General features: G+C 47.1%; 1 protein-coding gene across 1 annotated transcript; it reads right to left on the bottom strand.

Moving 5' to 3' along the window:
- Nucleotides 1–3,825: 3,825 nt before the first annotated feature.
- LOC110295000 (cilia- and flagella-associated protein 337-like) lies at nt 3,826–121,870 on the bottom strand. Its single transcript, XM_085836353.1, has 28 exons — nt 121,821–121,870; nt 121,381–121,464; nt 117,986–118,051; nt 115,693–115,923; nt 114,628–114,710; nt 111,771–111,863; nt 94,914–94,959; nt 85,004–85,050; nt 74,247–74,364; nt 66,477–66,546; nt 54,277–54,520; nt 52,152–52,257; nt 44,816–44,967; nt 40,601–40,703; nt 38,811–38,917; nt 38,649–38,728; nt 37,721–37,775; nt 36,483–36,528; nt 35,095–35,154; nt 31,508–31,673; nt 24,721–24,816; nt 22,783–22,841; nt 21,773–21,914; nt 20,797–20,836; nt 19,566–19,654; nt 17,704–17,897; nt 10,407–10,504; nt 3,826–4,350 (listed from the first exon to the last, which is right to left on the bottom strand). Exons 2-28 carry the CDS (start codon nt 121,429–121,431, stop codon nt 4,113–4,115), a joined length of 2,880 nt encoding a protein of 959 aa, XP_085692479.1. The 5' UTR covers nt 121,432–121,464; nt 121,821–121,870; the 3' UTR covers nt 3,826–4,112.
- Between the last annotated feature and the right edge of the window lie 1,557 nt (nt 121,871–123,427).

Genomic DNA, 123,427 nt, shown 5'->3' with positions numbered 1-123,427 from the left:
TCTGGGGGCCACATACTTCTCTCTGTTCTAAGATGTAAAGAGATTCTGTGTGGGCAAATGCATTCATAGACGTGTGCTTGTCCATAGAAGGAAGTAAAGGACATTAAATACCCAGGACTTGGGGCTGAGACATGGCGGTGCTGGCAACCACTACACTCTGATCCTCTGCAAGAGCAGCAAGTGATCTTAGTCACTGAGCCGTCTCCCTGGCCCATAGGTCCTATCTAGTTCTAGAAGGACTTGGCATGTCTAAGAGTCTTGTCGAAGCAATGCCATTTCCAGTGTGCTTGTCTTCATGACCAGTAAAATACAGGTGTACTGGCTATTTTTTGTGTCAACTTGACACAGCTGGAGTTATCACAGAGAAAGGAGCTTCAGTTGAGGAAATGCCTCCATGAGATCCAACTGTAAGACATTTTCTCAATTAGTGATCAAGGGGGAAAGGCCCCTTGTGGGTGGGACCATCCCTGGGCTGGTAGTCTTGGGTTCTATAAGAGAGTAGGCTGAGCAAGCCAGGGGAGGCAAGCCAGTAAAGAACATCCCTCCATGGCCTCTATATCAGCTTCTGCTCCCTGACCTGTCTGAGTTCCAGTCCTGACTTCCTTTGGTGATGAACAGCAGCATGGAAGTGTAAGCCGAATAAACCCTTTCCTCCCCAACTTGTTTCTTGGTCATGATGTTTGTGCAGGAATAGAAACCCTGACTAGGACAACAGGAAAGTACAGAAAGGGGCTCAGCTGAGTAAGGACGGAGGAAGATCAGATAAGATCACCAAATGCTTGCTCGATAACTCATATGCCTTCATTGAGATCCTGGTGGTTTTCCATGGTCCACATGACCTACCCTCAGCCAGTTCCCTCTATAAAATCAGCACCTGCCTCCACGTAATTGCTGGGGCTTACTAAAGTGACTAGTGTAGTGTATATGAGCTTGCACAGTGAGCACCCAGTGGGGTCTGATAACAGCTTGTCCCTCCCTAGTGTCTCCAGTACGCCAGCATCGCCAACACTGTCAAGAATCGATTTGCAGCCTGGAAGCACCAGGCTGTTCTTTCTGGTCCCAAAGATGTGCTGAGAGTTGAGGGTCTCCTAAGCTGTGCATTTCCCTGACTTGGTTGGGAGTAGTGGTGACAAGCAAGGGCACACTCAAACGAAGAGAGATTTCAAAGGCAAAGTAAGAGCTACACAATGCACTTGGAAACTCATGCTTGGGCTCAGGGGTGACAATTACAGGACAGGCATCTAGAGCCAGACAAGAGTGAAGCCAGGCCAGGCTTGATAGAGTCAAGAGTTGGGTGACCTGGGCAAGTCTGAGCCAAGGGTGCAGGGCCTACACTTGGGGTCATGGTGATGATGGTGATCCCTGTGGTTTTAGCGAAGCCTGTGAGGCTACTTTACTGTGACCTCTGGGTTTTCCTGTTTGTTGTTTGTGGCTTGACATAAAACTCTAAATATCCTATCAATGAGTAACCTGTGATGCTCTACCTCTTGTTTTGTTTATATAGGCAGAAAGCAATGCAGTGAACTTGTGGCCACTTCCTCTCTGGCTCAACACACATCTCCCCAAACACTTGTCACAGGGCCTTCTCATCCTGACCCAGCTCCCACCATGCCCAGGAAAATGCTCTGACACAATCTTTTCCTCGGGTTCCATTCTCACAAAATGTCATTTACAACTATTCCACAAATGAAGATCACAGACTGACTGCGGTTACCCTCATCAGCCCATTTTGTGATCCAAGTTTTGTTTGAGAAATTTTGGACGATCCCCACAGATGTGTTTAATCCCGAGAGTAGCTTTAAAAGAGACCATTCACTTTAGATCCACTGAAGAATTAAATGTAGCCCACTGAAGAAGGCAGACATTGTGTAGACAGAAAGCATTTGGCTACCTGACCATTAAAGCTACTGGGGCAACCTAAAGACTAAAGTCCTATTTGTCCTTAGATGGTCCATATCTAAGATCACATGATTTCTGGGGGGGGGGGCACAAGAATAAAACATGTGGTACCTCTCTTAGATGCACAGTGATCTGTGTGTAGACAGCAAAACATGTCTGCTCTGCACTCCTGAGCTGATCAGTACTCTGAATAGCAGCGACTGTGTGCTGGTCAAGCTTCCCACAATTCCTAGCTGCCTGGGATTTCTCTGTATAGGTTTGAGCCCTGGTCCTCAGGGAGGAGGTGCTGCTTACTCTGTCCTGGAAAACCCAGCTACCACCCTTGCTCCCGAAGGGTGGACTGTAGGAGGAACGGTGGCCATATAATTCAAGGTGACAGGGCTCTGGGTGTGGAGCTCAGAAGGCCAAGCTGCAGCAGAACCAAGCAGGCAGCAGGCGTGAATACTCAGGTGTGTTCCACACGAACCCAAGTGGAACTTGGGTTACACCTGCCTCTGCTCACCATCCAGCTTCCTTATCCCAAGGAGAGGAACGTGCCACGACCTTCTTCATTTTGATAGACGGTGTTTGTTGAATGACTAGTAGAGAAGCCCCATGCAGACACCTTCAGAAGGCTAGTACTGAGGGTAGTAAAAGAAAGCAAAGGATTGACCAGGAAACTAGAAGGGAGACAGGGCCTATCGGGAAGCACAGGACAGAAGGATGCAAGCAAGGCCCTGATTTAACCAAGGCTTCTCATTCTCTACTTTCAGAGTCCTCTTCGGCCAGCCCAGGGTTTTCCAGACCAACTGTAGGACAATAGGACCTAGCCTCTTCTCTTAAAAGAAACCAGGGCAGCAGAGGAGGTGGGGTAGTTCCACACAGACATGACCCAGAAGTGATCAGGATTATGGTAGGGCAACTTTTACCTGCCCATCACTCCCCCTCAGGATCTCCTTCCCCAGGGACATCCACCACATACACAAACCTCCTTGCCCCCTCTTGGTTATCACACTACATCACAGAGACGTGCATCTCTATGCCACCAGGCTGCATGCTCTTTGAAAACATGAGCATAGTCCTAGTTCCGTTTGAGTCCCTGGAGTTTACCAGGAGCCTGACATACGCATGAAATATGAACAGCATAAGGGAGCGAAACAGCGATTCAGCACTGCCAGAGCTCCGTATGCCCCGGGGAGATCTGCGTTCCTCTGGAAAACATGGTGCCTGACTGCATTAGTTTTCTGGGCCTGCAGCTGGTGCACAGAGGCTGCCTTCAAACACACATTTATTCTCTCATAGCTCTGGAGAGCAGAAGTGTGGAAGCAAGATGAGGGCAGAACTGTGCTCCTGTGCTGTCTAGGGGCATCCTGCTGCCTCTTCCACCCTCTGGGAGCTACCTGGCTTACTTCCTCCTCCCCCTTCTTCCCCCCACTCTCCCTCCTCTTCTTCCACCCTCTTCTCCCTCCTCCCCCGCCCTTATCCCCATATGTCTCTTATAAGGACACCAGAAAAATACACAGTAAGCTATCTCAAGATTAGGAACATACTTTCACTGGCAGCCCAGGAAGGAGGCAGGGGGAGGGGTTGAGGACAACATAGTCACCATCAGGGTTTAGGGGACAACGAAGTCACCATTCCCTTTGATCTGCCTACTGAACTGATCACAGAGGCACTGACCTAGTAGCCACACTTAGCCTCTCCTGAGTCCAGGGGTTGAGAAAAGGCCACTCCCCTCTTGATCTCTAGCTTCTACAACCCGTGGATGAATATCTGGAAGCCCCAGTTTCCTTGTGGGTAAGATGGCTGCGGACAGTGTCTATTCCCAGGGGATTGTTAGGAATTGATAAGAAACTCCATCTGTCTGAAAGCAGGCCTCCCTGTTTCCAGCAGCCTCCCTGATTCCCCCTGCCCCCCCCCAACCGTCCTCAGCCTACCCCAGGCGGATGCCCTAAGTGGTGGGTGGCCTGTTGGAGGAGCTGTTTGGGGGCCACTCGCCGCGGCCACCTGCTCTGGGTTCTCTCCATCCAGTGAGACATTGACATTCCAGAAAGAACACAGAGAATCTGATTTGTTCTCTGAAATTTCAGCTCTAATTGCTTCAGGATGAGCCCACGTGGGCTGAGATCATCTCTCATCTTGCTCTTTTCTACGCCTCAGGGGTCAAGCCTTAAGCTCAGCCAGACCTTTCCATGACACAGGAAAGAACTGGCCAAGCAAGAAGGTCAAGGTCCTTAGCACTCGGGCAAGAAACCGCTCCAGGGTGAGAGTTTCTTCCTTTCTGGTAGTGCTGCTTCTGTCTCCTGGCTGCAGAAACCAACCGGGAACAAGTCAGAGCCAGGAACAGACAGATCTGGCTTCTCCCCGAGAGCAGACACAAAGGCGAGCTCGTGGCACCGGAGGGCCTGGTAAATGCTGGGCCATCTGAGCTCAGGCATCTTCCAGCGAGGCTTTCTTCGAGCTGACAGTAGTCTGTGAGGGGTGGAGGGCGGGGAGGGGCGGGGGAGGGACACAAGTGTAAGGATTCTTCTGGTATCTGAAGGCTGGTAGCTACAAGATCTCCCCCCACCCCCATGCTGAGCACCCCAGCATGCCTTCTGAATTCATATGTCTGTGTTATCCCTATCCCTGAACTCTCTCTCACCAATTCTGGTCATTTCTAGGTACCTTGGAAAGCCAACTGCTCCACCTGTTAACAATTCATTTCATCTCCCAATTTCTCCCGCAACCCAACACCACTTCAGTCACACTGAACCACTCAAAGCCAGGGGAGGCAAGCCAGTAAAGAACATCCCTCCATGGCCTCTGTATCAGCTCCTGCTCCCTGACCTGTCTGAGTTCCAGTCCTGACTTCCTTTGGTGATGAACAGCAGCATGGAAGTGTAAGCTGAATAAACCCTTTCCTCCCCAACTTGCTTCTTGGTCATGATGTTTGTGCAGGAATAGAAACCCTGACTAAGACAAATTGGTACCAGGAGTGGGGTATTCCTGTGACAACCTGACCATGTTTTTGGGAGGACTGTGGAAGGACTTTGGAACTTTGGGCTTGAAGAGCCATTCGTTGTCAGATGTTGTGTAGGAGCTTGGAAGATAATGCTGAGAACAGTGCAGAAGATGGAGGCCTGGTTTGTGAAATTTCAGAGGGAAAATTAAAGACTCTCTTCAGGGGCATTGCTGTTTTTATTGTGAAGATTTTGTAGTTCTGGTTAGCTGGGGCTGAAGAATCAACTGTGATTAACAAGATACCAGAACTACTAAAGCAAAAACTTTGCATTACTGGGACTATTGATGCTGGTTAGCTGGAGCTAAGAAATTAGCGGTGATTAAGAAGAGACCAGCATCGGGCTGGTGAGATGGCTCAGTGGGTAAGAGCACCCGACTGCTCTTCCGAAGGTCCAGAGTTCAAATCCCAGCAACCACATGGTGGCTCACAACCATCCGTAACGAGATCTGGCGCCCTCTTCTGGAGTGTCTGAAGACAGCTACAGTGAACTTACATAAAATAAATAAAAAATAAATAAATAAATAAATAAATAAAAAAAAAAAAAAGAAGAGACCAGCATCATTGAGGTGACATCTTCTGGGAAGTGTTTTCCGAAAGCACAACGAGGCTGTGTTCCAAAGATAGCCAAGGTTGTACTCCTGCTGCAGCGGGACTTGGTAATGTGTAAGGGTCACCCAGGTGGTACTGGTTTTGAAGGCATGAGGGGGTCACACAGAGCAGCTGAGACTTGGCACTGTGAGAGGCCATGGAAGGCCATTGGTGAAGGTTTAGCCTCAGTTGCAATTGACTGCCCAGGACTGTAGGGGTCATGCAGTGTTTTGGAGATGCCAGTACCATGAGATGACCACCAAGAGCAGCAGCAGCAGTGGAGTACAGGCATCTGGAGCCTAGAGGATGACGTGTGTGCTACAAAGGGCCTGGCTGGATAAGTGACCCAAGCCCTTGGAGGAGCCCAGAAGATCGTGAGTTGGATCCCAGACATTGGATGGTTGGAGATTGATTTTTGCTTTTGATTGTGACTGTACCCTGATATTTTCCCTCTTGAAGGAAGAAACTAGTTTAGTGGAGCCCACAGTTAAACTTTTAATTGTAAAAAGACTTTGGATTTTAAAAGAGATTTATATTTTAAAGAGACTGAAATTTTAAGAATATGTAAAGATTGTGGGACTTTTAAAGTTATTTAGACCTTGGGGATGAATAAGAATGTAAGGGTTGAGGTTTACTAGTGATGTGTTTGTGTGTCAAGTTGACAAGGGGTCAATTGTACTGGTTAATTTTGTGTCAACTTGACACAGCTGGCGTTATCACAGAGAAAGGAGCTTCAGTTGAGGAAATGCCTCCATGAGCTCCAACTGTAAGACATTTTCTCAATTAGTGATCAAGGGGGAAAGGCCCCTTGTGGGTGGGACCATCTCTGGGCTGGTAGTCTTGGGTTCTATAAGAGAGCAGGCTGAGCAAGCCAGGGGAGGCAAGCCAGTAAAGAACATCCCTCCATGGCCTCTGTATCAGCTCCTGCTCCCTGACCTGTCTGAGTTCCAGTCCTGACTTCCTTTGGTGATGAACAGCAGCATGGAAGTGTAAGCCGAATAAACCCTTTCCTCCCCAACTTGCTTCTTGGTCATGATGTTTGTGCAGGAATAGAAACCCTGACTAAGACAGCTGGCCTCTGACCCTTTCAACTCCCTATAGAGCTGAGGGTGACCTTGAACTCCTGATTTTCATGCCTTCATCTACCGAGTGCCAGAACTACATCTACATTCCCCCATAGTCAGCTTCTAAACTCTTCCACCTCACAAAACTGAAAACAAAACCATTGAGCAGCATCTCTTCAGCATCTCTTCGTCCCCTTCTCCTCCGCCCCTAACGGTAGCCATTTCACTTTGACTCTGAGTTTGATTGCTCTGGGTACCTCGTCCCTTGCTACTAGGTAATATTTGTCATTTTGCAACTGGTTTGTTTTACTTAGCACAACATCTTCGGCCTCATACACGTGGTACCACTTCTGTCTCCTAAAAACCCCTTACAGGTGGCAACACCCTAATATTCCCACTCATGTTTCTCAGGCATCAGCATGAATTCCCTCTCTCCAAATACTATCCCATCGTCCCCTGCACCAATGTTCCCATGATGCTTCATGCTCCACCCATCATGCAAGAGCCGCACGATGAAGCACAGGACAGACTTTTTCAGGACAGACTTCTCTCTGTGGGCGTGTCCCCTGTGTTCTATTACAGTGTAGGCACAGAGCAGCCCTCAACACATTATTGTGAAGCGGGGTGATTTTCAACAAAACCGGGGATGCTCAGGGCAATGAGGGGTCCTTAACCCTGCTTCCTACCACGTGGTTTGTCTCTGGAGCTCTGCTGCCATCTTGTTCTTTGTTCTCTGGCCTGGTCCGCATTCTTCGCTATTCCTGTCCCCCCTTTACTCTGTGAGCATCCTTTCGGGCTGTCTGCTCACCTCCCTGGTACCATTCCTCAGGAAATGGTTCCGGTGCCTCACCTCACCCTGCTGAGCCAGGGAAGCAACATCTCCCAGACATCTTCCCACCGTTCTGTTTAAACTTTAAAGGGACCCCGGGCAACAAGCTCCTCAATGAGCTGCCCTAGCGCCAACCCTGGGGCAGCATCCTGCAGGCCGGTGAATGCCTGCTTCGCAATCATCTGCCACTTGCCCAAGGCATGCCCGTGTTTAGAGCAGGTAGAGTCTGTGTTTTCTTTTTATGTTCACAGAAAAGCCCAAGGCTTGGTGTCAGAGGAGAGATGCAGGAAAGCTAACGAATAGCGAGGCCCTCTTATTGCCTGACCACCGCTACTAGTGATTTAACTTCAGGTACGCAGCATGGCCTCCCAGAGCCTCAGTTTCCTTTTCTGTAGAGATCCCCATTGTCTCCAGAATGAGAGAAGAGCGGCTTGTCCTACCGGCTGCAGATGCATGCGGTCTTCCCCTTCCCCACCTGTGAGCTTTCTTGCTTTCTACGCATAGTCAAGCTACACACAGAAAACATGATTTGACTTTCAGAGAATCTGTTACATAAAGAATCTCTGCAGTAGATGCTTTCTAAAAGGACCCGGTGGTCTGAGCGACTCCATCAATACCCTCCCTGCAAATGCTCAACAGCCCTGTGAATGCTCCGCTTTCTCCCCAACTGGGACAGGTGCACGCTTAGCCAGAACCAGCTGTGATTGTTTTCCCACCCGCCCATGCCTCTTGGACACTTGATTGCGATTATAAATTTATCTCAACAAAGCAAAAATTACATTAATGTGAGAATAATGAGAGAAACAAAGAAGCCTTTGCTAGGGCTGAAGGCGCTCAGCTGGCAGATGATGGAGGACTGAGGATAAACGATGGTTTGGGGGAAATTCTAGAAATTGGGAAGAACACTGCTCTAACATGCTTTGCAGAGGTCTGCTTCACCTTCGTAAAAGCAGAAATCAAAGCTCATTTATGGTGCATTGGATGCCCAAAGACCAGTGAATGAATGTGCTGTGTTCATGTTGCAAATAGAAATGGCATGTTGATAGAATGTGTGTATTGTTTCTAATGCTTCCTGCCTTAAAAGGCATACTTGTTTGTTTGTTTGTTTTGGTTTTGGTTTTTTGGGTTTTTTTTTTTGTTTTTTTTTTTTGGTTTTTCAAGACAGGGTTTCTCAGCCAGGATAGCCCTCGCTGTCCTGGAACTCACTTTGTAGACCAGGCTGGCCTCGAACTCAGAAATCCGCCTGCCTCTGCCTCCCGAGTGATGGCATTAAGTGATGCCCGGCTGGCATACATTTTAAAATTTACTCAACAACCACTAGGGTTGATCCACTGCCCCCTCTGTCCTTCCCTGCATGCCTCTCCCTCTGCTCATTTCATCCATGCCCGGCAGTGGTGCACACCTTTAATCCCAGGACTTGGGAGGCAGAGGCAGGAGGATATCTGTGAGTTTGAGCCCAGCCTGATCTACAGAGTGAGATCCAGGACAGCCAACTCTACCTGTCTTGAAAACAAACAAACAAACAGGGCTCAAAGTTTGCAGCTGCTGGCCACCTTGCTAACTCAATAGTCCAGGGTGGAGATGCTAAAGGTGTCGGTGAATAGGGAAAGAACCTCCCCTTTCCAGACTCCAACTCACATCACACTCCAGTATGCCATCACATCTGCCATCTTACTGTATCCTGTACCTTCATGGAAGACCTCCAAGTATATAGAAAGGAAGTTGAAATGATTCATAGTCACGGTTGCTAAATTCCAGGTCTGTGTTGTTTTCCCATAAATTAGCTATTTGCCCTGGACAAACTTTGGACTTGTGGCTTCCAGACATCTTCTGGCCTGATACATCATAGTGAGTGGAGTTTCTGGGTTACAGACCCTTGAATTCTACAAGTACCACAGCATTTTATATTCACACCCCCCCCCCCCCAGACAGGGTTTCTCTGTATAGCCCTGGCTGTCCTGGAACTCACTTTGTAGACCAGGCTGGCCTCGAACTCAGAAATCCGCCTGCCTCTGCCTCCCAAGTGCTGGGACTAAAGGCGTGCGCCACTACTGCTCGGCCTGCATTTTATATTCTTAGCTTCTGGGACAGAGCTTGCTACATGTCTACCAGAAACCCTTTCCTACCCTCCTCTCCTTACACAGGGCCTTGGCTGTGGTCACGTGACTAGGTGCTGCCCCCTTAAGATGCAAGCAGGAGTAGGCAGACACTCCTAGAATATTCCAGAAAGCATGCTGAGCCATCTGGAAAGTACACACCCTGGATCCCCAACTCCCCATGCCCCTGTTTGTACTTTCAGGGGTGTAGATGGAAGGCAAGGGTTAGGTAGCTGTAGCTGTCTTTCCCGTTAGATAACTGTGCAGACGGAAATACAGGGACAGAAATACAGGGAAGGAACTTGGGCTCTTGGTGAACATGGTGAAGATGGAGCTGCCACTCATCCAGGCATTTATTTAACCTAAATTCTCTGGTGAGAGGAGCATTAGAGGACGTGGAAAGGGCTGTTTCTTTGGGTCTCTTGGTGGCCGAGACCTAGAGAAGAACATTCCGGGGAACTGGAGGAACTGGAACACTGCATCTCTAGAACCTCCCATGTCCCAGTGCATAGGGCCTGGAGTGCATATGGGGCTTTGAGGTAGTCTGGGATTTGTAGCTTTGGAGGCCTTGGGGCCTTCATCCTTACCCCAGATCCTCAGGAAGCCAGAAGGGCTATACAGGGTACCTGTGTGAGAGATGGTGAGGCAACAGTGCCTCGAGTGTTCCCAAGGCCAGCAACACCAGCCACAGAGCTGTCGGTACAGACAAACGGATGGGGCTTGGTCATAGGTGGTAGCCTGATAAAATGGGGGAGGGGTGTTAAATCGCATAGGTAAGATGCTCTTGTGTAGTGACCCAGTTACACTCACAGGCTGGGGGAAACAGATAACAGGTAGTAAATAGAGAGCTAGCAGACCTCAGCCAAGGACCACTGCATGCTTTGGGGGTGAGGGTGGGGGTGAGGGTGGGGGTGACCCCTTTGACCCGCCTGATTGTCCAGACTGACCTGCCATGGCAAAATGCAGCCCATTGGCTCTTATCTGCTTTCGCTTCTGCTTCAACAGTGAGACCTTCTGGGGAGGGAGGGTTAGGGGTCTTTTCAGCCTGGAGGAAGAACACAAAGATGTGAGACCAGAAGCCATGGTCACTCTGATAATAGGGACCAATAGCCAACAGTGGGGCATTTGGATTTTCCCTGTTAGAACAAGACTCAGGCTGGCTGAACTGGCCAGAAGACAAAACTTCCCATGGAGCCTTTGTGCCTTGCCCCAGTTCCAGGTGGTATGTGGCATTTTCCTGTGAGCTCTTCTTAGCATCTAGTCAACTCACTTGGACTATGGTTGTATGAAATCTCTTGGCATCTTGGAAGAGGCGCTATCAACATCCAGAGACAATGAACACATTAAGTTTTTCTCAAACAGAAAATAAAGACAAGCACATAGTTTTTAAGGCTGGAAAGGAACTTCTAGATTGCCTAAGACACCCTCTATTTCATAGCTCAGCGGGAGGGACTGTGGGAGATCACATGACAGTGAGTGAATTGGAGCTCTGGGTCCTCTCACAAACAGCCAGGAAACACCTTATTCTGCAACTTTACAATTTGGATTCCCGGTCCTAACACACCACGTAAGGGCTTGGAGTTTTGTTTTCTGTCCCTTTTATCTTAGAAGTAACGTTGTTGCGTTTTGAATGAGATGTCTCCCATAGTCTCGTTTCTATTACGGTTTCTGTAGCTGCAGCGAAACACTGAGACCAACACAAACTGGGGATGGATGAAAGGGTTTATTTGGCTTAGGATTCCATATCATATCAAAGGAAGTCAGGACAGGAACCCAAGCAGGGCAGGAACCTGGAGGCAGGGCCTGACATGTCAGAGGACATGGAGGGGTGCTGCTTCCAGGCTTGCTCCACATGGTTTGTCCAGCCTGCTTTCTTATAGACCCAGGACTACTAACCCGGGGGTGGCATCAGTCCTCAATCAATCACTAACTAAGAAAATGCCCTACAGGCAGATCTTATGAGGACAATTTGTGAATTGAAGCTCCCTCCTTTCAGATGCCTCTAGCTTGTGTCAATAAAACTAGCCAGGATGAGCTTGCCAGCCGTTCATTGAAAGCTCCTACTCTCTGTGCATAAATATTAAGTCTCCAAAAAAGGGGAAATGCTAATCATTCTTAATTTTTTTGAACTCCTCATTAAATTGAATATGATATCATTAGCTCTGCTCCAAGGGCAAATTCTTCAAATCCAATCTGGGTGAACCATGTGCTGCTAGTTTACAGAAAGAATTGCTGTCATAAACTCAAGCTGGCTCTTCCGTTTTTTGTGTGAAGACTGCCACACGTTTCCCCAAGGTCACAGTTTTGAGAGAACCATTGTTTGAGAACGTTCCTGTGGTCTACACCCTGTGTGGTCTGGAGCTCCTTAGGTGTGGTCGCTCATCATGACCTGTACAGTTTTGAATGTGTGCCACTACATACTGAGATGACGTGGTATAGTTTTCCCACAGTAGCAGTTTCTGTATGCAGTAGGCTGAAATATTTTGATGGACTGCTTAATTTTTGGATTTTTAAAAAGTTGTAGCCAGGCGGTGGTGGCGCACGCCTTTAATCCCAGCACTTGGAAGGCAGAGGCAGGGGGATTTCTGAGTTCGAGGCCAGCCTGGTCTACAAAGTGAGTTCCAGGACAGTCAGGGCTACACAGAGAAACCCTGTCTCGAAAAACCAAAAAAAAAAAAAAAAAAGTTGTATAATTTATTTTCTTGCAAAAAAAAGTGTAATATATAACATTAAAAAAAAAAAAACTAGCGGACAATTTACCCCTTGTCAACTTGACACAAAAACATACACAGGCCGGGCAGTGGTGGCGCACGCCTTTAATCCCAGCACTCGGGAGGCAGAGGCAGGCGGATTTCTGAGTTCAAGGCCAGCCTGGTCTACAAAGTGAGTTCCAGGACAGCCAGGGCTATACAGAGAAACCCTGTCTCAAAAAAAAAAAAAAAAAAAAAAACATACACAGCCATAACATAAAGGCATATGCCACCACTGCCCGGCAACCTTTCCATTCTTGTTCATTCCTGTGATCACACATTAACATCAGCATCACAACATAAAACATTTTTACAATCTTTAGAAGTCTCATAGTCTTCCCCAGCCACAAAACCTTCAACCTACAATTTGTGCTGCCTGCAAAGTGTATTGGGGTAAAGGTGACACAGAATTTGTAGGAATGGCCAACCAACGACTGGTCCAACTTGAGACACATGCCACGAGAGAGAGCCCATACCTGACACAGCCTGGAGGGCCAAGAGCCAGAGGCTGGATAGCCTATGGTAAGATAGAATCAAGCAAGGCTGGTAATTTAAAGAGAAGTCAATAAAATGATTTCTAATGATACTCTGCTATACTCATAGACTGGAGCCTAGCATAATCATCATCAAAGAGTCTTCATCCAGCAACTGATGGGAGCAGATGCAGAGACTCACAGCCAAACATTAGGCAGAGCTGGGGTGGGGGTGGGGATCCCTGCAGAAGAGGGGGAGGAAGGATTGTAGGAGCCAGAGGGGTCAAGAACACCACAAGAAAACCAGCTAACCAGGTTCACAGACTGACCAACAGTCAAGGAGCATGTATGGATCTGACATAGGTTCTCTGCATATCTGTTATGTAACATGATGTTCTTGTGGTACTCCCAACAGTGGGAAGGGGGATACCTGTGACTCTTGCCTGCTTTGAGAAACTTTTTTACTCTTACTGGATTGTCCTGTCCAGCCTTAATATGAAGGTGTGGGCAAACTCTGTTAATTAAGGTCAAAGTTCACGGTGACTGGATAACCTCTGAGCTCAGTGCAGTGTGGAAGACTCCCTTACCCTCCTCTGACCTTGTCTGGGTAATTCAAAGCCCCATATACCTGTCTCTACTTGAGGAATGTCACACAGCCTCAGCTAGGATAGAGGATCAACTTCCTTTCTCCTGATAAGAGAACCTGTTCAGCTAGCACCCGAGATTCCTGAAATGCTTCCCCAGGCTAATGAGGCATTTCAGGACCCTAAGCCCTCAGCTAATGACCTTTGCCCATCCTGGATACCCACCACCCAAGGGACTTTATAAGTCTTTCAACTGTGGGCTCCTGTAAAATCAAAAATAAATGAATTACTTTCTTACTTCAAGACGGAAGAGCCAGTCACTATCAAATAAAAGCAAAACCAATCTCCAACAGTATAAATAACTCAATATCCAATGTCTGGAGCTCACTCACAATCCTCTGGCCTCCTCCAAACGGGCTTGGGTCATTTCTCTGGCTCAACCCTCTGCAGCACACTCATGAAATGGGAATTTCTGGTTTTGTTGGAGACTCAATGGTGTCGTGTGATGTTCTTTAGGAAGCTATTTTATGAGAGGATGTTTTGCTGAGAGCAAAAAACATGTGGTGTTTTTCTGGAAGATGTCTGGTGTAAGAGCATGTGGTATTTTGCTGGTTTGTGTGAGAGGATGCGTGATATTTGGAAAGACAGTGGACAACATTCTGGCTTTGTTTGACTTGCTGGTCTTTGCTGACAACGCTGTGGCATTGGTTTGCCTTGCTCTCTTCACTGATCTTTCTTTGTGACTTTGTGGAGAGAAGCACACCGAAGAACTTCTAGTGGTGCTCTGGCTGCTGCTTGTTGCTTTGGTGGACTCATGCCGATCAGTGGGGGCCTTGTGGTTTCTTCTAGATTGAGCTACTGCTCTTGGGGCCACTGCTAGAAATTTGGCAGGAATTTGACATTGGGCCAGGACACGGAAGTAGGCTCAGGCAGAAATTTGACACTGGGCTAGGACAAGCAAGTAGGCTCAAGATCTTGACCATCTTGATAAGTCCCTGAATACCAGGGGACTTTGTTTATTGCCTTGTTTGTTTCTTGACCTAGAGCTGACCTTATTTTTTGCATGTACTTATTTTTTTTTAAAGATTTATTTATTTATTATATGTAAGTACACTGTAGCTGACTTCAGACACTCCAGAAGACAGAGTCAAATCTCGTTACGGATGGTTGTGAGCCACCATGTGGTTGCTGGGATTTGAACTCCTGACCTTCAGAAGAGCAATCGGGTGCTCTTACCCACTGAGCCATCTCACCAGCCCTTGCATGTACTTAGAATGATATAAAAGCAGACTGGAGAAAAGTAAAGCCCAACCAATTCAGCCTCAAATAAAAAGTAAAACCAATCCAAAACTGGCTGGAGTCATGTTATAAAGTTGTCTAATTGTCTTTTTCTTTTAAATCCTCACTCCCAGCCGGGTGTGGTGGCACAAGCCTTTAATCCCAGCACTCGGGAGGCAGAGGCAGGCGGATTTCTGAGTTCGAGGCCAGCCTGGTCTACAAAGTGAGTTCCAGGACAGTCAGGGCTATACAGAGAAACCCTGTCTCAAAAAACAAACAAACAAACAACAAACAAAAAATCCTCCCTCCCTCCCTCGAGACCCTGTTGACTGACTAAGCTGGCTTGGTTACCACAAGGAACCACTTCTGAACAGGTCCAGATTGCACTTGCCCAATTAACCATCTTCCTCCCCTACCTTTGGTCAATTGGGCTTTAAGAGTGGTTGAAGTGTTTAAGAACTGTTATTAAAGTAGGTTTTGAAAAACATAAGCCTACACACACAGCTTGTCTTCTAGGCTCAGGCCAGTTCCACTCCACATCTCCTGCTATTAGTTGTGGTCATCTCATGGTACTGGCATCTCCAAAACTGCTACAGACCCTTGCTGGAACTGGGCTGCACTTTCAAACAATAGCCTCTCCTGGGCTCTCTTCCCAGACTCTAGTCCTGCCACACATTGCCAAGGCTAGGCTGCTTTCCTTCATGCTTTCAAAATCAGCACCGCCTAAGTGATTTTTTTTTTTTTTTTTTTTTTTTTTTTTTTTTTTTTTTTTTGAGACAGGGTTTCTCTGTATAGCCCTGGCTGTCCTGGAACTCATTTTGAAGACCAGGCTGGCCTCAAATTCAGAAATCCACCTGCCTCTGCCTCCCGAGTGCTGGGATTAAAGGCGTGCACCACCACGCCCGGCTCGCCTAAGTGATTCTTATGCTACCAAGTTTGGCTGCCAGAATGAGGTGTACGAACTTTGCTCCTTCTGAGCACAGCTTCTGTGTGCTGACCCTGAGGAAACACGTTCCAGACGATTTCCCCTCAAGAATGCTGGTCTCTTCCTCTTCACTGCTCTCAACATTCTTAGCTTCCAATACTCAATAGCTTTGGAGTCAAAATTTCCAAAGTCCTATCACAATCTTCAAAACACAGTCAGGTCTGTCACAGCAATACCCTACTCCTGGTACCAACTTGTCTTAGTTAGGGTTTCTATTGCTGTGCTGAAACACAATGACCAAAAGGTAAGTTGGGGAGGAAAGGGTTTGTTTGACTTACAGTTCCACATCACTGTTCATCACCAAAGAAAGTCAGGACAGGAACTCAAACAGTGTAGGATCCTGGAGGCAGGAACTGATATAGAGGCCATGGAGGGATACTGCTTACTGGCTTGCTCTTCATGACTTGTTAAGTCTGCCTTCTTATAGAACCCAGGACCACCAGCCCAGGGATGGCACCATCTTCTAAAGGCTGGGCCCTCCCCTATGAATCACTAATTAAGAAAATGTCCTACAGTCTTGCCTTATAGCCACATCTCAAGGAGACATTTTCCATTTTCTCAATTGAGGCTCCTTCCTTTCAGATAATGCTCGCTTGTGTCAAGTTGACATAAAACTAGCCATGCAGCAGTCCCCCATTGGTGGTGCTGTTTGGAGTCTTAGGAGCTGTTGCCTTCTTGAAAGAAGGGTGTCACTGGAGGTGGGCTTTGAATGTTTAAAGACTGGTGACAGTTCTAGTGCACTCTCTTGGCTTGGGGCTTGCAGAGTGTCACCCCATTTTCATTGCTCACTCTCAGTCTTTAGGGTGTGAGTGAGTCAGTCTTTAGGGTGTGAGCTCTCAGCTTCTGCTCCAGGTGTCACATCATTTGCTGCCATATTTCCCTAGCATGAAGGACCCTTACCTTATAGAAGATCAAAATCACTCAGGAAGACTTAGTTCACCCTTGGAGAGCAAGCAGCACACAATAAATTATAGTACCATGATTTTTTTTTTTTTTTTTTTTTTTTTTTTTTTTTTTTCTCTGAGCATCCTGCCTCCTTCATCCTTCTTCCTGTCTTACTGTTTTCCTTTCTTTGTCTCCTCTTCCTCCTGCTGGGCCCCACCAGAACTCTCCCCACCCCCTCCCCTTGAACCTGAATTTCGATTTCTCCCTAGAGCTGTCTCTGAACCAAGAACTGACTGGGGCTTTGTCATTTTTTTCCCCCTCTTTCTCCTTTTTCTCTTCCCACCTCCGTCTGAGCTTTTGTTTGCTAAATTGCGGGCCTATCAGAATTAATGAACACATTAGAGCTTCCCATATTGAATGCTAGCTGAAAAGACTGTGTTTCTAAATCAGCCAACAGTGCGAGCCACATTCTGAGTCTCCCCAGACTGCCGCTGTGGTTTATCTATCATTTGATAACCTTGAGAACAAGACTACAGAGGAGCTTCAGGTGAGGCAGAAGCTGTTCCTGGCACGTGCTTGCCTGGATCCTTTGTTTCTATTTTGAACACCTCTGGGGCTCTAAGCTAGAGTCGGTAGCTGGGTTATACTGGGAGATCTGTGTTCTGTGAGGCTGCCAAGAAAGAAACTGAAGACATGATGATTCTGCTGACAGAGCAGGTGTCCTGCTTTGAGTTGTGACATCGCTGGCAAACAATAGCTCATGAAATGACCTTCTTTTCAATCTATTAAAGGGCATGCATTTCTTGGAAATGCATATATTTCATGGGAGCTCTAAATCAAGGTTGCATCTCCCAGGGCCCTCTCCAAATCTCTTGCTCTGACGTTGATTCTCATGGAGTTGGGCATTAAGCCGATCATAGCTTCCTCTCAGTTGTTAGATGTTTTAAAATGCACCTCAGAATAGGAAGTACGGGCTGAGTGTGCAGGGTCTGTCCTCAGATTCGACACTAGGGTTGAGCATGTTGCTGTGTTCCAAGGCCAGGGAGAGCTGCCTTTCTGTAGGCAAAAGGAGAGAAGGGCCCAGAGATCCTGTCCTTTATCTCACAGATGGATCGCATGCCCTCCTGGTCCAGATCAGTGCCAATGCCAGGATGGAGGAGACACACTCTCCTTGTCCTGCTGCCTTGGCTTGACAGATCATGCTTTGACTTTCTTAACCTATGTGCACATTCTGCTGATCAGCAGAGAACCCACAAAGGAAACACAAGTGGTTAGGTTCAGACACCAACCTCACACGGGTCCTTCTCCTCGGTCCCGTGGTCCTGCTCCTGCTGACCTCCCAAGCATCCAGCAGGAACATCTGTTTCCAGTATCCGGTGGGTAGGCATGCTCTGAGGGTCTGTCAGAATCTCAAAGGGGACTCTTGGGTGACCCCACGAGTCAGGAGTGAAAACATCCCAAGGGCGATTCTGCCCAAAGGTCCCTGGAGGAATAAAGATAGATGAAGAGGTATCATGCAGATCACAATGGGGAATGGTAACCTGTCTTCTAGCCAGAGTGAAGCTTACTGCTAACATGGGTGGAGCTCCTTAAGACTGGCATGGCCACCTCAGTCCAGCTAAGCTATTCCCTGGTAGCTTTCTAGGAAGCAATTATAGGACAACTAACCCTTGAAAGAGAATCCTAGAAAGCCTCCTACATTGTAGGTGCAGGCTACTCAATAATGTACTAAGAACTTGAAAGATGAATTCAGCCAGACCCAGATCTATTTCGAGAAACACAAGCTACGGGTCAAGACACCATGCACAGACAGGCCATACAGTCTTTCTGTTGTAATAAATATTAAATAATCCTGGCACGGGGTTTCTTCCTGCCTTAGACCAGTTATGATGAAACACACGCTCACAGCCTTTATATTTTAATATGCTTTAAGCAGGACAGTGGCTGGACAGCTGCCTACCCTCCATGTTGTTAGAATCTACCTTCTATCCATAAGTTATTACTTACTATGTTTCATCTGGGCTGCTCTTAGCTCTAGTTGGCCAGCCCACATGGCCACATTGTTATAGCTCAGCTCACCCATGGTGGCTCTCCCTTCTCCTCCCCTACATGTTCTATCCCATGGCAGCTTCTTCTTCCCTATTTGTCTAATTTCTTATAACATTACTCTATCTCTCTTTTTTTCTTTACAACCCCCTTCCCTTTACCTAGGAAAGAAAGGATAGAGAAGAGGAATGGAAAGACAGAAATCCCCAAGTCTAAGCTCTCTAGTCTCTTCCTTGTTCAAAATTACATTTGCAAATTATCCTTTAAAATGACAGCATATCTATAATTCGTAAAATAATCAAAGCCAGACACCCCAACTTCAGGGACTGGGATGACGATTTTCTATGACTGCTTCCTGCTGGATTGGGGTGAAGAATTTCTTTTCTAATTTTTTTAAATTACATGTAGAAACCCCACACCGGGATTGTTTAATGTTTATTACAACATATTGCACCCAATGTGGGGCACTGTCTTTCTAAGTAGTGGATTAGGCTATTCTTGTCCCTATGGTCCATACATGTCAGGTCTTTGCCCACCGCATAGCTGAATGTCTCTACCTGAATATGATCCTCATGATAAAACACTTCCTTCCCAAAGTGACAGCCCTCCACCCACTGAATTCAATGAGTTCAAATGTCTTTGATTTTATTTTATTTTTCCAGTTTTGGATACAAGAAGCTGATGTTGTGTTATAGACCAAATCACAGCTCCCCAAAATGTTTATGGTTCTAGCCTAAACCCCCTCCCCCAAAGATTACATTTGGAGACAGGGACCCTGGTGAGGGAATTGGCTTTAAATAATGTCATAAGACCTAATATTATTAGTGTTCTTGTTATAAGAGACAGCGAAGAGCTATCTCCATCATGTGTGGATCAAGAGGCCAGTGCCCTGAAAGCCAAGCAAGCTCCTTATCGGGCCACGTGGGGACTCACTCCATCCTGGAGTTAGAGTCTGGAACTCCGAAGAAGTAACTTTTCATTAAGTCACCCTGTCTACGTCACTCTGTCTATGGCGGCCTGGACACACGAACACACGTGACCACGGATGTGCGACTCCGTGGAGCCATGGCTTCTTGGCCCTGAACTGAGCAGAGGCGGGTCTTACCTATGTATGCCCCATCCTGGCTCCACAGGCGCACAGTGCAGTCAAGGGAGGAAGACAGCACGATGCTGCCCCCCTGGATCAGCTCCAGGCTAGCAAGGTAAAGTGGGAAAGGAGATACGTCAGAGCTGCTCTGCCAGAAAGGGACATCGGATCCGAATGAAAGGAAGAGCGAAGCTGGATTGATTCCTAAACAACACCGGTCTTCCCTTCACCTCCCTCTCACACTGTGCTCTTTCCAGATTCCCAGCCCCTCCCCCAGCAGTCAGAAAATGAACTAGTGAAAATTCTCTCTCTCTCTCTCTCTCTCTCTCTCTCTCTCTTTCCTCTCTCCCTACTCACTCAAGCCTCATGTGAATCCAGACCAACTGAGCTCCATAAATGTGCAGAAGAACACCAGGTCAATGTGTGTTTGTAATTGTTATTAATAACTCCATTAGTTCTTATTATGACCTGGTCAGTCCCATTCCCCCCCCCCCCAACATTTCCTAATAGTCAAGACAGAGTCCTGGCTGAGCAGTGGTGGCGCATGCCTTTAATCCAAGCACTTGGGAGGCAGAGGCAGGCGGATTTCTGAGTTCGAGGTCAGCCTGGTCTACAGAGTGAGTTCCAGGACAATCAGGGATACACAGAGAAACCCTGTCTCAAAAAACAAAAAAAAACAAAACAAAACAAAACAAAAAGACAGTCCTATCAATGTATTTAATTAACTTTAACACAATTACTGGATAACTACCCCTGAACTATTTTTCTATGCTGGACTGGGTATTTCTCAGCGATGTTCCTGGTCCATCCCATCTAAAGAGATCTCTTGATCTCTCCATCTTCTCCCCTCTCATTCTCCTGGCAAGGTTCCTACCTGTGAACAAGCCCCAACCCCCCAAGCCTGGGCTCTGTCTACCTCTATTGTCCCCAGTAACTGCCTGTAGGTCATTTTTATTTAACCAGTCAGAGAATAAGATGAGCAAGGTTTACAGAGTCATTTGGTGCTACCTTTGATCTGGTGATTTGCATTTGAATACATGGCAGCAGCAGCCCAGCCCCCAACACCTCTCCCTTTCCACTCCAAGTGGAGGACCATGTTCCTCTCCTGTCCTCCGGAGCAGAAGGGCAATGCTGTTTTCCTCCTTTGGTCCTCTGACAGGGATTTAGAAAGGACTGATGTGACCAAGACTCAAACACTTGCTTTCCTTCTTTTATAGATTACTGAACCCTTCAAAAGGATGGTACTCACGAGGTCACCATGCTGACATGAGCTCTCCAGGATGTCACGGCTAAGTGAAAAAGAGAGAAAGGAGTCTGGTAAGGATGTGTGCCCGGTTGGAAGTGGCACTGATGCGGGGATGGTGGTCTTTCTGCTTTAATCCCCTAAGTGAGCACAAAGCACCTACTGTGTGCAATACCCTCCTTGCCCCATGCCAGCTCTGAAAGAGTATGAAATAGGACCAATGGAACATGCTTACACAATGACGTTCCTCAGTGATTCTTATCTTGTGTGTGTGTGTGTACATGGTATGCTGGCATGTTTGCCAGCATGTGGGCACAGATATACAGATGTAAAGAGCAGAGGTTGATGTTGGGTGTCTCTTTCATTTCTCTTCACTTCATTTACAGAGGCATGATGAGTCTAATGTAGCTAGCCAGCTTGCCCTGGGAGGTTCTCAGTCTCTGACTCAAGAGTGCTGGGATTACAGGTGGGCCATTATGGCTGCCAATATTCTCTTCGGAGACAGAGGACATGTGTGTGTGTGTGTGTGTGTGTGTGTGTGTGTGTTGCACCTGGCTTTTATATGAATGCTGGAAGTACAAATTCCAGTCCTCATGTAGTCAGTCTCTCTCTCTCTCTCTCTCTCTCTCTGAACAATACCTGTTCTTGTACAATCTTGCAAGTAAATCTCTGTGGACACTTGTCACTTCCTTCGCCAAATCTCTACAAGTGGAATTGCCATTTGTAGCATTAGACACAGCTTGTCAATGTGCCCCTCAATTGCCAGCAAGCAATCACCCCCTGTTTGGTGCTAACAGATGCCCTTTCCTGCATCTTTGCTGACACCAAATGTTTTCAGGAAACCATGTTTCTGCGATTCTACTTTCTAAGAGCTTTAAGAGTAATCCCTTGCACTGGGACAATTTAATTTTCCCATAAGAGCATCTCACAGGAACCAAAGCAATCTTATCTAGGATTTAACAGGAAGAAATTCACTGCGTACTGTTGGGAGCCTGCAGCTCTGTTCCCTGGAGGCCATACTCCTGGATGTCATAGACATGTATGAAGCCGTGCTGGTCAGCCAGGTAGGCGAGAGTGTCTCCTGATGTCACCACCATGCCGCTCACCTGGGCTTTCTCTCTGGACTGAGAAATATCAGAGACAAAAATAATAAGAAGGTAACTCTTCTACTGGTGTATGATGCCTTCAGTCCCGGTACTCCAGAGGCAGGTGGATCTCTATGAGTTCAAGGCTAGCCTAGTCTGTAGTAGAGTGAGTTCCAGGACAGCAGTAGAAGAGTTACCTTCTCAAAAAACAAAACAAAGCAAAACAAACAAAAAACAGTAACTCAACTTCAGCCACTTAGACATGTCAGGGTAAGACTCTGACAAGCCAGCCGGGCATGGTGGCACATGCCTTTAATCCCAGCACTCAGGAAGCAGAGGCAGGCGGATTTCTGAGTTCGAGGCCAGCCTGGGCTACAGAGTGAGTTCCAGGACAGCCAAGACTACACAGAGAAACCCTGTCTCGAAAAACCAAAAAAAAAAAAAAAAAAAAAAAAAAAACGACTGACAAGCCTTAGCTATCAGGGACCCTCTGAGTGAACCACATGGAGCCAGGGATTGATGCAAAAGCAAGAGAAATTTATTGTTCCAGCACGCTGGGGTCATCCTGCACCCAAAGGAGAGGTGGTGACCCTGGGTGGCCCGTTCAGCAAGTTTTTATACAGTTTTCAGGGGTAGAATAGAGCAACAGCCACTTGGCACAATGTGACTGGCAGAACACTGTGACTTTTAAACTGATTGGTTCTTAGGGAATGAGGTCTGTGTGTGGCCAACGGTTGGTCCACTCTGAGGAATATGTCTGGGCTTCCCTTATCAGGAAGATATCAAAGCAAAGAATTGGAACCTAGCAGGCCATCCGGATGCCTAGGCTAGTATCAGGGAGCAAACAAGCAACAACAATAATAAAGCAAATCCATAGCCAGGTTACCCAGTTGTTCCCCCAACTTACCGGAGTGAAGTTTGCAACGAGGCCAGACCCACTAAAGAGCTTCCAGAAACAGACAGAACCTGGGTAAGAGGGAGGTGGTAAGGAGTGGGCAGAGCTCAGCCACCCAAGAACTCTGAATATGTGCTGGGCCAACCCTGTGGTCTCACACCAGGGGCAAACATCTCTTCCTTATTTGGTTCATTTTCTTCAGTCAGAACTGTAAGATCATATTGGGGAGTGGTTTTAACCTTGATGACTTGCTGGGTTCTCCTCCACTAATCAGGGTGACCTTAGCAGAGGAGGGTGCCCACTGTACAACATGTGCTATGCTGAGAATTAATGTCTTCCAGTTTTGTGTGTGTGTGTGTGTGTGTGTGTGTGTGTGTACCTGGCCCAGTGGCCTCAATTTTTGCCTGTGGTTTACATGTAGGTTCACCAGTAATGTGGGAAGCCACATGTGCCGTTGCAGAGTGGCACAGGCTTCTGCTGGCCACCACGCATACATAGGCAGGAAAGTTTTTTGCCAAGATGAGGTTTCGAGAATTAACCAAAATTGACCAATCAGAAGAGAGAAATTAACCAATCAGATGAGAGAGAAATTGACCAATCAGAAGAGAGAGAAGTTAACCAAACAGATGAGAGAGAAAGTAACCAATCAGATGTAGGAATGCAAATGAGGTGGTAAGCATCAACCAAGCACAACACAATCCGGGTGTGAGACACGCCTCTCCTAGGCCGATATAAAGCAGCACCAGGGCTGGGCTCAGGGTCTTTTCGCCTCTACAGTCAAGCTCTCCCAATAAACGTGTGCAGAAGGATCCTGTTGCAGCGTTCTTGCTGGTTGAGTTGGACGCACGCAAGACAGCAAGTGAAGTGGGGAACCCCAAGCAGATCTTGGGAGAGCCACAGAATCCTCCTCTTCTTTGGGGGGAGGGGGTGTATGCCCCCTCAGGAAAAGCAGACAGAATAAGAGTGGGTATCAAAGGAGTCAGAGACAGCTGAGATCCCCCCAGCCCCAACAGCACCTGATGTCAAAAGACCTTCAGTGTCAGGCCCGGACAAGTAGAAGGCAGCCCCCCCCCCACCCCCAGGTGACAACCAACCAAACACCCTGGTTACGGCCCCCCAATATTCAATATAAGAGTATTAGGAAGTGGGTCTTTGAGAGGTCATAAAGGTGACCTCTCTGGTTTTCTGCTTGTGTTTATCCCAGGGATGGCTACAGAGGCACAAAGTAGACAAGTAGAAGGCAGCCCCCTCCCCCCACCCCCAGGTGACAACCAACCAAACACCCTGGGACCAAATATATACAGCTTAGCCCTGCCCCCTACCAGGACAACATCGCCACTGCCTTTGTGATTTTACTAAAAATCCTAGACCTTTGGGGGCTGGATTTGGGCCCACTTGTTACAGTCAAAGCTTGGAGGTCATGTTCCTGGTTAATGTCAGCCAGCTTGTTAATGGCCCCTGCTGAGCCCTCACTTCCTTCTCCAAAGGATTTGCCAGCTCCACGCTGACCTTAGTACCCTGCTAGCTCTTCACTACATGACCCTCTGGCCTTTCTCCTTTGGTTCCTCTGCGAGGCTACCTGTGGCTACCTTAAGTCAGTTTCTCTTTTCTATTTGGCCAAATTGAACGGTGTCAGTGTCACTGTGGGCCTCACGGTCTGTTTGGGATAGACAGCTGAGGTCAATCTCCCCTGATGGTGGCCTGGGGCCCAGCAGGCTGTAGGAACAGCAGGGCAGAGAGACTTGATTTGGAGGACGAATGGGCTGGCATCCTAGCTATATGGCTGCCCTCCTGTAGGGTAGGCTCCGGTTGGAGCAGATTGGGATGTTAGCCTGGGATCTCTAAGGCTGGCGATTAAATAGCAGAGGTAGATTGTGCCACTTGGGGTGGGGTGGGGATTTCCTCACCCAACCTGGACCCGGGATGACCTCATCTCAGAAGAGACCTCACCTCTGGGCCCATTGCTGATGAGGGAAGCAGATGCTGAATCCAACTTTGTCAGCCGTGTCTTTAGAAAGACGAGCTGGGAAACACTTCTATCTGGGCCTGGAAATGAAAGGCAGGTGTGTTAGCTTATTTTCACAATCTCCCTGCCTGGACCCATCCCATCACTGCACCCTATCTCTGTCTGTCTGTCTCCCTGCCTCTTTCGGTCTCTTTCTCGATCCCCCTACCTCTGCATGTGCTCAAGTGTACCTCTCTCTCTCTCTCTCTCTCTCTCTCACTCTTCCCCCCTCGCCTCCCAGCTGCAGATGCACACATGTGCTTCTCTGTCTCTCTTTTTCTCACCTGCTCACTCTTCCTTTCTCCAACACACATTCAGCTCTCTCTCACACATGTAGCTGCCCCCAGCAGCATTTGAAAAGCCAACAGGGATACGTGATCTCCTTGAGTAAGAACCCATCCAGGGATAGAAGGATGTGAAAGAACCTAGTGGGGAAACCCCCACTCAATTCCCAATTCGGTATGCACCCAAGAATCACAAACAGACTGTCTTGATGTAAATACACGAGGTAGTTTAATGGCGGAGCTCCAGGTCGAAACGTATCTCACACAGGAGGCAGTGGATTCGACCACGAGGCTTGAAAGCTAGGGGTTTTTATAGAAAAAGAGTCTGGGGCTGGGGAAGGAATTGGTGCGGTTTCACATGATTGGTTCATTTAAACATCAGCAGACTGTACATGCAGATGGAGGTAACAGCAGAGCATCTGGTTAACATTTAACTTAGGTCAGAAGGGCGAGAGATAGGGAGGCGCAGGGCCATTCCGGACTTGTCATTCTCTTTATCTTTATGGCCAAGCAGCCTCAGGACGACGGGCCTACCTGGGCATGTCCTGGCCTGTTCTGCTATGTTCTCAGCCCCAGGTTTCAAAGCTCACAAACAACTCTTTGGGCTATTTGACATAAATTACATGAATCACAGGTCTAAAGTTTTATTTTCTTTCAGATGATGGCTCCAGCAGCCTATGGGCACTCCGAACCCCTGCCCCCCAACACTAGGACTTGGAGAGACAAGGAATGGGAATGTGGCATGAGCTACAGAGAGAGGCTGAGAGGTCTGAGAAACCTAGGCAGCATAGACAGCCAAGCCCGTGGGGTCAGGGTGGGCATTACAGCCCAGGATGCACAGATGCTTCTCCCAAAGTGTTCCTGGTTGAGCAACTTTTATTTAACCTTTGATTAAGCTCATACCTTCACCCATACAGTGGTGATACTGGTTGCTGCCAGAAGGGAAGATTCATAGTTAAGCAAATGGGAAGCTTTGTTGAAGACCTAAAGATCACCATTCTTTTTGTTTGTTTGTTTGTTTACTTTTCATTTACATCTAAGCATGTCTGTGACCCTCCCTGCCCCCTGTGGATTGGTAGCTGATATTGGCCAATGAGAGTGTGTGTGTGTGTGTGTGCGTGCAAATGAAGCAGAGAGGATGGATGGGGGTCGGGTGTGGTAGGGTGTCAGGGATAGGGTGTTCAGGAGCCCTGTGAGTATGTATTGTAATGACAGCATACCGGGACCAGCTTCAGGGAGACAGATCAACTTTACTTGGGGTGATTCAAGGGTTATATAGTTTTGGGGGAGGGGGTAGGAACATCCAGGGTGGGCATAGGTCATTGACTGAAGGCTAAGACACTATGGGAAGACGTTCTGGGGATCTCAGGTTCTAGGTTATCTGGAGAAAGTTGAATCTGTAATCTTAACCAAGGCTATGTGACATTCTGAAGGTATGTATGTATGTATGTACATATGTATGTGGAAGGTGGGGTGGGCCAGGGTGGGGAGGGGTTGTTTGAGTTCTCCAGACTAAGTCAGAGAAAGAGAAACCCTATTGGTAAAGCAAGTCTGCCATTTTGCATGGAGAGGAGAAGGCAATTTTGACAATGGTAAGACTTTGACCTTAATTAGCAGGGCAACATATGTCTTATGGATAAGGCCACATTTCAAGTTTAAGACAAGCAGCAGCAGAGACCCAAAAGTAAGCTAAGGAAAACTCCCAAGCAATGGACAGAATGCTGATGGTGTGTTCAGGAAGGGACAGAGCCAGGGAAGGTATCTCACATGGACTATGTTGGCGCTGGCTCTTGGAAGATGGACTAGGCAGAGAAGACACTGTAGAGGAGATGGCCATTAAACCAGGACTCAATGGACACGGCCAATTCCCAAATAAACTAGCCTAGCTCTACATCTCTAAGTTCCCACATCTGCCAGTGTTTGGGACTCTTTATCCCTACTCCCTCGGTGCCTCTTAGTAAATGAAACTCAAGAGACATAAAGAATATTATGAGAAAAGCACAGTCCTTCCATGACCCTTCCAAGCCAGGCCGGGGTGGGGGCCTCAGAGAGGGAATGAGCAGCTACATATAAAGGAATGCTTACAGCTCCCCAATATTCAATATAAGAGTATTAGGAAGTGGGTCTTTGAGAGGTCATAAAGGTGACCTCTCTGGTTTTCTGCTTGTGTTTATCCCAGGGATGGCTACAGAGGCACAAAGGTGTGCCAGCCTCTTCCTTACCCATGTCTGGTTCAGAAGTGCATCCCTGCACAACACCTCAGCTATGCCCATCTATCACGTGGAGATGACCTTCTCCCTCACAGCAGAGACCACATGAGTCTCCTACATAAACCTTGATGTGAAGGCTGAAGGTATTAATGACCCCAAAGCACCTCTCTCAAAGTTCCTCAGCCTATGGCAGCTGTTAATGATGAGTCCTGTTTAATTCTCAAGTGTCAGCCTCCTGTTGATGCAAGCAGGCAGACACTGCCTGTCTCTCCGGGTCAGTGTGAGCAGTAGATAAAATCAGCTTATGGGAAAATGGCTGATGGCAGAGCCAACCAGTGGGTGTCAACTGCTTTCCTATATAAACCTCCTCTGTCTCAGATGGGCTGACTTTATTGAACTTTGGCCTGGTTGGGATCCCCTGGTTTCTCTCACAGTCAAATTCTTTTTGGTGTGGAAGAGGAATTAGCAATCCCCTTTGGGCGGAAGAATGGAGCAGAAACCTTAGTGAGATGAGTCAGCAGAATAAAGACTTCACCCCCTCCAGCTTTGCAAAGCCTTTTCCCAGAGAGAACAGTGGTTCTGCATGCAAGATGGCATCCCCTTCATCAAGGCCATGTGAGAAAGGCCACTGAGCTTTGGTATGACTGTCAAGAAGCAGCCAGGTTACTCCTTCATGGAAGGGCATGCACACCGTGTGTGTATGTGCCTGCGTGTGCGCCTGTGTGCGTGTGCACAGGAGAGGGCAAGTGCATGTGTGTGTGCAGTGTGCATGTGTATGTGCCTCTGTGTGTGTATATGTGTGTGTGTGAAAATTCTACCTTGCGGAAGTGTTATTGTGGTGATGGCTGGGTTTGTGTTCCTGTAACAAAAGAGATTTTCAAAATGAGACTGCTTGCAGTCTACAGTAACCTAGAGCAGCGATCATTTCTGCAAACAGGGTTTTGCATCAGAATTGCTTCCTGAAGCGTCAGCCTCACATCCTAAGCCCGTGACTTTATTTTCATTTTAATGGCAAAGAAACTAAACTTCTGGAATGCCACGAATGCCCATCCCTTTCCTCCCTAAAGACTAAAAACGACAAACACACACAAAAGAAACAGTTCGGTGTTCTCAGAGAGAGCTTCGGAGAATAACTTTTTTTTTAACAAGTGGAGAAATGGGGATCAGGAGCTGACTTGGTGATGAGTCTGCAGGTCAGAGTTCCATTCTGATGCCAAGGTTGCCAGAGGCTCCACCGCCTATCCCCTCCAGGTGGCACTCAAGCCGACCACGTGACTTAACCATTATTATTATTTTTTTTTTAACTCGCTGGCTACCCACAGCTTGCCTCTGCATTAGGACCAGAAGCCCCTTAAGATCTTATACCTCTGACATCACTTCTCAGAGCCTAATGCATCTAGGAACAGCTCAGAAGTATTTTCTGGCTAAATGATTCCGAGTTTTTGTGTGTTTTGTTTTTAAATGCCTAAAGCAAGGGATTTAATCATCTCTCGTGGTTCGCTAAGGATTTGTAGCTTGGGCCTCAGGAAATGAAAGACCTTCCTCATTCTATGCCAAAACAACCAGCATTCTGTGTCATCTCCTTTCCTGTGGCTCCAAAGCAGACAGCTGCTGCTTGAGAAGGAAGGGCTTGGCCCGCTAAGCGGGCAGGGGAAGGGAGGAAGCCTGTTTAACAACAGGCTATAGCCAATGTCCCAGCCCTGCACACCCAGCAGTAAGACCAGAAGACATCTCAACTATGGCTGGGGCACCCCATTATTGTTTTGATGACCACGATCATTAGGAGATAGCAGACAGAGAAGACCCTGAAGAAACAGAGCCAGCCTCTCCCCAAAAAATTGGCAAGTGGTAGTAAAGTTTTGCAGTTGAATGCTTAAGTAGTGTACTGGCTATTTTTGTGTCAACTTGACACAGCTGGAGTTATCACAGAGAAAGGAGTTTCAGTTGAGGAAATGCCTCCATGAGATCCAACTGTAAGGCATTTTCTCAATTAGTGATCAAAGGGGAAAGGCCCCTTGTGGGTGGGACCATCCCTGGGCTGGTAGTCTTGGGTTCTATAAGAGAGCAGGCTGAGCAAGCCAGGGGAGGCAAGCCAGTAAAGAACATCCCTCCATGGCCTCTGCATCAGCTTCTGCTCCCTGACCTGTCTGAGTTCCAGTCCTGACTTCCTTTGGTGATGAACAGCAGCATGGAAGTGTAAGCCGAATAAACCCTTTCCTCCCCAACTTGCTTCTTGGTCATGATGTTTGTGCAGGAATAGAAACCCTGACTAAGACAAATTGGTACCAGCAGAGTGGGGTATTCCTGTGACAACCTGACCATGTTTTGGGGAGGACTGTGGAAGGACTTTGGAACTTTGGGCTTGAAGATCCATTCATTGTTAAGAGCTCTGTCAGATGTTGTGTAGGAGCTTGGAAGATAATGCTGAGAACAGTGCAGAAGATGGAGGCCTGGTTTGTGAAATTTCAGAGGGAAAATTAAAGACTCTCTTCAGGGCCATTGCTGTTTTTATTGTGAAGATTTTGTAGTTCTGGTTAGCTGGGGCTGAAGAATCAGCTGTGATTAACAAGATACCAGAACTACTAAAGCAAAAACTTTGCATTACTGGGACTATTGATGCTGGTTAGCTGGAGCTAAGAAATTAGCGGTGATTAAGAAGAGACCAGCATCGTTGAGGTGACATCTTCTGGGAAGTGTTTTCTGAAAGCACAAAGAGGCTGTGTTCCAGAGATAGGCAAGGTTGTACTCCTTCTGCAGTGGGACTTGGTAATGTGTAAGGGTCACCCAGGTGGTACTGGTTTTGAAGGCATGAAGGGGTCATGCAGAGGAGCTGAGGCTCGGCACTGTGAGAGGCCATGGAAGGCCATTGGTGAAGGTGCAGCCTCAGTTGCAATTGAAGGCCCAGGACTGAAGGGGTCATGCAGTGTTTTGGAGATGCCAGTACCATGAGATGACCACCAAGAGCAGCAGCAGCAGTGGAGTACAGGCATCTGGAGCCCAGAGGACGACGTGTGTGCTACAAAGGGCATGGCTGGAGAAGTGACCCAAGCCCTTGGAGGAGCCCAGAAGATCATGAGTTGGATCCCAGACGTTGGACGGTTAGAGATTGATTTTTGCTTTGATTGTGACTGTGCCCTGATATTTTCCCCCTTGAAGGAAGAAACTGTTTTAGTGGAACCCACAGTTAAGAGACTTTTAATTGTAAAAAGACTTTGGATTTTAAAAGAGATGTATATTTTAAAGAGATTGAAATTTTAAGAATATGTAAAGACTGTGGGACTTTTAAAGTTATTTAGATCTTGGGGATGAATAAGAATGTAAGGGTTGAGGCTTACTAGTGATGTGTTTGTGTGTCAAGTTGACAAGGGGTCAATTGTACTGGCTATTTTTGTGTCAACTTGACACAGCTGGAGTTATCACAGAGAAAGGAGTTTCAGTTGAGGAAATGCCTCCATGAGATCCAACTGTAAGGCATTTTCTCAATTAGTGATCAAAGGGGAAAGGCCCCTTGTGGGTGGGACCATCCCTGGGCTGGTAGTCTTGGGTTCTATAAGAGAGCAGGCTGAGCAAGCCAGGGGAGGCAAGCCAGTAAAGAACATCCCTCCATGGCCTCTGCATCAGCTTCTGCTCCCTGACCTGTCTGAGTTCCAGTCCTGACTTCCTTTGGTGATGAACAGCAGCATGGAAGTGTAAGCCGAATAAACCCTTTCCTCCCCAACTTGCTTCTTGGTCATGATGTTTGTGCAGGAATAGAAACCCTGACTAAGACAAGTAGTAAGGAAGGATTGAGGTTGGAGATCTGTGGGTCACAGGCCACCAGAGGAGGCAGGGGATGGGTAGAGCATGGAGATCTTCCAGTCGGATGAGACATTGAGGGGGTGCTGCATGGGCTGAGCTGGGGGAGAAGGTTTAGTAGCTAGGTGGAAGATGCATGTGGCCAGTGGATGGTGATAGAGAGAAAAAGTGGGAAAGGAAAGGGGTGCCAACATAGCCGCAGGGCTCAGTGGTCCAGCCTACAGGTTGGGAGCAGATAAAGACCTCAAAGATACCGAGATAGACTTCTGTGGGCTGGACTTTTGACAGGGAAGAGAACAGGGACAGACATGGCATGGACAGGAAGCAGGGGAGGGACGGACACGACACAAGGCCAGGCCCTCCCCAGCAGGTCATGGTCCAGAATGGAGACTCCTTTAAGGAGGGTCTGTGTACAGAGGCTATGGAACCTGCCCCTTACCTACCTTCTCTACGGTCCTGGCCATCCGTGGGGCTGGGGGTGTTCAGCTTGCAGTACATGTGACCTGAGATGACATTCCAAACTATTATCTCTCCATCGTAACTGGAGGTGGCCAGAAGAAAAGGCGGGCACTGAGCCACACAGAGAATGTCCTCCTTGTGCCCATGGTTCTAAGAAAGAAAGACAGAGCTGAGAAATCAGACCCCAAACCAGTGGGTCATGGGTCACCAGAGGAAGTGGGGGCTGGGGACGGCGTGGAAGTCTGAGAACTTTCAGTCGGATGAGACACTGAGGGGATGCTGACTGGGCTGAGCTGGGGGAGAAGGCTTGTGGGGAGCAGGGGGCGGGGGATGGAGATGCGTGTGGTAGGGGTACCACATTTAGGGATAATCCCAAATTAGGATAAATCCCAATTCAGGGATAATTTGATCTCTAAAGTCAGATGCAGAGGGATTCTCTGGGACTTCTACCTCTTCATATGAGAACCCCTCTGTATAGCAATCACTGTGTTGCAACATTTCCTGTTTGGCTATCGCCTGTCGAGGTCGAGCTCTCTAAGGGAACCAGTATGTCCTTATTCTGCCATTCTGCCATCAAGCAGGTTGTTGACAAGCCGCTCTAGCTCAGGCTGCAGTGGGTAAGGGATCTTAACTATGCTCTAAGGTTTGGGTTCCCGGAGAGAGAATGTTTATGTGTTGTATGGCTGTTTCACCTGTCAGTTAAGAAGCCTATGGCCTATGGCTTAGGCAGGAAATGGAAGGCGGGACATCTGGAAGTCAAAAGAATTCTGGGAGAGCCAGATGAGGGAAGATCTACCCAGGGGAGGAGATAGATGTGTGGTACCTGAGTACAGATAACCAGCCACATGGCAGAATGTAGGTTAAAATAATTGGGTTATTTTAGTTATGATCCAATCAGAGTAGAGCCACAGTATATATAAATGTATTTTGAGTCTGAGTCTTATTCCTAGAAGTGTGAGGCTGGGAGAAAGAACCCAGCCTAACTGCTACCGTTTCCCTCCAGCCAGAAACCCACATGCCAGAGTAGAGTGAACCCTGGGACTCCCACTCACCCCCCCCCCCACCTGAGACATAACTGTGAATGGAAAGTGAAGCTATGTGCTTCTCCCAAAAGGAGGTGCTTTGCCCAGGTGCCTCCGCTGGAGACAAGAACCTGAACCTGGTGTAATGGCGATTTCTCTCTCTCTCTCTCTCTCTCTCTCTCTGCCATATTAAATTATCCTAACCTTCTCCTCATGTACTGGCCACAGAAATCCCCTGAGGACTTGGCTTGAATTATCGGAGAGGCTCTGCCTGTTCTTGGATTATATTGTGAGACTACTGGGGAAGCGAAGACTGATGGATGGGTATCTCCTTCCCAAGATCCTCTACTGCCAGATGTCCTACCCCAACTGCAGAATAATGTTTTCTTTCCTATTTTTGGGCTGCATGTTTGAGTCCCCCAAACCCACATGTCAAAACCCCAACCCAGTGATTCTCATCCTGTGGGTCATGACCCCTTTGGGGTGTGTGTGTGTCAAATGACTCTTTCACAGGGGTTGCACATCAGATACTTAGATTATGATTCATAACTAACAAAATTACAGAGGGACTGCCTTAAAGGTCATACAGCTTTGGAAATGTTGAGAACCACTGAGCTAAAGCAAGGTAACGGTATATAGGGAGGTTACTGGTGTCACCTAGAGCATGAGAATGCAGTCCCTGTGCTGGGATTTGTGTCCACACAAGAACAGGAAGAGCCACACAGCTCATGCTTGCTCTTCTATGTGAAGAAGACACAGCAAAGAGATGCTGACAGTGGCTAGCTTTCTATCTGTTGGCCAGAAAGGGAGTCCTCACCAGAGCCTGGCCTTAGGACCTGGAACGGAGGGAAATAGATTTCTGTTGTTTAAGCTTTGTAGTGTGTGTCTTCTGTTACAACTCATTAGCATATCCTCCCGCCTACTTCTAATATGCTAGCCAATCAGACCCTCCACAGTCCTTTCAGACACACCCCAGTGCCTCCGCTCTGTGCTCAAGCATCCCCTCCTGTCTGGCATGAAGATTATCTTTCCCTTCCTAAAAATCACCTAGTGATCTTCTGATCTCCTGGATTCTGCAACAACAAAGCTATTGGGGCTCTCCCATCTCGGTCGATTATCATCATTTGTTAGATTCCACGCTTCCGATTTCCTCTGATGCTTATCTTCTCGCCTCTGTGTGAGCATCTCAAGAATTACATTTGTCTCTTCTATGCCTGTCTACTAAGTGCATGAGTATGCCAGCGCATATGTGTGCATGCCGGAATACTAAATGTATATGCACTTCACTGACCTACGTGTGATAGCCAAAGGCCATGACTCCCCTGGGAAACCTTGCATGTTATTTACCCTGATGCTTTACGAAACTGCGAACTCTGTGAAGAAGGCAAGGCTGTGTCCTAGTTTGCGTATTACTGTTGGAACTCCCATAAACAACACGTGTTTGGTCCACAAGAGGCACTAAGTAGGTGCTGAATGAATGAGAACACATTACTGGGTAATTATTATGAATTGGGCACTGGACAAGGTCTTCTAGACCACAGAGGAGGTATATGGATATACTGGTTAGTTTTACATTAACTTGACACAAGCTAGAGTTAGCAGAGGGGAGGAACCCTTAATTGATAAAATGCCTCTGTAAGATCAGGCTGTAGGTAAAACTGTAAGGCATTTTCTTAATCAATGATTGATGGGGGAGGGGCCCAGTCCATTGTGTATGGGGCTATTCCTGGGCTAATGATGATCCTGCCTTCTATGAGGAAGCAGGTGAGCACGCCATGAGGAGCAAGCCAGTAAGCAGCACCCCTCCATGGCCTTTGCATCAGCTCCTGCCTCCAGGTTCCTTCCTGCTTTGAGACAGAAGTCTTGTCATTCTTTGATGATGAACTGTGAATTGGAAGCATGAAGTGAATAAACCCTTTCCTCCCCAAGTTTCTTTGGTGGTGGTGCTTCAGGACAGCAATAGTAGCCCTAACTAAGACAATGGAGTTTGTATTCTAGCGATGCGTGCCCTGGGGAACATTTGTAGGGCACAAAATAGCTGGTGATATGGCAGGCAGCTGGGCGGAGTGGCCTTATTTTCTGTATTTTTGTCTTAATGCTTTGGCATGTAACCAGTGTGGAAGGAAGCCATTCATCCCCGGGAAACTGTAGGGAGCTGGGGACATTCTGATCCCTAACAAGCATTAGGCCTTTAACAAGCCACAGAGAGTCAGGGATGGTTAGGACATCACGAATACAATTTGGCTCACCAGCCACGCCCTCCCCACCTTGAGCTTCCTGCACTTGGGGACTCAACAGCTGGACTCAAGGAGCGCAGCTTGAACTCCGCCCCTCTGGCCTCACACCTCAACTCAAACACCATCACCTCTCCCAGAGAGAAGGCAACTACCTGGACCATGTTCTACTCAGGCAAGACTCTGGCTATCCATAGCAGAGGCTTCGGAGAAACTGAGCATGCGTGGCAGGCTCAGGAAGTGCAGCGGAGCATTTAGAGCGAGGGAGATCTTCAGTGTGTGCTACTGTGGGCCAGACAGTGGGCTGGGGCTCACCAGGTCATCCTGCCAGTGGGGCTGAGGCTTCCGGAAATGATGAAAATCTCGAGGTACGTCCTGTATACAAAGCCAAACAGGACCCATTGTGCAAACCATAAAATGAGCTGCCAACACATTTGCGACGTCAGAGTGAAGGTGTTGGCACATTTCCTAACCCTACCCCTCACCCCACCACTGATGCAGATTTTTGAAATGTCAAAGCAAATTCCCCAAGTGCCAGTGGGAATAAAAAGCAATCCTCTCCTGACGTCTGGGTGATTGCATTTCAGCAAATCATATGTCAACTGACAAGCTCTTCTTGGATCCACAGCATAGCTTTGCCTTCATAATAAGACCCAGAGCTGTTTCATGGGCTAAACCGACACCATCAGCCTGCGAAGCTGTAATACCGAAGGACAGATTCAATGCTGAAATTTCCCAGGTAGTCATCCCTCAAATCACTCTCAGGATGCAAGGCTTAGGCTATGAAATATAGTGAACTTTGAAACGAATAAGGAGAACGGACAGTATTTAAAGACGTTCGGAAATCCAGAACCACCCAGCAGAGCAAGCAGGGAAATAAAATGTCACAGGTAGATTTAAACTTAGTTTTTTGGGCGGTACTTCAAACTTCTGTCTCCTAATCCCCTCCATAAAGAGGGATTTCATGTCTGCAGAGACGTTTATGGGTGGCCTTTTTTTTCCTCTTTCTGATTGGAGACGCTCTAGGATGCTTTAAAGACAGGCCAGGAGAAAGGAAGACAGTAAAAGCCTTTCAGCCTCCGCCCTCCCGTGCCACCCCGCACCCCTGCGGTTCCCCCTGGTACTTGTGTCTTTACAAGTAGGTTGGGGTGGAGGGGCTTGGAAGGAACTGTGGGTGGGGAATCGGCAAGGTGTGAATCATGAAAAGAACTCAGGACCTGCACCGGAGCAGGCACCACCTCCGGCTCCCAGGAACCCACAGGTCCTGGCAGCTCACTTAGCGGTGCAACTTTTCAAGGGGAACTTTAGGAAGATATGGAGAGGAAAATCTTAACAAGAAAAGGAAAGAATGAGGAGAAATAAAGAAAGGGGATCCTGTGTGTGTCACTTGCCTTATACCAGGCAGCAAAACCAAGCTCCAGTCTCTTTCTAAAGGAGAAGCAGGGTGCTGGAGGGAGGGGGCTGGAGGGATGGCTCAGAGGTTAAGAGCACTGGCTGTTCTTCTTCCAGAGGTTCTGAGTTTTGTTCTCAGTGCTCTGGCGGCTGTGGATATCTGCACTCACAAGCATATCTGCCCACCCCCCACCCCACCCCCCAATTAAAAAACAATACAAATAGATCTAAACAGTGAGACAGACTGAGAGGAGGCCTTTGGAGAGAGAGGAGGATTTTTGAAATGCCTTTATTTGTTACATTGTACTTACAAAATACACATTTATTCTTCGGTCCCATCCAACAGCTATGACACACCTAAGATAACAACAAAGTGATACATTTTTAACACTTCAGCTTCCGTTTGTGGTTAACTTTGTGGTTTAACCCTGCCTTATCCACAGGATAAATGAAAACATAGGAGCCTTTCTAATGCTTATGGAGAGCAATGGGAAATGTCATTTGACAAATCAGGTTCAGTCTTTAACGAATCCAGACCCAGATACAGGCCACCCCCATCATTTCTGAGGTCTACAGATCCTCTGTGAGCAGCTGCCTTGGGGCAGGTGGGGGTGGGGTTCGGGGAGTGGAGTGGGGGATTTACTTGATCTTCAGAGCATGTCTGAACTACCCAGGCAAGGCTGCTCACAGAAATAGCCTAAGGATTGCTTCACTCTCTTAAAGAGTGAGGGGAGGAGATCCTGTATTTTTGCTCTTTGATTTATGGTAGTTGAATCTATTTGCTCTACTCTGTGATTTGTTACTTTGACATTTTAAAATTATTGTTGTTGTTATTGTTATTATGAATGTGGACTGTTTTGCCTGCATTTATGTATGTGCACCTGGTGCCTGTGAAGTCCAGAAGAGGGTGTCAGATCCCTGACTTTGGAATTATAGATTGTCATGAACACTATATGGTGCTGGGAATTGAATCTAAGTCCTCTGCAGGAGCAGTCAGGGCTCTTAACTGCCGAGTCATCTCTCCAGCCCTGCTGCTGATGCTGCTAAGAAGTGAGGTCCAGGGCCTCAGCAATTAAGAGCACTGACTGTTCTTGCAGAGGACCCAGTTTTAGTTCCCCAGCACCCTTATCAGCTGGACCCCACCTGTCACTCCAGTTCCAGGGCATCTTATTCCCTCTGACCTCCATGGACTCCTGCACACAGGTAAACTCATGTAGGCAGACATAATACACATAATCAACAAGTAAATCTTTAAAAGAGGGGGAAAGAGGTGAGCCTTGGTTGGAGGAAGTGGGCCACCAGGGATGTGTATGCCTTTGAAAGCTGTGTCCAGTCCTTGGCTTTTGGGTCTCTCTCACTTTTGCTCATGTCCTGAGCATCTCTCCTCTGCCATTGCCCCTCTACCACGATATCTCCCACCTTACCAGAGGCTGAAACCTCAGAAACCAAGAGCCAGAATACACCTCCCCTCCCTTGTTGATCGGAGGCATCCCCCCCCCCAAAGTGATGGAAAGCTAACCTGCACAACCCCAGGCTGAATGGAACTCACCGATTTCGGTTCACCTCCATGTAGGTACAGTCACAGACTTCACTTTGATTTTCATCTAGGAATACATGATCATATGCTGTTAAACAATTTCTTTACTAACTCTTGCTTGAATCAGCTCTCAGAGGTTTCCCTGATGTGTCAGAACAGACTTCTGTCATCTACTTTCTAGTAGCCTGGGCCATTAAAGCACCATTCCTTTGTGGCCACCTTTCCTGTCTGATTCTGCCCTTGATCAGCTACAGGAAGAGGCTCCGATTCTCCTGATAGGACCCAGTAGTAGCACAAGACAAAACAGGGAGAGAGTGAATGGGCAGAAGGTCAAAGCAGATGGGGGGATGAGGCTCATGAATTTAGCTTCATGTCTCTTCCACCTTGACTTTATTTATTCCCTTTTAAAAGGTGAAGAATATGTTTCTTATCTGCTTTGTTGGCATTGTACAGAATCAGGGATTTTTACCAAGAGTAGCTTTGGGGCAGGTTATAAACACACACACACACACATGTATGTATGTATGTATGTAAAATTTGTCTTTATTTTATGTGCATTGATGTTTTGCCTGCATGTATGTCTGTTTGAGGGGTCAGACCTTGGAGTTACAGAGAGTTGTAAGTTGCCATGTGGGTGCTGGGAATTGAACCCACATCCTCTGGAAGAGAAATTGGTGCTCTTAACTCCTGAGCCAACTCTCCAGCCCCAGGTAAGGAGATTTATAATAAGAGACTTGCATTTAATTTGTGTGGTTGTATCTGCATGAAATGTTAAGTCCATAAACATTAAACACCATGAAGTAGAGAGAAAGGGGGAAAGGGAGATGCTATATACCTTCGAGGCACGATTTTACTTGATTCATTTCCCATTTATGATAAATACACAGTTGTGCGTCCGCACTTTATGGGGGCCACTTGCTGGAGTCCCCGCCCCACTTGCCGTGCTGAAGGGTGTGCAGACAGTGTCCATTGTTGTAGCTCCATATTTTCAGACAGCCATCTCTTCCTCCAGTAACAAGCCTAGGAAAAAGATTGTCCCACTAGGATGACATGACTCAGGTCACTCCGCTGAAAGGTTCATGATATGAGAGAAAGGCTGTACCTTCTTCCGCTGGAGTCAAAGGTCAGACAGGTGATGCCAGCATTACCATGAGTGCCAATAAATTCTGACACCTGTCTTCCCGTTTCAAAGTCCCACACTTTCACTACCTGCATCAAAGTTGCAGGAAAGATGACTCAGATATAATAACTACCAAATCAAAGGAAATTTGCTTTTACAAGTCTGGTGACATAAATATTAAAGATGACAGCTTAGGACAGCCAGAGAGATGGCTCCAAGGACCAGGGATCCAGTCCCTAGCACCCACATGACAGCTCATAACAATCTATAATTCCTGTTCTAGGGGATCCAGCGCCCTGATCTGGCTTCTGCAGACAGTAAAGTAACATGATATACATGCATACAGGCAGGCCAAACACCCAAACACATTAAATAAATAAACCTTAAATATAAAAGTTTATCTAGAAACTGTCTGTAATCCCAGACAAGTTGGTTTACTTAAACTTATTCATTGGCTAGCACAGCCATAGGAAATTGCCAGAACAACAGAAATGTTTTGTTTCACAGTCCAATCTGGAGGTTCAAAATCCAGAATCAAGGTGTTGGTGGGTGTGATAGTGTTAAGCATCAACTTGACAAAATCCAGAATCACCAGGGAGGGGCGTCTCATTGAGGGCTTCTCTAGATCAGGCTGACCTTTGGGCATGCTCAGCAGGGGTTGTCTTAAGCGTGGGTGAACTGAGGAAGGAAGATCCATCCTGAGTGTGGGAGGCACAGCTCTTTGCTTTAGTCCTAAAATGAATGAAGAGCTAAGCTCACACTTCTGGGCTGTAGGATGCAGTGTGACCTGGGGTCACACTTAGGGGCTATGGATGCAGTGTGATCTAGGGTCATGCATCTGGGCTGTGGATACAGTGTCACCTGGGGTCACACTTCTGGGCTGTGGACACAGAGTGACCTGGGGTCACGCTTCTGGACTGTGAATGCAGTGTGACCTGAGATCACACTTCCATGCTGTGGATGCAGTGTGACCTGGGATCACACTTCGGGGCTGTGGATGCAGTGTGATCTAGGGTCATGCATCTGGGCTGTGGATGCAGTGTCACCTGGGGTCACACTTCTGGGCTCTGGACACAGAGTGACCTGGGGTTACACTTCTGGGCTGTGGATGTATTATGACCAGTTGTCTGTAGCTTTGGCCCTGTTGATTTCCTGGTGGCATCTGTAGACTGTAATTTAGAACATGAACTAAAAAAAACTCAGAAGTTGCACTGGATATTTTATCGAAGCTGCGACAGTGAGGAACATTTCCTGTGCCGTCTGCAGTTCCAGTCCTAGGATCTCCATCAGCACAGTTGATTCCCTTCTTGCTATTCCTCTCTTTCAGGCCCAACCCTTGAGCAGCCTTTGAATGAGAGTTCCTCCTCCAGGGAGTCCAATATCCTCTGTCTTGATGGCTGCAGTCAGTCCCCACCCCAGGGAGGGTTCCTCAGCCTGCTCTCAAGGTCCTCTTGAGAGCAGACAGTGGAGTAGTGTTTCAACCAGTTATGTGAAATATTTGTTTTACAACCTACGAGATAATCACAAGGATATAATACTCTCAGAATGAATGCTCCTTCCAAATAGCTCATACTGGGAGCCACTGGGGAAATGGCTCTTCCACTTGACTCTGAGCAAAGATTGTTCAAACAATACAGGGTCGTTAACAGAGCAGAACTGAATGTCCACGCCAGGAACAGAAGACTTTGCTCGGCTTTAACGGGAAGATGGAGAGGCCAGGCTACCTCACAAACATGTCATTCACTGCTAAGGTATCAGGAGTGGCTACTTACGGAGCCTTCGCAGCAGCTGACCACATGTCTGAAGGCTGGGTTGTACCTGCAGCACACCACGGGCTCTTGGTGGGAACGTACCAGGTGGGGCTCTGGGACAGATCTTGCTCATGAAAAACAGAGACAACAATGGACACCTGTGGTGACTGCTCATCAGGATTCCCAGGAGGGAGATTACACAGTGGCCAGCAGGAAAGGCTTTGGGCTCAAATGATGGAGCCAGGATCCTGGGAAATTGACATAACTGTTTAAAATTCCACTCTCTAATCTGAAATATGGGGCCTAGTGATACCTGTTTTACAAGGTTATAACAGGGTGTGCTGGCTGTTTTTTATGTTAAGTTGACACAGGTTAGTACAGTCATCAGAGAGGAGGGAGAGGGGGTTGAGAAAACGCCTCCGTAGGTTCTGGTTGCAGGCAAGCCTGTTGGATGTTGATGGGGGAGGACCCAGTCTATAGTGTGTGGTACCATCCCTGGGCTGGTAGTCCTGGCTGAGCAAGCCAGGTGGAGCAAGCCAGTTACCAGCACCCCTGCGTGATCTCTGCATCAGCTCCTGCCTCCAGGTTCCTGTCCTGTTTGGGTTCCTGTCCTGACTCCCTTCAGTGATGAACAGTGATGTGGAAGCAGAAGCCAAATAAATCCTTCCCTTCCCAACTTGCTTTGGTTGTGGTGTTTCATCACAGAGACATGGGGATTTAATAGGAAAAGATACGTGGGCATCTTCTCAGGAATAGTACACGTGATTGACACATGATAAGGCACACGCAGAACACAAGTGGCTGGCACATGATGAGGTGTAATGACTACTAAAGAAGGAAACGGAGGACATGCACCTTCGATTGATTGATTGATTGACTGATTGATTGATTGACTGATTGAGACAGGGTTTCCTGTGGCTCAGGCTGTCCTCAAACTCCAGATCCTTCTGATTCTTTCTCCTGAGCAATAATTGGATCACAGGTGTGTGCCACCACACTTGGCCATGCAGCTCCTTGTAAGGGCAGGGGGAGTGAGATGACTCAAAATGATCTAGAGCGATGAGATTTTAGATCTCCTCCCAAACAAACAAACAAACAGTACCCTGTGAATCCTTCTGCCTAGAAGGCAACACTTCTCAATTACTGCAGGATGAGGCCAAGCAGATCTCAGCAGGCCCCGTGACTCCCAGGGGTACCCAGATGCAAAGGGCATGTCAGAGCAATCAGAGCCTGATTCTATACTCTGCCTCCGGGAAGCCAGCACTCAACAGCCACTTGAGCCCCTTGGCCTCATTCCCTCATCTGCAAAATACAACCCTTTACGGAAACGTGAGGAATAATCATGAGGAAATGAAAGTCAATGACCGCATGCAGTGGATGTAACAGGGAGCATTGATTCCATGTGCGGTTTCCCTGCCACCTCCCTTGCCGGGGTGGGGTGGGGGGAGCTTTAGCTTTGCAAATGAGGGTTAGGTAACTGGGTTGCTCAGCTCATGGGTGACAGCAGGTATAGGGTGGGCTAGGACAGGGGACACAATCTAGCACCTAATTGTTAGCACTAGAGATTGGAGATTGTGTTTGCCACCAAGCAGAATTTCCAGTCGCTGCGTTCCAAAGGGAATCAATCAAGTGAGCTGTTTGTTCTACACAACTCTATCATGCAGAACAAACAGGAGTTTGATTGGCAGCAGCTTCCACTTCCAGCAGGGTGTTTTGGCATCTTGAGTGAAGCACTCGAGATCTCCGAGGAGCCTGGCTGTACCGATCATTTAGTTTTGCCTCCATCTGAGTTTTCTGAGTCGTTCTAGCTGGCTGCATGGCTTCACTGAGATTAGGAAGGGAGAGGGTGGCCAAGAACGAGGTCACATTCGATGCTGTAAAATGTGCTCGCTTTTCCGTGGAGTTAATTTTAGTTATGTGTATATGTGTCTCTGTGTGTGGGCTTATTATGCACGTGAGCATAGGTGCCTGTAAGGGCCAGAGGTGCCAGGCCTGCTAGAACGAGAGTCACAGGTAGTTGTGAGCTGTCTGATTTGAGCATTAGAAAATGAACTGGAGTCCTTTGCAAGAGCAGTAAGTTCTCTGCAGTGACCACTGACCCATCGCCAGGCCCCTTGAAATGACCTCTGAGTACCGCAAATGGATCAAGAAAAGCCCGTCCATGCCTGTGTTCACAAATCAAGAGACGACACAGGGAGGACAGAGGTCCTATTTGGGGCTCAGGAAGCCAGTCACTGTTGTGAAGCAGTGTCTGAAACAGTCTATGACAGTCACTCTAAGGATTTACTGCATCTTTGTCTTGGACCATGTGTACTGGTTAACCCTGGAAGAAGCTGTGGAATGTATGTTGTATAGTCAGGAGGAAGAACAGGGGATAAAGAGTGGGCTACATGGGGCTGGGGAGATGGCTCAGAGGTTAAGAGCATTGGCTGTTATTCCAGAGGACTCGGGTTTGATTCCCGGCAGGCTGTAATGAATGAGGTCCATGTTTGTGGATTGCAGAGAGCAATCCTCAATGCAGTACTCAAAGCATAGGCCGAGCACCTGACTCGCATGCTAGCAGGGCAGGGGAGAATTCCTCTTCCACAGAAGGGTCAGGTTTATTTCATTGCCTTTGGGCCTCCAGGGCGGGTTGAGGGGAGGGGCACATTTCCTTCTGTCTGATGCTAGCCCACTTGGTTATTTATTTATTTGTTTGTTTATTTATTTATTTATTTATTTATTTGCTGTTTATTTATTTATTTAATGCGCATGACTATTTTGGCTGCATGTGTGTATGTGTATCACAGGGGTGTAGAAGTCAGAGGAGAACACAGGATCCCCTGGAACTGGATTTATGGATAGTTATGAGCCACCAAGGACCACATGGGTGCCAGGAACTGAACCTGAGTCCCTCACAATAGCAGTAAGTACTCTTAATTGTTGAATCCTTTCTCCTGACCCTTAAGGGTTTTGTTTGTTTTTGTTTGTTTATCTGATTGTTTTTGTTTTGTTTTGGTTTGTTTTGGTTTGGTTTTTTTCAAGGCAGGATTTCTCTGTGTAGCCCTGGCTGTCCTAGAACTCATTCTGTAGACCAGGCTGGCCTTGACCTCAGAAATCCGCCTGCCTCTGCCTCCCGCTGGGATTAAAGGCGTGACCCACCACTGCCTGGGGACTGATTGCTTTTTTTTTCATACACTATATTCTGATTATGGTTCCTCCTGCCCCAGGTCCTCCCTACCACCCCATCTACCCAAATCCACATCCTTCCCTGCTCTTTCATTAGAAAACAAACTGACATCTAAAAAAAATATATATATCAAAAAACTTAAATAGGACAAAAATAAAAACAAACAAAGTCCAATAAGAGGAAAACAAATGAACAAAGGAACAAATGGAAAAATAAGAAGCCAAAGAAAAAGCACAAGGAGCACACATAGATACAGAGACACACACTGGAACATACAGAGGCACACACACATTGGCACATATAGGCACAGACACACACACATTGGCATATGTAGACACAGAGACACACACATTGGCACATATAGAAATGCCCTAAAAGCTCAAAACACTGCATGAGATGGAACCCACCCCCAACACTGCTTGGTGACCAAGAAACTGAGACTAGACAGGCCAGGGACCTAGGGGAGACCAAAATACTCCTGCTCTGCTAAAGGAAGATAGCCTGGCGCCCTGCTACTTACTCTCTCTCTCTCTCTCTCTCTCTCTCTCTCTCTCTCTCTCTCATATATGAGCAAGATCAGCACCTTGCTCAGCCACCATCAGAGAAGCTTCCTCCTGCAGAGGCCCACAGCTGGACCTTGGAGCACTCCCGAATGGGATATCTCCATCAGTCTCCCACCCCCTCACAACTGGAGGAATCCTGCAGAATTTTAATCCTGTGGAAAGATTTTTAAGAGCCAGAGAGGATGGAGAATCCCAGAGACACAAGGCCTCCTACACACAGTAGGACCGGTGGCCGTGTGAACTCGGAGCGACCGTGGCAGCATGCACAGGGACTGCCATCCCAGAGCTGAGAGTGGAGGTAGATACAAGCTCTCATTCCCTAACCCAGAAGCTATCTCCAGTTGGTAACCACTCCCAAATGATAACGCTCGTTTTCTCTAATGGAGTCTCACTCAGCATTTGAACCACTCTTAAGGCATTGAGTAGACTATTGACCACACCACTGGGACTCTCTAGAACCCACTAGAACATTGCACACGCAAAGCTCAGGTGACAGTTCCCTACCCCACTTTAAGGTGAAGGAAAGCCAGGGTCCCCGTGGCCACACACAGGGCTCTAGGTCCGGGGAGATAGAGGCAGGCTGTGAGTTCTCCCTTGATGCCACTGGCTTTGGAAGAGACGGTACAGCAGCAGCCATGTGTCTCCAGATCCCAGACCTGTGGAGAAAGCAGGGAAGGTAATAGGTTTGGTTCTTCTTCTTTCTCTAGATATGATCTCTCTGTGTAGCCCAGGCTAGCTGCAGACTCTAAATCCAATGTGAAAGGTGACCAAAGAGAGGGGACAATTGTGACCACAAGTCTCTAGGCTCTATCCTTCCCACAAGGAAATAACCAGTCACCTCACTCTCCATGGACCCAGCTTTCATAGTTTGGGTCTGGTTTCTGGAATCTTAATAATCAAACCCATTACTAGTTTTTAATATAAGACCACCAACCCTAGCCGGGAGGTGGTGGCACATGTCTTTAATCCCAGCACTTGGGAGGCAGAGGCAGGTGGATTTCTGAGTTCAAGGCCAGCCTGGTCTACAAAGTTAGTTCCCGGACAGCCAGGGCTATACAGAGAAACCCTGTCTTGAAAAAAGCAAAAACAAAACCAAAAAAAGACCACCAACCCTGTCACCAGGCAGATACTTGGAAGTCACATGGAGTGGATTCTCGTGTGGCTGTTGTTTGAGGACATGTCAGCCCAGAGAGTCCATCTACCTGGTTTGGAATCCAAGTGGTTCCATCTGGGTAGCCTAACATCTCTTCCCCTCAGTACTGTCTGTAATATGGAGACACATACCCACAAGTACTCAGACAAATGCATACATGTACAGGCACACATACATACGTACACATATACAGAAATACACAGACGCATATGTCAACACACACACACAAAACAAATGCACACATCTGAACTCAGCTTGGCTTGGGTGTGGCAGTTCTATTCAGCCTGGAGGAGGCTTACATTTCCCTCTGATAGTGTTGCATTGAGAACTTTAGAAAATTGATTAAAAGACAATGCCTAGAGATGTGGTTAAAATATAATAATGGTTCGGCATGATTACAGTAATATTGCTGTCAGTCATCTGTTAGGCTTGTGTAAATCATGTCATGGCTCCGGCATTCTGTTAGGAGACTGTGAGCTGGTGAAGGCTGCAGTGTGGGAGAGGAACACTGGATCCAGGGGTGAGGGGTCGGTGGTGGTGGGAGGGGGGTTGCTGGGGGCACAGGTAGCACATGCCTGTAATTCCAGAACTCAGGAGGCAGAGTTCAAGGCCAGCCTGGTCTACAGAGTGAGTTCCAGGAGAGCCAGGGCTACACAGAGAAACCCTGTCTCAAAAAACAAAACAAAACAAAACACAAAAACCAAAAAACACAAAAACACACAAACAAACAAACAAACAAACAAACAAGCAAACTAAATAAATAAATAAATAAATAAATAAATAAATAAATGAGAAAAGAGCAGGCTGGGCCAAGTACATAATGGGGACATCCATGACCATCAGAGGGACAGTGGCTGCCCTTCAAAGCAACACACACCCGCCATTGTGCCAGCCACCTTGAGTCCCAGTTTCCTTCACTTTTTGTTGTGGGTGAATTGCTACACCGCCCCCTCCCCCGCTTCAAATATCGAATGGCCCCAGTTTCTCAGGATGAGACTCAAATTGGGAACGGGGTTGTTGAGATTAATTAGTGAGGGTGAATGAGGTCCTCAGCAAGCAGGCTCCACGAGAATCCAACACAGTGAGGAGAGAGCAGTGAAGAGAGAGAGAGAGAGAGAGAGAGAGAGAGAGAGAGAGAGAGAGAGAGACAGCAGGAAGATAGTGCATGATGATGGTGGTGGACATCAGGACAGTGCATCTCCAACCAAAAAATATGAGGATTGCCAGAAGACTGAGAAGACTGCTGCAAGGCAGGCCTGGGGCCTGGGACCACCTTACTTTCAACAGCTTTGAGTTTCTAGCCTTGGAACTATAAGCCAGTACATTTCTGCTATTTAACCTACTCTGTCTCTGGCACTTTGTTATGGCAGCCCATATGAACTGAATTGCTATCACTATTGTGGACACTTTCAAAATTAGAGAGAGGAAATGTCTATTTTGACTCATAGTTCCAGGGGATCCAATATAAAGTCTTGGTGGCCTTGCTGCCATTGGGCAAGCAGTACCTCATAGCAGGGGCATGAGGGAGGGGGAAGGGCACACAGAATGCTCACCCTATGGCCAGAGAGCAAAATAAGTGAGACCTTGTCTCCCTTCAGACCATGCTCCCAACAACCTGAAGAACCACTAGATCCCACTTCGTGGTGGTTCCTCTATTTCCAGATAGTTCTGTGCTGCTGACAATGCCTCTAATATTCAAGGTCATTGAGCCAAATGATAGCACAACCTTGCAAACTATTGCTTTATTAGGCCAGCTCTCTCTTGGTACACAGTCTCCTTCTGCTGCCTGTGGATCAAGATATAGAACTCTCAGCTCCTGCTCCAGCATCATGTATGCCTGCACGCTGCCATGCTTCCTGCCGTGATGAACGTGGACTAAACCTCTGAAACTCTAAACTAACCCCAAATTAAATATTTTCCTTTATGAAAATTGTCATGGTCATATCTCTTTACAGCACTAAAACCCTAACTAAGACAGCTGGCATGTGCAAGACCATGGACTCCACCCTGGGCAACTAAAACTGTATTGAAAAACAAGGGTGGGGGTTTGGAGAGATGACTCAGTGGTAAAGGGCACTGTCTGCTCTTCCAAAGGTCCTGAGTTCAATTCCCAGCAACCATATGGTGGCTCACAACCATCTGTAATGGGATCTGATGCCCTCTTCTGGTGTGTCTGAGACAGCTACAGTGTACTCATATAAATAAATCTGATAGGGGCTGGTGAGATGGCTCAGTGGGTAAGAGCACCCGACTGCTCTTCTGAAGGTCCAGAGTTCAAATCCCAGCAACCACATGGTGGCTCACAACCATCCGCAACGAGATCTGGCGCCCTCTTCTGGAGCGTCTGAAGACAGCTACAGTGTACTTACATATAATAAATAAATAAATCTTTAAAAAATAAATAAATAAACCTGATAGAAAGAAAGAAAGAAAGAAAGAAAGAAAGAAAGAAAGAAAGAAAGAAAGAAAGAAAGAAAGAAAGAGAGGAAGAGAGTTAAGCTACCCATTTGCCTGTCTGACCACGTGATTTCTCATAGCACGACACAAGAAGACCCCAATTAGATGCCAGTGTCATGCTTTTCGATTTCCTAGCCTTAGGGCCATGAACTAAGCAAACCTGATCTCTTTTGTAAATTGGTTTGCCTCAGGTATTCTGTTATAGTACCAAGGAATGGACTAATACATAAGGTTCCTGAGAGGAAACACAGGAAATTCTGGAGTCTGGGAAAAACCATCTCAGGTGGGATGGGTTGGTACCTAAGACCCACGAAGCGAAGGTAGGCAGACACTTGTTACATAGAAGGTTAGACTGAGTTATCAAATTGACAACAAGTTCCCCAACTAAAAATAACTTCTGCAAACACAGATGACATGAAGTAGGAGGTCACCCAGGCCAACATCTACCAAGGTCTGGAAGTGAGAAGCTTGGGCAGAGAGGCCCATTTTTGAACCCAGCCACTCACCAGTTCACCCAGTGACTTTATTTCTGTCTTCATCCAGCCTGCCCTGGTGCTTAAGCTACTGAATTTCACCCTTGTCTCTCAGGCTGAAATCAGCCTCACCCAATAAAACCACTCTGCGTTGAGCCCCGTGTGCGCTCACTGCCTTTAGCAAGGACAATGCCTCCACAAGGTGGCTCTTCTAAGTCAGTTTAGAAGGACTGAGTCATTTACCCCAAGTCACCTGGCTTGTTGTGGCCTCCAGAACTCTCTGTCATCCTCTCCCTCGTTCATTTGCAGAGTCGTTGCTGGGAAGAGGGTATTCACCTAAGGTATGTGGCACTTCCCATTCATCCATCGTGGCTGTGAATTTTGCTCAGACTATGAGAAGAGGTGGCTGGGGTTGGAGCAGGCAGTGGTACTCTCTTCACCTGCCTCTTGGCATTGGATGAGGAGGATGGAGCCCCTACCTGGAGAGACACCAGCCCTTGAGTGGGAGCCCTCACTCACAGAACTGTGGTGCTGGGTTAAAACAGACAGAAGCAAACCCATTGTCTTAACCTAGAGAAAGCACAGAATGTGCCCAAGAGAGGTGCCAATGTTATGCTAGCTAGCACGCCATGCTGCCTTCCTTAGAAGAAATAACTTTCCCTGAATTCTAATTCTGGTTGACAAATGATAGCCCTGTTGGTGGCTTGCAGCACTGAAGTTTTTTTGTTGTTGTTGTTTTGTTGTTGTTGTTTATTTTTTATTATTATTTTTTAGAGAATCCTAAGCGAAAAAGGCAATCAGAATCTATCGCTCCACTCCCCGTTAGAGACTGCCAAAAGCCAGCAGCCTCCTGGAATGTTTGTATGTCCCTGTGATTTGGAAGAGTAAAACATTTGGGCTGAAAAAATAATTCAAAGAATGAAGCCTCTCTGCCCAGGCAGGCTAGGCATCGAGCTACTTGGCTCCCGGTTCATTAGCTGTCATTCGATAGGACCAGTGCAGTCTGAAATAGCGTACACACCATATTTCTGAGATGGGGTTTCAATATATTTTAAATACACATCGGGAAGCTATTCAATATGCCTGAATCATCACAGGCGAGATGCTAATCTTGTAATCACGAGTTGAGATTGGAAGAAAACGGAGAGGCGAGAGGGAAAGAAAATAGGATGGAAGGCTTGTCCCCACATACAGAATTATGATTATCTGAGAGCCGCGAGATTCAAAGGAAAAAAAAAAAAGCTCATTAAAAACTTGGAGCCCTCTACACGGTGACTTTGGATGAAGCCTTTAGATGAATTTGATTTTCAAAATAAATCAAACTGTGGAGTTCATAAATCTCACCATTTTAATCAAGTTTGCCCGGAGGACTGAATTGCTTGCGTTTGGGCCCCAGTTATATTGCTGGGTGAACTCTCCACACCTCGTGGTATAGATTCCCTTCCAACCTCACTTGCGGGGCGGGTCCCAAGTTCACTGTTGCTGAGGCCATCTTGGACCCACAAAGAGGAAGCTCTGGCACATCCCATCCCAGGCTCTGCGCGTCCCAGGCTCGGCACACGGTCTTTGGCACACTTTCTCCCTCCTCTGCTCACCCTTACTCCTGTCTGCCATCTTACCAAGTCCAGAGTTTAATATTCTATCTAAACGCTAATAAAGCCCAATTTTATATCACCTCCCGCTGCCACCCCACGCCCCGTCTCCCAGCTCCAGGTTGACTGTCCAACACATCAGCAGCTGCGCTTCCGGTCTTACACTCTCGTTTGCCATATTCTCCATCTAGCTCTGATTTTGGCTTAGATTCCAAATCTTGGTGTCACCCTTCATTCTCCTCTTGCTGCAAAAAATTACCTTATTGAAATATAACTTATGTAGCACAAAATTCACATATTTAACATGTTCAACTCAGAGGGCTTCAGCAGGCCACCGAGTTACATTACCTACTATCAGGGCATCCACACACTACATTCTTATTTTATTTTATCTTATTTTATTTTATTTTATTTTCACTATTTACAAGTTGCTGTACATTAGAGTTACATCTACCATTTAACTGTGGTAAACGACACTGTTGGACACACTGACAAGTACATTTTAAAGAAATGCGTGTTTTAGTTTTCTTGCGCCTGTCCCTGGGGTCAAAAACCCTGGGTCATATGTTAATTGTTCACCATTTGAGAGCTGATAAAATTTTTTTTTTAAAAAATGGCAATTTTTGTATCAATATATAGATGTTCCCGTTTCTTCTCGATTTTATCAGCATCTGCTAATCTTCTTATCCCCATACTCGTGAAGTTGTATTTTATTGTGGTTTCGGTTTGAATTTCCCCATGACTGTGGTGTTGAGCACTGTATGCCATGATTGGCCATTTTTGAAGAAGTGTCTACTCAAATCTTTGCCCCAAGTTTCAGTTGGCTATCATGGTTTTCATTAGTAAGCACTGAAAGTTATAATCTCAATGCATGTTCCTTATCCGACATGCGGTTTGCAGTCTTCCCTGTTACATAAGTTGTCTATTTCTTGTATTAATGATGCTCCGTGAAGCACACATGTTTCTAATTTTGACAAAGCCTCATTTATTTTTCTTTTGTTTCTTGAACTTTTGTTGCTATTTCTTGGAAATTAATGCCTAACCCAGGGTCATGGAGCCCTCTCTCTCTCTGCCTCTCTCTCTGCCTCTGTCTCTGCCTCTCTCTCTGTCTCTGTCTTTCTCTCTGCCTCTGTCTCTGTCTCTGCCTCTGTCTCTCTCTTCTTTTTCTTTCCTTTTTGCTTTTTTTGTTTTGTTTTGTTTTGTTTTGTTTGAGACAGATCTCCCACCTCCTATTACTTCATTCCAAGTTCCTACACTATGGCCACCAACAGCCCAGTAAAGTAGACTGATGAATTAATTGCCCAGTCTAGTCACATCCTCTGAAGCAACTGTAATGATGAGAAGGGAGCCAATCAGAATGTTTTTTGCATAAAAAACAGTGCACTACAGAGGTCCTAGGACAAGCAAGCATTAGACAGGGACAGCATGTTCAGGATCTGAAGGAAACAAAGCCAAACAGTGATGTCACTGCCTCTAACTAGGTCAGAAATGCTTAGGCTCTGAGGCTCATGGGTAACATTTCAGGAAGGCACGTGCCCAGCACGTATTGCAGAATAGGAGCTAGCCGCTGGGAGGGTGGGGTGCAGAATTTCCAGCTGCACACCTCTGTCTCCCAGATATGTGAGGAAATGATTGGGACAGGGACTATCTGGACAGTGTGCAGGCAAGGACCCACACGCTGGAAGGCCTACACACCACTCCAGGAACCAGCATGGAGAGTTCCAAAACAGTCACCTGAGTGTGCATGTGTGTACAGATAGACTCAGACACACATCCACAAGCACACAGACCAACACATACATCTACAAACACTCACACATACACATGCATACACATATACACACATATGTAGGCATATACACAAATACACAGAGACACATGTTGCAGGCACATACATGCACGCATACATACATAGCGCACACACACACCCTCCTAAAGCAAATTTAAACCCTGCATGAGACATGCCCCTCCCCCACTGCCAAAGATGGAGAGAGGCGAATTGCTTAGGAGGCTAAGGCAGGAGGATTGTGGGGAGTTCCAGGGCATTCTGGGCTACAGTGGGAGATCATGTTTCAAAAGTAAATAAATATAAATTAATTAATTAACTAATAGACAAAGCCTGCCTGACAGATGTATGTATGCATCAAACCATGAGAGGAGCCGACCTTGACTGTGTTGTCAGCGGACATGGAAAGCACTTTGTTTTCTTCAAAGGCGACGTGTATATACATCACCGGAGCCCGGTGGCCTCTCAGCATACCTGTTGGCTTTCTAGAAAGAGAAAAGGGCAAACAGCACAAAGCCATTCGGTCTGCTGCTGCTCCTATTTTAAAAATGCAAAACTCAGCTTGGCCCAGATGTGGCAGCTCTATTCAGCCCGGAGGAGGCTTATGCTTCCCTCTGATAGTACACAAGTCTAGATTCCCGGTAATAAAAGGACTGAGGCAAAATAATAAGCAGTTTTAGCAACAGAGCTGGTAGAAGGAAGCCTGGGGCTCTGTTCCTCCGGCTGTTAACAATAGCTGCATAAAAGGAATAGGTGAGGAACGGCCTGAGGTGGGGCCGCCTTCATTCTGTGACCCCCCTGGGTACTTTCTATGGGCTTGAGTGAACAGCGTTAAAATCTGCACTTTGCAATATAAGGCTATCTTAAAGTGCCTTTGCAGGGGCTGGATATTCTGGGAGGACCAAGTGGGGGTGGGGGGTGGAGGGTGGGGTGGGGAGCAGAGGGAGAGCCTGACTGAGGCTGATGGAGGGAGCGCAGGCCTGCTTTTTAGCCATAATAGAACCAGGCAGAAAGCTGCCTTCCATCTGTATTGTGCATCTCACATTGTTCTGAGCCTTTCTATTATTTATTTTCTTTATTAGCCTAGAGGGCGAGTATCCTGTCACAGCTGCAAATGGGGAAACCGAGTCTGTTGCAGTTGGTCAGGAGAACCTCCTGGCTAGAAAAGTCGTAGCAGCACAACCAGATTCAAGGCGCTTCCCCACTGTGCCTCACAGTCCTGGCTGTCATCTGTACCATTGGTAAACACAGGGTCACCTTTGGGGTCCGTCCCCCAAGACAGGACTCTGGGCACAACCCATGTGATTCTTGCTCACAGCTATCACAGAAAGACCAGCTTCCCTCTCCTCAGTCCCCACCCATCCACAGCACTTCTGCCTGTAGGGTTCTGACTCTGCCATTGTTTCCCTGAGCTCCAGACTCTTCATTGGTAAGCAGACCTGATGCAGGGGCCAGAGATGGGTTCCAGATGCCACGACACAGAAGGTCTCAGTATATCACCATGAAGGTAGACCTGGGGAGATGACTCAGTGGATCAGGTGCTTGCTGTGCACGAGGAGTGGTGGGGTTCATATCCCCAGGACTCACCGAAATGTTGGGTGGGAGAAGCAGCCTGCACGCGGAAGGCAGAGACCTAGGATCCGGAGCAAGCTGGCTAGCTATACTATGGTAACAGCAAACTCTGGGTTCAACGGGGAGAGACTCTGTCTCAAGGAATAAGGCAGAGAGTGACTGAAGAAGATGCTGGTCTGCTTTCTGTTGCTGTGGTAAACATGACAACCAAAAGCAACTTGGGGAGGGCAAGGGTTTACTTCAGCTTACAATTCCCAGGTCACGGTCCATCACTGATGGAGGTTTTTTTCTCATTTGAAGTTACTTTTTTTTTTTTTTTTTTTGGTTTTTCGTGACAGGGTTTCTCTGTATAGCCCTGGCTGTCCTGGAACTCACTTTGTAGACCAGGCTTTACCCAGATGACTCTAGTTTATGTCAAGCTGACAAAAGCCTAAGTCAGCACAATTCTCAGGCTCAGTTTCAGGAAACCACACATACACACATAAGAGAGCACTCGCATAGACATGCCAACATGCACACGCGTGTGCACGCCACACACGTATGTACAGAATAATGTGGATAAAAAACAAACTATTTCTAGGCACTTGCTCAGAAAGGCCTACTATGTGAAGTGCATCCCTGGCCCAAGAGGCCCGAGAGGGAGTTGGATCCCCTGGGCCTGGAATTACAGATGATTCTGAGCAATCGTGTGGGTGCTGGGACTAGAACCTGGGTCTTCTGGACCTGTAGCCAGTACCTTAACCATTGAGCCATCTCTCCAGCAGCCCCTACAGTGAACTTTTAGAGGCTAAAAATAGAAATGTCCCAGGCTCTGTGTGTGGGAGATTAATTTGGAAATAGGCTTTTAAATGATTCTTGTAGGGAATTTCCAGTCACCGTTTCATTTACTTTACGACAGCCATAGTACTCTTGGGAGGAGAGAGACAACTTACCCAGGCAGATAAGGATTCCAGACCCTGATGATCCGATCCAGCCCCCCAGTCACCAGCAGGTTCTTCCTCCTACAGAAGGAGAACGCCTTGACTCCCTTGTGGACACGGAACACAGTGCGATTGCATTCCACTTGCCTTTGGGGCAGAGCAAGGGATGCTGAGCTGTTCCCCATCTTGACATTCTTCCCAACATTTCTTATTTCGTTTAGCTTTTCCTTGATATCTGTTGCTCCCACAGTGAACCCTAAAAATATTCACAGGAAGACAAAACACAGCCTCTTAATGCAGTCCCTCAGTTCCCCCGATGGGCTGCTGTTTTTATTAAGGCCCCAGACTCTTTCTCAGTAATGACGCTGGTATTTTCTTTTATCCCCTGGGGTTAAATTCCAGACAGCCCAAAAATAAAAGTGACGTGATCGGGAAAAGACTCTTTCCACTTTTCTAAAAAGGGACCTGAGACACCTGGGAGGGCAGACACAGCATAAAGGAGGCTACATGGTATCTGGGCTCTCCTCACCCATTGGCCTGACACCTCTGACAGTGCATTTATTTGAGTCTTTGAGAAACTCAGTGATCCAAGAACATGCATCTCCATCTTATAGGGAGACAGCACAGAACACTCGCCATCCAGGAAAACATCAGAACCGTCCTAGAGAGGTGGCTCAGTGGTCAAGAGCACTGGCTGTTACATGCCCTGTAACAGGACCTGAATTTGAGTTTCAGCATGCACATGATGACTCACAACCTTCAGGGGATCTGGTGCCATCTCTGGCCTCCACAGGACATGGCATGCACACACACACACACACACACACACACACACACACACACACACGAGAGAGGGAGAGGGAGAGGGAGAGGGGGAGGGGGAGGGGAGGGGGAGGGGAGGGGGAGGGAGAGGGAGAGGGAGAGGGAGAGGGAGAGGGAGAGGGAGAGGGAGAGGGAGAGGGAGAGGGAGAGGGAGAGGGAGAGGGAGAGGGAGAGGGAGAGGGAGAGGGAGAGGGAGAGGGAGAGCATAGCCAGAGGCAGACACATCTGGGAGAGTGGAGAGTGGTCATGACGCTGAACCATGTGGGGAGAGAGGGAAGCCAAGTACAGCTGCCAGGAGGCTAAAAGCACAAAGGAAGAAAAAGAAAGGCAGAGAGAGGCAAGTAACCAACAAGAGTCTGGATTATTTAGGGAGGAGCCTCTGGGGGAAGGGTAGCCCCTTCCAGGCCCCTGGGCTGGAGAGTTCAGGGAAGGGAGTGGGGATATGCCAGCCATGCCCTGTAACAGGTAGGGACCCAGGGATGTCCAGAGAACCTGGAGGTTCACTGATATGTTAAATAGGCACGTTGGCCATTTATCCTATGTTTGAAACAGTCAACACTTTCTCCAGAATCAGGAAGAAGAATGAGCCATTCTGCAAAGTTCCACCTAGTGCAGGCTCCAGCCTCAATGGCATGTGCTGCTCCACTCAGCAGACCGTCCAGGAACAACTCTGCCATCGGCTTTCTGGTTCCCCAAGAGAAGCATGAAGACTCTATTTGTGGTACAAACCTGTAGTTTTCTCTTTCTTTCTTTCTTTCTTTCTTTCTTTCTTTCTTTCTTTCTTTCTTTCTTTCTTTCTTTCTTTCTTTCTTTCTTTCTTCCTTCCTTCCTTCCTTCCTTCCTTCCTTCCTTCCTTTTAGATTTATTTATTTTATGTATATGAGTGCAGACACACCACAAGAGGGCATCTGATCCCATTACAGATGGTTGTGAGCCACCATGTGGTTGCTGGGGTTTGAACTCAGAACCTCTGGAAGAGCAGTCAGTACTATTAACCATTGAGCAATCTCTCCAGCCCTAGATCTGTAGTTTTCAACGTTGCCACTACTCCATGGTCTGCCTCTTGGAACCTCTGGTGTGGGGAAACATCTCAGTGATGGAGTTCAGAGATGTGTCTAGAAATATAGAGAGGGCATCCACCCATCCATGCTAACCATCCATTCTATGAATCCTGCTAGAGATCGCAGAGGATTGCTGAATAACTTGTGTATGGTCTCCATGGTATTCACAGCTGTCATCAAAGTCTGGGGCCACCTTTAGTGACTTTCCTGACAGAGAACTGAAATGAGAACCCTGTCTGTCTCTCCAAAACAGTTTTCACTGCATTGGGTTAGAGAAACTGATTAGCCATTCTGGCCCTGCCTTGTTTCTCTCCTTGATAAAACAGCAGAACTAGCCAGAGCCATCAGGGTGAGCACTTTAAGTGTCAAAGAGTACCTGCCTCAAACAGCAGCTTGACACGGCGCTCACCCTCCTTGTTTTTGAACAGAGTTTCTGAAACTTCTGAGCGGGTGTGTTACTCTATTTGGACCCTATTTTATTTTCCAAGTAAGAGGAGAGTAAGTCAGTTCATTTGCATGAACTCCAGCGACTCCCAATAGAGCCAGACAAGGATACCCGTTTAAGTGGTCGTCATGGAAACCGGAGAGCATAGCTCTTCTCCAAGGTCTGAAGGAAGGATGATGAGAAGTTTAAGTGATTTCCATGGAAACCGAGAACAGATTCAGTGCTGGTTCAGATCCCCAGCGCATTAGCTAGCAGGCAAGTCTTCAAGGATGACGATGCTGGAAGATCTGAGAGCTTGATTCTTAGAATCAGGCCCACCCAGGTGCCACTTCCAAGTCAGATTCACATTAGCCGGTGGGGTCAGCAGCCAGGTGGCTGCACCCCCATAGAGCTTCCTCTGACCTAAGATGTGTTTTGAGGCTCCTCTTACTTATCCTGCTGAGTGTCCCTCCACCCTGCTCTCCACTACTTTCCTCACCAGAGGGGGTACCCCACAGATCTGGGGTCACAAGATGGAACTCTGGTCCTGTTTGAAGGAGACAACATGCGTTTAAGCATCCAGCCCTCTTTTTCCCTGTAGCCTTAACCAAAATGTTTCCCTTTGCATATTCACTAATGACAAAAATGAAGCTAGACATTGCTGCCTTAAATAAACAGCAGTACCAGAAGTGCTTCTACTAGCCTGCCCATGGATAGCGGTGCTCAGCTGGCAGCTGTCTTCTTCTGTTATGTGTTCCCCTTCCACAAGGTAAGTCTACCTGGGAGTAGGTATCTGACCACAAGACAAGCTTAAAGCCCCCCGCCCAAGTATGTAAAGGAGGCCGCCAGGCTCTGTCTCTTTGCCTAAAATGGGGCAATGAGGAATCTTAGGAATGGAAGAGTTACCTCTGTGATGAGATGCTACTGATGGGCGAAGGCTGATGCCAGGCATACACACAGACATGCACGCACAAACACAAACTCATATAGACACACACATGTACACACATACATACACAGACACACACAGAGACACATATACATATGCCTACATACACACAGGCACATAATACATACACAGACACACAAATACACACACATACATGTATGTACACACACAGATACACACATACATACATATACACAGACACACAAATATATACACATATGTACACAGATACACACAGGCACACACACACATACATACATAGACACACGTAGGCACTTCCACACAAACACATAGACACACACAGGTACTTGCATACACACACATACACACACAATCACATACACACACACAGAGGCACAAATACACAGACACACACATACAGGTACACACACAGAGGCACAAACACACAAACACACACATACAGGCACATACACAGAGGCACACACACAAACACACAAATACACAGACACACACAAACTGGCACATACACAGAGGCACACACACAGACAGACAGACTGAAGTAATCAGCAGGCACCAGGTACTATATGACAGACTTGAATCTGGGGACGTGGGATGCTCTAAAGACGATGATGTGAGAGAAAATTATTAGACATGATTGTTGCCTTAGTCCTCTGGCTGCTCCTGAGTGTGACACTTCAGAGCACTGTGGGACATAATTATAGTCCTATATTCTAACTAGCCTGGGTAAAAGACACATGATCCTGGTGTTTTATTATAAGCTGTAAGCCTGGATTGGGCAGGTTTGGAGCTATTCTAACTTACATCCCAGCCATGCATCTCTTGTTGCTTGCTCTTCTTCCATCTCCTTTCATGGTGGCCTTCTCCTCTTTTTGTGTCCTTTTTCTTCTCCCTCGTCTCTCCTGAGACCCTTCACTCATTCCCAAGTCCCACCTCTCTCTCTCTACTGCCCAATCACAGGCTCTAGCTTTTTATTAACCAATTAACTTTAAATTGGAGAATGAGGTTTACATAGCATCACTTGGTGTACTAGGGGCAACCAGATCTCAGTGGCCCATATTTAGCACTTCAATACCTAGCAGTGCCAGATCAGCCCTCAACAGCACTGAGTGAGAAATGATATGGTTTGAGTTCTGGCTTCACAAACGCACTCACTCACATCTTTGCTGGGGTCCTGTTAGATGCCAGGTGCCGTTCTAAACCCTTAGAAGCTAAGGGAGCAAAACAGTCCAGAGTTCCTGGCATCGGGAGATGAATGGGGGGAGTTCCTGGTACTGAGGTCTCCCCGTAAAGAACGGACTATAAAGAACACCTACAGCATGGCAGACCGGGTTAGATCTGTGGATTCAAACAAGGGAAGACCGAGGCAAGGAAGGCTGGAGGTAGGAGGATGGCAGTTCCCAAACAGGACAACATGGCAGAATAAATGTGAGTGAGAAACCACAGGCGAGCAGAGTTGAGGAAGGTGGAGTAAGCTATGTCTGGGAATCTTCCTGGAAGAGAAAGGTACAGTTCCCAATGCTGGCTATAAGAGGGAATGTGAGGATGGAAATAGATGAGTAAGAGCTGGGGTCAGGGGCTGGTGAGATGGCTTAGTGGGTAAGAGCACCCGACTGCTCTTCCCAAGGTCCAGAGTTCAAATCCCAGCAACCACATGGTGGCTCACAACCATCCGTAACGAGATCTGGTGCCCTCTTCTGGAGTGTCTGAAGACAGCTACAGTGTACTTACATATAATAAATAAATCTTAAAAAAAAAAAAAAAAAAAAGAGTTGGGGTCAGTCACCCAGAGCCTTGCAAACTTTGGTTTGCAATGAAGTTTCACCAGGTATATTGCATAGTTTTGGCCAACTTGATACAAGCTAGAGTCATTTGGAACAGAGGAAAACTCAATTGTGAAAATGCCCAGTAAGACTGGCCTGTAGGTTTTTTCTTATTGATTGATGTGTGTGTGTGTGTCCGTCCAGCCCACAATGGGTGGTGCCACCCCTGGGCAGGTGGTACTGAGTGGTGTAAGAAATCAGGTTGAATAAGCCACTGGAGCAAGTCAATGAGCAGCACCCCTCCAAGGTCTCTGCTTTGGTTCCTGCCTCCAGGTTCCTTCCCTGCTTGAGTTCCTGTCCTGACTTCTGCCGATGATGTACAGAGATCAGAACGTGTAAGAACAATAAATCCTTTCCTCTACAAGTTACTTTTGGTCATGGTGTTTTATCACAGAAATAAAGAGAAAATAATAAATCTAGGGGCCGGGCGTGGTGGCGCACGCCTTTAATCCCAGCCCTTGGGAGGCAGAGGCAGGCAGATTTCTGAGTTTGAGGCCAGCCTGGTCTACAAAGTGAGTTCCAGGACAAGCCAGGGCTACACAGAGAAACCCTGTCTCGAAAAAAGCCAAAAATAAATAAATAAATAAATAAATAAATAAATAAATAAATCTAGGACCTTGGAAATGCGACACCTTGTTTTGCCACCTCTGTCTGGTTGGTATGTGGGGAATAGAATGTATGTTGATAGGGTGCGGGATGGAAGCAGGGAGACTAGCTGTGAGGCTCTTGAAGTGACTTAGAGAAGTGGAGACAGCAATCCCTAGTGGAAGCAAGAGATGGTCCTGGTGGGAGGTGACCTCATTCCTGGCGCATCAGGTACCAGGTTGATCAGAGACAACAGGTCAGATATTGACTGCAAGGGAGAAGATTCAAGGCTGACTTTTTTGTTTTGTTTTGTGAAAAGATGGACTCAGCCCTAACTGAGGTGGGGAAGATGGTGGAAGAGGTATGAAAGAGAAGATAGAGTGTGTTTTGGATGTAATGATGGCATACATTATCTATTTGGATCAATAGGAAAGCTAGAAATACCAGAAGGGGATGAGGAGAGGTATGAATAGACAGTGTGCTAATGGTGCCTTGAGGATCAGCGAGGGAAAGGCACAGAGATGAGAAGAAGATGACCAAAGGCTGAACTCTGGAGGCTCCAACATTCAGTCAAGGAGATGTGATGGAAAAAACATGGGAGGCAGAGAGAGGATGGTCTATAGGATGGAAAGAGATGCAGAGGAGGTTGGAATTCTGAAGGCACGGGAGAGATGGACAGGAAGGAGGCCAGGATGGTCAGATATTTCAACAGAGATGGAGAAGGAGATAGCTACCACTAGTTCATAGAATTAGAAACATGAAGGACATTGGTGAGCCTTTTATGTGGGAATCAAGGCTGGGTTGAAGGAGTGTTGGGTGATCTTCTTGTGAACTGTGCACAGATGTCTTTGTAGTATTCAAATGTTGATCCCTATATGGGCAGAGAGCTGAGTGCTATCTGGACTTTGGTCTTGGTATTTTTTTGGATCATCTCATGGCTTGGTGTTCTGTAAGCATATACCTCCCTCACCTTCCAATTGGTTTAATAAAGAGCTGACAGCCAATAGCTGAGGCAGAAGAGGAAAGGAGAGACTTCTGGGCAGAGGTAGGCTCTGTAAGAGTCAGTATCTTACCCATCACCAACAGAAAGCCCCTAGAATGGTGTTGATGGGGGCTAATTCTTCCTGGTTCCTGGTCGGAGGCATTTAGGTCTCCAGAGAGATTTAGCTGACAAAAATCACAGAGATCCCTCCCCCCCAAACCCCGTGATGGGAGACAACCAACCAGGATACTTACAGCAGAGCGAGCTTTTAGAATCTGAGCTGGTAAGGTCCTTGGGCTTCCTATCTTATTGTATTAGTCCCTATGACAACATGCCTAAACTCAATGCTCAAACAGAAAAGACATGCTTGTTCATTGGCAGGGTCTTCCTACATAGCCCCAGCTGACCTTGAACTTGTGATCCTTTTGCCCCAGCATCTTGAGTGCTCAGCACCGTACCTAGCTGGACCAAACAAGGTGCATTTACATCACAGTTTTAGAGGCTTGAACTTTAGGATCAGGTAGCCTATCCACTCAACCTCTGGTGAGGGCTCCTTTGGGCATTGTCCCGGTTGGGTGTTTGCCAGATTGGCCTGTGGGCAAGGCTGTGAGGCACTTTCTTGATTAGTATTTGATGTGAGAGGAGGGCCCAAAGCACTATGGGTGGTGCCGTCCTTGGGCAGGTAGTCCTGGGTTGCATAAGAAAGGTAGCTGAGCCAGGCGTGGTGGCGCACGCCTTTAATCCCAGCACTCAGGAGGCAGAGGCAGGCGGATTTCTGAGTTCATGGCCAGCCTGGTCTACAGAGTGAGTTCCAGGACAGCCAGGACTACACAGAGAAACCCTGTCTTGAAAACAAAACAAACAAACAAACAAACAAAAAAAAAAAAACAAGAAAGGTAGCTGACTGTGAGCCTGAAGAATAAGCCAGTGAGCAGGGTTCTGGGTCAGTGGCTGCCTCTAGGTTCCTGCTTGAGTTACTGCCCTGTCACGTGCCCTTTTCTGATGGACCGTACACCGTGAGCTGAAATAAACCTTTTTATCCCCAAGTTGCTTTGGGTCCTGGTGTATCAATAGCAGCAATAGAAACCTGGCAAAGGCAGGAACATTACAATATGAGGGATGCCATGATGGTAGACGTAAGTGTGTGTGTGTGTGTGTGTGTGTGTGTGTGTGTGTGAGAGAGAGAGAGAGAGAGAGAGAGAGACAGACAGACACAGACAGACAGCAGAGACAGACAGACAAAGTGGGATAGAAGCATGAGAATATAGCAAATATGGAGCTACAGTAGAAGAGGATAATCTCTCTCTCTCTCTCTCTCTCTCTCTTTCTCTCTCTCTCTCTCTCTCTCTCTCTCTCTCTCTCACACACACACACACACACCATACTCTGAAACTAGCCAAGGCCTCAGGAGAACTACATTAATCCCTTCCCCGATGACTCCAATGTCTCCGATGACCTTACTGCCTTCCATTGGACCCCACTTCATAAAATTATGCAATCTCCTATGTCCCCAGCACATGAACTTTTGGGGGACACATTTAAATGAAACCTAGACCACATTGCTTATTTAAGTATAGGAAACCGAGGCCCAACGTCACAGTCGTATTAGCAGCTGAGTCAAAGCCAGAAGTCACCGATCCTTACTCGGGAACGATTGCTTTTGGTCTCCGCAAGCAAACACTTCATCCTGAGCTGCTGCAGCCTCCAAAGGCCAAGCCTTGGTTTCTTAGAATTCAGGCCCGCTAGCATTCTAGAAAAGAAGCTTTCTTAGTTCCAAGAAAAACTAATGAAAGTTCCCAGGCAATCCAAGCCCTGCACATTTCTTTCTAACATGTTGAGGACTTTAAGGTCAATGGATCAGAAATCTATAAAGAAAATCTAAGACTTGAGCCGGAGGAGGCATCCAGTGGTTTCTATCAAGAAATCAGCAAGAGAGCTGATTCAGAGGAGGCTGAGACCCTGCTACAAGTTGTATTGATTTTCCATGATGCTCCGTGGCAAGTGGAACTAGCTTTTAGAGGATAAAAGGGTGTGTGTGTGTGTGTGTGTGTGTGTGTGTGTATGAAGGGAATGTTTTTTCAAAGGCTCGCAAATGCTCAGGGCTAACTAGGCTGACCTGTGGGTGGCTGATCTGAGTTGTAGCAGAGGGTCTTAAGTGTTTTATGCATTACAAATGGGTTGCATGGTGAGCTCACACCAGGCCCTTAGAGTCAGAGGTTAGGCTTTAGAAGGGGTAGAGCCGGGGTTGGGAAAAGCATTCTTCTGAGAACTTCATCTGAGCAACTGAGCCAAAGTCTTGGAGGGTAAAACTCAGGTAACCAGATTTTACAAAGTTCCACAGGTCATCCCGCTGGAACCATAGACAGGGGTCAAAATCTTCTTTAAACCGTTAAAGGGATCATGATCAGCATCACGTGAAAAATTAAACATGATGCCAGTGCCATTGAGTAACTAACTACCTGGGGTTTCCCAACTTGGTGTCAAGAGCTTCCCAAGATAACTGTGCAGCATAATGAAGTAGCTATGAAGAACTGAGGGTGTGTCTTCAAGGGGTAAGCTAGCGAAGACTCCGTATGTTGCCATGGCAAAAGAACAAATGCTTCCCAGAGTTCAACGCACATGCACTTGATTTAGCTGCAGACTCATTCCGTAGCTCCGGGGTGGGTCCTGCACAATAGTCGGCTTCCCTTTTCTGGGACAAACAGCTTAAGGGGAGGATATTTAATTTTAGCTTAGGTTTGGGGCTTTCAGTAGGCTGCATGGCTTCTAGGCTGTGTGGAAGAAGCATGGTGGTAAATATGGAGGAGCAAAGAGATTCACCTCATGGCGAGGACACAAAAAGAGAGAGAGGTAGTGCCGGGGACAAAAATATATCCTTTGAATGAAAAACGAGGACATGACCGTTTGAAGGTGTAGTTAAGAAGGTTCACTGTGGATGTGAGGGCAACCACAGCCAGAGGTCACCGGAAGGGTCCAGACTGAACTCGGACATGAGAGGAGATGGGGGGATGGGGGGGGAGCAAGAAGGAAGAGGAGAGAGGAGTGAAGAGAGGAACCAGGAGCCAAGAGACCAAAAGAACCAAGAAAGCGTGCAGCCAAAATGACTGAATTATATAACAAAGAGGAGCAGGGGAAAGAGAAGCCCTTCAGCCTGTAGGAGGGAGAGGTTTAAGGTAAGGGGAAAGCTGAAAGGAGCTGCCATACTGAGACTGGTCCCAGGTTTCTTTGAGACCTACTGTTGCTATCAGGACCTCCAGAACCCGAGACATCACAGGCAGGACCCGTTGCCAAGGCAACAGCCACCATATTCCCAGAATCCACTTGGCTCACCTCCCACCTTTACCTGTTTTATGTCAGCTCCTCCTTCTCTTTCTGCCGCCACCTTGTCCCCCTCTCTCCCAATACACCTCTTATACATGGAACTGCTTTGGGCTGGTGTACTGTGTTTAGAAGAGAGCCACTATTCTAACAGATCACCTACCACCCTTCAAAGTGGTGCCCTCTGTGACCTGTGACTCACTTCCATCTCCAGGTTCCTGCCTTGATTTACTTGGCCTCGCTCCATGCTGGACTGTAACCTGTAACCTGAAATAAACCCTTTCTCCCGCAAGTTGCGTTTCGTCAGCCGTTTAACGCAGGAGCAGAGAAGCAAAGCGGGATTGAGGACTATGGCTGGACTGTAAAGGGAGGTTCTGTCACTAAGGTCTTGGTCCCCAATTTGGCTCTTGACTTGTCAATAAAGAAGGGAGGGAGGGGAGGCTAATTGCTGGACAGAAGTTATAGGTGGGACTTCCGGGTCCCAAGAGGAAAGGGAAACGCAGGGAAGGAAAGGGATTTTTTTCTGCCATGCTTTGGAGGAAAGAGGACACAGCAGTCATGTAAGGCCTCAGGGCAGCTAGGACCTGCAGCCTCTGCTACGGGCAGGGGCAAGGAGGTTGGGGGTGTGCGGCAGGGCTAGGGCAAGGAGGTTGGGGGTGTGCGGCGGGGCTAGCTGATACAAGCTACTCAGTTTAGGGCAGGAGGAAAAACAGATGATAATCGACGAGGGCACGCCTTTCCAGGCAGGAGATTCTGCTCCCAGCAATTCTGCCTAGCGGGCAAGTTCTAAAATAATAAAGCTGTCTGTGTGTCCTTTATCCAAGGATTCTAGGGTCTCCGGAGTGGGCTGGTAACACAACCTCTCCCGGAGCAAAGACAAGTAGAGAGAGAGAGAAGCTGGGTTGAGGTTCCCAGCAGCCGATCCTGGAGCCAAGCTTGAGCAAAGGGGGTTAGAAAGATGTGATCGATCCTGGAGCTAAGCGGGATGGAGCAAAAGGGAGCCAGGAGCGGCTGGTATCTTGGTCGCAGCTCCCAGGATAAGGTGGTAGCCCGTTTTAAAAACTACACACAACACTGGACTGTGTCACCCACAGGTTCACGTGTTAAGAACTTTAATTCTCAGTGCAGCAGTACTGGGAAGCGGTGGAGTAGTTCAGGGCATGATGGCTTCCGCCTATAGACTCAGGCTGTTTCCTTGGGAACGCCCTCTCTCGCCCATCTGTGCTTCTTTCACAGGTTGACCTAACTTGGAATTCACTTGGTCTAAATTCATCTTTCAGACACCATGTGTGCCCAAGGGTTGGCTCTTCTTAGATCTTTTAAAAAAATAACTTTTCTTTCAAAAAAATTGATTTATTTTATTTTTTGTTATGTCCAAAGAGTCAACAGAAGGACTCCTACCTAGTAAACAGAGGGATTGTTACTATGTAAACAGAAGCCTAAATTCAGCATTCTTTAGGAATTCCATAGGCGGTTAAGATTAAGACCTCCATTAATCCTGCCCCCCAAAGTCAACTGCCTCAGGCAAGGGCTCCTAGCTCAGCCTGCATCAGTCCCCTGTCACATTAAGTTGGCTTGCTTTTCCACCATTTTGCTTTCCTCTCTGCTTCCCCCCCCACCCCATCTCCCTGAGGCAGACTTGGTCGGCAGTTTGATCCTCCAATAAACCTTTCTTCCTACCCATGAACGAAATGTGAGCTTAGATTAGTGGTTTCATCGAGACCCCACTTACAATTTTATGTGTATGGGTGTTCCAAGGGCATGTAAGAGCATCAAGTACATGCAGTACCTGCAGAGGCCAAGAGAGGGCGTCGGATCTGAAACTGGCATTTCAGACAGATGTGAGCTGCCATGTAGGTGTTGCAAACCTAACCCCCTCTTAACAGCTGGGCCACCTCTCCAGTCCTGCTTTTTGAACTCTTAAAAGTGCCTCCTCCTCACTTCATGCAAACACTCCATACTCTGTTTCAAAGCTACGCTCCCATACCTGTAAAATCATGCAGTGCGTTTGAAGTACTCAGACGGCAGAGCCCGGTATTGCCGTAAATATATTTTGCTCATATTTTAACTCAATGCATATTGATCAGCTTCTCCCATGCCATCTCTCCACCAGCCTTGTGGTGTGAGACTTAGGAACCTTAACTACCAACTAAACAACTATGTAGGTCCGTTTTGAGTAGCGTGCTTCTCAGCATATAGAATGTCTGTCGCAGAGCGGAAGCTCAAAAGGTAGGAGACCCCGCCCAAAAGCAGGCATAGACAACCATACCTATCACTAAAGCCGTGGGCTCGTGATTGGAGCTGGAAATGACAGCTTTCATAGACTCATAGTAATTCAGCTGGAAAGAAAAAAAAATGAGAAAAACATAATTATAGAGATCACCCACGAAGTCAAATAACAGTGTTTTTACAGCATTTCCTCCACGATGCTCTTAGAAGGGAAAAGGCTCCACATTTCTGGGAATAAGTATGGCTTTAAAAATACCTTTTATTTTATTTTATTTTATTTTATTTTATTTTTGGGGGATGGTGGAATACTTAGTTGTTTTTTCCCATTTACAGGGTTGGAAGCTAATGCCAAAGTAAATACTCCCTGGGCATTCTCGGGCTGGCAGAACCTGTAGCAACGTCTGCCTCGTTTAGCTCATTCAAAGAAAATCACCCAGTCTGTGGAGAAAACTATTATTTTTCCTGGAAACCATCTCTGTATCAGAAGGGACCCTGAGTATCATCCCGAGTGAGCCTGTTTTTGAAGACCAAGCTACTCCTGGAAACAGAGGTGTGGGGACCAGACATTCAGAGAATTGGGGCAGGACACAGAGGGAGGGAGGGAGCCAGTCTCAGATGAAAGGAACCATATTTGATAGGTTCTGAGTTCTTATCTCAGGCAGTCTTCCCCAGCGGACGCCCTTAGCTCTACGCTGTAAATTGGATCAAGCTGCAATCCTGTTAGAGGAGCCACTGTGATCTACAAGATCCATAGATTCCCTTAACGTTTGGTCTATGTAGGCAGGATGCTAAGCTCAAAGGAAACTGCAAGAAAGGCAACCTGGGCTTCTAATCGTCATGGATCCCAGAAGCCAGAGATCCAAGAGGGCCGAAAGCAAATTTTCAATAAAAAGGGTATGGAGGCTGGAGCCCGGGGTAACAGGTCAGTGTGGCCTCAGGACCACTTATAAAGCAGAGCGTGGCAGGTAAGGGTCAGGAGCTGCCGGCAGGCGCCTGTTCAACATAGTGGTCTGCTCAGAAACAAGGTCAGCGGCCCCCTCCGTCCCCGCCCCCCTTGGCAGAACAACAGGACAGCGGGGTCTAGAAAACTCTTATGTATACTTCCTTCCCGGCCCAGGACTTCAGGAGAAAGGGCATCAACTCCAGTGCTTGGCGTTTTGGCTTGGACCCTGCCTCTCCCACCCAGCCCTCTGCAGGGCACTTCCTGTACAGCCCGATCTGCCACTGAGAAGTGGTTACACTCTGTAAGTCTGGCTCCATTTATACTAACTGAAGAAACCAGGAGAGAAAGGCACGTGTATTGTATGTTTTTTTTTTTTTTTTTTTTTTTTAATACATGAAACGGGCTACCTTTTACAACTTCAATGACAAAAGTATAGAGTAGTGATGGCCTGGAGTGGCCGCCAATCAGAAGGAGCCTTCGGGGTGACAGAGAGGATACCATCAGTTGTGGATAGCCCTGAGGCTAATTATATTTGATGTTAATTCCTTTCTCCTGTGAATGGCTTCAAATAAGGAATGAGTCAGGATTCAGGTGATTTCCTGTAAACCTGCTTCCCACCTTAATTTGTAAAATAAAGGAGAGCTGATGATTGGCAGATAAAGGGAAGGTGGAGCTGAAAGGGAGGGAGAAGGAGAAAATGGAAGAAGGGGAGGACGCAGAGGAGGAGGAAGAAGGATAAAAGCGGAGCAGAAGCACATGGCCCGGAGAATCAGAAAGTTCTAAGGGGTCTCTTAGATGGGGAAGATGGTAGTGTAGTGGTAGATCTGCTCAATCTAGGCGCACAGCAGGTATTCATATTAACTGAGCCGTGTTTTCATTGCCGGGGCATATCTAGGTTGGAGAATTACCGAAACAACCAAATCAGCATATCCTTCAGGCAGTAACTAGGAAAACCTGTAGCTTGCCTTCTATCCCCGAGGATCAATAAAACAATCACAATACTCAAAAATATTCACACATTTTAGCCTATTTATGCCTTTCTAATTTGTCATGTCAGGATATTAACCCAAAATTCCTGTGGAGTCCAAGTTAGAGAATATGAGTTTCCTGCAGACTTTTATCATACCATCTTTAAAACGATTCACACTTCTATTTTCCTTTCCTTTCCTTTCCTTTCCTTTCCTTTCCTTTCTTTTCCTTTCCTTCCTTTCCTTTCTATACCTGCTTATAAGAGGCAGCTTGTCAAACCAGGATTTAAACCCAAAATTCCCATGGAGCCCACATTAGACAGAATATGAGTATCCTGTAAGACTTATTAGAGCACTATATCTTTATACCATCTTTAAGTATCAAGAGGTTATATTTCTCTCTTTATATCAATGAATTACCAGAGCCCTTTGTACCTTTGTCTACCAATTCTTTATTCACAGGGAGAAACTGAGTGTAAAAAGACCTGAGTTGTCTGTGTCCCTGTTTTGGAGTGGGGGAGGCGGGGGAGGGGGTTGCGGAGAGGTGGGGGAGCGAAGCATACAGGGAAGCAAACACAGAAAGGCTCTCTCCGGCATAGATGCCTCACTGCCGTCCTCTTTTTTTTTTTTTTGGTTTTTCGAGACAGGGTTTCTCTGTGTAGCCCTGGCTGTCCTGGAACTCACTCTGTAGACCAGGCTGGCCTCGAACTCAGAAATCCGCCTGCCTCTGCCTCCCGAGTGCTGGGATTAAAGGCGTGCGCCACCACGCCTGGCTGGGGACAGTGAATTTTTATCTCAGGTCAGCTGAGTTCAAATAAATACATTGGGCACCATTTTGTCTTTGTGTTTTTGGAAAAGTTGATTAAAGTATTTACACCTTCCAGAGTTCTATGGATCAGATTTGATAGAGGGAGACTCCCCTGAAGAACTAGATTCCAGAGAATCAAACAAAAAGGTTATCTTGATGATACTAAAATTTTGTTTTGAGATTTATATATTACAGAATATACAGCCTTGGTGAATTTCATTATCAGACATGCTGAACTGACCTGCCTGGACTCCTGATGTCTTGGTTTTTCATCCAGATCCAGTCAGGACACAGACATAAGAGACGAATACAATCATTGTTGTGGCCTTCTTTTTTTTTTTTTTTTTTTAAGATTTATTTATTTATTATATGTAAGTACACTGTAGCTGTCTTCAGACACTCCAGAAGAGGGCGCCAGATCTCGTTACGGATGGTTGTAAGCCACCATGTGGTTGCTGGGATTTGAACTCTGGACCTTCGGAAGAGCAGTCGGGTGCTCTTAACCACTGAGCCATCTCACCAGCCCCTGTTGTGGCCTTCTTAAGGCCAAACAACTTCCCCATTTCTCTACCCTTCCCCCTCCCTTCAAAAATATCTCAACGCCCATATTCAGCTTGAAGAAGTTATGAAGAGTCGTCGTCCTAGTTCCCTAAGCTTTGGGGCTGGGGTGATTATTATAGGTTGTCTTTGATACTAAAAATTTTGAAGTACAGGGCTTAGACCCAGTCCTTCTATTGCTGTTATTATAAACAGATCTGAGATGTTTAAGCCTGTGAGTTAAGGACCAAATAGGAAATTCATAGCTCTGAGTTTATTGTTATGGTGTTTTCAGTTATTTTAATCAGAAATGCCTTAGATTAGGTAACAGAGAACAGTCCAGATTACTTCACATAGATAGTTGGTTTTCAAAAATGTCAGAAGTCCACAGAATGTGACATTTAATGTTATTTATTCACTTGTTGTTGAGACCAGTCTGCTCCTGACAGCTTTGCCTGTGTTGTATTCAGAGAAGAAACCGAGCATCTTTGAGTTACTCCAGTTGTGGTGAAACAGCCACTAGGCAAGAATTACCTCATTTCATCTACAGACATAATACTGTCCAAAGTAAGGACACAATTATAGGTTAGGACAGCTTGATTCTGCAGAGACAGAGTAGGCTAGTCCTTAATATTCCTGTTTCTCTAAGTCTGTCAGATGACCCTGGCCAGTAAGCTGAAGACTGATGCTCCAACATGTTGAAGTAAGGGACTCTCCAAGTGATCAGCGGTCTCTATAAACTGGCTAAGTTTTGGAAGTGGTGTTAGGCTTCCTAAATATTTTCAGTTAATATCAGTCATTCTTTGATTTCTGATGGGGTTGAAAAACTACATTGTCTCCTAGCCAACCCAGGCTTTTTACTTTGAGAGAATAAATTTAAGAGGATACTTTTCAGATGGCATTCAGTCTAAAGCCAAGACATAGCCAGGTGCAGAACTATAGTCGTTTAAGTAAGGATAGATGACAGAGGTTCTATTTAATTAACAAAGATGTTGGATTGGGTGTTAGGTCTCTTGTACTTTATAAATTACAAAATAGTAATAGTGATGTTCAATTATATCTGAGATAAAATAGTCTTTTAATTGGATAGAAAGGGGGAAATGTTGTGGTTAGCCCTGGGGCTAATTATATTTGATGTTAATTCTGTTCTCCTGGGAGGGGCTGCGAACAAGAAATGAGTCAGAAGCCGGGCGTGGTGGCGCACGCCTTTAATCCCAGCACTCGGGAGGCAGAGGCAAGCGGATTTCTGAGTTTGAGGCCAGCCTGGTCTACAAAGTGAGTTCCAGGACAGCTAAGGCTACACAGAGAAACCCTGTCTCGAAAAAACAAAAAAAAAAAAAAAAAAAAAAAAAGAAAGAAATGAGTCAGCACTCAGGTGATTTCCTGTAAACCTGCTTCCCACCTTAATTTGTAAAATAAAGAAGAAATTAAAAAAAAAATAGAAAGGAGAGCTGATGACTGGGCAGATGGAAGGTGGAGCAGAAGGTGGGGAGAGAGAAGAAAGAGAAGAGGGAAGAGGGGAGGATGCAGAGGAGGAGGAAGAAGAAAAGCAGAGCAGAAGCACATGGCCTGGAGAAACCACAAGTTCTAAGGGGTCTCTTAGGTGCGGAAGATGGTAGTGTAGCGGTAGGTCTGCCCAATCTAGGCACACAGCATGTATTCATATTAATTGTGTTGTGTTTTCATCGCCGGGGCATATTTCGGTTGGAGATTTACCACAACATTCATCCATTGTGGGATTGGTGTTTTGTTTTGTTTTGTTCCAGTTTTTCAATTTTTATTTTATGTGTACGGTGCACTGGCTGCATATACCGTCTGTGCACCACACATCTACCTGGTACCAGCAGAGGTCAGAACAGGGCACCAGATCTCCTGGAACTGGAGTTACAGACGGTTGTGAGCCACCATGTGGGGGCTGGGAACTGAACTCAGGTCCTCCGGAACAGCATCCACTGCTCAAAACCGCTGAGCCATCAAAATTGCTGAGCCATCTCTCCAGCCCTATGATTCGTTTATATAAAGTTCAAAATCCCTCCTTGCTATCTGTCACAGGCACCCATTTGAATATCCTCAGGGATGTATCACCCACACTCACCCATTTCTTCTCCCTCTGGGTCGAAACATATCTCACGCAGGAGACAGTGGATTCGACTGTGTTTTGTTTTCTTAATCTGTCTTTGATGCTTTGCTGGCTTTTATGTTGTAGAAAAATGAATTATTTTCTTGACCCAACCTTCTTCCTTTATTGTTTCTCTTTTCTTTCATCAAAGTAAGTTTGATGGTTTCCTGAACATTTTTCTTATACTCAATATTTCTTCAGAAAACTTTTTCTAGAGTGTATACGTGTAGAAGTTTGTTCTGGTTCTTGGTCCCAGCCCTATGCTCTAAGAAATAAGACTCAGACTCAAACTATGTTTACAAATACCTTGGCCATATAGCTAGGCTCTTCTCTGACTAGATCATAAATTAACGCATTTCTTTTACTCTACATTCTGCCACATGGCTGGTTTCCTGTGCTTAGGTACTATGTCATGTGCCTGTCACTTCACATCTTCCTGGGAGAATCTCTCTTCTATTCTCTAGTTCCCAGAATCCTCTCTCTTCCTGCCAGTGTCCCACCTCCTATTTCCTGCCTCAGCTCATTGGCTATCAGCTTTTTTATTGATGGGTGATTCTTTTTTTTTTAAGATTTATTTATTATTATATCTAAATACACTGTAGCTGTCTTCAGATGCACCAGAAGAGGGCGTCAGATCTCATTACGGATGGTTGTGAGCCACCATGTGGTTGCTGGGATTTGAACTCAGGACCTTCGGAAGAGCAGTCGGGTGCTCTTACCCACTGAGCCATCTCACCAGCCCGATGGGTGATTCTTATAAGAGATTCTCTCTACATATACGTGTGTGCACACAACATGACACACATGTGAAGGTCAGAAGATGACTTAAGAGAGTCAGTTCTCCCTTTCAACTGTGTGAGTCCTGGTCATTGAACTAGCGTCCCCAGGCTTGGCAGCAGGGTGTTTACACTTCTTAGCATCTGTAATGGTTTGAACAGGTTTGACCCCCGCTATAGACTCATGTGTTCAATGCTTGGCCCAGAGGGAGTGAGACTATTAGGAGGGCTGTCCTTGTTAGAATAGGTGTGGCCTTGTTGGAGGAAGTGTGTCACTGTGTAGGCTGGCTTTGAGGGCTCCTAGTGCTCAAGCTCTGCCCATTGTGGAAGAGATAGTCTCTCCTGGCTGCCTTCAGGTCAAGATGTAGAACTCTCAGCTCCTTCTCCAGCATCATGTCTGCCTGGATGCTGCCATGCTTTCTGCCTTGATGATAATGGGCTAAAGCTCTAAAACTGTAAGCCAGCCCCAATTAAATGCTTTCTTTGGCCTTAGTCATGGTGTTTCTTCACTGCAATGAAACCCTAAGTAAGACACCATTCCTTTCCTGCATATGCTTCTTAGTTTAGAATCTTTTTTTAAAATTAGATATTTACTTTATTTACATTTCAAATGTTGTCCCCTTTCCTGGTTTCCCCTCTGAAAACTCCCTATTCCCTCCCTCCTCCCCCTGCTCACTTTCCCACCCACACCTGCTTCCTGACCCTGGCATTCCCCTACACTGAGGCATAGAGCCTTCACAGGACCAAGGGCTTCTCCTCCCATTGATGACCAACTAGGCCACCTTCTGCTACATATACAGCTGGAGCCATGTGTACTCTTTGGTTGGTGATTTAGTCCCTGGGAGCTCTGGGGGATCTGGTTAGTTCATATTGTTCCCCTATGGGGCTGCTAACCCCTTCAGCTTCTTGGGTCCTTTCTCTAGCTCCTTCATTGGGGACCCTGTGCTCAGTCCAATGGTACACTGTGAGCATCCACCTCTGTATTTGTCAGGCTCTGGTGGAGACTCTCCAGAGAATAACAGGCTTCTGTCAGTAAGCACTTGTTGGCATCCACAAAAGTGTCTGGGCTTGGTGACTGTATATGGGACGGATCCCCAGGTCGGGCTTAGTTTAGAATCTTACCTGTCTGGCTTAATCCTGGTTTGTTCAGTGAGAACAGCCACGGTGTAAGATTGCCCACCTTGTGTCTATCTCCAGTCCTGATGTCCCTGCACACAACTCTGCACTGCATTGTGACTTTCTTAGTATGTAGGGTAGTGCTTGCTTTCCTACATATCTGAGAAACAAGGGGTTGGGTTCTTGGGGGCCAGTGGAAAGCTCAGGGACTTAAAACTACAAATACAACCCCACTATCATCCTAAGCCATTCAGGACAAGTAAGTTGAATTTCTTTTCAGCCCTAAAGAGGAAGGGAGAGAGATCTACAATCTTCAGACCCTAGGACACTGGCTGAGGACCAATTCCTACCAGGAAGTTATTCTTATAGCAGTCTATGAATTTTATGTGATGCCTGTTTTCAGCTAAGTTTGCAAAGTCACCTCAGGAGCAGTGGGGGCTTCCTAAGCAGTCTGGACTCTTCTTGCCTATGGTTCAGGTGGTGTGCGTCGTCAGAGAGAGAGGGCAGCCTGAAAACTCTAGCCTGCTTCCTGGTTATTTTTACCTGAGAGACGAAGTCTCCGTGCACCTTCCAGCGGACATACTCTGCGTTTGGAGAGGCCATGACGCTGTGAAGAGCGATGCTCGGCATGTCCTCAACTCTTGGCATCTTCTTCCATGTTCTGAGGAGAAGAGTAAAAGAGTCTTTAAAAGATAAGAGCACCCTGCCATCTTATATCCTGCATGTACCTGCCACAAATAAAATGCATCCTGCCCCCTGCTTTTTAAAAATGGGATGTTTGTACAACTCAAAGGCAAATGTGCTCCTTTTTGAGCCTGCTGAGTTTCTGTAGGGAGCAAGAAGTAAAAAAAAAAAAAAGAATGAAACAGAACAACAACAACAGTGTTCCACCTCCTATTGCCTATGGATCAAGATGTAGAACTCTCAGCTCTTCGAGAACCATGTTTGCCTGCACGCGGCCATGCTTCCCACCGTGATGATAATGGACTGAACCTCTGAAATTGTAAGCTAGCCCCAGTTAAATGTTTTCCTTTATAAAAGTTGCCACGATCATGGTGTCTCTTCACAGCAATGAAACCAAAGACAGTCGTCAAAACTTTGAGTAAATTAGTCAAAGAAGTATATACTGCCATGTATGTAAATTATTAAAATATCCAAGGGAAAATTAATGATATTCCTTAATAAAATAGGAAACTTACCACAGATTGAATGGTCCTATAAGCTTCTAGAATCTGAAATATCCCCCAAGTCCAAAGGGCTACAAATGGAAAATCTCACACCTGACCCCACAAGACAAATTGTAGCTGAACAACAGCAATCTATGATCTCCTTCAGGCTTGTGGAGGATGCGATCAAGATATATTAGATGATGTTCTCAAGGAATTAATAAAATATTTTTGAACAATCTGTTCTGAGTTTAATGGGAACAGCCAGCATGTTGCAACTTCTCTCGAGGTAAGAAAAAAGAACTCCTAAACCTCAAACTCTCCGTGGACAACTGTTGGAGACGGATTCTAATGCTTTGACTCAATCAGGAATCTGCATGTCCAAACACTAAAGGTCCTTGTCCGCAATTGGTTTTTAATCAATCAATAAAAATGCCAAGGGCCAATGGCTAGGTATAGGGTAGGACCCTTATAGTTGCCCGGGCTAGGATGCAGAGGGGAGGAGATGGAGGATCCCCAGGATGTGGTGGGAGATGGAAGAGAAGAGCTGCAGGAGAGAGAGCCAACGACCACTGGCCACTTCCCCGATTGGGCCTGGGGTAGCAGGGGAAGGTTTAGGAGTGCCCAGCCTTTGAGGTAGCAAAGACATTTTAAAAATAAGCTAACGTGTGTGTGTGTGTGCGCGCGCGTGTGCGTGTGCGTGTGTGTGTGTGTTTCATTCTCAGATCCAAAGATAGCACTTGGGCTGGTGCACATGTGTGTTCTTTGGGGCACACAAAGTGGGGGAGCACAAACTCACGCTACAGACAACAGTGGAAAAAGACAAAGGAATTAGAGGTGTTCAGGCAGGGCGAAAGCATTCGGAGAGAATCCTCCCTGATAAAATGCAGACACAAATCAATCACTTGCAGTTGCCTGATGCATGTGACAGAGGTTAAGAGGTACAGGGCAGGCCAAGGAAGGTGAACTGAGCATGTAGAGCGCTAATTGGAAAGTGTGTCAACAAAAGCAAGCATTTCTGAAGTTTGGCCAATGGGCAAGTAAGACTATGTTAACCAAAAGCCTTTTTTCTAACTTGATTAAAACAAACAAACAAACCCTACCATGGGCAACTGATAAGTCCATATGCTTACAGTTTCTCCTACAGACTCTTTCAGCCAACTCTTGGTAGCAGAGAAATAGATGTTATACTGTTAGGTTTTGGACAGTTAAAAATGCTTAACTAATTAGAAATTAAAATAAAATCCCTTGAATTCAAGATTAGATGAGAAACCTGTGTTAGCCACCCACCATCCACCTTTCCTGCCTCTTTCATCCACTCCTTATCCAATCTTCATTTTCATTCACATCCACCTATCCACCCACCCATCCATTCATCCAACTACCCACTCATCCATCCATCCATCCATCTATCCATCCATCCATCCATCCATCCATCCATTTATCCATCCACACACTCATTCATCTATCCATTTATCCATCCACTCATCCATCCAATCCATCCATCCATTCATCCACTCATCCACCCATCTATTCATCCATCCACAATCTATTGGGATTCATAAATAAAACTTGCAATTTCTATGCTACAGGAGTTCCAGTGTAGTGACAGGGAGAGTGTGAAGAAGATATCCTGGTTCATAGGTATAACACCAGTCAAGGAGGTAGATCCCAGCTACATCAGGAATGGAAGCTGTGGAGAATCAGAAGGCCTTCCTAAGAAAAGATGCCACATGAAGGCCCTAAAGGGGACTCTAAGCAGACACAGGAGGCCACCAAGGCAGATACATAGGACATGACAGAAGACAGTGCTTGATAGTGGGCCACCTGCTTCAGTCCAGGGTGGGTCAGTGGGGGTAGGCAGGCATCATCAAAAAATGCATGTAGGAAATTAAACAGGGTCTTCATCCTGGCATGTTTTATGGGCTACAGGAAACGGCCATGAAATATTTTATCTAGAAGAGAGGCACCATCATCCCTCACCATCTCCTGTACTCCTTGACCTCTCCACAACAGAGATCTGTCAATAGAGAAGTCACAACACATTGCACACAATGATGGAGCCATCACAAGACCTCTGTTCATCTTGGCTTCCCAGTCCTCTCTTGGTGCTTTGATCTGATCTTCTCTACTCTTGCAGGTCACCTATCCTGCTACAGCCATGATAGGCTGACTGCCCTTCCTCCCTCGGGCTCTTCACATATGTCCTACCCAAGCACCATCTTCAGCACTTCTCTCTGGAAAATCCTCCTCCCCTAGACCCCAACATGGTGCCCTCCCTTCCCTTCCTCCCCTCCTTCGCTGTTATGAACCTCGCAATAGGGCTTCTCTCTACTACCTCACCAAACAGTGCACACTTGTCCTTGGGCACCCACGCACACACATGTGGATACTGTGAGATGCCAAATCTTTTAAATTCAGACTCCGTTTTAGAGAACCTAACCTAAGTTTAACCTCAGGCAAACTAACAGGCTGGTACTTAACATTGGTTTCCCAACAAAACCTGAGCCTAGCTCCAGTCTCTAGGCTAATCCCCTAACAAGACCAGAGTTTCCAGGTTACACCCTCACGAAGACCAGTGTCTCCAGGTTGTTCCCCCAACAAACCTGCACCCCAGGCTACAAGCCCACTCCCCTGCTTAATGACCCCCAATGCAGAGGGGAGCAGAAGTTAAGTTTATGATATGACTCCCAGCACCAGCCAGTTATGTTAGAGGCCACAGGAGCTCTCCAGTTAGATGCTTGCACACATACTCCCTGCTTGCTGCTTACTATAAAGCCTTGACCCAATAGATATTCGGGGCTCCCCCCCCCACCAAAACTGTCCTATATGACGGTGGTACATTTGGGGGGCCTGAACTAGCTCAAATAGAAAAAAAAAACCTGCTGTGAGTTACATCATATCAGCTCCTGTTTGTTTTGGGGGATCACTAACATTTCCCTAGCACCACTGCACATTTTTAACTCTTTATTCTTTTCAGAACATTTACCAGCTTCAAAAACATCATATAACTTACTATACTTGTTTTAATTTGCTCCCACTAGACTGTAATTTCCACAAAGGCATAGATTTCTTGTCTTGTTCACGGAGGTATTTATTGTGAACACATACAGCAAAGACTGGCCATAGTGTAGACTCAGTTAATATTTGATGAATGGACAGAAGAGTGAATACACGTCCCCTGTGTGATGACTATTCCCAGTTGCCAACTTGACTATATTCGGAATGAACACCTGTGATTCAGATCTTGAGGCTGGAAGACACAGGCTTTTCATTCAGATCTTAAGGCACAGTGGCCATGAAAAGCTTAGGCCCAAGCAAGGTGATGTATGCCTTTAATCCCAGGAGAAAGAGGCAAGATCTCTGAGTTCAAGGCCAGCCTGGGACAGAGCAAGTTCCAAGAACAATTCAGGTCCATGTGTGGTGGCGCACACCTTTAATCTGGGCCACACCTTCTGCTGGAGGCCTGCATAAGGACAATGGAAGAAGGAAGATTCCCTCTTCTTCACCAGCTTGCACTTACTTGCCAGCACATCTGTTGGAACCCACTTCTTCAGGATTCCAGCTTATCCAGAAGTCCAGCTGACACACCCAGCCTCCTGAGTCCGAGCAACTAATAGACTCTTGGATTTTTCCATTCCCAGCTGTTGGGTTAGTTGGACTGCAGCCTGTCAGTTGTTCCAAAAATTTCCTTTAACATCTGGAGACAGTCCATAAGTTCTGTGACTCTAAAGAACCCTGACTAAGACACCCTACAAACCACCCAAATGAAATAAGGGGTCAGGAGTGAGGACGAGAGAGGCCAGGTAGAAGTTTGTGTCCGTGATACTGAGGACTGGTTAAATGAGAGCAGTGGTCCCTAGGAGACAGCCATAGGTTAGGGCTGTTATGGGAGTTAAAACAGCCATAACTTGGTGCCTGGTATTAGGACATGAGAAATAAGCAAGTTAGGACGATTCTTCTTTATATAAAACATTAAAAACAAACAAACAAACCCCAAACCTGCCATGACTGAAATAAAAGAAATGCCTCCCACAGGCTCATGCTGTGTACAAAGGGCATGGTGCATGCTGGTGCTAGCTTCTGACGCTGTTGTGGAGGCTGCCGAAACTTTCGAGGCGTGGCTGGAGGAAGCATGTCACTTGGCTGAGGATTCTTGGGAATGTATAATTCCTGGCTTTTTCCTGTCATTCTGAAGGCTGTCTGCCAGGAAGTGAGGCAATCTCTCACCACGTGCTGCAGCCATGGTGTTCTGCCAGAGAGATGGTCCGCTATAGGCTGAACCCTCTGAAACGGGAGTGACGGTCATGGGACGTTCTTCCCTAAACTGTTTCTGTCAGGTGGGCTGGGCGCGGTGACGTCTAGCTCACAGAAAACTCCATTTAAGGCAAATGTCAAGTATTTTTATTCCTGTTCTATTTTCCCACTGACATACAGAGAGCATGCGTTCTATCCCAGTCCATCCCCCAGAACCCTTCTGGTATCCCCTGAAACTAGGATGTCCTTGGCTAGTCCACTGCAGATAGGAACAGATGCGCCGCAGACTAAACCTTGGGGGGGGGGGCGCTAGATTTTTTAGTAGCCCCGTGAGTCTGGCTTCTCTCCAGCTCTGGAAGACCGTAAATTCCTCTCACGATAAGTGGTGCCCACTTTACTAGAATCCTCTGCCGTTCTCATGGCTCCCAGATGGTTCCCAGCTGCCCAGGGCTATTTCTTGCGTTCCTACCCTTTGATCGGTCCGCTTGCTTTTCTTTTTGATCGCTTACGTCTGTCCCCTCCTCCTTCTCCCACCCACAATTCTGAGCTCAGTGTGAGAGGACCTATTTTCTAAGAAAATCTTGGAGATTCTTTTTTGGGGGGATTGCCCCTCCCTTTTCCTGTCATTTTTGGATCACTGGGATAGCCGGCTGCAGAGCTACACGGAGCCCCAGCCCTTACAACTCAGCAGATGGGCAGCTGTCTCAGAAGGCAGGCTGGAAACCCCCTACATCACAGAGGTCAGAATGGACTAGTTCCTGAAACAGCTTTCTTGAAATTTCTCTGCTCCTTTTTCTTTAAGAATCCTGATGGAATAGATGTCTACCTGCTTGCTTTTACCTGGGTCAGCCAGAGGGATGGGACACGGTCTCGCAATCGCATCTGCGTTCTTTTCTGTTCCCTACCATTACATGCTGGAGTACTGTTACCATAATCCTAGTTGTTCACGATACAAGGATTGCATTGATTTTCTAGATCCTAGCTGGAAGATTGTCTGAGATGTCAATTGTCTGTGTGTGCACCTGAGTGTGTCTGGCCAGGCAGTGTCCATCCGTGTCCACCTGAGTTTGAGGGAAGTGTGTCTGGGAAGCCCCCAGTGGTTTCTGCAAATTCTGTCTGAGGTGGGGGCACTATCATGGATACCAGCATCCTCCCTGCGCCTGAGTGCACAAGGCTGTGTATAGGAGACTATACTTACAGGAAATTCCCTCTGTCTGTCTGTCTGTCTGTCTGTCTTTGTCTCTCTTTCTTTCTCTCATATGAAGAACCAGTATGAGTGATGGTGTGTGCACAGGTGTATGCTTGGGTTTTAGGCACTGTGAGTGTTTTTTTTTCCCCCTGGAGAGGGGAGTTGCAGTGTAATTATGACATATCCTGTGTGAGGGTCAAGAGCCCTTATGGGGTGATTGGAAAGGGGTGTTTGCTTTGTAGCCCATGCTCGTAGGGTGAAACTAGAAGCTTCATTTGGACATGTGACAAAAGGTGACCTGTGGAGAATGTGTTAGAGATGTCCCCCACTGCACTGGGGATGCATTTTGAACTTCTTTTTTTCAGGGGTGAGGCTTAGGGGTATATGCTAAAGTCTCTGGTGTGGATGTCCATTGGGGCATCTTGAGAGCTTCTTTGTGACATAAGGGATCTTTTAGGGGGTGACTGTGGGACATCTGTACATCTAGGCTCACAGTGCTGGCTCGGTAGCACTCTCTATGATTCTGGAGTGGGCAGGAATCTGCCCTTATCTCTCCTTGGTTCCAGGCTGTTCTCTCTAGAGCTTCAAGCTACTATTATCAGCAAAAGTCTCTGGTGAAATGAACACCCTTTGTCTGATAGTCTGGTGCAAGGATAGCTCCCCTCCAGTGGCTGTGTTGACCGTGTGTGTGTGTGTGTGTGTGTGTGTGTGTGTGTGTATGTACATCTGTCATGCAGTGGTTACACCCATCCCTAGGTCACCTACTAACACCCCTCCGATACCTCAGCCCATAAACACATACTCACTCCCAGTGTTGTTCTGGTGGACGCTGAGGAGGTAGTGTGTCAAGTGTCCTCCCTATCTGCCCATCTGCAGGAATATAAGTGTGGGCACAGGGACAGACCTGCATTTCTGTCCACTGTTGCCAGAGGATGTTTGGGAATAAGATGCTCCACCGAGGACATCAAACAAGGACACTTCCATTTTAGGACAGGCCATTTTAGGACACGAGTGTTTCCAATGCTTCTGTAGCCTATGCTAAGGAGGAGTGATCATATCCCACCAGTACGTCCAGGGTGCAGGGAGACTGGCCATTTCCCCTCGCCTCACTGTGAGGAAGCTCACCCTCTTACTTAAGGCTCCCACATGGGATAGGCTCACCTAGCTACCCTGTGTGGCTGATCCCTGCTCCCCCTCCCATCTTTTAAGCTTGCCACTGGTTCCCAGGCAGCATGAATGACATTTCAGGAACCAATCAGAGGCCCCAGCAAAAGCATCTGAATGGGGATCATGAAGGTCTGAACTGGACAGCTGCACAGTTAGCCTGCTGTATGCTCTGTGTCGGCTTTGCATCCTCTAGTTGAGGCAAGCAAGCATCAGACATAGAGTCTTCTTGCCAGTGTTCTATAAAAAAAACAGGATAACAACCAACTATTTGCCTACCATTCCCATTCCGTCAAGTATTCCTTGTCACCCGAAGACAGTTTAAAGCACAGAAGAGCGCATAGGAAAGGCTCTACCAAAGAGTATATGATTCAGACATGCATCCCTGCACATGTTGGCATGGAATGTCCTGTAACCCAGAACACGGGTGAGTGTGTGTGTTTGGTGGTGGTGGTGGTGGTGGTGGTGGTGGTGGTGGTGTTTACCCTTAGCTTGTGGTTCTATGGTGATTTTTGGCAATCTTCCCTTTTTGTCTGAAAAAAAAAAAAAAGGCCTTTAGCTAATTTGAAAGACAAGTTCATTTCTGACGTATGCTTTCTGAATCAGGAGACTATCTCCAGATTCTAAGAAGCAGCCAGGTAGCCACCCAGTGTAGCAGAGAGCTTCTGCTACAGTGCTTTATACACCTGGTGGGTTGAGCACTTCTAGCCACCTGCCCAGGAACTCTTCGGTTTCACACACACACACACACACACACACACACACACACACGTGCACGCACACACACACCAGTTAATTTTAAAAGGCCTTGGCTACCTCAAAGGCTGGGCACTCCTAAACCTTCCCCTGCTACCCCACACCCAATCGAGGAAGTGGCCAGTGACTACTTACCTGAATTCTCACACAGCTCTTTGGCTCTCTCTCTCCTACAGCTCTCTCTTCCTTCTCCCACTGCATCCTGGTTATCCTCCATCTCCTCCCCCCTGGGTCCTACTCTGGGCAACTCTAAGGGTCCTACCCTGTCTCCCTTTGCGCACCATTGGCTGCTGGCATCTTTATTGATCAATCAAAAGCCAATAGAAGACAAGGACCTTTAGCGTTTAGACACACAGATTCCCATTGAATTGAATCAAAGCCTTAGAACCATTCTCCAACTGCCCAGTCCTTGGAGTCAGTTTGTTCCTCTCCAGGACAGGTTTGCCTCCTAAGCCCTGATCTCAGAACATCCTGTGTCACCTCGTTAGTTTAGCGGGTCTTTCCTCCTGGATGTGTCTGAATTACCTTCTGCAAATCTCAACCAGCTCTGGGTGAATGGTAATGTTTCCTGGGTAATCCTGCGGGACTTGGAGGCAGGGGAAGTCCCTTCCAGGCACCACACCTTTGGGCTGGTGGGCCATATTCTCTCACTCCTACAGTGTGGATATAGAGAATTCCCCAAAGGCTTAGTGTACTGACATCTTTGTCCAACTGGTGGGAGGTGATAGTAGCTTGAAGCAGTGTGGCTTAAAGGGAGGAAGTTACATCACTGCGGGGAATGCTTTGTAAGGGATATTGAGATCCCAACCCCTCCTCTTCCTGTCTCCTTTGTTTGTAGGCTACCATGAGATGATACCATATCCCTATGGGCTATAAGCAATAGGCAAAATGATCGAGGGCTGAAATTTCCCAAACTGAGCAAAAAGAACCCATTTCTCTTTAAAGTTGTCTATCTTGGGTATGCTGTCTTGGTGCTAAGAAACTAACAAACACCATCCCTGCCTTTGCAACGGTGAACCCTGTTAAAGAACAGGTGCATTTGGTGGTAAGAAAGGTGCTGGGTGTGGCTCATGTCACAGTCACTGCAGAGGAAGGCTCTGAGCTGTGATCTGAGACACTTTCTGGAAGAGACAGGATTGGATCCCAGGACTGCTGGAGAGACACATTCGGAACAGCGGGGTGGGAGAAAGATGCAGTAAAGGTGGCTCTGTGAGTGGCTACTGGAACACAGGCTGTGCCAGTTTGCATGAGAAATGAGAATCTCACAGCCTGCTGTGATACCCCCCAACCATGGACCCTACCTCCACCGCCAGAACGGTAAGCCAAAATGAATTCTTTCTTCCACAAGTTGCTTTCACTCATGGTGTTTTATCACAGCGTCAGGAGGGTGACTAACACGTTAGGCAGAAGTGGGAAGCTCTTCTGCACTGTCCTTTTCCTCATGTTTTCCCCACTTGGCTGTTTGGGTGTGGGAGAGACTTGGTGTCTGAATCACCACATGGAGGCTGCCCACCAAATACATGTATTACTTGAACAACTACTTGAACTATGATCGGAATAGCAAATAAATTTTGGTTGTGGGGGATGGGGGATGTTTGTTACACACTGTCTTAGTCAGCATTTTATCGCTGTTTTAGAGACATGACCAAGGCAACTCTTATAAAGGCAAACATGTAGTCAGGGCTGGCTTACAGTTTCAGAGATTTAGCCTACTATCATCATGGCAGGAAGCATGGTGTTGTATGGGCAGACACGGTGCTGGAGAGGTAGCTGAGAGTTCTACATATGGATCATCAAGCAGCAGCAAGAGAAAAACACTAACACCAGGCCTGGCTTGAGCATTTGAAACCTCAGAGCCCACTGCCAGTGACATACTTCAACAAGGTCACACCCACTCCAACAAGGCCACACCCATGCCAACAAGGCCACACCTCCTAACCCCTGTCAAGTAGCCCCACTCACTGCCAAATGACCAAGCATTCAAATCTATGAGCCTGTGGGGGCCATTCCTATTCAAAATACCACACACAGCTTGTCCACTGTGAGTTACACAGCTAAATTATCTAGATATTTTATGCTTACTTGAAACATCCATCTAGATTTTTTCTTTTTTTGTATTACTGATCTTATTATCATTTGCTTTGTTATATGGAGAACTGTTTCCTGAATAGATGAAGGAATCCAGCTTTGGAGGTACGTTTGGTATTGTGGTCGTGACAGGAGAGTGAGGGCAATGCTGAGAAGCGAACATGGAACAGAGCAAGACTGTGAAGTGGGAATGTGAGCCTAAGAAAATTAGAAAGGAGAAAAGCAAAGCCCCCAAGCCCCCAACGTGTGTGTGTGTGTGTGTGTGTGTGTGTGTGTGTGTGTGTGTGTAGTCAGAGGTTGGCATTAGGTATACTTTTCATTTGTTCTCCACCTTCTTTAAAGACAGGGATTCTCACTGAACCTGAGAGTTAAGGCTGAGTTAAGGTAGCTTGGCCAGCTGGCCTTCTCCTTGGATTCACCGGTTTTCATTCCAACCCCACGGTTAGGATTGTCAGTGTGCTGCACCCAGCTTCTATGTAGGTGCTGGGGATCCCCACATTTGAACAATAAACATTTTACTGGGTGGGCTATTTCCCCAAGCCCCTCTGCCATCTTAAGAACATTTGGTTTAGTCTTATACCCTATGATGGGACATATACAAAATATTGTGAAAAAAAATTTTGCTTTAAAAACATATGGCTCCACTTCTTCTGCAATTGCATTTAGACTTCAATATTTACCTTAATAGTTCACCTACAGATGCCAAAAACAGAATGTTCACACATCCCTGCAATCAATTTGAAAAAGAAGAAAAGAATGAGTGAAAACTCAACACATCCTGCTTGTTCCACAGATGCTAGAAGCATGCGCTCTTAGCAGAGACAGCAACCAGCATTTCTCACGCAAAAGGAGTGTGTGACATTGCAGAACCTCCCCCACCCCTTTCCAAGCAGATGGGATGTCACATGCAGAGACACTGGGACCTGAGTTCAGGTCCTATAACCTTTCGTGGGACATGAGCTCAGCCAGACTGCACCTGTCCAAGTGTCAGGCCTCAGAGTCACAGGGCACTGCCCTGTGGCACCCAGAGGACCTTGATCATGCCAGCACACATAGCACAGTGAGCAGTGTCTGGGATTGCACTTGATACAATGGAAAATACTGGCATAAGAACAAGGTATGGATAATAATGATGTAACTATATTTTAATTTCGAGAAGAAAAGAAAACAACAACAAAATACCCTTGCTACCATGGGGGTATCTAACAGACTCTGTGTATTGCCAGTGTGGGAGAGCTAGCATTTTCCAATATTCAATATTTCCATTATTCATTCATCAGTGGCATTGTATATTTTAGTGCGTTAAATTCCCACAATAATCTCGTAAGATTTATGAACATGGTAGTGCACACACGTAATCTCAGAACTCAGGAGGCTGAGGCAGAAGGATGGTGATGAGTTCAGGCTTAGACTAGATATCAAAATGAGACATTGTTTCAGGAAAAAAAAACAATAATGATGACTACGAGATGATGATGATATTTGGCTGCCAATTTTATCATTTCTTCATTGTTGGTTTTTTTTTTTTTTTGTTCTCCAAGATGGGAACAGTGAGGTTGAATGATATACACAAGGCAGTGGAGATTGTAATTTGCAGACAGGGCCACATTGAGGGTCTTTGAGTTCAGACAGATGAACTTAAGAAGCCAGAATCTTGGCTGAGTCAGAACAGTTTGTTCCTTGGTAGTTTGTATCATTCTCTCTCTCTCTCTCTCTCTCTCTCTCTCTCTCCATCCCTCCCTCACATCCTTTCTTTCCTTTTTAAAAGATTTATTCATTTTATGTATATGAGTATTTACATATCAGAAGGAGGTATCAGATTCCAAGATAGATGGCTGTGAACCACCATGTGGTTGCTGGGAATTGAACTCAGGACCTCTGGGAGAGTAGACAGTGCTCTTAACTCCTGAGACATCTCTCCAGACCTTGTGTCATTTTCTTGATAAACCACTGTGGTGGTTTGAATATGCTTGGCCCATGGGAAATGACACTATTAGGAGGTATGGCCTTGTTGGAGGAGGTGTGGCCTTGTCAGAGGAAATGTGTCACTGCGGAGGCGGGGCTTTGGGATCTCATATATATGATCAAGTCTGGTCAGAGTGATCCAGAGCCAGATCAAGATGTAGAACTCTCAGCTCCTTCTCCAGCACCTTGTCTGCCTGCACACTGCCTTGCTTCCTGCCGTGATGCTAACAGACTAGACCTCTGAAGCTGAAAGCCAGCCTCAGTTAAATGCACCTGAAAGCCCATTTCATATGTAAGACCATTCCAGAGCATAATCTATTAGAGGCATTTCGTCAGTGTTTGTGGGTCTCTCACCTCCTCTTTATGCCATTACAATGGCATGGAGATACTCACTCTCCATATAGGAATCTCCACCCTCTCTCCTCCCTGGACTTCCAAATCAACAGCAAGGCCTTGCTGTCTCCTTGTGCACCCCTCCCTAGAGCCCTGCCATCTGGCTTCTCTCCCCTCCCCCTTCTCCGCCCCCCCGCCCCCCGCCCTAACTCTTCTCAAGATGGCTCCACTTCTCTCGCTCCTGAATGGCATCTTCTCAGTGACTGCATCCCTCAGCTAGCGATCAACCCCTTCTCACTTCAGCACCTCTTGGCCCCGTTGGTTGCTCAGGCGCCTCGCTTCTCTTAGCTCCTCTCTTGTCTTACAGTTGGGTTTCTCAGGGGGTTGCAGCTTCACTGTAACACTGAGTCCTTTCAGTTCAACGCTCTGGGTCCTTGAATGATGTTTTTTTTTTTTTTAACCATGGAGCTGTCTTCCCTAAAACAGTGGTGTTCATACCTGTGTGGCTCCCATGGGCCCTGGGACTTGAGCCTTCCCACGGACCCCTGTGCTTGCCCTTCACTTCACTCTGAACACTCGAAGCCATCCAGAAAGTTCCACGGCTTTATCAGCTTCCAAAGGCGTGTCACTCTCCTGGGGTCCTAGTGACCTATGCTTGGAAGATGGTGGGCGAAGCAACCTCCTGGGTGGTTCCCAAAGGTTCCCTTCTCCTTCCCTTCTCCCTCCCGCCTGGTATGCGTATGGGTGTCAGTTCAGGCCTGGCTCCTCTGGAAGGGGATTACAGCTTCATTCCCTCCCATGCATCCTCTGGCTGCCTCCACAGAACGCCTCGTCCATCTGACCTGGGGTGATGACTGGCCTTGGACCCCCATCTCTTAGCTTCCATCTTCTCCCGTGACCTATCTGTCCACCCGTACCGACCCAGAGCTCTCTGTGGCTCTCCTGAAAGAAAGCAAGATGGCAGCTTGTTTCCAGCTAGATCATGTTGAGACCCCTTGGCCTTCAAGCCTCCACCAACACAGCCCCTCATTCGTTCATCATCTCCACTCCTGTGCTCTGAACTCGAGCTTCCTTCCAGTCCACCTAGCTACCTACCCACTTCTTTCCCTGCCCACCAAGGCTGTGCTTGGTTTATGGGGTGCCATTCACAGGCCACCCTCTCCCTACCTGGAGTTGGTACATGTATGGAGTTGGCTCATAAAGCTCTCCTCCCTCGATCCAGCCCAGTGACTACCTCGCGGTGCCAATACTAAGGATAGCTATCTCATACCCGGTGTTATTAGTGTTAGCACGTTAGCATTCCTTCTAGGTTCTGCCCAACAGTTAGTTACCTAGCAACAGCCAGGTGGGAGCCTGGGTTGCTATAAAAAGAACTGTTTGGCCTCTCTTCACTCTCTCTGACCCTTTTCTCTCTCTCTTTCTCTGACCACCCCCCCCCCCGCCTCCCATCCTCCCCTCTCCCCATCCTTTTCTGTCCCCTCTTTTTCTCTACTTCAACTCCTTTCTGAACCCCCTTCCCATGCCTCAAGTAAACATTTTATACTAGACCCGTGTTGTATGACTGGTACCTGGGGACAGGGGGCACCCACTAAGGCACCCCCTCCCAGTGAAGCATACCGCGCTTTACAAAACATATCAAGTAGCACGGTTGAGTTCTTACTATATTTCATCACTAATTCCGTTACCTCTAAAAAAAATTCCAAGAGGGGACTAAGGCAACGTTGGCCCAAATCACATCAACATTTGACACCCAGTCTGAGTCTTTACTAGTCACTAAATAGACACGCTTGAAAAAAAATCTTCCCAAAGGCTTTGATTGCAAAGCACATTTATTGTGTGATCCTCCCTCCGCCCCCGCACCCCCCCTCGCTCCCTTAAAGGGCCTAGTTAGATACTGAACACACGATATGTCTTTGATCCACTCACTGATTTGAGCTTCTAGCTTCCAGTCTTAGTAATACCACGACCCCAGATGAGCAATTTATGGAAACAACAGTCACCAAGATCATTTGCCCCGGTCAATGACAGATGATAAACCATATCAGGACAAAGTGACCGGCAACATCCTGATAAGAAACCATCTCAGCCTCTGTGGGCTCCTTTTTTCCTCTTTCTTTCCTCTTTTGGAAGAAGGAAATCCAGATCAGACACCTGAGAACTCATTGCTATTCTGCAGTTAGGTTGCTTCCAACTCTTTTATTCAAACCACCCCAGGGGCCTCGTGACATTACCTGCTAACGATTCTAACTCATCTTTCCAAACAAAGAGGCACCAGCCTGTCAAACAGCAACAGCCTTCCATCAACAGAGAGCTGAGGTCCCCTCCAGACTGGCAGAATGGGTGAGCGCTTACCGTGCTCCCCACCCCCACCCCCACCCCGCGCCAGGGCCCTGGGTGAATTTCTATGGGGTAATATTTACAGTGCTGGATGGCTGGGCCCTGTGGAGCTTAATGGGCTTCTTAATAAAGGCAGGCTTCATTAAGACAGAGAGCGCGGGGCATCGTGCCCTTGCTTTGGAGGAGAGGACAAGCCAGCACAAGACGAATGCTCTCCCTCTGCTCGAAAATCATGCGGGTCAAGTGCCTTGTCACGCATTAACAGTCTTTTAAGTTGCTAGGCAGATCGAGAGGAGCCGAGTGGATAAACCAAGGCGGAGGAATTATGAGACCCATCCTGGTAGCACAAACGCTGGAACACAGAGCTGCCTTTAAACAAAGTAATTTGCTAAATGAGCGGCTGGCGGGTTTCCAGACGGCCAATGTGACACGGGTTTGGATGAATCCTTTCTTCAATCAAGCGTTTGTCTGGACTGAGACATGAAAGGCCAGGTCAGAGCTACTGCGGTGGCTGCTGTAGCTTTGAAGCCCTTACATAAAACTCTCCTGGTGTGGAACTCCGGCAGCTCCAGTGTGGCAGCTGGCGCGGGTGCCCTGGCGTTGGTGCTTGGGAGGCCACTAATACAGCTGCTCCTTAGCGGGAGGACAGCCAGCTCAGAACAGGGCTTCTCTGTCTGCCTACTGCTTCGCTTCACACCAGGTCTCTGGGCAGGTGACCTTAGTACCAGATGAAACTAGTTGAGGTCTAAGAAGCAGAAATGTTGTAATTTTAAATATGAATTATTAAGAATCACTTAAAATCATTTCCATGAGTTTTGTCTTTCTTCCTTCAGTTCTGAATGATGTGTTTATAATAAACAAACAAACAAACAAATAAACAAATAAAGGGGAGATATGTGCCATGAGGTATGGTGAAATATGGGAGAAGGGAATGTCTCAGCGGGCCCATGCTGAGGCATCCCTTCCCCATGAGGGACCAGCCACATGTATAGTATAGTATAGAATAGAGTTTATTCAGGGCATGGGGAGGGTAGTTAAGAGGGCAGTAGAGGCAGAGAAAGGTAGAGAGAGGGAGAGTAGAGAAGTAGAGGAGTAGAGGCCAGCCATGAGCACGTGGAGGGGGGCAGGGAAGGGGCGAGGGGACAGTGGGAACAAGAGAGCAAGAGAACAAGTGGGAGAGGAGTGGGCAAGCAGCCCCTTTTATAGTGGGTCAGGCCTACCTGCCTGTTGCCAGGTAACAGTGGGGTGGAGTTTAGACACTGAACCCAGGACCTTATAAATGTTAGGTAAGCACTCTACCACTGAGGTACACCCCAGACCTCTAAGTCAGTTTGAAAATAATCAAGATGGATGGAAAAAAAAATCTACCTTAATTTTAATTTAGATTTAATGGAGGATGTCCTAGTTTTCAGACATGGTCTCTCTCAGCGGTGTCCCCTTCTCACTAAATCGTATCTTGGTTTGAGGTCTTTTTAGAGACAATGATGATCATTCTGTTCTGGGACGTCAAAGTCCGTGAAACACAGTGACTGAGTGAAACCAGGTGATCTGGAGCCACACGGTAACGGGTAACGTCACGCACGGTTGGCAGGCAGTGGGGTAAAAACAAACAAACAAACAAACAAACAAACAATCTGGCTTCACTGTGCCAAGCCGTACTCGGAGGCAAGCTTGATGTGGATTAGAGGGGGTTCTTCGGCCTCCCTTGGCACAGATTTCTGTTCAGTTGCTAAGTAGTCTAGCCCCACCCCATGACGGAAGCCAAAGGCCAGACAATAGCTTTCCCCTTCACCCTGAGCCTCGCTGGGCTTCGGTTCATCTCTGACTCAAGAGGAAAAGTTTAAAACATTGAGTCACCAGTAGAAAGCTTCCATAGCATTCTGGGAGAAACGGCAGTGAGCTGAGGAAGGTCCCCCAAAGCACCTTGCGGACCGCGGTTTCAGATCTACACAGGGTGGAAAATTTTGCCACCTGAGTTCTATTTCCTGTGTATGCATGAATGGTTTCCTCTTCACTGGGGCTTAATGACCCACAGTCAGCCCGATGTAAACAAATTCACTGAACAGAGATGCTGGGGAGGAGGGGAGCATATCTCTCTGACTGTCTCACTCAGATACCATTGTCTGTGACCAGATCGCCCCAACCAATCACAGTCTCTCTTCAGGTTCCTCAACAGGGTTACAAATCCCAGAACACTGTCTGAGGGATAATGTTCTCGAAGCATCCTTCCTTAAGTACAGATAAAAGCTGATCCCACCCCCGCCCCCGTAGTACTGCCTTAGGGTGTGGTTGGGTTGGCCCAGACTTTCCCACAAAGGTCTGAACGGCATCAGTACTGGCTACTAGAGAGGAGTTGGTACAGTCCACAGAATCACAGGTAGGACAAGGGAGGCATTGAACTCTGGCATAGTTCCATTTTTAAAATGTCCTGGCAATATGAAAGCCCTGTAGAAAGTGTAAACCTTATGTACTGATAGGCTGGTGTGTGTGTGTGTGTGTGTGTGTGTCTCAGTGGTTAGGACCAGGTTCAGCTCCCAGCACCCACAGGGCACTATTCAGCTCCAGCAGAAACTCCAGTCCCAGGGGATCTGACACCCTTTCCTGGCTTCTACAGCACTGCATGGATGTGTGCACAGACACACATCAGGCAAAACACCACACCAATGAAATAAATAAAAGTTTTTTAAAGTTATGTATTAGTTTAGGGCTGGTGAGATGGCTCATTATCTAAAGGCACTTGCCACAAGCCTGACAAGCCTGAGTTTGATCCCTGGGTCCCATATGGTGGAAGGAGAGAACTGACTCCTGCACATTGTCCTCTGACTGCCTTATGCTTGCATGCAACACACACACACACACACACACACACACACACACACACACACACACACACGCACACACGCACACACACATACACAATTCAGGGCTAGAGAGATGGCTCAGCAGTTAAGAGTAAACACTGCTTCTTTCAGAGGATCCAGGTCAGTTCTCAGCACCCACACCTGTAACTCCAACTCCAGAGCAACCAGCGCCCTCTGCTGGTATCTGCAGCTACCTGCACCCATGTGCCCATACCCACACACAGACACACATAATGAAAAATGACATATTATTTCTCTCTTTCTTTCTCTTTTTCTCTCTCCCTCCGTCTCCGTCTCTGTCTGTCTCTCTGTCTCTCCATCTCTCTGTCTGTCTGTCTGTCTGTCTGTCTCTCTCTCTCTCTCATGAAGCAGATCCCTTAATAACTTACTGTGGCACAGCCAAGTACTGTTGACAGTTGTCTTTTAATGCATGCTATGAGCCGTAGCTCTGCAGTCACTGCAAGGACAGTCACTCAGGAAGCAGCCTTCACAAATGTGATAAAGAAGGTCCCTTGTCACAAATCTAGCTCCTCTTATGCTAAGTATGACTGAGTCCCTGGTGCTATGGATACAGGACAACAAAGAGCTATGCAAACCGCGAAGCCTCTGAAATCTACCAGAGCAGGGTCAGGAGACAGATTAGATGACAAAGCAGACTCGGTTACTGCCTCTGTCTTACAAATAATCTTGTTTCTCTTTCACATAACCCTGAAGCTCAGCGAAATGCCAACCTGAGATACTTAACACTACATTCATTTTAAACCTTTTCCCAGACTAAGGGTAAAAAAAATTTTTTGAATGATCATCAAATGAGGTCTTAAATATGGTTTGAAAATGCCATGACTTTTTAACATTCAAACGCAGCTCCGCAAAGTCACCCGTGATTGACATTTTATTCCATCTCATGGCTGCTAATTAAGAGGCACAGATACGAGCAGCCGAGATGAAATCAGCAGGAGCTGCAAGCCATTCTTAAAATAAAACGCAACCTCGATTTGCTTAAATCCTAAATCAGCACACACGGGGTGCCTATCATGTCATTCACATGGACTCCACTAGGGGGCAGTGGATGATTGCGTCTACAACTGAAGGGCGCTCGTGATGGCTGCTATCTATGCACTTCAAGTGTGGCAGGCACTTCACACAATGATCAGAGCTGCAGTGGTGACAGGTAGGGAGCAACCAGTCATCGCTCCCAGCGTGTCTGTCAGAAGGATAAGGTGAAATGGGTCATTTGCATTTCCAGCAATCAGCTTGCTTTCTAATGAGCAGCCGGTGCTGCCTGGACCTGTTCTGGCTTCCCTCTCTGGCTTGTGCTGGAAGGCAGTAACCAGGCCAGCCCATACCCAGGAAAGCATCCAAGAGGAGGCAGAGGCAGGGAACTCCGCTCACAGGGGCTGGCTGCCACAGGACACCGAGGACATAGAGAGGCTTCCCTCTGCCACACAGTCCTGCCAACTTCCATTTGGGGAATTCCAGCCTGGAGGCTGTGTGGCCCAAATCCAAGGCACCGTTCCCGTACTAGTCTTTATGAATGATGCTCCCTACAGCAGGGAGCTTGTCTCCGCTTCCACCTCGTGGGGCTTGGGTTGCAGGTCTGTGTAGGATTAAATACATCGTGTGCATGCGTTCGTGTGTGTGTGTGTGTGTGTGTGTGTGTGTGTTCCCTGTCTGCTCTCTCTCCTCTTAAGAAAAGCCTCTGTTTGAAAAAACATTTCAAGTACCACAGAGAGAGATTGGGAAGTGGGGGTGGGTTCAATTCTATGCATGTTCCATTCCCTCCTGACCTGCCTAAATCAGCTCACCAGGAAGAGTCTAGAAATTCGTCATCCAGTCACAATTTGTGTTTGGGTCACTCAGTCTCCTCTGCTGGGGGAATCTGCATTTAGGACTTATTTCTTTTTTTTTTTTTTTTCTTTTTTTTGGTTTTTTGAGACAGGGTTTCTCTGTGTAGCTCTGGCTGTCCTGGCACTCACTTTGTAGACCAGGCTGGCCTCGAACTCAGAAATCCGCCTGCCTCTGCCTCCCGAGTGCTGGGATTAAAGGCGTGCGCCACCACGCCCGGCTAGGACTTATTTCTAATTGTGCAGCAAAATCCATCTGAAGGATTTCTCTGTCTTGGCTGAGTGGAGACTCATCTGGGGGAGGCAATGTCCCTCCCTCTTTTGCCAGCAGGGATTTTAGACAGGGTCCTCTATTCCTAGCCTGTGTCTTCAAGTATCTGCTTAACGAGGGACATTTGGTGATCATGAAAGCCTAGAGCCAAGGGCATAGACCAGTCCCCCATCTCTGGAACACAGAACCTTGGGGAAACTGCATAGCTGCACTGTACCTCAGTTTCTTCATTCTTATAAGCACTCATGGTGACCTCTGCCTTGCGGGGTGTAGTGATGTGAATAGATAGTACTAAAAGCATCAGGCTCCTTAGTGAGCACAATGGGTGTATTAGTGAGCCTGATTTGCATGTTAGTGAGCACCACACACACTAGAGAGCACCACGCTCACGTTAAGGAGCAACATGTATAAGTTAGGGAGGATTATGCACATGATAGCAGTACCACTCACATGCTAGGGAGCACCACTCACATGCTAGGGAGGACCACTCACATGCTAGGGAGGACCACTCACATGCTAGGGAGGACCACTCACATGCTAGGGAGCACCACTCACATGCTAGGGAGCACCACTCACATGCTAGGGAGCACCACTCACATGCTAGGGAGCACCACTCACATGCTAGGGAGCACCACTCACATGCTAGGGAGCACCACTCACATGCTAGGGAGCATCACTCACATGCTAGGGAGGACCACTCACATGCTAGGGAGCATCACTCACATGTTAGGGGACATCGCACCCTAGTGAGCACCCCTCGAGTGTTAGGGAGCACCACTCATGTGCTCTTTGAGTGTTCTTGTTCTCATCCCATCTTGTCTGCCTTTCTATTTTCCTTCTTGGTCTGTCTCAGCCTCAGGACACAAGGGAGTCCCCCCCCCCCACTTCACCCCTGGAAAGCACAGTAGACATCATTCTGGTTCTTGACTCTGTACACACACACACACACACACACACACACACACACACACACACCTACCTGGTCATCGCCATAGAGGATCAGGCACTTGTCAGGCTCCACGGAGCTAAAACAAAGACAGAAACAAAACACCATCTTCAGACCGGGCATGGGGGACAGGTGCTGCCTAAAGCCTCTGCATCAAGCCTCCTTTGTCACAGTCTTGGGAGCACACTTGTTTGCCTGGATGTGAAGTGTTTTCTATCTCTCTTTAATCATCTATTTCTGCTGTGCAGATTCATGATCTTAAAAAAAAAAAAAAATGTTTTTAAAACCCAAAGCAGCCGGGCAGTGGTGGCGCAAGCCTTTAATCCCAGCACTTGGGAGGCAGAGGCAGGCTGATTTCTGAGTTCAAGGCCAGCCTGGTCTACAAAGTGAGTTCCAGGACAGCCAGGGCTACACAGAGAAACCAAAAACAAACAAACAAATAAACAAACAAAAAAAACAAAACAAAAAAACCCAAAGCAGTTGGGGAGCTGAGAGACCCATAGGGAAATGCCTGGGCCAATAAGCTTTCTGAATTGTTTATGTGCCATCTCAGTGGCCTGGAAGGAGGCTTAGGAACTCCCCGTGGCCACTGTAAGGCTTGGTGGCCATGGTGTGGCTCCACTAAATGGTGATATGGCAGTGAATACCAGCTTTCCTCAGTTCTACACAGAGAGGGTCTGATGGAGGCGTTTCTTTCTTGGGTCAACCTCAGAGAACTGCCTTTCCCTGGAACACTTTAATTACGATCATTCTCATAGGCACTGCACAAACCCCCACACTGAATGCTGTCTCTGTGCACTTCTGAAAATCTGGGCAGCTCAAGGGGAAAGATGGTGTTTGTTTCTTAAGATTGTTGAGGGTATCAAGGGCTATATCTCATTTATTGATTTTTATCTTTGTATATATATTTCCCTTTTTCTCTCTTCGTGAGTGCGTGTCTTAGAATCCTCTTGTACACTGTCCTCTGTCTTCACCCCTGTAAGTATCTCTGATGGACAGTGGTGTGATTATCAATGAAACCACAAATAACTACATTTTGCCTATCCTAGGTGTTCTGGGCATCTTAGCCTTTTACTGCATAAAAAAATAAAAATAAAAAATCCTGAAGCCCCATCCTGATGAGCTGTGTCTCTCCTTTGCCTTACCATCCTGTGCGTGCAAACATTTTTTTTTCTCACTCCACCATGATGAAGAAATTCTCCTGACTCGCCATGGAACCACACGCCTTTAAATCCCAGTACTCAGTAGAAGATGCACTCGAGCTATGTGAGTTCAAGGTCAGCCTGGTCTACATATCAGGCTAGCCAGGGCTACTTCATGATAAAATAATAGTAATAAGCCAACAAAAAGAAATTCTCATCTATTTTCTTCTAGCATACAGCTTAAAAACTTTTAGATCTTTGCCTTACTTGGATTATTTATTTATTTATTTATTTATTTATTTATTTTTGTTAGCATGCATTAGGTTTTATTATGACATTTTCCCAAAAATCCAAAAACAAAAACAAAAACAAAAAAACCTTTTGCTTTGCTTTTTTCCTTTCATCCTCCCTCTCCCCCATCCCCCACCCCCCCTCATTCTCCATCCCCCTCCCTCCTTTGACCTTTGCACTTTCATGTCACCTGTGCCCAGAATTTACTGTCATACTTAACATAGGGGCTCAATTTCTTCCCTAGATAATGTGTGCGCCATTTTGCTTCTTTGATGTTGAGGTAAAACACTGATCAAATCCAATCTGGGTTTAGCTCAACTTACAGGTCACGGTCTACTACCCAGGGACACGGAGGTAAGAACTTTACCAAGGCCATGGAGCAGTGGTTCTCAACCTATGGGTCTAGACCCCCTTGGGTGTCACATAGCAAATGTACTACATACCAGATATTAACATTATGACTCATAACAGTAGCAAGATTGCAGTTATGAAAGTAGCAACAAAAATAATTTTATGGTCAGGGGTTGTCTTAATCAAGATTTCTATTCCTGCACAAACATCATGACCAAGAAGCAAGTTGGGGAGGAAAGGGTTTATTCAGCTTACACTTTCCACATTGCTGTTCATCACCAAAGGAAGTCAGGATTGGAACTCAAGCAGGTCAGGAAGCAGGAGCTGATGCAGAGGCCATGGAGGGATGTTTCTTACTGGCTTGCTTCCCCTGGCTTGCTCAGTTTGCTTTCTTATAGAACCCAAGACTACCAGCTACACAGATCCTCTAGTTTGGAATCTGGATTGTATAGCACACTCTCTCTGGCCTGCATGCTCCCCCACCCTTCCCACGGCTCTCACCGGCTTTAACTTAATGGTAGGGTTTGGAAGCTCCAACAAGTCCTTCCTCTTTATCAACATTTTTTTTTTTTTTTTTTTAGCATCAGCAATACTCACTCTTCCAAATAAACTTTAGAATAAAGAGGATTAGCTCCAAAAAAACCAAAACGACCTCAGAGAGGTTCTGATTAGATGTTGAATTTCACTTTGGTGTTTCAGTATCTTGACCGTATTGAGTTTTCTCGAGGACCATGGAGACTTCCTGTCTATACAAGCTTTCTTTTATGTCTTTGGAGAGGTCTTTGTGAAGGTTCTTTCTGGGTACATGTGATGTGCCAACCCATGCCTTCAGGTAGAATGGAAGTGGGAGAGAGTGTGGAGTGCTGGGTGTGGGTAGCTGAGACCTGTCATACTTACTGGCAGAGATCAGACAGAGCGTCTAGAGAAGGCACACTCAATCACACAGGATATTGACAATATTAGGTAATATTAGGTAAGAATGTTTGGATACTTGAGCCAGCAGCAAGGCCACAATATCATTCACACCCCTTGAGAAAGTTCTCTGCAAGGGCTGGAGAGGTGGCCCAGCAGCTAAAGACACAGGTTCAGTTCCTGGCACCACATGATGGTTCAGAGTCATTCATGACTCCAGTCTCAAGGGATCTGACATCCTCTTTTAACCTCTGAGGCACGAGGCATGCACATAGTGCACATATATACATGTGGGCAAAGCTATTCATATACATTAAATAAATATATCTGGAAGAGGAAGAAAGAGGAGGAAGAGGAAGAAGAGGAGGGGGAAGGGGGGACGAGAAGGCGTAAGGAGAAGGGGGAGAAGGAGGGAGAAGGAAGAGGAGAAGAAGGAGGAAGAGGAGGAGGAGGAAGAGGAAGGAGAAGGGTGAGACGGAGAGAGGAGGAGGGGGAGGAGGAAGGAGGAGGAGGGGGAGGAAGAAGGAGGAGGGGGAGGACGAAGGAGGAAGGGGAAGAAGGAGGAGAGGGAAGAAGGAGGAGGCAGAGGAGGGGGAAGAAGAGGAAGGAGGAAGAAGAAGAGGGAGAAGGAGGAGGGGGAAGAAGAAGGAGGAGGGGGAGGAAGAGGAAGGAGGAAGAAGGAGGAGGGGAGGAAGAGGAGGAGGACGACGACGAAGGAGGAAGGGGAAGAAGGAGGAGAGGGAAGGAGGAGGCAGAGGAGGGGGAAGAAGAGGAAGGAGGAAGAAGAAGAGGGAGAAGGAGGAGGGGGGAAGAAGAAGGAGGAGGGGGAGGAAGAGGAAGGAGGAAGAAGGAGAAGGAGGAGGAAGCTGCTGCCAAGATGCCTTTCTGGACCAGGAAATTGTTTTTCTTTACAGCTTGTATTTCTGCTGTAGGGTTTAAAGAAAGAATGTAGCTCCTTGTCACCTGCAGTCCTGCTTAACTTAAGCTATCAACTTGACACAGTCTAGAGATACCTGAGAAGGGAATCTCTATTGAGAGATTGCCTGGAGCAGAACAGCCTGAAAGCACATCTGTGAGCTGTCAGTCACTGGGCAAGGGCTCGGTCCACTGTAGAAGCGGGTGACCCAGTGCTGGATGAGAAAAGCAACCAAGCAAGGCTCTACAAGCAAACCAGCAAGCAGCGTTCCTCCAGTGGTTTCTGCTTCAAGTTCCTGCTTGAATTCTGACTCCCCTCAGCAATGGACTGTGATCCCTAAGCTGAAATAAAGCCTGTCTCTCCTCTGGGCTATTTTGCCAATGGAATTGGTCACAGAGGCAGAATAAAGCCGAAAGCACCTGCCTGTATATCTTGATGATTTCAGTACCAGTTTTAAACAATTCTTGTGGTCGATTGGTCTTTCAATTCCTTAATCGCGTGTCTCCTCACAGCCTCGCCTTTGACCATAATTCACCCATTGTCCTTGCCTTGACCTTGTTGTCATGGGGACACTCTTCTCACCCAGCTCTGATGGGTAAGATCAGACTGATACTTACACAGACCCTGCTCCTTGACCCTTGGGGCACAGCCCCCCACTTCCTGCCTGGCTTGAACCCCACAGCCAAGTGGAGCTCTTTTCTTCTACACCCATGGCCCCCTTGCTCCTTTTCCTTCTCCGTCCTTGCTTAGCAAAGCAGCCCTCTTGGTTAAGTCTGGCTTGCTTTGCCTTCCTCCATATGCAAATGTGGCTAAAGACAAACCACAGAACTGAGTGGTTTGTCATCGAATTCATGACCACAAGCCACTAATGGGTTCTTAGTGCTCCGGGCACTTTGGCTCTCATCTTCACACTCTGAGGCTGGTTCGCCTCCCCTTTCCTGTGCAAATCTTCAAGAACTTATCCTCAGGGCAGGTAGCTCACGGAGAAGTTCGACCCTCCTCTTTCCAGCAGTTGCCCGTGTTCCCAATCTCTCCAGGCTTGGCCCTCACTTGCCGCTACTGGTAAGAACAACTGTCAATCACAAGGCTTTAACTCCAGTTCTTTGAACTAATACACTCACACACACACACACACACACACATACACACACACACATACATACACACACATACAGATACACAGAAACACACACTGGCAGCAGCTTCCTCCTCCTTCTCCTCCTCCCCTCCTTCTTCTTCCTCCAAGATAAGCTCCTGTGCCCAGTGGGTTTTATTTTTCTCCCTGCAATTTGGTCAGCACAGAAGAGGTAGTAACCACTGCTTTTGGAAGGGGAAGTCACTCATAAAGCTCTCCTTGTTTGTGGTGTGTCAACCAACATGCAGGACAGAACTTCAATTAACAGGATGGTCCAGCCCCACCTCTGGGCGTCACGTCTGCCTGCATACAACATGTAGATCCCCAGAGATCCACCATTCGCTGTGGCTGCTTGAGGAGAGGCCCATCTGGATCCAATCCTGTCTCAACCCTAGGTCTCCTAGTACACTCCTCTGTAGCTCTGCCCCACTAACACACATACCTGTGGCTTCCCAGATGTCTCATCCCCACTTGCCACCCACCCACTCTAGGGTTGCTGTCCCACCCATTCCTGCTGTGTTAGAACTGTGAGCAAAAGCAAGCCGGGGGAGGGGCAAGAAAGAGGCCCATTACATCTTACAAGTTACAGTTCCTCTTGGCAATCAAGGGTGGAAATTCAAGGCAGGAATCTGGAGGCAGAAATGGAAGCAGAGGCCATGAACAAAATGGGAGTGATAATGTAATGTTTATTCCGCTCACAACTTCCAAGGGTTCAGTCCCCTGCAGTGCAGAGAGCATGATGGTGCGGAGTTATCTGACTCTGGGATCCTGGGAGCAGAGCAAAGCAGTTCCCATTATGGTGGCCAGGAAGTAGAACAGAAAGGGGCCAGAGCAAGATAGAGCTCCAAAGACTCGTCTCCAGTTACTTTGCCTCCCACCTACGAGGCTGTCAAGAAAAAACCAAACCAAAAAAAAAAAAAAAAAAAGAAAGAAAGAAAGAAAGAAAGAAAGAAAGAAAGAAAGAAATCAAATTATCTGTTAGGTGAGAGTCCTTATGATCTCATGGTCTCTGGAAACTCCCATAGAGGTGTGCTTTACTAATTGACCAGGTGTTTATTAATCCAATCAAGTTGCCAATCAAATTAACCATTGCTTGCTTGTGTCTTGCTTCCATTTAAATGAATGTGGCATTTAGCACAGGGCCTGGCAGGTTCTGGGAACTTTTCCAAATCCATCCATTCTTTATTCTAGACTTCTGGGGCATGATGGATTAGGACCCTCCTATCATGACACTAGTGCTTGGGGGGGGGGCGTAAAATAAGAAGTTGAGCCTAATGTATATAAGATAATCATGTGATGGAAATTGTCTTGGAGGTAAATGAAGCAGGTGAGAGTCACAAAGAATTCTGAGTCTAGGGGTGGGAAAAGGGCCTCTCTGGGCAGGGTACACAGAGTGTGGAGCACAAGCAGGAAGGTCTTCCAAGATAATGATGAATGCAAAGGTTCTGGCATCAGGGAGTATGGGGTGTTGGAAGAACACAAGGAATGGGTGTCCTGCAGCTAAGAGAGTGAGCAGGGGTCAGGGAGAATAAGGACATGGGGGTTCAGCAGGCAGGCATAATGGGAAGATCTTCCCAAGAGTAAATGAACCCTCTAAGCTGGAGGAAAACTGGGCAAAGAACTATAAGAAAGGGAGACAGAGAAGCCAGGTGTGGGTGCCAGCTGTGGGTGCCAGCTGTGGGTGTCAGCTGTGGGTGCCAGGTGTTGTTGTGGGTGCCAGCTGTGGGTGTCAGCTGTGGGTGCCAGGTGTTGTTGTGGGTGCCAGGTGTGGGTACCAGCTGTGAGTGCCAGTTGTAGGGTACTGTGGGGAGGAAGGCAGTGAGCATTCAAGAGGAGTGACTATGAATGTGAAATGACCCTCACAGGCTCCCATGCTGAGTTCTTGGTCTCCAGCTGCTGGTACCATTTGGGAAGGTAATAAGAACCCATAAGAGGAGAGTCTGGCTGGAGTTAAGTTGTAGAGAGAGCATCTTGTGTATTGTATGGATGCATCACCTGTCAATTAAAAACCTATGGCCTATAGGAAAGGGTAGAATAGAAGGTGGGACATCGGAGAGGCAGAAAGAATTCTGGGATAGAGCCAGGTGCAGGAGATTCACCTGGAAAGTACCCGAGCCATGTGGCAGAATGTAGATCAGAATAAGTGGATTATATTAAGTTATGATCTAGAGAGGAGTATAGCTATATGGCCAAGGTATTTGTAAATATATTTTGAGTCTGAGTCTTATTTTTAGGAGCCTGAGGTTGGGAGGGAGAACCAGACCCAACTTTTATAGGAAGTCACTGGGCATTCACTTTAGGTTACAGTTAGAGCCGGTGGCTTCCTGTCTACCATGAGTGAGCAGCTTCCTCCTGTTCATCTAGCTACCTGCCATGATATTCAGCCTCACCTTAGGTCTGAAGTAATGGATGCAGCTGGCCAGGGGGCTGGAGCCTCTGAACTGTGACCCGAGGTGTGGCACAGAGGCAGAAAGAGGCTGGCGCGCGCCACCGTGTGCTGAGCCTCTGGTTGAGTGATGCAGGGTCTAAAGCCTTTGTCGAGTAGTTTGGCCCGTGTATGCTGAGAGCATATGTCCTCCACTAAGGGGTCACTATTTTGTGACAGGTGGAATCTTCTGAGGTGGGGCTTTGGGGAAGTCTTTAGCCACTGGGGGGTGGGGTAGGGAACGTATGACCCTGAAGGGATCATGAGACCTGGAGTCTCTTCCCTTGGGCTTTGTTCAACCATATACTACCATACTATGTCACCATGGATCCATAGCAACACACCAGTACTAACATCTCTGAAACTGCGAACCCAAATAACTTTTTGCTTCTGAGAAGTTAATTATCCCAAGTACTCCGTTGTTCTGGGAAATATTTAAAAAAGAACCGGCACGCTCCTGCTCTAGTGCTGGCGCCGGCAGCACAATGCTATGTCCTGGCAGGGTCCCGCTGGCTCTGTCCAGTAACCAAATTGGGCCCCTAACATCACCGTTAGATATCACAATATCCAGTAGCCTGGTAAAATCAAAACTCTTAAAGCTTAAAGCTAGCCAATCAGATTTATATATCAATAAAATCACAATTTATAAAATGTCAACATAATAAGTTTAGAACCAATTGATAATGATAAAAGCCTTATCCCAATTATTTTAACCTTATGATATCATAACTACTTGTGGCTGGTTAAAGCCAGGCTTCTTGCCTTCTCCCCGCCAACCCCCACCCCCAGGCTCTCTGTCTCTGTAATTCTTGAACTCAGATTTTTTTTGTTTTGTTTTGTTTTGTTTTGTTTTTTTGTTTTCCGAGACAGGGTTTCTCTGTATAGCCCTGGCTGTCCTGAAACTCACTTTGTAGACCAGGCTGGCCTTGAACTCAGAAATCTGCCTGCCTCTGCCTCCCAAGTGCTGGGATTAAAGACATGCGCCACCATGCCCCGGGTGTCTCTGTAATTCTTAGCTCCGCCTACCTTTTCCCTATCCAATCACAGGCCTCCTTTATACTTATGTAATTGGACAGGGAAAATACTGTGGTACTACACCACAGTGACAGAAAGCTGCCTAGTTCTCCTTATGTGTTCAGTTAATCAAGAGCAGATGATGTCCTATCAAGGGGCCCTAGAAGTAAGACAACATTACCAAGGAAACCTTGAAGTAGCTGATATTATTATCAGTGGTAGGAACTCAAAATAGGAATGAAATTAAGTTTTGGGAAGTAGGGTACATCCTACGGACTGAAATCCATGCTTGCTGTAGTACCCTTGGGCCATGCACACAAGGGACCGCGCATGAAACAGGTTTTTGCTTCTGGGTACCAGCATGACTCCCCCCCCCCACCCCCCACCCCCAGAAGATTCTTGAGAAAAACTGGAAAGAGTCGGCTGAAGTGGAGATTTCTGCTCACCACCCCCTCCCCCAAGCACTCTCTGATTCTACTTCAAAGAATAAAATGACCCAGTGCTTTAAGAGACTCAGATTCCACAAACAGTTTCCTCTCACCCCCAGAATTACATCCATCTCAGAAAAAAAAAGCCCAGAAATTATTCTCATTGCTCTAAGGCTCTGGCAAGAAGCCAAAGCACCGCAAGAATCCGGGCAGCCTGCCTGTTGTTTCATTGGCCCCTTAGCAACAGCCACCCTCACAGACAGTAACGACGCTGGATTTCCTTTTAAGATTGGAGGAGGCCAAATTTAGATCTGGAAGGTCCTTCTGCAGGGGTTTCTCAGCTGTGGCCACTAGTCGACACGCTTTACCATTGATGCAGGGAGCAAAGGAAAGTGTCTCATTTGGGAGGCAGAGGTGAATTTACTTAACTAGCATCCAATGCAGGGGTGGGGAAGAACTTCAGCCTGTCAGACATCCCAAGCTCAGTGCACTCAGGGCAGGACGAGCTCCAAGCAAAGCCACTGAGAAGAACAGGGGCCTGGGAAGTTGCAAATGCCCAGCTGTGTCTGGACCGAGGCCAGTTTTTGTTTCTTTGAACTTTTCGGAATCGCAGGAAAGGCAAGGGAGGCAATTTCTGACACAGCGCAGTATTCGGAATTTCGATGACCTCACCACCTCCACCCGGAAACTGCTTTTGATTTTCAGAGAGCCTTTCTTCTTTTTCTTCCCCCATCTATGGGATGCAGAAGGATGAATTACAAAACAAACCCCTGGTTCCCTCCTCAAGATGGAGAGGATCGTTGACTCCTGTTATGAAAGGTGGTGGGGTGACTGAGGTGAATGGGAAACTGTCTACAAGGGGCCATTGGCCCTCTCAGAGCAAGAGGCTGCTCTTATTACAGCTCATGTGGAAATGCCTCTGGTTACTGCCATTAGATCTTTTCTAGACTGCCGCCAGAAATAACAATCCCACACGTGGCCCAACTAAGGAAAGGCAGGAGGTCATCTTTGGCTTAGTGCGTGCTTATTATGAACAAAATTAATGGTACCATAGCCTAGAGAGGCAGCCAGGGCTAGGTCAGATAGGTGCTGCAGCTCATTTTGGAGACTCGTGGGAACTGTCAAGTCTTGAGAGGACCACGTGTGTCTTAAATTCCACCCAAGTAGTCCAGACTCATTAGATGGTCTGCTCACATTTGCATTTCAAAGACGCTAAGAGGGGTGCAGCCCCCACGCCAGGCCTCAGTGAGCACAACAGTTCACTGCAGTTGGAGTCAAAGCCCACTGGATCTGCTGAAGGCTGTTGAGCAAAGTATAATCAGATTCACCCAGAGCCTGGGCTCTAGCAGCAAACCTACCAACTAGCATGGGTAAGAAAGGAAGGGGTCTCAGTTGGGGAGGTAGCTATCATCTATCTGCCTGGCTATCTATCTATCATCTATCAATCATCTATTTCTCTACCATCCATCCATCAATCATTTGCCTACCTATATATTAGCTACATACTATCTACCATCTATTTATCTATTATCCATCTACCATCTATTTATTATCTATCATCAACCTACTACCTACCTATAAATCATCTATTTCTCTGTCAACCAGCTGTCTGTCCATCTGTCTATCCATCCACTCATCTACCTATTTTATTATCTACTTACTTACTTGTTTGAGACATGGCTTCATCATGTATCCCAGCGTAGCTCAAAACTCAGTATACATTCCAAACAAGTCTTAAAACTTCAGTCCTCAGCCTCTGCTTCCCCGGTGCTCCAATTACCAGCATACACCGTTCTTTCAATTCTGCTGAAAGTTGGATGGCTTGGCTTCAATGCCTTGTTCCCTCTCTAAATTCATGGGCTGGAAACTTAACCCCCAAATTGATATGTTAATGGTGCTTGGAGGTACAGCCTTTGGGAGCTAATTAGGATCCGAGGTAATGAGGGTAGAGGCCTGCTATAGGGGGGAAGGGGGGTGGTTTTACAGAGGAGGGAGAGAGATCTGAGCATGCTTGGACTTGCTCTGTCCTGTGTGGTGCTCTCTGCCACATTGTGATGCAGGAAGACCTTCCAGATGCTGAGTGAGACTCTATTTTCCATAAATTATCCAGCCTCAGATGAAACAACAAACAGGCTAAGGTGGGGTATTGACTAGTAGAACAATTACACTAGAGAGAGGTTTTTTGCTTTTGCTTTCTTTTTTTTTCCCCCAATATATGGAAACAATAGCATCTTTATTAGCAGATCTGCTGCATCTAGTGAGGAATGTAAAATTCATGGAAGATGAAGGGAAGGGAGATTTTATTTTCAGGAGGCGTGGCTTTGAGTACCTGAGTCTACATGGAGAAGTTAGCAGAGGGGTGAGGAAAGCTTGTCTGGCAATGGAGAAGGCAGAGAAGGTCTTGGTACTGGCAAAGAAAAAGAAGAAGGAGAAGAAGAAGGACGAGGAGGAGGAGAGGAGGAGGAGGGGAGGGGGAGGAGGAGAAGAAGAGAAGAGGGGAGGGTGGAAGGGGAGGAGGAATAGGAAGGAGAAGGAGGAGGAAGAGGGGGAGGAAAAGAAGAAGAAGAAGGAGAAGGAGGAGGAGGAGGAGAAGGAGGAGAAGGAGAGGAAGAAGAGGAAGAGGAAGAAGAAGAAGAAGAAGAAGAAGAAGAAGAAGAAGAAGAAGAAGAAGAAGAAGAAGAAGAAGAAGAAGAAGAAGAAGAAGAAGAAGAAGAAAAGAATATAGTTGGTGGAATTTCTTCCCTGAGAGGTTCTACTTATTCAGTGAGATCACTGGATCACTGGCTGAGAGGACGGGGCAAAAGGAGAAGTCACAAACCAAGTGGGCACAGTGGGGGACTTATGGACCCATTGAATGTGAAGCAGCTTCTCAGGGGTGTTGTGTGCTGTTCCCAGTCAGACGAAGGCTCAGGCCTCAGCTTCCTTCAGCATTCATTCCCAACTTAGTCACTGACTGCTGAGAGAGCTGGACGGTCCAGCAAGCTGGCTGCACATTTGCCCCAGGACAGAGGTCCACATTCCTTAGAGACATCCCACAGCAAAGCTCAGGGAGAAGCTTGGTGGTGGGGATTCCTGTGTATCCTAAAGTGTGCACCGTGGGGGCTTCTAAGGTCTTACTTGCCCTCCCAGGCTGCCCTGTTACTGTAGCGGACACTGTGTTGGGGAGGGATGAGGGAAAACTGCCAAAGAGGAGGAACCCTAAAGAGCATCTTTAATAAGGGAATAAGGGAAGCCCCAAATCTCCTGATCTCCCATGGAGAACGACTCCCTTGGGCCCCAGACATGTGGTTTACCTGTCCTGGCTCTCAGGCCTGCTTCTCCAGGCAGGACAAGTCCATGTAGCAGGCCTTCCAGGAAGCTCTACCTCGACTTATTCCTCTTTGACATCCCTGTTGCAACTTCTATTAGCTGTTTTGGCACTGCCCGGCAGGGGAATCCCAGAGATAAGGGCAGCTGGTTACTGAGCATCCACCACGTGCCGGTCAGTAGTTAAAGCGTTAATCTGAAAGCGGGGCATGGTGGCGCACGCCTTTAATCCCAGCACTCGGGAGGCAGAGGCAGGCGGATTTCTGAGGCTAGCCTGGTCTACAGAGTGAGTTCCAGGACAGCCAGGACTGCACAGAGAAACACTGTCTCAAAAAACAAACAAAAAACAAAAACAAACAAACAAAAACCCACGTTAACCTGATGTCCCCTAAGCAAAGCTTGCATTTTACAAACAGGGAACCCATGACAGATGCTAGCTGATGGCTCTGGTCCTTCACCAACACCTTCCCCATTTCATCACAGGTGTGCTCCCTTTAACATCGGCTTAAATCATACACTCTGGGGCTAGAGAGATGGCTCAGTGGTTTAGAGCATCAGCTGCTCTTCCAGAGGATCTGGGTCCAATTCCCATGGCTCACAACCATCTGTAAATCTAGTTTCAGAGAGTCTGGTACCCTCTTCTGGGTTCTGTGGGCACACCAGGCATGCACAAGCATACAAACAAAACACACATACACTATATATACTCATAATACATGTATACATATACACACATACGGACACACACACACACACACACACACATATATATATATATATATATATATATATATATATATATATATACACATATACATATATATATTTCTGTCACAGGACAGGTGGTTCTCCATTACCAAACACAACTGTGTTGGCCAATCTGTTTCTTTCCTTCCAATAGGTCCTTCAGTCCAAACTCTTGTCTTCTCCTAAGATCCAAGCCCCCCATCCCCCACACACCATACCTTGTGCTCTGTAGACTGCAATAAACACATCCTGTCACTTCCCTTCCTTGTCTCCCAACACAAGGGCGTTTCTTTAGGAAGACTTTATGGTGAGCCTCACCTGTCCAACAACCTGAGAGGTGAGGACCCCTCTCCCCCACCCCCCGAAAGCCCTTGACCCCAGTTGTGGAGATGGGCATGTATCTCAGAGGTAAGCTCCCTGTTTGGGTCTTTACTTCCTACTTGTAAAGGGTGTGTGTGTGTGTGTGTGCGTGTGTGCGTGCCCCTTCAAAAGTGCAAACACATGCAAAGCTGATTTTTTTTTTTAAATCTGTACTTTAGAGCCCATTTCTTGGAAGGTAGGGTTCAAGACTCAAGCACCCCTTTTATGAAGAGCAGGGTAGGAAGCCCTATAGGGTAGGTGTGAGGCCAACCTCTTTTCTCTCTGATACACATAATATCATGCGGTTGTGAACTTTTATTCTATGTTTTGTCTGAGAAATCCTGGTTGATATATCCCCAGTTTTAAAAGTACCTATCTATCTATCTATCTATCTATCTATCTATCTATCTATCTATCTATCTAAGCCTCTTGTTTAGCATAGAACGAGGTCAACATCTTTCTCTGGGTGAGAGTATGGATAAGTAGGCAGTCAGGCTGAAATAATAAAAACTGTTGCTACATATATTTATTCATTTCGTCAAAAGTAGCTGTTGAGCGACTTCTGCCATTATAGACTCCATGAGATGTGCATTTGCCACTTGCAGTAACAATATTCCCTTGAGGATCTAGCTCAGGGGTCGAGCACTTGCTAGAAAAAGAAAAATCCTCTCTCCCGCCTCCTTCTGTTTTATGTTTGTAGATAGATGTTTTTGGGCTGAGGTGTACCTCAGAGTGTGTCTACAATGGAGTGAATATATGTAACAGAAGCGGGATTACGTTTGAAATCATGCATTATGGGTAATGATAGAGTGGGGCCTCAACATGGTAATTAGTTTACAATGTGCTCCCAGGAAAATACTCCGAGACCGTGATTAATGTTCCCTGCAGCAGCCAGCCCCTGTAAGTAGCTCCCATTGTACTTCCCAGAACTCCGCTCTTCCAGTATATTGCGATAAATACCACGTTGGGTCTCTGGTTGTGCTAAGTGATTAGGTCTGGGTGTGAGAGGGAGGTGAGATGAAACGGAGCTGATGTCCAAGTGCCTGCTTCTCTGCTCTGCTAGACTCGCGAAAGAACGAGCCGGACAGCCATAGAGGGCGTCTAAAGGCCCACACCCCTCCTCACGCATGCTTAATCTGTGAGGTTATAAACTGCTGTTCAGAAAGTGGTTCCGAAGTGGTGTTAGCGCACTATGTCATTTCAAGAAACCGTAAGTGAACATGGAAAAAAAAATCCATCAGTGTCAACCACTTACCGAGGAAACTCCTGTAAAGGGCGGGGTGGGGGATAAGAGGGTGTGTGTGTGTGTGTGTGTGTGTGTGTGTGTGTGAACCTGTGCTCGGAGTGTTTGTAGCGCCCCTTCTGGCCTCATTGTAGACCCCTGGAGAGGGTCGGGCCCTCTAGACAGAAGATAGACGACAGAAAGAGGCGAGCAGGGTCCACTTCAGAGTGGCAAAGAAGTGCCTTGAAGTGTGCTTTGGGACTCTTGGGACAATCTTCCCTTCCCATAGGATGCGGGGGTCATCAGCTCAGGGTTTTCAGGTAATGACATCATTAACAGACAGCCCCATTGGGTCCTAGGTCTAGCTCCATTCAGATGAGCTTTGGGGCCGCAGGCACGATGCTCGTGTTCAACTCAGGAAGCCCGTGACTTGGGGGTGGGGGTGGAGGTGGGGGAGAGAATGGACCAGGAAAAGTCTGAACAGCTCCAAGGGCAAGGGCTGTTTAGTCCTGTTCCCATCCTCAGAACCCATGTGAATTGGGTGAGGAAAGTGTTCCCTGTAGGAATGGCGTGCTTTTTTTTTTTAAAGATTTATTTATTATTATACATAAGTACAATGTATGTAGCTGCCTTCAGACCCATCAGAAGAGGGGGTCAGATCTCATTTTGGATGGTTGTGAGCCATCATGTGGTTGCTGGGATTTGAACTCAGGACCTTTGGAAGAGCAGCCAGTGCTCTTACCGGCTGAGCCATCTCACAAGCCCAAATGGTGTGCTTTGGAGAGCTGTGTTAGGGGGTTTGTATACCAGAAGGTTTTGATCTGCCCTGGGGTTGTGGATAAAGATGTCACCTATCTAATTCTCTAGAGGTAAAGGGGCTGAAGTGTGACTCAGAGCCTCTGCGTGTCTTCACCTCCCATCCCAGCTTCTCCAGAGCCCTGGCAGTGTCTGGAGTAGAAGAGCTACCTAGGGGTGGCCATCTCAACAGGATAAGCTATACCCCTGTGAGTTTCCTTTATGGTCCTTCCTCAAAGTGATGTTAGCACACTGTCACTTTAAGAATCTGTAAGTGAACATGGATTTAAAAAAAAGCCATCAATGTCAACTATTCACTATGAAAACTCCTGTAGGTGTGTGTGTGTGGGTGGGTGGGTGCATGTTGGGCACCTATGCTCAAAGTGTTTGAAGCGCCCTCTTCTGGCCTCATTGTAGACCCCAGGTGGAGAGGACTAGAGGGCATGGCAAGGATTGGGCCCCCTGAGCAGAAACCATAATTGCAAGGCTCCTCACTCCTAGTAGATGCCAATAGATGTGTAGGAGCCAGAGAGTAGCAACAAAGCCCAAGATACCAGAGTCATCAGTGAGTCACTCAGGACCCACACACCAGTGGCTGGGTGCAGCGCCAGCACAGCCAAGGGCCAGGCACCATGGGTCTGAAAGCACCCCAAGGGAGTTTTCATGGAGATACCACGTGAGCTTCGGAGAATGGCAGTTTCAGTGGGAGCCACCTACTCAGAGAGTCTGCACGACCTTGTGGGAGCAGGTCTTATTCATGAATGTGTTCACCATATTCAACAATGTGGGCACACAGTGGGTGTTCAACAGACACCGTGGGAAGGGTGGGCAGAACAAGTGCAGCGCTGGGTGTAGCGTGAGGTCACCTGTCTGGCCTGTGTTGGAGGTTGGGAAATCAGAGGAGCTGGCGTGCCATCTGCTGTAAGGTGGATATTTATATTCCTCTGCAAAACTCGGGCTGGGTCTTAGTCCCCTTGGTAGCAGCATTGTGGGGTAGGGGTTGGTGGAAGTTTGGGTCATGTGGGCCAGGAGTGGCTGAGTTTCCCTGAGAGACACTTGCTGCAGATCAAGCCTAGCCCTTGGGCTTTATCTCTTCCACAGCTGAGCGCTTCCCTTGCCCCGTGAGTCAGCAGGCGCCCTCTCAGAGACAGAGCTGAAGCTGGTACCACACCGTAATGCTTTCCAACAGCCAGAACCTCAAGTATAAATAGCCTCTCGTCTTTCTTTATAAATGTGCTCATTCTCAGGCATTCTATTACCGCAACAGGAAGCTGACTAAGATACCATTCAAAAGCTGTCGGTATGGCCAGTCAGGGACTCGGTAGATAGGAAAAGCAGATTATTACTATGTTCTGAATAGAGTTTCAGGAAAGGTAATCTAGGCACATATAAAATGTCATTGGTAACTGAATGACTCAGAAACCAGTTTTGGCTCTTTTTGTTTATTTTGTTTTGTTGATTGCATGTGTGTGTGTGTGTGTGTGTTTTGTTTTGGTGTGTGTGTGTGTGTGTGTGTGTGTGTGTGTGTAGCCTTGGGTGTCCTGAAACTCCATCTGTAGAACAGGCTGGTCTTGAACTCATGTAGAACAGGCTGGTCTTGAACTCACAGAGATCCACCTGCCTCTGTCTCCCACACAATTCAAGGCCTGTGTCACCACTGCCCAAGCCAGTTTTGGTTCTTTGGTGGTCATTTCTTTGCTTGATGAAGGATAGTCCTTCAGCTAAGCATAACTGGGCTGTGTGACATGGAGAGATATGCTAGGTGGAGCCCTTAGTGCGTGCTGCCCAAGGAGAAGCCTGGGGGTGAGCCACCCACAGGCAGTCTCCCTAGAGTGGACCTTCTTACCAGTAGTCCAGTTTCAGGGGTACAGCTTCCAGGCCACCGATTCGACAGTAAGGCTCCAAGTTCGAGAGTTCATATAGCTGCAGCTCCCGACTCCTGTTCAAGGCAAGCACGGTTGAAGGCAACTGGGAGTTCCTCACCCCATCTCTGTAGAAGTATTTTAAATCCCACTGATTCCATAAAGGGGGAGGGGCCCAACGAGTGAAAACCCCGCCCTATGAGGTTCAAATCACAGACTTCCCGAAAGCTCTCTATGGTAGGGATGTCTCTTCGGTTAAGCCCGGCCACGTGGCTGGCCCTTCTCCATCAGGGACTGGTACAGCTTTTGGCTCTGGAGCCCAGCTGTAAGGTCCTTTCTCTGTAAAATGGGGTCCTAACAATCTCTGAGTTAGAGATGAGCCACCGAGATGCTATGAGGTGACTTGTGAGAGGGTGGTTGGTCCAAAGCCTGGAAACTTCTCAGTATGTCAGGCTTTGGTGTGGGGGGCATAGGACATCAGATTGGAATGTGAGGCAGTAAAGGGCTCTTCACTAGCTACCTCACCCAGCCTTCCCTTCTTTGCCCTCTTCTCTAGATCATTTCTAGTACCTTGACCCAACTGTCCTTGACTCTGCCTTGGGGCTACTGAGAAGAGAACAGCTCTGTCAGGGCAACGAAAGCAACCGATAGCTCACACCACGCTCTAATCCAGGCCGAGCCTGGGCTTCCCTGTGCTAAATGTCATTTCCTCTCTCTTCCTTCCTGACAGTGCAGTTCAAATGTGGTTCCCTGGACCCTAGTGAAGTGTGCCACTGGCCAGCTCAGAGTGTTTAATAAGCGGTCATGTTAGTCACTGAACTGTGGTGAGATCCCACACAACAAAGCCATTAAGCATCTTTTTCAAAAATCAGACTGGAGGAGGTCACCGTGTCAAGTGAAATAAGCCACAGAAAGAAAAGGCACACAGTGCATTCTTGTTGGTGGAGCTGACACACATGAACCTCACAGAACTGAGCCGAGTAGAGGTCACTAGACACTGCAAAGGGCAATGGAGAAGGTCGGGGTGGTGGGAGAAAGAATTTAAATGAGGAACAGCAAAACTGAAAGAGGAGCAATTCTTACTTTGCACAGCACAGCAGGGTAGCTACTGTTTAAAATAAACTGTGACACTTTTCGTTCTCTCAATGACACATAGAAATGATTAACATTTGATTGATGATTAAGCAAAGTAAGTATTACCACAATTTGATCATTGCAGGGAGTATCCATATATCAGATACTGTATCCAAGGTATGCAAGTGTTACGATTAAAAAAAAAAAAAAAAGAACGCAGGAGCTAGAAAGGTGACCAGGCTTGATGCTCTTCCACAGGACCTGAGCCCCATTCCCAACACCCACATTAGATGGCTCTCTGCTGCCAATAACCCATAACTCCAGTCCCAGTGGGTCTGACACCCTCTTCTGGGCTTCTTGGGTATTGCACTCATACATCCATAATACACACACACACACACAAATAAGCAATAAATCTTTTTCAAAAAATGATTAAAAATAAATATAATAAAAAATTAAAAATCAAATTGAGAGAAATTTACAAATGTATATTTGCTGCTTAGTAGTTAACATACTATTAGATTGATTATATTAACTATGTTGATATTTCAACAAATATATTTTTGATGATGAATTAATATAAAGTATTAAACCTCATGAACAATTATATTTAATAAAAAACGGGGTTAGGTTGGAGTTGGTCATTAAAGCCTAGAGCCCCAGGGAGTGAAGAGATCTTGGGGCAGTTTCTAGAAATTTGGCAAGAATATGTCACTGGGCCAGGACATGGAAGTAAGCTCAGAATAGAATATTTACATTTGGGCTAATACAAAGCTCAAGCAAGGTAAACTCAGCCAAGGTATGTGTGGCATTCCTTTATCTTGGTCATCTTGACAAACCCCAAGAAACAGTGACCATGGCGGGGGCGGGGGCTGTCATGGGGGGCTTTGTTTATTGTATTGTTTGATGACTTTGTCTTTGATGTCTTTGTCTATGAACTGACCCTGTTCTCTGCAAGTACCTAGAATGGTATAAAAACTGGCTGGAGAAAACTAAACCCCACTTCAGCCTCAGCACTGGCTGGAGTCGTGTTATAAAGTTGTCTAGTTGTCATTTTCTTTTCAATCCTCCCTCCCTCCCTTGAGACCCTCTTTGGCTGACTGAGCTGGCTTGGCCACCAGGGACTTGTGAAAGAGAGTTGTGGAGAGGGTTTTCAGTGGTGAGGGGCTTGTACGGTAGGCAGAGTCACGGGAACCCTTCCACCTGCCCCTGGACTATAAGCCACACCCTAAAGTATAAGGGGCCTTCAGCTTCCACCCTCCCTCTGCAATCTGAGTTCACACTCCCGTGAGTTGGAGCCCTTTGCAAGCAGGAGCCCTGTGGACCTCACTCTGCCACCGTGGCCACCACCCCACTGCCACAGCTGCAGCAGCAGCAGCAACAGCAGCAGCAGCAGCAGTGTCCATGTTCCTGCTGTGTACTTTGCCCTGTGAGTTCCTCCAGTGCAGTCAAGACTCAATTTAGACGGATAAGAAAACAAATATATCATTTAATCCAAATAAAGTGTGCTTGAAAAGCACTCAGACTAGTTTTCCTCCTGTGGCCCTTTCTTGGTTCCGGAAGTCTTTTCTATAAGACAGCACCCTCTAAGATAATGAGCTCTCTGCATGAAGCCACACAAAGTGTACCTCTGTTTACACACATGGGCTCTAATGTTTCAAGACTCCAACGCTGGCTTCACACTGCAAATGTGTGTGCTTGTGTGACCCCAGGCACAGAGCTGAATCTCTTCGCATCAGGACAGCTCACTTTTGCTTGCGTACTTACCCGGTTCCAACGATTACTTTGTTGTACTGTGGCATGCTGGCAATGTCTGTCACCCAGCGGGACTTCCGGCTGGTGGACTTGCCCTACAGAATTGAGAGGTGAAAATAAACAAATGTATATGCCTTTAAAAACCTATATTTATTTCATTTAAATTTATTTCATTTTTACTGAAAAGAGTCTACTTTTGTCTCACGCGCATGAGTGTTGGTCTGCCTGTATATATGTACGGGCACTACATGTGTAAACATGAGGTGCGCTCAGATGCCAGAAGAGGGCATCCGGTCTCCTCGGAGATACAAATGGTTGTGAGTCACCATGTGGGTGCTGGGAATTGAACTCAGGTCCTCCAGAGGAGCTGCCAGTGCTCTTAACCACAGAGTCATCTCTCCAACCCCCATAGTTTTCTTTAATTGATTTTTTTCTTTCAAGGGGAGGAACTTGGTACATTAGAAGAGCTAATTCAATGCTCTCCCCTAGAAGGGGCTATTCAAAGCCTGAGAGGTTTAGTTGTAACTTCTAGTTCTAAGTTCCCTGGGGGCAGAGCCTGCATGTTCTGTCCTCGTTCTGTCTTCAGCACCCAGCACAGAGCCCGCTTTACCACGGAAGCTCAAATATTTGTTGAATGAGATGGGTAGGGGGTGGGCAGAAACAGGCTGGACATTCTTTCTCCTAATAACACTTCCCAAATGCATACTGGCTTCTGGGTTCCTGATTAGTGATTCTGATGGAAAACCTTAGCAGAACCGCCTCCCGGGCACAACCATGAAGGGGGTGGGGATCCCGTTCCATCTGTCATTCAGTAAGACACATGATAAATTACATGACTGAAGAAGCCTGCGTAATTCATCACTTCATCTGAATTTAGAAGCGAAAAAGAAGCATTTATCTCGGGCTCCTTGTGGGGCTTGCGTTTTATTCACATCCCCTAGACTCGCAGAATCTGCCGCGGATATATTATATTCAAGGGCACAATTTATGTAATCACGCCACTTAAGGAGCAGTTTAAAATAGCAAATAAAATCAAACCGTGGCACTCAGCATCCTTATCAAATGAAAATCACATACAAAAATCGGCTTCTTTCTTTTCAACTTCAGCTGCAGGGACCAGAAATAAATAGCTCCGTCTTCTCGGAGGGTGATTAAGGTGTCATCGGGCAGAGGGAGAATTCGCAGCACGGGTCTCCCATATGTCAGCCTCTGCTGAATGGCAGGCAGCAGGAGAGAGGCCTCTGCTTGCCGAGCTGCCGCCTTGGCTTGCTCCGAGTACTCCAGCTGCAGGTATGTGCAGAAACTGTCCTGGAGAGCAAGGGACAGCTGGTCAGGCCCTCTGTCATTTTTGGTTTTCAGAAATTCTCTTCACCAGGGAATGGATAAAACTCTTCTTTTGGACATTACTATAATTATTATCACACACCTGGGGAGCTGTAACTGCAGGATACATTCAGCTGGGTGGGCCTGGTGCTCTGTTGCCAGCTGTCTGCCTTTTCTTCCTATGTCTTCCCTCTTCCTCTAAAGGTGGTCTGGGAGTGAAGTGGGCACCTCAGCAATGATGGCAGTTGCTTCTAGCCATGTACCATGCCTGACCCACACGATGTGGGCCTTCACCTCAATTCTCACTAGGATTATAATTTAATCTCATTTTATAAATCGAAAGTCTCAACCATGGAAGAGCGCAGTGACTCACTTAAGAACAATGCTTGCTCGTTCTCTTCTGGTCCCAGGCACTGTGAGAGCCACAGGTTACCGTGTAGACACACCTAAGTCTGCACAAGAGCCACACCACACAAATAATCCAAAAACTGGCACAGAAATGGCATTAAGAAACCCCAGTCACTGTAGCCCCAGTACATGGCTACAGGGCAGTGGCGCACGCCCTTAACCCCAGCACTCGGGAGGCAGAGGCAGGTGGATCTCTGAGTTCAAGGCCAGCTTGGACTACAGAGTGAGTTCCAGGACAGCCAGGGCTACACAGAGAAACCCTGTCTCAGAACAAGAAAGGCCTGAAGAAGATGCAGGCCAGCAATGCAAAGGTAGTGAGCGCACCACAGAGGCCATCAAGGCCCTTGTGAAGCCTAAGGCCATCAAGCCCAAGATGCCAAAGGGCCCCAGCCGCAAACCCAGCTGGCTCACTTTCATCGCTCACCCCAAGCTTGGGAAGTGGATTCAAAGCTATATGGTAAGGGCCATAGGCTCTACCAACCAAAGTCCAAGGTTCAAAGCAAGGCAGAGGTTTTAGTTCCAGCTCAGGCTTCCAGTGTGCCCAGAACCCTGTGAAGGCCCTATAGAAAAAGGGTTTTACCTGCCAATGTGAAGAGAGATGGACTAGTGTGGCAGGGATAACTCACACTATTTTCAGATGACCAGCATCCTATACTGTTTTTACTAATACACTTGAGGCAAGATCTGTTTAAGAAAACAAAACCAACCAACTAACTAACCAACCAACTAACCAACCAACCAACTAACCAACCAACCAACCAACCAACCAACTAACCAACCAACCAGCTAACCAACCAACCAGCCAACTAACCAACCAACCAGCTAACCAACCAACCAACTAACCAACCAACTAACCAACCAACCAAATAGAACAAATACCTAAGAATTGGCTGTCCCAGGACTTGTGCCCCTGTCTACTGGACTTTATGTGCCTGCCCTAGGATTTTAGCAGGACACCCATAAAAAGATACTTTGTGGCTTAAGAAAAGGAAGGTAGCCCTTGAATCTGAGACATGGAGGTGGGAAGCTTTGAACTTAAGGAATGTCTACCTCTTCTCCATGTCTCCCAACCCCCCCCCCCACTTTGCTAGCTTTCTTTTTGTGGGCGGGGCCTTGAGTGCGCCTTTAAAGATCAGGTGAGAATGGCAAGCTCTTACATCTGACTGGGCTGGTGAATTGGCCAGAGGTCTGAGTAGAGATGGCTTACTGCTCAATCTGAGGAGGGATGGCCAGGCATGCTAAAGGCAGATGTCCTACCCCTTCATAACCATGCACTGAAAACTGAGTAATGTTGATGATGGTGGTGACATTCATGGAGGACTTCTGCTGTGACAGTCCTGGCAGCAAACCCTTTCAGGTGCTCATGGGGTTGGCCACCGGCAACCCTGGACCCAAGGGATTTCTCTAACTGCTGTTTCCTCTTTGACTCCCACCCTTGCTTTGAGGGTAACCCTGTATAGAGCCTGCCTGAGATCCTGAGGGTCCCAGCCAAGCTCCTTCTTAGAAGAATTTGAAAGTTGTAAGCCACACTTTACCTTGGATCAGCTTGGAGTGGCCAAAGGGGCGAAGCCAGCCTCCCAGTGGAGTGTCGTGTGCATCCCTCATCAACATTAAGTTGGATTTACATGACGTGACTTACCCACTGGATTCTCCCCACTGCCTCGTAGTCTATTTTCATGAAGAGTTGTTCTATTTGTCCAATACTCTGGGGAAGAAAAAACAAAGGCTAATAGACTTTGCTAGTATTGAGGAAAGTGGTTTGTGCAGAAGGGCCAGACTTCAGACAAACACATGGTTAGTGAGGTCTTTGGAATGGATATCTAAATAAAACAAATCACCCTGAGGAACGGCTCAGGTGACAGCCATCACTGCTTGGATTCAGCCTGCCTGTCCAGACTCTACTAGAGCCTGGGAGATCTCCAGTATGTCTGGGGGTGGGGATGGTCCCTTCAGGGCTCTGGATGTAAGTCAATCTGTTTGCCAGAGGATGTGCCAGGAGTTACCCTGCTGAAGCAGCTGGGCTCAGCCCAGAGCTGGGGTGCACGTGTGACAGAATGAATAAGACTTATCATGGGGACCATTGGGACACTCCATAGTGACCACCAAGTGTATGCCAAACTCTGGGAGAGGTCAAGGTTTCAGAGCTGAAAGATAAAGGGGTAAAAACCTGTATCTCACATGGACCTCACTGGTTGAGGGCTTTCTGCAATTGCAGTGAAACCGTAAACCAACAGATACGCCACACACATAAGACTGTCCTCATGACATGAGTTTCATTGGATAATGGTCGAGGTGTTTAGGCTCCGTTTGTCAAAATGTCATAGTAATCTCTCATGATAGAACACTCAAGTTGAAGAAGCCCCTAAGATCTGGGCTAGAGGGCTGGCTCAGTGGTTAAGAATGTTTGCTGCTCTTCCAAAGGACCTAAGTTCAGTTCCAAGAACCCACATAAGGTGGCTCACAGCCTTCTGTATCTCCAGCTCCAGGGGATCCAACACCGTCTTCTGGTCTCCTTGTCACTGAACTCTCTCTCTCTCTCTCTCTCTCTCTCTCTCTCTCTCTCTCTCTCTCACACACACACACACACACACACACACACCATCTTCTGGTCTCCTTGTCACTGAACACACACACATACACATACACACACAGTGGGGAGGGAGGGAGCGGGGACGGAGGGAGGAAGAGAGAAGGGGAGAGGGAGAGGGAGAGAGGGGGAGAGGGGGAGGGGGACAGGGAGGGGGAGGGGGACAGGGAGGGTGAGAGAGAGAGGGAGAGGGAGGAGAGGGAACCCTTACCATTGAGAGGAGAGGCTTAGGGATGCCAACTAACTTCCCTGAAGCTCACTGGCTAAGAAATAGAAGAGGTCAGCTCAGGGACTTTAGAAAATTTCACTGGACCCCTCTCCTCTGGAAAGGAGGGGCTGATTGCATTCCTCGGACCACAGGGAGGAGGGACTGACCATTGCAGCTCAGAGACACATTCTGCAAACGTTGGCCATCCACCTCATTCCTTATAGACCAATCAGTTTGAAAGTCACACTGTTCTGCCAATCACATTATGCCTAATGGCTGCTGCCTGGAGAACTGTATAAAGGCTCGCTGGATGGACGGGCTGTGTGTGGTTGTTCTTTCTCCATGTGTAGGGTGACCCCAACATGTTGGAACAATAAATTCCTCTTGCCTTTTGCATCAATTCCCAGCTCTGCCTTGTTCACTCAGGGAGTCCTTGGTAGGCTAAGGCTCACCAGAGTCTTACAGGTGTAATAGCCCTCCAGCCCCAGATCTTCTTTAACAAGAGGTGATCGTGGAATCTTGATGGTTAGCATCTGAGTAGCTTGTCCTTTATCATAGACAACTTATATCGTGAGTAAAATCTTATGGGTGTGGTGTACGTGTGAGTATGTGTTCAGGTGTGCGAGAGCATGTGTGCCCAAGCACTTGAAGACCAGAGGTCAACATCGGGCATCTTCTTGTTTTGCTATCCACCTTATTTTCTAAGACAGCATCTCACTGACCAAGAAGCTCACCAATTGCATTAGACTAGTTGGCCGCTAAGTTCCCATAAGCCACTTGGTTTTGCCATCCCGCCCCTCCCCATCCCCTCCCTCCCCCCCCCCCCCCCCCGATGGAGTTACAGATGTGTGACACTGTACCCAGCTCTTACTTGTGAGCTACACTCAGATCCTGTGCTTCTGCAGCCAGCTGAGAATTGCCTTCAGCCCCCTAAAGTCTTGCTCATTAAGACTCTATTCTCTAGTAAGTGGCCTGTGCTTCAGGAAAAAAACAAAAAACAAAAAACAAAAAAAACCAACCCACGTATGTGCATGCAAGCCATCCTAATTAAATTCAGCAGGCCATAAAAAAAACTAAACAACAACAAAACCATGGTAAAAAGGGTGTGTGTGTGTGGGGTGTGTTGGGAACAAAAAGGAGTTTAGTAGGAATGGATGAAGGATAAGAGAAGGCAACGAGTAGATGTAAAAACTGACCAAAATACAATATATGTATTATATGTGTGCCTTGCTTAGGGTTTGATTGCTGCCAAGAAACACCATGACCACAGCCATTTTTGTAAAGGGAAACTTTTCATTGGGGCTGGAGTTTCCGAGATTTAGTCCACTATGGTGGGAACATGGCAGCATCCAGGCAGACATGGTGCTGGAGAAGGAGCTAAGAGTTCTATATCTTAATCCAAAGGCAGCAAAAGGAGAATGCATGCCACACTGGGCATACTTTGTTTTTTTGTTTTTTGATTTTTCGAGACAGGGTTTCTCTGTGTAGCCCTGGGTGTCCTGGAACTCACTCTGTAAACCAGGTTGGCCTCGAACTCAGAAATCCGCCTGCCTCTGCCTCCCAAGTGCTGGGATTAAAGGCATGCGCCACCACACCCGGCTCTGGGCATACTTTGAGCTCAAAGCCAGCCCCCACAGTGACACACTTCCTCTAATAAGGCCACACCCACCCCAACCAGGCCACACCCACTCCAACAAGACCACACCCACTCCAAACAGGCCACACCCACTCCAACAAGACCTCACCCACTCCAAACAGGCCACACCTTCTAGTAGTGCCACTCCCTGTGCCCAAGCATTCACACACATGAACCTATGGGAGCCATACCTATTCTAATAATCACAATATATATACAAAATTGTCAAAGAACACAAAAGGGAATTTAAAAAAAAAAAGAGTTGTGTTCTGAGCTAACCAAAATGGCAGAGAATGAATAAACCGTTTGATCCCAGTTGTCAGGGAAATGGAAGAAGACTGAAAAGAAGCTAAGAGGTTGTCTTATACGCCGCAAGTAAGCAACAATCTAAAGAGTCCTATTCCCTCCTACAAAGTCTCTAAATATATCATCGCTCTGGTTTGCCACATTATTTAAAACCCTTTCCAAGTCAGAGGTCTGGTGAACCAGACAGGTCTGAGTGGAGAGGTGAGCAAGCTTGCAGGGACGCTCAGATCTCATCGGCTCGGCGTTTACAGCGTTAACTGTGGTCTGCATGATCTGCTATGTACAAACTCCACTTACTTTGCTGTGTGACCTCAAACTCTGCTTCATCATGCATTTGAATGTTTCCATATCCAGCAGCTGGCTTCCTCTCTTTTCATGTTCCTGCAAAAAAAATAAAATAAAATAAGAAATGTAACAGTCAGCTGGGAACTCGCAGACATTGTGTTCTGTGGCATCCAGGAGCTGAAGGCCACAGAGCTGAATGAATATCTAATTAGACTCACCTAAACAATACAGGTTTTTCACAGGAATTCTGTTTTGTGCACATTTTTGAATCGGTTAAAATAAAAGCAACTTTTTAAAATTACATCAAGAAACAACGATCAAAACAATTACTTTTTGTGGCCATCTTATAGAGATTTTAAAAGTTGGCACTTTGTACTGAAAACGATCAAATATCAAGTAGAGAATCAAATTGCCTAGATAGGTATTTCAAAGTTTACCTGGCCAGTTCCTACCTGAAAGAGTGCATTTAAGCGTCGTAGCTCTTCCAGAGTCACTTGCTGCTCAATCTCACCGAGACAAAAAGAAATAAATTAGAATCAACAACGTGAAGACTTTTCCCAAGGAAAAGATGAAGAGCTGCTCCCCGCAGCACAAGTCCTGGGAACCCTGAAGTGTCTGGTGTGGTCAGAGGAAGTTCAAACGTACAGGGGCCCTGGGCTGGGGTCTGCAGATCCCAAACACTGTCTTTAGAACCATGAGAAGGAATTCTCACGCTGCTTTCTTCAGTCTAGCTTCTGACGTTTTCTTCTTTTCTATCCTCCAGGTCTGTACCTACCCTCATCCTCCCTCCTGCTCTCTTTCCCTACATTGTTGTCGCTTCCTCTGGCTTACACCACCCAACCTGGTGACAGAATTTGGGGCTGGGGCTTGAACAGAACCAGCAGAGACTCCAAACAGTGAAATGGCAACACCTTGGTTGCTCAGCTCTGTTATCAGCTTTACCGGAAGTGATGTCACCAGTAACCAGAAGTCCCATTTAGTGGGTGTTATTTTGGCTAAACATTTTGACTGGGAAAAGGCAGGTTCTCTTTTAGTGTGCCTCAGCTCCGTAAACAGATCACCAGAGTACGGTGTTCTCACTCCCAGTCTTTTATATTAAAAATGTGTGTGTGTGTTTTAACCAGTACAAATCCCCAAATATCTGCCTTAGAATGCAGCGTGGCCTATGACAGATAGTGACAGAGAGACTGGCTTTTCCCCTCCCGGGATCATCTGAAATTAATGTGTACCTACCTCTAAAGTGGTGGTCCCCCCCCCCATAAAACTCAGGCTGACCCCAAGCTATTGTGTAAGTCACCATCTTAATAAGATACAAATATCTTTCAAATTCCATCGAGAAGGACTCAATAGGTAGAGAGTCAGCCTTTTGCCTTCCTGGCTCTCCAACTCGAAATTAAAGAGCCATTAACAATAGCAATGAAGTACTGCCCTGCCTCCCGGGAGAGAGCTCCCTGATCTGGAAAGACTAATTTCTATTTGTTCTATGAATGTACTAGAAATACTGCTGACATAGTAGACTAAAAACCTTCATTAATAATGGTAACAAAGGGCAGGATATGCAAGCCAGTGTGATCGTATAATTTACAAAGGATTCTACGATAATTTCATTTATGCATGAGATGTGACTGTGCACAGCTGCTCTCCAGAGCCAGACGCTGAAGACATGCCTACCCCAGCCACCCCCAGTATCCATCCACTGGCAGCCTTTTGGCGACCAGCCGGCGGGTGTGTGCTGTGCCCTCCTGGTGTGTCTGCAGCTCTTGGCCTCTTGATTGTGTGTACTACACAAACCTTCCTGCCTGCTTCTTGTGCCTCCCATCAAAAGAAGGCACAGAGTAAAAGCAACCAGAGGTGTGACAGGCTCCAAGCCTGTGGCCATGTTAACCAGATTCTTGCTGCCCATAAGGAAACCTTCTTTAGCTCTGAGATGCTTTATCGGATTTTCACGGCACCTAGGAAAGTGAAAATCCGATGATCATCAGCCAAGTTCTTTTGAAAGAGAAAGGCAGCAATAAAGATACGCTTTTGGAAGAACATTGCAACAAAACAAGGCCATTAT

Source organism: Mus caroli, unplaced genomic scaffold (assembly GCF_978045245.1).
Source record: "Mus caroli unplaced genomic scaffold, Mus_caroli_1 scaffold_4, whole genome shotgun sequence".
NCBI classification, from domain to species: Eukaryota; Metazoa; Chordata; class Mammalia; order Rodentia; family Muridae; genus Mus; species Mus caroli.
The sequence above is the reverse complement of the archived record's forward strand: the minus strand, read 5'-3'. Positions and strand labels throughout refer to the sequence as shown.

Excerpts from the sequence above, each read along its gene's own strand:
- LOC110295000 (XM_085836353.1), bottom strand. The coding sequence starts at position 121,431 with ATGGAAACATTCAAATGCATGATGAAGCAGAGTTTGAGGTCACACAGC. Across the intron at positions 36,529-37,720 it reads ATGGAGGTGAACCGAAATCG|GTGTGTCATAGCTGTTGGAT; the intron begins GTGAGTTCCATT and ends TTGTTATCTTAG. Across the intron at positions 21,915-22,782 it reads TCGTTGCAAACTTCACTCCG|TCCAGAGAGAAAGCCCAGGT; the intron begins GTAAGTTGGGGG and ends GATATTTCTCAG.